The 144,179-nt window shown below is 48.6% G+C and overlaps 1 protein-coding gene across 1 annotated transcript; it reads right to left on the bottom strand.

The window, feature by feature from the left end:
* Positions 1-43,564: 43,564 nt before the first annotated feature.
* Positions 43,565-109,985, bottom strand: LOC119966822 (axonemal dynein light intermediate polypeptide 1-like). Its single transcript, XM_038798795.1, has 6 exons — positions 109,853-109,985; positions 94,945-95,054; positions 71,657-71,826; positions 59,615-59,793; positions 46,863-47,027; positions 43,565-43,809 (listed from the first exon to the last, which is right to left on the bottom strand). The coding sequence occupies exons 1-6, from the start codon at positions 109,964-109,966 to the stop codon at positions 43,774-43,776; spliced, it is 774 nt and encodes a 257-aa protein (XP_038654723.1). The 5' UTR covers positions 109,967-109,985; the 3' UTR covers positions 43,565-43,773.
* Between the last annotated feature and the right edge of the window lie 34,194 nt (positions 109,986-144,179).

The raw sequence follows: 144,179 nt of genomic DNA, 5'->3' as shown, positions 1-144,179 counted from the left end.
GTCTTAACTGCCTCAGCATTTCACCTCGCCCACCCCACCTCTCCACCGCCCCAAATTACATGGATGGGACTTTTCGGGGTCAAAGGATATCCCTCCAAGATATAGAGAAACAGAGGTAATACAACTACACCCATCTGCTCACAGATGGACCCAGATGCTCACAGATAGACCCAGATGGTAAAATTGAATTCAATTATAATCTGGAATTAAAACTCCAGATCCAATGTGGTTGACTCTTAAATGGCAATCAGCGACTGGACCAGCCAGCGACACCCACATCCCTTGATATTTTTTTAAAATTCCGGTGCCTGGACATTTCATTCATTGTTTCATTAGGACCTGACAAATGAAAACTGAATAAATATCAGCAATTATTTTCAACTGTAGGTACAATTGAAACTGCATCTTCCATAAATGTCCATAATACGCAACTAAATACATATTAATGAGTATAATTCATGATTTAAGTTTCACTTTGGGGATATTAAAACAGATTTGTTGCATTTAACTTCTTTCTACATTGTTTGCAGACGGTCTGTCAGTTGCTGTCATTGCATGATAAGGATCTGAGCCAGCTATTCTTTCAAAAACATTTTGATTTATTTGAGCGAATCACACAGTTATAATTCCTTTTCTTTATGCGACCAGTTCTCAGTGGCTGGATGAGAACTTCCATTTGGGAGAAAATTAAATTTTGTTAATGCAATGTTTTCAAATATTTTGTAGCTTCTTTGGTAATCTTTAAGTGGTGGTCTTAGTTAATGATATTCCTGTTCTCAATTTTTAGGCTGCGGCCAAAAAACAAAAGGGTGAGATGCAGCTGTCTTGGAGTCACACCTATGGACAACAAATTTACAGTGATTCATGTGATCCTGTGGGGTGGGTGGGGTGTGCATAGCGTTGCTTAGGGTGCCTAAATCAGACATCAACAGTGGACTGGAAGATAGAATTTCAACACAAAACTGAGAAATGTAGCAGATTTTGCACTGGATGCAATTATGTTGCACCTGGTGAAGTACAATCAGCTTGTGAATGTGATCTCTCTTGTGTCAGTACTGGCCTGCACTCTCCATTTCATATTATTCTGAGGGCATTGGCTCACCCAGAATGTTGATGTGACACAATTTCCAAAGGTGTTTTACAAAGACAGAATTAAAGTTCAAGAAATCTATAGTTACTAGACACCAAGCAAAGAGAAGTTATGATTTCCAATTAGTATTCAGCATCTAGCTTCATTCCATGCTGTGCTATATGCATCCAAGGCATTGAGGCATGACAAAACAAATATACTGTATTAAATAACATTGCCTGTCTAATAAAAAAAAATCATATATCATGCTGTCAACTCAAACAGCTGTTTGAAAGCTAATCTTCTGTCAGTCAAATACTTGTATGTCAACTATCTTTGAAAGCAGAAGCATCTGTTGACTGACATAGCTGGTAAATGAGGGTTCTACATGTTTGAAAATTTAACGTGGAGGAGCAAAGTTCAACAAGGTATTTGATATAAAGCAAACTTTTTCCTGCATAAAGCCACAAGGCTATTTGATGTTTTTTAATATCTGCAAATCATGTTGTCTGGATTCATGGCTTATGCAGTTCTTGAACTTACAATATTTTGGGAAGTGGTGGCGAAAGTATATTGTTACTGAACTAGTAATCTGAAGACCCAGGGCAATGCTCTGGGGACTTAGGTTCGAATCCTGCCACTGCAGATGGTGAAATTTGAATCTGGAATTAAAAGTCTAATGAGGACCATTAAACCATTGTCGATTGTCATTAAAGAACCATTTGGTTCACTAATGCTCTTCAGGGAATGAAGTCTGACATCCTTATCTGGTCTGGCCTATACGTGACTCCAGATCCACAGCAATGTGGTTGAATCATAGGGCAATCAGACATGGGCAATAAATGCTGGCCCAGCCAACAACGCCCCCGCCCCATGAACAAATACAAAAAAAAGCTGAGCAGGAGCTAGACAGTAATCTTAAGTCTCTTTCAAAACTATGATGTGGACATTCACCTGAGGAAGGAGCAGTGCTACGAAAGCTCGTGTTTGAAACAAACCTGTTGGACTTTAACCTGGTGTTGTAAGACTTCTTACTGCTTTCAAAACTAGACATAGATCATACAGTGCAGAAGGAGGCCATTCGACCCATTGCGTCTGCACCGACCCACTTAAGCCCTCACTTCCACCCTATCCCCATAACCCAATAACCCCTCCTAACCTTTTTGGACACCAACTGCATGGCCAATCCACCTAACCTGCACATCTTTGGACTGTGGGAGGAAACCGGAGCACCCGGAGGAAACCCACATAGACACGGGGTGAACATGCAGACTTCGCACAGACAGTGACCCAACGGGGAATCAAACCTGGGACCCTGGCCCTGTGAAGCCACAGTGTTAGCCACTTGTGCTACCGTGCTGCCCAAGTATAGACACAAGTATAGATTTAGGTAAAGACCCAACGATGGGGACGTCTTACCAATAGCTATTAAGGGATACTTACGAATCTGAGGCCTTCAACTGATGCAGTATATATAAAAAAATATTAGAAATAGGAAGAGGATTAAACCATCCTGCCCTTAGTGCCACTACACCATTGGTAAGAACATTGTCTGATCTTCAACCTCAAAACTACTTTCACTTTAAGATTAAGATTTCTTTAAGAGTCCAAAAATCAGTTGATATCAGTCTTGAATATATGAAGCGACTGAACATCAACAGTTCTCTGGGGCGGGATTCTCCGACCCCCCGCCGGGTCGGAGAATCGCTGGGGGCTGGCGTGAATCCCGCCCCCGCCATTCCTGAAGTCTCCGGCACCAGAGATTTGGCGGTGGCGGGAATCGTGCCGCGCCTGTCGGCGGGGGCCCCCCACCGGCGATTCTCCAGCCCGCGATGGGCCCAAGGTCCGCTGCTGTCATGCCGGTCCCGCCGGCGGTAATCAAACCACCTACCTTACCGGCGGGACCAGGCGGCGCGAGCGGGGTCCGGGGGGGACGGGGACGCGGAGCGATCTGGCCCCGGGGGGTGCCCCCACGGTGGACTGGCCGGCGATCGGGGCCCACCGATCGGCGGGCGGGCCTGTGCCATGGGGGCACTCTTTTCCTTCCGCGTTCGCCGTAGCCTTCACGATGGTGGACGCGGAAGTGACCCCTTCCCTGCGCATGCGCGGGGATGATGTCAGCAGCCGCTGATGCTCCGGTGCATGCGCGGGCTTCCGCCGGCCGGCGAAGTCCCTTCGGCCCCGGGTGGCGTGGCGCCAAAGGCCTTTCCCGCCGGTCGGCGGGGTGCCAACCACTCCGGCGTGGGCCTAGCCCCTCAAGGTTAGGGCTTGGCCCCTAAAGGTGCGGAGAAATCCGCACCTTTGGGGCGGCCCAACGCCGGAGTGGTTCACGCCACTCCATCCCGCTAGGACCCCCTGCCCCACCGGGTAGGGGAGAATCCCGGCCCTGCAGTAGAGAATTCCAAAGATTTACAACTCTCTGACTGAAGAAATTTCTCCTAATCTCAATTCTAAATGAAAATGAAAAATGAAATGAAAATCGCTTATGGGTCACTGTCTGTGCGGAGTCTGCATGTCCTCCCTGTGTGTGCATGGGTTTCCTCCGGGTGCTCCGGTTTCCTCCCACAGTCCAAAGATGTGCAGGTTAGGTGGATTGGCCATGATAAATTGTCCTTAGTGTCCAAAATAGCCCTTAGTGTTGGGTGGGGTTACTGGGTTATGGGGATAGGGTGGAGGTGTTAACCTTGGGTAGGGTGCTCTTTCCAAGAGCCGGTGCAGACTCGATGGGCTGAATGGCCTCCTGCACTGTAAATTCTATGAAGTTACTGTGAAAAGCCCCTAGTCACCACATTCCGGCACCTGTTTGGGCCAAACACTGTGACTATGACCCCTAGATCTAAACTCTCCTGCCAGCACCTACCCTGTCACATCCGCAAGAGTTTTATATATGTTTAAATGCAATCACCTCCCATTCTCAACTGCAGAGAGACTCATTCCACTTCATAGGACCACAACCTCAGCCCAGGAGTCAAACTAGTGCGCCTCCTCTGAGGAAAGTATATGTTTCCTTAGATACAGAGACCAAAACTGCAAACGATATTACAGGAATTGTCTCATCAAAGCCCTGTACAATTGCAACAAGACTTCCTTATTTTGTGTGCTAACCACTTGCAATAAAGGCCAACATAGCATTTACCTGCCTCATTACTTGTTGTACCTACATGTTACCTTCTCATGTTTCATGTACAAGGAACACTTCTATCCCTCTGAACAGCAAGATTTAATAGTTTCACATCATTTTAAAAATATTGTTTTTCTTCTCTTCTAATCAAAGTGAATAACCTCACTTTTTTCCAATTATACTCAATTTACCATCTTCTTGTGCACTTCCTTAACTTCCTATATACTTTAGCAGACTCTTTGGGCTAAAAAAATTGGATTATGTTTGATCCTTTGTGATTGATGTGCACATTTGCAGAAGAGTGCCAAACCAGCCGGTGGGGCTATGTGACATCATGTTAGCACATATTCAGTTGCTTTCACTGTTCACAGGAACACCCATGTGAGCAATCTGCAATGCCATGCATGCTACACCTAAACAGGTGGTCGCACCGCTCGCAGCCCCAGAAGTGCAATATGTTCCAGAGGTGGAACTATTCAAACTTTGCACCATTTCTTTCTATCGTCCTCACAGTTTACTTTCGAATCTCACTTTGTATCACAAGTAAACTTAGAAACATTACACTCGGTCCCTTCGTGTGAGTCACTAATATAGATTGAAATTAGCTGAGGTCCCAGCATTGATCCTTGCAGACTGCATTATTAACAAACTATGCATCTGAAAATGGCCTGCTGGTTCCTACTTTCTGTTTTCTGTCCTTTAATCATTTCCCTATTCATGCGAATATATTTACACCCCCAACCCCATGAACTCTATACAACAACCTTTTGTGTGCTGTGGTCAGACTGCATTTGGAATTGCGTCAGTCCTGATCACTGAAGCACAACAAAGGAAACTTGATTGCAGAAAAAGGGCATGTGTTTGATCCCTCTAATGAGGAAATGCTTCAATCTCGAGATAAATGAAAGTGATCTTATTGACGTATGTAAAATAATGGGGTAGATTATCTTGGCTCTGTGCTCAGGCACACTGGATCAACTGGGTGCAGAGAATATCAGAAAGATGTGTTGAGCAGAGTACACAACTGTAAATGTACCTACATGATTTATCGCCACAGGCCCATCTAAGTCAAATGGAAAAGAGTAACCTGGACTAAGGCATCATTTCAAGTTAAACAATGACTTTAGGAAAAGTAAGTCCAAGTATTAACAAGATTCATACAAAGAGTTACTGACATCTTCCGGTCCTGCCAATAGTCATCGACGGGACCTGAAAATCACACCACCAGCCATTAGTGAGCCACTTCAGCTGGTGGAAAAGACGCCACAGGGGTGGCAGGGTGGCGGGAGGGGGGGACGGGGGGGACGGTTGGGGGCGGGCAGAAAATCCAGCCCCATATGTTTCTATACTTTTGGTGAATCAATTGACCACACTCTTCTTCATGGTCTTCTGGATAATTAAAATCTTGTGCAGGACTTTCCTCCACAACGGCTGCAACTTCAGTGGGACAGAATTCCTGATATCCCACAGTCAGCTACTTTTCAGTAATTCCAGTCAGGTGGGAACCTGACCTCCAAAACAGCCAGAGAAAAGGAAGTATTACTTTCTTTGAAGAATCAGAAATCTTCGATGGAAGGAGTCAATCACCTTGCCAGTGATTAAATCCTGGGGAATAGCATTTGTACAGTACCATGTTGCTTAATTAGCTGAGTGATATTTAAATGTCCTTCTGCCTGCTGTAGCAACACTGTACACCAGGAAAGCATCAGTGCAACCAGTGTTCAATGTGGCTGTGGCAGTGAAGTCAGAAAACTGGAGGAACAACACCTAATTTTCCAAATAGGCCTTTTGGACTCAACATTGAGTTCACCAATTTTCCCTTTTATCTTGGTCACTTTTATGGGGTGGGATTCTCAGACCCCCCCCCCCCCCCCCCCCCCCGCCGCCAGTAAGGGAGGTGGTTTAATTCACGCCGGCGGGACCTGCATTACAGCAGCGGGACTTTGGCCCATCGCGAGTCGGAAGACCGGTGGGGGGGTGTGGCGTGAATCTCACCCCGCAGCACCGACGTCGGCTGCTGAATTCTCTGGCACCAGTTTTCAGGCGGGGATCACGCCACGCCGGTCGGGGCTGTTGGCAGTGGCCCCCCGGCAATTCTCCGGGCCCCGATGGGCCGAGCGGCTGCCTGTTTTCGGCCTGTTCCGCCGGCATGAAATGGACATGGTCCATCCCGGCGGGACCTCGCTTAGAGGACGGTTCGTGGAGTCCTTGGGCGGGCGTGGGGGGGATCCGGCCCCGGGTGGGGGGGGGGGGGCCACAGTGGCCTGGCCCACGATCGGGGTCCACCGATCTGTGGCTGGGCCTGTGCCGTGGGGGCACTCTTTCCCTCCGCGCCGGCCTCTGTAAGGCTCCGACATGGCAGGCGCGGCAAAGAAACCCACTGCGCAAGCGCAGGAATCACGCCTTCCGCAACTTCCGGGTGGCCCGACGCCGGAGTGGTTCGCGCTGCTCTGGGAGCTGGCATCGGGCCATCGCTCTAAGTGCGGGAGAATCCCGCCCAATGGGCACGATACTCCGCTGCCCAGGCCGGGTGGGAGAATCGCGGGAGGGCCGCTCTGGCACCCCCCCACGATTCTCCCACCCACCCCCCCCCCAAAATGGTGTGTCGCGTTTTGTGACACAACGCTCGGAGAATCGTGGGTCGCGATTCTCCGGCCCGGATGGGGCGAGCGGCCTGCTGCTCCCGACCTGTTCATGCCGGTGGCAACCACACCTGGTCGCTGCCGGCGTGAACATGGCGCAAAAGGTGAGTATGGGGCCTGTGGGGGGCGGAGAGAGGATCGAGCACCACGTCCGTGCTTGGGAGGGGACTGGCCCGCGAACGCCGCCACGTCTTGCGGGGCAGCGGAGGGGAAGACGGCAACCGCGCATGCGCGGGTTGGAGCCGGCCAACCTGCGCATGCGCGGCTGACGTCATTAGGCGCCGCCGGCCACGTCATTCTCGGCATGCCGCCTTGACGCCAGCGTCAAGGCCCGGCGGCCGAGATTGACGAAAGGCCGCTCCTAGCCCCCCGGGGAGGGGGAGAATAGGGGGCGAGGAGTGGCCTCCGACGCCGTAGTGAAACACTCCGGGTTTCACGACGGCGTCGGGCGTTGCAGAGAATTCCGCCCAATATCTTTCAAAAGCATCATATTTTAAACTGGTCATAAGCATTGCACACTTAAGTATCACATGCAGGACATCACAATTGAAGATGTGACATGTTTGTAGAGCCCATAGCTATTAAGTTTTCAAATAAATATCAAATTGACTAAATGTGAATTACTGCAGATTTCAGTGCATAACCACGAAAGTCAGAGGACACAATCTCAGACCAAAGGGATGATCCTTTAAAACAGAGATGAGGAGGAATTTCTTCAGCCAGAGGGTGGTGAATCTGAGGAACTCTTTACCGCAGAAGTCAAAGACACTGAGTGTCTTTAAGACAGGGATAGACAGGTTCTTGATTAATAAGGGGATCGGGGGTTAATGGGAGCAGGCAGGAGAATGGGGATGAGAAGAATATCAGCCATGATTGAATGGCGGAGCAGACTCGGTGGGCCGAGTGACCAAATTCTGCTCCTATGTCTTATGGTGTTAGAAATTAATCCGAAGTATAAGAAGACCAGATGTTTTTGACGCCAAAAGTCATGGGCAGGATTGTCGGTTGGCTGGCATCGAATCAGGAAATACCGATAGGCGGAGAATCGGTTTTGATAGTGAAAACACGGCAGGTGCAGGTTCCACGCCAAATCGCAATTCTCCGGTGCCTCAACAGCAGCGTCAATATGTTCCACTCTACACATACATTAAACACCCTTGGCATATCATCAACAGGTCTGACCCGGAATTCTCCAGTTTCTCCACTATCCCTCGCCTCCACCAGGGTGAATTCTCAAAGGCGAGGTTCACTTGTGCTTCTAAAAGTTGTGTAACTGGCACTGTGTACAGGCTGGACACTGGCCGGGCTGGCTAGGGTAATGGGGGGGGGGGGGGGGGGGGGGGGGGCTGGATTTGGCCGGGGTGGGGGGTGAACGAGGGAAGGGCCATCGAGCCTGGGTGACCCCTCACATGACTAGGCGGTGTCCAGATACGGATCGCCATTGCCGTGGCCTGTAAGGCAGCCATCTTGCTACATACCCCACTGACCACCCACCTTGGCTCCTTGTTCTCCAGAGTTCCACTGGCTGTATGGGTGCTCACAACCCACTCCCCCACCCTCCATCCCATCATCCTGTTATCCCAGCCCCCATCCCGACCAACCCCGCACCCCACACTCTACCATACCACGTGCCCAACCGGCCGCCACCCGCCAGCGGGGTATCACACAGCCAGCCCAAAGTGCAACACCACAGTGGCCCCCAGATGCAGATTGTACCATTGTGCTGCAAGGGCAGCACCAGCTGACGGTATCCCTTGCAGTAGGGATGGGCGCCAGGGCCAGATGCCTCCATGGTGCTGGGCACCGACTAGGCCCCAGGTGGGGAGAGGACAGGGGGAGGGGGACATGCGGGTGCAGAGTCTGAAGTGTCAACTGTGGCCACCATGTAGCCCGTTGGACATGTTCGCGCACAAGGGTACACATCATACTAACCTGTTGACCTTTCACCCCCTGCAGACAATCGATATTGGAATCCAACCAGCAATTGTGGCCTTCCTCCTGGTTGCCGCAGTCCTGGGGAATGCCCAGTGGCTGTACGAGCTGGAGCTGCTCGAGGAGGAGGAAGCTGCAGCAGCCGAGCGTGCAGCAGCCGAGCGTGCAGCAGCCGAGCGTACAGCAGTGGAGCGTACAGCAGCGGAGCGTACAGCAGCGGAGCGTACAGCAGCGGAGTGGGCAGCAGCGGAGTGTGCAGCAGCGGAGTGTGCAGCAGCGGAGCGTACAGCAGCGGAGCGTGTAGCAGCGGAGTGTGCAGCAGCGGAGCGTGCAGCAGCGGAGCGTGCAGCAGTGGAGTGTGCAGCAGCGGAGTGTACAGCAGCGGAGCGTACAGCAGTGGAGCGTGCAGCAGCGGAGCGTGCAGCAGCGGAGCGTACAGCAGCTGAGCGTGCAGCAGCGGAGTGTGCAGCAGCGGAGTGTGCAGCAGCGGAGCGTGCAGCAGCGGAGCGTGCAGCAGCGGAGCGTACAGCAGCGGAGAGTGCAGCAGCGGAGCGTACAGCAGTGGAGTGTGCAGCAGCGGAGCGTACAGCAGCGGAGCGTGCAGCAGCGGAGCGTGCAGCAGTGGAGTGTGCAGCAGCGGAGTGTACAGCAGCGGAGCGTACAGCAGTGGAGCGTGCAGCAGCGGAGCGTGCAGCAGCTGAGCGTGCAGCAGCCGAGCGTGCAGCAGCGGAGTGTGCAGCAGTGGAGCGTGCAGCAGTGGAGTGTGCAGCAGCAGAGTGTGCAGCAGTGGAGCGTGCAGCAGTGGAGTGTGCAGCACCGGAGTGTGCAGCAGCCGAGCGTGCAGCAGCCGAGCGTGCAGCAGCGGAGTGTACAGCAGCGGAGCGTACAGCAGCCGAGCGTGCAGCAGTGGAGTGTACAGCAGCGGAGCGTACAGCAGCGGAGTGTGCAGCAGCTGAGCGTGCAGCAGCGGAGTGTACAGCAGCGGAGTGTGAAGCAGTGGAGCGTACAGCAGTGGAGTGTGCAGCAGTGGAGTGTGCAGCAGCGGAGTGTACAGCAGCGGAGCGTACAGCAGTGGAGTGTACAGCAGTGGAGCGTACAGCAGCGGAGTGTACAGCAGCGGAGTGTACAGCAGTGGAGCGTGCAGCAGCGGAGTGTGCAGCAGCAGAGTGTGCAGCAGCGGAGCGTACAGCAGTGGAGTGTACAGCAGCGGAGCGTACAGCAGCGGAGCGTGCAGCAGCGGAGCGTACAGCAGCGGAGTGTACAGCAGCGGAGCGTACAGCAGCGGAGCGTACAGCAGTGGAGCGTGCAGCAGTGGAGCGTGCAGCAGCGGAGTGTGCAGCAGCGGAGCGTGCAGCAGTGGAATGTGCAGCAGCGGAGTGTGCAGCAGCGGAGTGTACAGCAGCGGAGCGTACAGCAGCCGAGCGTGCAGCAGTGGAGTGTACAGCAGCGGAGCGTACAGCAGCGGAGTGTGCAGCAGCTGAGCGTGCAGCAGCGGAGTGTACAGCAGCGGAGTGTGCAGCAGTGGAGCGTACAGCAGTGGAGTGTGCAGCAATGGAGTGTGCAGCAGTGGAGTGTACAGCAGCGGAGCGTACAGCAGTGGAGTGTACAGCAGTGGAGCGTACAGCAGCGGAGTGTACAGCAGCGGAGTGTACAGCAGTGGAGTGTGCAGCAGCGGAGCGTACAGCAGTGGAGCGTGCAGCAGCGGAGCGTGCAGCAGTGGAGCGTACAGCAGTGGAGCGTACAGCAGCGGAGCGTACAGCAGAGGAGCGTACAGCAGCGGAGCGTACAGCAGCGGTGCGTACAGCAGCGGAGTGTACAGCAGCGGAGTGTACAGCAGCGGAGTGTGCAGCAGCGGAGTGTACAGCAGCGGAGTGTACAGCAGTGGAGCGTGCAGCAGCGGAGTGTGCAGCAGCGGAGTGTACAGCAGCGGAGCGTACAGCAGCGGAGTGTACAGCAGCGGAGCGTACAGCAGCGGAGCGTACAGCAGCGGAGTGTACAGCAGCGGAGCGTACAGCAGCGGAGCGTACAGCAGCGGAGTGTGCAGCTGCGGAGCGTACAGCAGCGGAGCGTACAGCAGCGGAGTGTACAGCAGCGGAGCGTACAGCAGCGGAGTGTACAGCAGCGGAGCGTACAGCAGCGGAGCGTACAGCAGCGGTGCGTACAGCAGCGGAGCGTACAGCAGCGGAGCGTACAGCAGCGGAGCGTGCAGCAGCGGAGCGTACAGCAGCGGAGCGTACAGCAGCGGAGCGTGCAGCAGCGGAGCGTACAGCAGCGGAGCGTGCAGCAGCGGAGCGTACAGCAGCGGAGCGTGCAGCAGCGGAGCGTGCAGCAGCGGAGTGTGCAGCAGCAGAACAGGAGGCAGCTGGTGATGATGCAGAGTCGACTGCCCAACAGGCCAAGGAGGAAGAGGAGACACACTCAACGGTTCCTGGCCTCTTCCCCCTCCTGAGCAAGAGGGGTTATCCACTGTGGTGATTGCTATTGGCATCTATCCAAAAGCCACAGATTGACACGGTGACCTGCTACAATGACACCCATGCAGTGACCAGGGGGCACGAACAAGAGGTGCTTTAGCCTCCTGAAAATGCAGTTCAGATGGCTGGACCACTCTGGAGGGGACCTCCATTATGTCACCGGGATGGTCGCCCATATCATGGCAGGTGGCTGCGTCCTTCACAACATCGTGCAACAGAGGGTGACGTGTTGGAGGAGGAGGATGACCACAAGTCCTCGTTCAATGAGCAGGATGTGCAGGAGGGGGATGATGGACAGGACATGGGTCCTGGGCTGGCACGGGAGACCGCATTACATGTGCGCCAGGGCCAATGCGCAAGGAGCACTCTGACTGCCTCCAGGTTCACCGACCGGGGGGGGGGGGGGGGGGGGGGGGGGGGGTGGGGGGGGGACTGGCTGCCATGTGCCAGAGCCACCTGGACATTGCAACGGTACTGTTCAGTATGGCCCAGTCACAACAGCCTTGGCTAGAGCATCAGCGGCATTGCCCAGGCACAAGCCGATGTGGTACAGATGCAGAGGGAGGTGGCCCAGTCCCAGAGGGAGATGGCGCAATCACTGGCTGATGTGGCACAGACCCAGAAGGTGGTGGCAGAGTCACAGATGGATGCGGCGCAGTCCCAGATGTCTCCCTGCTCAGCCGGAGTGTTCGATAGTCCTGGATGTGCTCACTGGCTGTGGGTATGCAGACCCTGGCCAAGATGACAGCGGGCCTCAAGGACTGGCAGTGCCAGGTGGTTGGACTCCTCCACCTGCGCCAGCGCATGCTGGATGCTCACCGACAACCCCTCTTGTAGTCCCGAGCTCTGCAACTGCATCTGCACAATCGATGGGACCGTCCATTCCAGAAACCTGAAATCCGTCTGGATGGCAGCTGGGGTCGGCCTGCCTTCCGACTGTCCGCCACCTCCGGAGTTCCTTTCTCAACCTGATGTACCAGAGCATCGGTGCAATGAGCACCAGAGGACGTCCCAGGAGGCTCTTCATTCAAGTGCATAATCAAGGTGAGTATCTCTGGGATGGTGGAGGGTGTTGGAGACAGCTGTGACGGGAAATCACTGTCAACATCGGACCTGAATTCCGAGGTCTCCTTGGTTTTGGACATAATGTGTCACCGGTGTCATCATCGCCGCTTGGTTCCTGTGGTTCGGGCTGTACCTGGGAGCGGGGACACCAGAGGGGCCTGAAAGATGCACAATTAGACTGATAAGATTAGACTGCTGGTCAGGGGTAGTGGAGGTGGTGGGGGTGGTGTGAGGGTGGTTTTGGGGGTGAGGGTGATGGGGTGAGGGTGGTTTGGGGCTGAGGGTGGTGTGGGACTGCAGGTGGTGGGGGTGAGGGTGGTGTGGGGGTGATGGAACCATCAATTCACTAGACACGTGCTTTAAGATATGAACAGTGGTTTTAATCTACTTAGAACAGAGCCAGCCTGTTCCGCGTTGAACTCTCGATGAACTGAACGACTGGCTCTGAGCATTGGTATTTATACAGCAGTCCAGGGGGAGGAGTTGTGGGTGGAGCCAAGGGTGGAGCCCTGTACAAACTCCTAAACATTCCCAGCGCTACTCTCCCTAGTGGTCGGGCAACGCAACTGCGCTTACAAATGCATGGTCTCATGTATATACAATACAGTGTGAATTACGGAGTTACATTCACCACAGGGGGTGAAGGTGGTGGGGGTGAGGATGGTGTTAGGGTGGTGTGGGGGTAAAGGTGGTGTGAGGGTGGTTTGGGGGTGAGGGTGGTTTGGGCTGAGAGTGGTTTGGGGGCGATCAATTGCACAAAGACTAAGGCTGGGTACAACTGTGGCTTTATTGCAGTCAGATGCGTGGCCTCCTGCTGCAGCTGGCAAAATGGCTGATCAATGGAGGACACGCATATTTATTCTCCTCCTATTGGGCGGAGCCAGTTGGCAGGGGCTACCGGCAAACCTGTAATACAGGTCCTACCTTACATCCCCTAATACAGGTGTACAGTGGTTCACAACTGGGGTGAGGTGGTGTGGGCTGAAGGTGGTGGGGGTGAGGATGGTGTGAGGGTGGTGTGGGGGTGAGGGTGGTTTGGGGGTGAGGATGGTTTGGGGGTGAGGATGGTGTGAGGGTGGTGTAGGGGTGAGGATGGACTGAGGGTGGTTTGGGGGTGAGGATGGTTTGGGGCTAAGGGTGGTGTGAGGGTGGTGGGGGTGAGGATGGTGTGGGGGTGAGGATGGTTTGGGGGTGAGGGTGGTGTGGGGGTGGGGGTGAGGGTGGTGTGGGGGTGGGGGTGAGGGTGGTGTGGGGGTGAAGGTGGTGTGAGGGTGGTGTGGGGGTGAGGGTGGTGAGGGTGAGGGTGGTGTGAGGGTGGTGGGGTGAGGGTGGTGTGAGGGTGATGGGGTGAGGGTGGTGTGAAGGTGGTTTGGGGGTGAGGGTGGTGTGAGGGTGGTTTGGGGGTGAAGGTGGTGTGGAGGTGGGGGTGAGGGTGGTGTGGGGGTGAAGGTGGTGGGGGTGAGGGTGGTGTGAGGATGGTTTGGGGCTGAGGGTGGTGTGAGGGTGGTGTGGGTGTGGGGGTGAAGGTGGTATGGGGTTGGTCTGGGGGTGAGTGTGGTGTGAGTGTGAGGATGGTGTTGAGGGGGGGTTGATGCATGGCCAACCACAATTCAGTGGGTTCTCACTTTCTCACCAGAGGCCAATCTCCACCCAGGCGACTGCCCGTCCCTCGGGTCTGCCGATGACGTTCCGAGCTCACAACTCCGGTGAGCGGCTGCAGGTCCGGCGGGATCCCTCCTGTCTCCTCCCATTTCCTGCGGTTATGAGCGCCCTTCTCCTGAAGAAAACACAGTGTTCGACAGTTCAACGCATGCAGCCCAGGGTGTTGGTAGCTGGTGGCTTCAGTAGCCAGGGCACTCGCCCATGACAGCCAGTTTGGTTGCCAGCATGTGGTGCAGGATTGGGGTTCTACCGCCCTCATGGTGGGGGGAGGCGGGTTATGGATGTGTGGGACGGAGGTTGGTGCCAGGCTCGCAGTGCTGCCTATTCACCCCGGCCACCCTGAGGACGTTTTGCAGTTATTTTTACATCACTGCAGGCGGGTCTGGGTGATGTTGCTGGTGGCACTGACCGCCTCTTCCCCATGCGCCCAGGCACAGCAAACGGCGGTGGCTGGCAGCCTCCTTGCTGGGCCGGGGTACAGGGTGATCTGCCTCTCCATCACGGCGTCCAGGAGGGTCTCAAGCTCTGCATCGGTGAATCGTGTGGCCATGCGTCTCGCTGCCATCTTGTTGGTTGGGATAGTGTGTGTGGGGAGTGAAGTGTGTCTATGTGGCTGCAGCTTGTCAGCCTTCTGAGTGTCAAGCATGAATCCAGCGAATCCGGCACCATTTCTCATTGAAATTATTTCGTGTTCGACATGGTGCTGGTGCTTGTCCCTTAACTGTCGCTGAATCATCCACTGCTGTCATGGAAGTTCACGAATCCTGCCGCAGCGCCAACATTTAGTCTCAGGAATGGAGAATCCAGCCGCATGTTTTGACCTATACTCAGCTTATACGTCGACACCACCTTTACTGCTAAAAGTGCTCTTCTCACAGGAGAAGTCAGCTTCAATTTTTCACCTCAGAAATGCATTTTTACTCACCTTATAGGTCAGCTCATGGGATCAAGCAGGCGATACGGGTTGTGTTGCCAAGATTATGTGCAGACGTTCAAGACGCCCACACAGAGAAGACCATGCAGAAATGGGTCCTCTGACTAACGGAATGAAGTATAAAGGTGGCTTCAAGCTAACAGTCATAACATTTGCTAAATCATCAAAGAACTGTGTTATAGAAAGGGAGTTTGATGAGAGTGAAAAACTGGTGCAAGAATGGAAGAAGAAGGAATCTGCCCTGAAAAGCTGCCCAAAACCAAATGCGGCGTAAGAACAGGGACAAACTACTGACCTGATCTTGAAGCATGTATTGGAGAGGGTCCATGAAGATCATTAAATGGTTACATTGTCACCAGAAATGAATATTTAAGTGGGCCAAATCAAATCAAGAGTCCAAAGATTTCAGAGCAACAGTTAGTTGGTGTGTAAGGGTCCTCCATGTTGTCTCCCTTTTTCCCCCTTTCTTTCTTTTTTCCTGTTATCATTTTGATCCATGGATGCTTAATGGGCATATATCTTCAAGTTGAGCAGGGGAAATGAGGAATTCAAAAGTTACAAAAGGGAACACTCTGCTAGTTTTGGAGAGCAAAAATCAGACTTTGTGGCACCCAAGAGATGGGATGGGGCTCAGATCGATTGGTTGGCTGGTGGTCAATCAATTGGTTGAAAGGCAACAGTGGTGATTGAATTCTGTCTGAATGGGATGGTTTCCAGAGACCTAAGGAAAGCAGAATTTGAATTCTGGATGCTAAAAGGAAAGGACCTGCTCTCTCTCCCCCGTGTTCTCTCCAGAGTCTGAACACTGTCTGAAACTGCAGAGACCTGAATGAATCTACAGTGAGAGCCTCGAACTGAAAGCAAAGTTTGAAGAGAAGAAAGGTGCTAGAAACAGGGACTCTTATCTTTTTACTTTCATACTTATTATTTTCACCCCAATCTTCTCTTGTTTGTTCTAAGTGTGTATGTGTGTGTGTGTAGAGAGTGGGGGCAAGTTAAAGTGGGGGGATTAGGAATTAGATAATAGTTACCTGGTAGTATTTGCTGCATATTTTATTATATTTCTTGTTATAAATAAAGTAATTGTGTTAAAATTTACAAACATTATGATTGTAATTATTGGGCAGCCAACGGCCAAACACTTTGGGTATTTTTCTAAGAATTGAAATGAAAAATAAATTATTGGTTAATTCAATTGTGTTATGACTCCGGGTCGAGGAGTGCTGGAGTTGACCGCGCCCTAGCTCAGGGTGCTGTAACAGGTGTAGCCTCTTTATGGAATGAAAATGTCTTGTCTTGTGTCAGAAGATCAAATCGCTCAGGGACTACAAGAAGACCTTGTTTCCAAAATCACCAGTTCCTAGTGATTCATCAACAGATAGTAGCAAAAACATGAGTACCCATGATGTTACGTTGGTAACATGGATGAAACACCCATGAATTTTGATCTGCCCAGTAGCTGCACTGTGGAGTGGAAAGGTTTGAAAACAGTCCTCGTAAAAAAACAAAGCACATGAGAGGACAAGATTCATGGTGTTCCTGATCTGAAGGTCTGATGGAATGAAATTAAAGCCTAGATAATTTTCAAGCATTAAATCATGCTGAAAATCAACTTCCCTGCAGGTGTTTTTGTGCACGCTGTTCATGATGGATGAGGATGGAGTGAAGTTGTGGATCTATAATGTGCAGGTTATGTGTCCCGGTGGCCTATGCAAAGAATGCAGCTAATTAGTGTGGGACATGTTCAGATCCATATAATTGATGAGATCCAGAGGCGCCTTTGAGCAAATAACACCCACATTGTAGTAACACCAGAGGGCCTAACGTCTGTAGTTCAACCTTGCCTCAGCAAGCCATTCAAGGTTAAAGCTCATGCCAAGTGTAATAGGCGGATGGTTGATGGAGAAAACATTCACCAAGTCGGACACATATGTGCTGCCCCACTTTATGTATTGTGTGATTAAACTGGGATGCTATTAATGCACAAATTGTCATCAGCATGTTGAAAAAGTGCAGAATATCTAATTCAATGAATGGAGAGAAAGATGATTTGTTGAGGAGCGATGATTTGGAAACCAAAAATGCTGAATCTGATCTACAGTGGGATCCTTACGATGATACCAAATCCAAAATGAATCAGAATTAATTTGATCAACTCTTTGTGTCGGATGCCAAAGACAGTAAGGTTGTCCTGCTCAAAGAGGTGAGGATCCACTGCCCTTCACCCAGATGACCTGCCTCAAGTGAGTAGTCCACGTCAGACATAATGATCCTTTCCTCTCACTGACCAATGTCCATTGTCTCGCACTATCACCGTGAATGGGGCCGGGCCATCCAGAGTTGATTCCCCCACCGCCACCCAAAAGACCCCCTCTGAGGGGCTCCAAGGAGACCAGAACCATTGGGACATCACAGCTGTCACACGGACCTTCCATCAGTTAAAGACTCAACCTTTGGTAGGTGACACTAGTGGACAGGGTTCTGGGGCACAATCTGGTGAGCACCACACAGTTGCTGATGCACACCAGGTGGTACATCCAATGGAGACAGCATTTGGATATCCGCTGGCTCCCAGGGCTCAGCTGGGTCCCAGTCAGATGTCGAGCCTCTGGACAAGGTTTCCCCAGAGCTGATGCAGATGATAGGGCACAGCCGTGACATTCAGGAGGAGTGTCAGCGACACTCCAGCAACTGCAAGGCTGTCGCCACCAAAGGCTGCAGACACAGATGATGGTGCCGACAATGCCCGGCACTGAGGCCAATTCTGCTAGGGTGGCGACTGCAGTGGCAAACCTTGAGCACGACATCCGCGTCTTGAGTGGTTCTGTCTAAGGCATGGCTCAGTCTGTGAAGACCATGGCTGAAGGCCCCAACATCATATCCCAGTTACTAAGGGATGTGTCCCAGATGGCCTGGCCCCATACACGGTGATAGTGCGAGACAATGAACATGTGGTCAGTGAGAGGAAAGGATCATTGTGTCTGACGTGGACTACTCACTTGAGGCAGGTCATCTGGGTGAAGGGCAGTGGATCCTCACCTCTTTGAGCAGGCCAACCTTACTGTCTTTGGTATCCGACACAAAGAGTTGATCAAATTAATTCTGATTAATTTCGGATTTGGTATCATCGTAAGGATCCCACTGTGGATCAGATTCAGCATTTTTGGTTTCCAAATCATCGCTCCTCAGGCTGGTCCCGCCTCAGATGCCACAAGCAACATGAGGGCAGCTGCCGCAGGATCGATTCCGACAAACATCATCATATCTGTAAGAAATTGGAGAAGGCAGAGAGACTGACAATCAGTTAGGGCTTCCACACAGGGACCGTCAAATCCTCCAAGCCTTCTCCACCCTTATGTATCCCCCCTTCTCTCAAGAGTACCATCCAGTGAGACGGTTTTGCTGGCAAACCTTGCTCTGCACACTCACTCTCGGCCACATCAGGAGTCCCTGGACCCCAGACTTTGACCTCTTCTGGGAACATTAAGGAGACTGTGCTCATCTGCCCTCCACTCACCCACAGACTACCCTTTGGTCACGAGAAGATCCATAGTGCTAATGCCCTGCTCTTGAGTGTTTGATTGTTGCCAGCTGCCTCTATGGTGCTGACGCTCCTAGAGTACAGGCACACTGTTCAGGCATCAAAGGTTGCTGGTGCCCTTGAGCTGCTTGCCTAAAAAAGGAAATGGTCACTTACCTCCTCACTTCCCCTCAGTAGCCATTGCGCCAGCTTCACATTTTTGAAAAGAAGTACAAAACGGCGACCATGTGACTTCCTGCTGGTGAGTCGGGTAATTCCCGGGAGGCCGCTGCATTCGACTTCAATCTCGTTAATGAGATTGAGATTAATGCGAATGAGGCTGAATGATATTCTTGCCATTTTTGGGCGTGATCCAGGACTCGCTATTTTGAGCACGCCGGGTAAATTGCAAAATGGACCAGGTGAATCGCAATATGGGGTGGGATTCTCTGACCCCCCGCTGGGTCGGAGAATCGCCGGGGGCCGGCGTCAATCCCGCCCCCTCCGTCTCCTGAAGTCTCCGGCACCAGAGATTCGGCGGGGGCGGGAAACGCGTCGTGCCGGTTGGCGCCCCCCTCCCCCCCCCCCCCCCCCCCCCCCTCCGTCGATTCTCCGGCCCGCAATGGCCCGAAGTCCTGCCACTGTCATGCTGGTCCCGCCGGCGTGGATTAAACCACCTACCTTACCAGGGGGACCAGGCGGCGCGAGCGGGCTCCGGGATCCTGGGGGGGTCGCAGGGCGATCTGGCCCCGTGGGGTGCCCCCACGGTGGCCTGGCCCGCGATCGGGGCCCACCGATCAGCAGGCGAGCCTGTGCCGTGAGGACACTCTTTTCCTTCCGCCTTCGCCATGGTCTTCACGATGGCGGAGGCGGAAGTGACCCCCTCCCCTGCGCATGCTCGGGGATGACGTCAGCAGCCGCTGACGCGCCGGCGGATGTACGGACTTCTGCTGGCCGGCGAAGTCCCTTCGGCCCCAGCTGGCGTGTTCCCGTCAGCTGGCGGAGCGCCAACCACTCCGGCCCGGGCCTAGCCCCTCAATGTTAGGGCTTGGCCCCTAAAGGTGCGGAGACTTCTACACCTTTGGGGCGGCCCGACGTCGGAGTGGTTCACGCCACGACCCCCCACTCCGCCGAGTAGGGGAGAATCCTGGCCATGGTTTGTGCCTGGTGCAAATCCTGATTTTAGCCTTTCCCACTATTCACCTAATGCACACGGATCAGCGCCAGGCGCAATGCAGTGGTTAAATCACACCTGAAATTCAAATATGCTTCAATATTAATATTGAAATGCATAATTTTTACATATTAAAAATTTTCACTTGTGGCTTCAAATGCAGCATGAACATTTGGGGAATTGTGGCGCAAAGAACATCTGCAAGGTATACTACACCTGTGTGCCTCAATTTCCAATGTACAATCCCAGAATGAAAAGCTGTGAGTCAGAGGTATAAATTAATTCTTCTGTGGTCTTTTAATTTGGGTTGTGGAAGCATTGTGGGACATAAATGTATACCACAACATTCCTGTCAGGTAAACATTAATTATGCAGAAATCAATGTAGGAATTTTGAATTCCCTATGTTTCCCTGAAAACAAAATCATCCTGTGGGGTTCTATAATTTCTGAAACCCTGCACATATAAATCTACCAATTTATTTTTTTGTCTGAACATTTTTGGTATAAATTTAATGCTTGTCCCTGGTTGTGTCAGATACATTCATGGAAATACATTTATTTTCTAGCCTTCAGGAACACAGTGTGCTGCAACTCCAGATATCTTCTAGAGCTGTCATTTTTACATTTCTGCTGATTTCTCAAATGAATTTATGAGGTTGGAAAGCCCATAGATTTCTGCTCCTGCTGCTGCTTTCTATCAGTGTTGAAGTCCTAGGGAAGACATTAACCTGTCAGCATCTTTGATGTACCGTTTGTGCTGTCCAAAAACAGCGATTACATCAAGGTCTTGCTGACAGGCACGTCATGCTCTTTTTGAAAATAAAGGTATGGTGACATTCATCTTAAACCAATATTCGCTTGAACCATGGTAAAAACATTTGCCTCACCGTCTTGATTGTGACATATTATGTGTGAGAAATGGGTGTTTTCAGGTAAGAACACATTTAGAAAATATAATTGAACTGTTGTAAAATGTTGGACTTTTTCCTGGTTGTTTTAATTATCCACAGAAGTAGAAATTGTTCTGTGTTTCAGTCAATAATCATAAGATCAGAAAGGTCACAGCTTACAGGACCAAAAACTTTGCCAACATTTTAACATCAGTCAAAGGTGCTTTGAAGTTTTAAGTTACTAATCTGCAGATACTTTGATATAAAAACCATTGTCAACATTATTGGAGGCCCCTAAGGGTGCATTCATCCATCTACATTAATGAATAATTTATTTTAATAGAACTCTCGTTTTTAAATTAAGATTGTGCCAGATTTTTCTAAATTTTTGGGTGCAATCCTAGGAATAAAAATATAACAATTGCAGTTATAATAAAATGTGAAATCCAACCGCTATACAAAAGGCAAATTATACATATAATAGACAGAATTAAATGAAGATGAGAGCCAAATAAGTTAGATTTAACATTTAATATTTTGTCATTTCTTTTCTCCTGCCTTCCACCCTATCACAGATGTTCTCTGAGGAGAGCAGGCGGACAGCAGTTAGCCTTACTAAGATTGTGTGTCTTTTATCTCCAACAGCTGCGTTGATGGTTCCATTGGAGAAGTCTGGTCGAGCCTGAGGAATCCTGAGGATATCTGTGCACACTCCTCCAGCTCTGATACTCATATGCCAGGGCTCCAGCATAATTCTCAGATAGGTAACACAAGATGAGGAGCACATCGCACGTAAGATGGAGATACACAGCAATGGAGAGTCCCTGTCAATTGGTAAGGCACCTTAAGCTCTGATGGACACAGATGCTGAGGTTCAGGGTCCTCCATGAAAAGGAAACTTGTAGAGGAGCAACAGGAAAAGAGTGTGCTTCTGTCAGCATTTCCAGAGACAGTGTGCACCCGTTTCTGTAAAATGGAGAATTTCATCTCCAGCGTGAATGCCACGATGCCTCAGGCATTTGTGCTGATGACCACCTCCATTCAAAGAGTGACCACTCACAGAAGCAGCAGGCCAGTGAGTACATCCTGGTCTACAGCAATGGCCTACATCATCCTTTTGTGTCATTACATATCAGCAGCACCTTAATAAATTGGAAGCCCTTTCAATTTCCAAATACATTTGGCTGGTCTAATGATGTCTTCATGGACACATGAATGCATTTTGTGACTTCCTGGACATGTGGAAGCCATGCAAGGGGACTGAAAAATTGTCCCAAATGCCCAAGAATCTGCTAAGACCGTCCATCACCTCAAGTGAGGGGATTTGTGATTTATTAAATGAGATGAGGAGAAATGATTTCATTGCCAATTTACAGTTCATCGGTGAAAACCTCACCTTGGGAGCTGAATGGCACAGTGATGTGTGGGGGGCTCTTCACAAGGTGCCTCACTTCCCAGCCCTTCACCTTCCCAACTCAGACAGGGCCCCACAAGTTGCCATCTGCCCTGATGATTAAGTCTGCCCCAGCACATGTAAGCAGTCTTTGGTATGGAGCACGCAGGGTCCAAACTCAAAAGGCAGCTCCCACTGCTTTGTCATAGCAAGGACTCAAAATGACACTTTGGGCACGATTGACCCAATTTAGGGCGAGTTTGGTGGGGACAATTGCGCTGGCTTTTTTTGTGAGATCCAGACCGGTATTCACCCACAAAGTAATATTATTGGAGTTTGGGGAGTTTCTCACTGGTAAGTCGCATTCTGTAGTGGGGAATTAAGCTCATTAGCCAAATTGGATCCTCAGAGATTGGGGCACCATTTTGAAAGGGAGCCACAATCTCAAAGTAAGCCCCCCCCCCCCCCCCATCACAGACAAAACAACCCCCCCACAGATATGGGGACCATTCCCAACCCTCAACATCCTATCCCCAATCAGGTTGGCACTGCCAGCATGCCCAGGTGTATGCCCTGTTCTCGACCACCTGGAGCTCCAATGGCCTCCAATCCCCCCTCCCCCCCTGCCCCCCGGGTATGGCCATCACATCTGGTTTCCATTTGTAGAGACCAGTACTAACCTGTGCCCGAGTGAGGCCTTGCCGGTGCAGCCGGTGACTCTCGGGAGCCTGGAAAATTCGGCCTCAAATGGGCCTCGCATATTTAGATGAAGCTATTATGATCGCACAGGGTGGGCAGCACGGCGGCGCAGTGGTTAGCATTGCTGCCTACGGCGCTGAGGACCCGGGTTCGAATCCCGGCCCTGGGTCACTGTCCGTGTGGAATTTGCGCATTATCCCCGTGTCTGCGTGGGTTTCACCCCCACAACCCAAAGATGTGCAGGATAGGTAGATTGGCCACGCTAAATTGCCCCTTAATTGGAAAAAATAATTGAGTACTCTAAATTTTTTTTAAAAAATGATCGCACAGGGTGTAGCGAGTCGGATGGCTCGCGACCGGCTTGGTCCCTGGCCAGGTGCCCGATTTGGCCTCTCCCATAATGCACTCAGCACAATGAGATTGGCGCTAGGCGCAACACAGTGGGAAAATTGTTCCCATTGTGTCCTATTCTGGACACCATACTTTAGTATTAGGAAGGGTGTGAAGTCATTATAGAGGGTGCAGAAAAGAATTACAAGAATGGTTCCAGAGGTGAGGAGCTTCAGTTACATGAATAAATTGGAGAATCTGAAGCTGTACTCCTCAGAGAAGATTTGATCAAGGGGCTAAAAACCATGAGGGTTCTGCACAGAGTAAATAGAGAGAAACTGTTCCCATTGACAGGCGCAAATTTAAGTTGAATAGCAAAAGAACCAAACGCAACATGAGGGAAATCTTTTTTTGACAGTGTTAAAATTGAGAGTGCACTGCCTGAGAGTGTGGTGGAGGTAGATTCAATTGGTGGCTTTATTAGGGAAGTAGATAAGCAATTTGCAGGGCTCAGTTTGTGTTGCACCAGGACCACTTGGCTCCAGACCTCAGTCAGTCAGGCTCTGCACTCTTCCATCAACTCTCCACACACTCTATTTCATATTTCCATATTGGGTTCCCTTTAACTTCACTTTTAGCAGACAATAAAGCACTTGGTAGGAAATGATCAATGATGTTTGGAAAAATTTAAACCATAATGTACAGGTTAGCTGGATTGGCCATGGTCACTGCGCGGGGTTACGGGGATAGGGCGGGGGAGTGGGCCTAGGTAGGATGCTCTTTCGGAGGGTCAGTGCAGACTTGATGGGCGGAATGGTCTCCTTTGAGTCTGTAGGGATTCTATGGAATTCTATGGGATAGATATATAGAGGGTCAAACATGCAACCTTAAGGTCACATTTAACTTTCAATCCTTAGTAATCGAATGCCTCATTGGTGGATGATGAGCCATCAATTGCACATGAGACGAGTTGCTGTACAAAAGTTAGGCTTTAATAAGCTAGAACTTAGCCCTGCGGTTGTCTACAATAAAATAGACGACCGCCTGGCGTTCCAACTATTTATACCTCGGTATGGAGGCGTGGTTAACTCAGCCTCTCGACCAATTGGAGAGCTGTCACATGACTGGTCTCAACCAATCGGTCGAGAGGCACATGACCGACCAGGGCCAATGGTAAGCCAGTGTTCTGCACCAATGGCAGACAGCTATGCAAATCATATCACCACAGTGGATATATCCTAAACCAGAAGACCAAAATCTGTTGGTCTCTGCGCCTTGATAGTTGGAAATTAGCAAGTACATGAATTAAGCATTTTATGTGCATCTTATCCTATGAGCTTACTTGTCGAACAAAGGCAAAGGTTTGGGCACCTGACCATAAGTAATGCACAGTACTGTAACGTCAGCTTTGGAAAACAGATGTTATCTGAACTAAGATCTCCCCTTAAACGTCTCTGCTCCAGTGACCATGTATTCACACAGGACTGGATTTTCTGGCAGGTTTTATTAAGCACAACGGACAGATCTCAATGCTGCCAGCTCTCAGCAATATCAGGCTGATAGGAGAGGTGGGTGCTGCCAAGGCAGATGAACAAGCATCAGCACGGAGCTCAATGTTTCAGATCAATTGATAATGAACACCAGCTGAAACACCAGACTGATGGGTAAGACATCATTTTCTGACTTCACCATCCCAGTGGGGAGCTCTGGCCCTTGGATATGTATATTAAAAAATCAGGTATAAACTGTGCACAATCTTCTGCATGCACATCATGCACCCAAGTTTCCAGTGTGTGAAGTCAGGAAATTATTCTTTCTACATGAAAATTTCAATTAACCTGATACTTGCCCAAAATGTTTACTATTCCAACTCAATTACAATTTCCTTCAATGATCTTTGAACAAGTCACCTGATTTTGTTTTCTGTTTTCCTTGACCAGCAAGCTTCAGTTAGAAGGTGCCCCAACATTGTGGATATGGAAAATATCGCCCATAACTCCTGTTAGTTTCTTTTTCTGTTTGAGTGAACAAATTCTTTAGAAAATTAACAGCTATTACTGAAAATATTAATACGTTTACTATCCTAACCTGGGGCTAAGCAGGTTATAGGACACTATTGAAACCTCAAGCAGGTCTTGGAACACTTATGAGACTGGGGAATTGATATTCCCAAAGGGATGGGGAATACACACTCCCCCACTGAGGGGCAGCACGCCCCTTCTACATCCTCTGTATAACCGGAGGGCCATGAACTATGAGCTGGCTTCTTGTAGGAGAGTAACTGTTCTGTACTCTTGTTCTGTTGCATTAAACATTTTTCCTTTGACTCAACCTGTTTGGTTCGGTTCGGTTCCGGAACTGATGATATTTACCATTTCATATTTATTCCTTCAGAGAGCTGTTTCAGGCACGATTCCCCAATAAGCCTGCACTAACTTACCTTGTGTAACTCCCAATTCACAACTGAAGACACTTGTGCGATCATGAAGAACGTTGCCCAGATCGCACAAAGAGACCAACAAGATCATCTCTGTCATAGCATTTCCAGCATAACCGAGAATCTTTCAATGTGGTAAATCTACAAGCACCCTGTTGTGTAATGAGGGTTATGTATATGACAATTCAAACTAAATTGACTTCAAATTCAGATAGATTCTATTTTAACACCGCATACTGCTTTCTTAGTTGTGGTTTTCTGTCACCAAATATGAGCTTAAGCAGGGTGCCTATAAATTTGTCAGAGGCCATATTGATCAGCAACAATCCGTTACACCAGTCTCACGCTTCCATTTAATGGTTTAGGTTCACGCATTGATAACTCTCCTTTCATTTAAAGATTCCAAATACTCATTCTGGAGGACAAGGGAATTCTCCAATAAGCATCCCATTTGAGTTTCTGCTTTATGGTACAATGTCCGCATGGAGTTCTATCAAAATTACTTTGCTGGATTCTTTTCCATATTCCGTCAATGAAACAGAACGTCACTTTCTCATACACGTATCCCTCAGTTTGTTGAATAGACTGCAGAAAATCCAACACAGAAGTAATGATTTTCTTCTACGTCCCCTCCAATTGAAGATTCATTCAACTTTGTTAACTGGTAACGGAGGTAAGGTGAGAGGAGGGCTATGGACATTGGAGCCTGGCCTGGTTAGCAGGATTCGATGGGCCTGCGAGACGAACAGGCGGGGGGGGGGGGGGGGGGGGGGGATCAATACGAGGAGATGTATTTTTGAAAGGAAATGTAGGGGGTGATTCTGGGAGGGGGAGGGGAAGGGGTTTGATGTTAATAATGGATATGGGGCGGGTCAGGCTCATGGGGCAGGGCAGGGTAGGAAATGATCAATGATGTTTGGAAATGTGTGGTATGATGATGGTGGATAAGAGGGTTGGGGGGGTTAGGGACCCCCAGTTAGGATAGTTACGTGGAACATGAGGGGGTTAGGAGGTCAGGTCAAGGGTGCTTGCGCATCTTAAAAGTTTGAAAGCCGATGTAGCAATGCTGCAGGAGACTTACTTGAGGGTGAAGGACCAGGTGAGACTTAAAAAGTGTTGGGTTAGTCAGATGTTTCACTCTGGATTTGACAAAGGGCTCGAGGGATAGCGGTAATGGTCAGCAAAAGAGTACGCTTCCAGATGGAGAAGGTGGAGGCTGATAAGGGGGGTAGATATGTGATTGTGACAGGGGTACTGGAGGGTGGTTAGTGGCTCTGGTAAGTGTATACCGTCCCAATTGGGATGATGTGGGATTCGGAAAGAAGGTGTTTGGGGCCATGCCCAACTTGGACACACACAAACTGATAGTGGGGGAGGGGAGACTGGAACTTGGTGCAGGAGCTAAGGTTGGACAGGTCACGGCCACGCTCGCTGGTCCCATCAGGGGGAGCGAAGACGTTGGCTGGGCTGATGGTGGAAATGGGAGGGGTGGACGCTTGGAGGTTTCTGCACCCGAGGGAGCGGGAGTACTTATTTTTCTCAGCAGTCCATAAGATATACTCGCGGATCGACATTTTCGTGTTGGGAAGGCTTTGCTGGCTGGGGTTAAGGGGTCGGAATACTCGGCAATTGCAGGATCAGATCATGCTCTGCATTGGGTGGATATGGTGCTGGAGAAGGAGGTAGCACGGAATCCAGGGTAGAAATTAGATGTGGAACTGTTGGGGGACCAAAGGTTCTGTGACAAAATTGAAAAGGTAATTGAGGAATATGTAGGTTTCAACTGTACGGGTGAGGTGTCAAAGGCAGTTGTCTGGGAGGCTCTAAAGGCGGTGGTGAGGGGTGAGGTGTTCTCGTTTAAGGCCAGGGTGGACAAAGAGGAGAGGTTGGAGCGGCAGAGGGTAATAGATGAGATGTTGGAGATAGATAGGAGTTATGCAGAAGATGGGGACCCAGAGAAGTTGGAAAAGAGGAACGAACTACAGGCGAGCTTTGACTGACTATCTACCAGGAAGGCGGTGAACCAACTGAGGCGAGCAAGGGGGGCAGTTTACGAGCATGGAGATAAGGCATGTTAGCAGGTCAGTTTTGGAGGGAGGCAGCGGTAAGGGAAATTCTTCAGGTGAAGGACAGGGCAGGGAAGTTGGTGGTGGCTCCGGATCTGATTAACAAGGTCTTTGAGAAATTCTATGAGAGGTTGTACAGGTTACAGTCAACTGGGGGAGACCTGGAGATTCAGGAATTTCGAGATGGGCTGGAGTACCCGGGGTTAAGGGAGGGGGGGACAGGGCTACATGGGAAGGAGCGATAGTGGAGCAGGAGATAAAAGATGCGATTGGGAGGATGCAGTCGGGGAAGGTGGCAGGACCGGATGGGTTTCCGGTGGAATATTATAAAAAATTCAAGGTTACGCTGGCACCCCTGATGGTAGGGATGTTTTAAGAAGCGATAGGAAAGGGGGTGTTGCCACAAAAATTGGGGGAGGCATTGATTTCCCTGTTGCTTAAAAAAGATAAGGACCCGACAGAGTGTGTGTCTTATAGGCCCATATCACTTTTAGACATGGACGCAAAAGTATTGGCGAAGGTACTGGTAGGTAGGTTGGAGGAGTGCCTACCGAAGGTGATATGTGAAGATCGGACAGGATTTGTGAGAGGGAGGCAGCTCTCTTCAAATGTTAGAAGGGTATTGAACGTGGTTATGGCACCGACGGAGGGGAAGGAAACAGGTGGTTGTGGCATTGGACGCTGAGGAGGCATTTGACGGGGTAGAATGGGGGTAGTTGATGGCAGTTCTGGAGTGGTTTGGGATTGGACCAAGATTTGTGGACTGGGTAAAGCTATTATATAAGGAGCCAGGGGCGAGTATCCACGCAAATCCATCAGCTCGAGATACTTTTTTCTCCACCGTCAGACTACACAGGGATGTCCTATGTCCCACCTGCTGTTTGCACTCGCGATTGAGCCTTTGGCCATCGCATTAAGAAGTTCGGGGGTATGGAAAGGAATAGTGCAAGGTGGGACAGAGCATAGGGTGTCCTTATATGCCGATGACTTGCTGTTATACGTGTCGGAACCGAATGTGTCAATAGGGGGAATATTGGAGCTGCTTCGGGTATTTGGGTCTTTTTCGGGGTACAAACTAAATCTAGACAAGGGCTGCCATTCCGTAGGGCAGGGACTCACTTTAGATACCTGGGTGTTCAGGTTGCCTGGGAGTGGGGGGGGGGGGGGGGGGCTCCGCAGGTACAACATTTCTATTTTGGTGGGGAGAGTGAAAGCTGATCTGGCAAGGTGGGATGGTCTCCCTCTGTCACTGGCGGGTCGGGTACAGCCGGTTAAAATGAACGTGTTGTTGCGATTTCTGTTTATTTTTCAATGCCTGCCGATTTTCCTGCCAAAGGCTTTTTTCAGAGAGGTTGAGGGAAGGATTACCTCGTTCATATGGGGAGGGAAGGTGGCCAGAGTGAGAAAGGTGCTGCTACAGAGGGGAAGGCAGACAGAGGGTCTGGGTCTTCCGAACCTGATGTATTATCACTGGGCAGCAAACGTGGAGAAGGTGCGGAGCTGGGTCAGAGGGGTTGATTCACAGTGGGTCAGAATGGAGGACAATTTGTGCAGAGGGTCGGGTTTAAGGCGCTAGCAACAGCGCCGCTCCCGATGGCCCCGGGGAAATACTCAGGGAGTCCGGTAATAATAGCTTCATTGAGAATTTGGAGGCAGTTTCGTAAACACTTCGGGTTGGGGGCAGGTTCAAGGGAAATGCCGATTCGAGGGAACCACAGATTTGAGCCAGAGAAGTGGGATGGAAATTTTCGGAAATAGGAGGAGACGGGGATTAAGACACTAAAAGATTTGTTTCTTGGGGGTCAGTTTGCAGGGTTGAAGGAGCTGGAATCAAAGTATTGGCTGGAGCAGGGGAAATGTTTGGATACATGCAGGTTTGAGATTTTGCCAGAAAGGAGATACAGAGGTTCCCAGTGGAGCCGGCCTCCACATTGCTGGAGGAGGTGCTGACGACAGGGGGACTGGAGAAGGGGGTAGTATCGGCGGTTTATGGAGCTATTTTGGAAGCGGAGAAGCAACCACTGGAAGGGATCAAAGCGAAGTGGGAGGAAGAGTTGGGAGAGGCTCTGGAGGAGGGGTTTTGGTGTGAGGTGCTCCAGAGAGTGAACGCCTCCACATCGTGCACGAGGTTGGGGCTGATGCAGCTGAAGGTGGTATTTAGAGCACACCTCAAGAGCGAGGATGAGCCGATCCTTTGAAGGGGTAGAAGATGTGTGTGAACGTTGCGGGGGAGGGGCCCGCAAATCATGTTCATATGTTTTGGTCCTGTCCAAAGCTGGAGGATTACTGGAAGGAGATTTTTAGGGTAATCTCTAAAGTGGTGCACGTGAAACTGGACCCGGGCCCTTGGGAGGCCATATTCGGGGTGTCGTACCTGCCGGGGTTGGAAGCGGGTGCAAAGGCAGATATCGTAGCCTTCGCCTCGTTGATCGCCTGAAGGCGGATCCTGATGGGTTGGAGAGCAACCTCTCCACCCTGTTCCCTGGCGTGGTGGGGGACCTGTTAGAATTCTTGACTCTTGAGAAGGTTAAGTTTGAACTGAGGGGAAAGATGGAGGGGTTCTACAATTCATGGGCATTATTCATTATGCACTTTCAAGAACTGGATAACATCAAACATTAGTTTGGGGGAGTGGTTGGCAGGATTGGGGGAGGGAGACTGTGTGTGTTAATGGCGACTATGGGTGATTCCTGCTTCCTTTTTGTCATTTCTATATGTGAACATGCGGGCTAATGTTTGGGGTTTGGTGGGAGGATGGGCTCGTTGTTATTGATATGGGGATTGACATATTCATTACTGATTATTGTTTATTGCTGGTGGGTATAAATTTTGGAGAAAATCTGAAAAGGGAGGAGAATCAAAATATTTTTAAAAAACTTTGTTAATTGGTACCAATTATTTTGAACAACTTCCTTCAATAATTATAGTCACGGCTTCAGCCACTTCTCATCAGTGAGCTGCTGAAAAAATAGGGTTCTGCTGGCTCGTCTCCTTAGATTGTAATTGTGATGCATACTTGATACATGACCAAGTGAAGCAACTTGGTAAGTGCTTTATAATTATGGTCTGTGACTAAGCATCATCAGGAATTGGACTCCTATATGAGAAATTGCTTTATTTACTTATTCTTTATCAGGCTGTGAGCAACATTGACTAGGCCAGCATCTGTTCCCTTCCCTAATTGCCCTTGAAAAGGTGGTGCTGAGCCGCCTTCTTGAATCGTGGTGTAGTGCGATTCATAGTTTTGTTAGGAAGGGAGTTCGAGGATTTTGACCCAGCAAAATACTGAAGGAACAGCGATACAGTTCCAAGTCAGAGGTATATGGCTTGGAGGGGAACTTGCAGGTAATGATGCTCCTTTGCATCTGCAGCCCTTGTCCTTCCAGGTGGTCCTGGTCATGGATTTGGGAGGTGCTGTAGAGGGAGCTTCGATGAGTTGCTGCAGTGCACCTGGTCAATGGCACACACAGTTGCCACTGTGCTTCAGTGGGGAGTGAATGTTTCGCAGTTGTGGATTTGCATGCCAATCAAGCGGGCTGCATTGCCCTGGGCGATGTGCAGCTTCCGAGGTGTTGTTGAGTTGCACTCCTCCAGGCAAGTGGAGAGTATTCCATCACACACCTGACTCATACCTTGTAGATTGGGAGGTCGGGAGGTGAGTTACTTGCCACATAATTCCCAAACTCTGAACTGGTCTTGCAGCCATATATGACTAGTTCAGTTCAGTTTCTGGGAAATAAGACCATAAGACTTTGAAGCAGAATTAGGCCACTCGGCCCAGTGAGTCTGCTCCGCCATTCAATCATGGCTGATACTTTTCTTATCCCATTCTCCTGCCTTCTCCCCTTAACCCCTTATTAATGAAACTCCTATCTATCTCTGTCTTAAAGACACTCAGTGATTTGGCCTCCACAGCCTTCTGCGACAAAGAGTTCCGCAGATTCACCACCCTCTGGCTGAAGAAATTCCTCCTCATCTCTGTTTTAAATGAATGTCCTATCAGCCTGAGATTGTGCCCTCTAGTTCTAGTTTTTCCTACTAGTGGAAACATCCTCTCCACATCCACTCTATCGAGGCCATGCAGTATCCTGTAAGTTTCAATAAGGTTCCCTCTCATCCTTCGAGTACAGACCCAGATTCCTCAACTGTTCCTCATACGACAAGCTCTTAATTCCAGGGACCATTCTTGTGAACCTCCTCTGGACCCTTTCCAAGGCCAGCACATCCTTCCTCAGATACGGAACCTAAAACTGCTCACAATACTCCAAATGGGGTCTGACCAGAGCCTTATACAGTCTCAAAGGTACATCCCTGCTCTTGTATTCTAGCCCTCGCGACATGAATGCTAACATTGAATTTGCCTTCCTAACTGCCGACTGCACCTTCACATTAACCTTAAGAGAATCTTGAAGGATTCCCATCCGTTTGTGAATCTGATTTCCTATATGTTTCCCCATTTAGAAAATAGTCTGTGCTTCCATTCTTCCTTCCAAAGTGCACAACCTCACACATTTCCACAGTGTATTCCACCTGCGACTTCTTTGCACACTTTCCTAGCCTGTCCAAGTCCTTCTGCAGCTGCACCCCCCCCCCCCCCCCCCCCCCCCCCACTGCTTCCCTACCTGTCCCTTTACATTTCTTTGTAACATCTGCAAACTTAGCAGCAGTGCCTTCAGGACCTTCTTCCAGATCGTTAATGTATATTGTGAAATGTTGTGGTCCCAGCACAGACCCCTGAGGCACACCACTAGTTATCGGCTTCACAATCGCTTCACAGCTCCAGGGTCCCAGGTTCGATTCTGGCTTGGGTCACTGTCTGTGCGGAGTCTGCACATCCTCCCCGTGTGTGCGTGGGTTTCCTCCGGGTGCTCCGGTTTCCTCCCACGGTCCAAAGATGTGCAGGTTAGGTGGATTGGCCATGATAAATTGCCCTTAGTGTCCAAAATTGCCCTTAGTGTTGCCCTCTATGCATGCCAGGATCTTACCCTTAACACCATGGGTTCTTAACTTATTTAACATCCTCATTTGCGGCACCTTGTCAAAGGCCTTCTGGAAATCTAAATAGATCACGTCCACTGGCTTTCCTTTTTCTAACTTCTTTGTTACCTTCTCAAAGAATTCTAACAGATTTGTCAGACATGATCTCCCTTGATGAAGCCATGCTAACTCAAGTCTTATTTTGTCATGCACTTCCAAGTACTCCGCAATCTCTTTTTTTATAATGGACTCTAAAATCTTACCAATAACCAAAGTCAGGCTAACCGGTCTATAATTTGCCTGGTAACCCCCAGGATATTGATCGTGGAGGATTCAACAATGATAATGCCATGGAATGGCAAGGAGAAATTATTAGTTTCGCTCTTGCTGGGGATGGTCATTTCCTTGCATTTATCACCCTGAGCCTTAATGTCATTCAGGTCTTGCTCTGTATGGACAGGCACTGCTTTAGTATCTGAGGGGTCACGTTCAGTGCTAGACATTGTGCAATCATCAGTTAACATCCCAGTCTCACCCTCTGATGGAGGGAAGATCATTGATGATTGATGCAACTGAACAAGGCCTAGGGCACTACCCTGAAGAACTCCTGCAACAATGTCTTCGGACCGATATGAGTGACCTCCAACAACCACATCTTCCTTTTATCCTAGGTATGAATCCAACCAATGAAGAGTTTGTCCCTTGATTCACATTGACTGCTGTTTGCAAGGGTCCATGTTGCTACACTTGGTTAAATGTTGCCTTGATGTCAAGTGCAGTCACCTTCACCTCACCTCTTGAGTTCAACTCTTCTGTTCATGTTCGGACTAAAATTTGTAATGAGGTCAGGAGTTACATGGCCCTGAACCCAAATGGAATGTCAGTGAGCAAGTTTTTGCTAAATAAGTGCCACTTGACAGTACGACAACATCATACATAATTTTTCTGATGTTCAAGAGTAGACTATTGTGGTGGTAATTGGTCGGTGTGGTAGCATGGCCCCTTTGTGGAGCGATCTTTCAAGGTCTATGTGACCCATCCAGGGCCTATTAGCTGTGAGAGTGAAAACCCCGACCAACGAGGAAAAAGTGCGGGGCCCGAAAGTCGTAGAGTGAAGATCTGTATGATATGCCTCTGAGCCTGTATATAGTTTAATCTCTTTGTTATATGAGAAGCCTCCTCCGTGACACCACGTGCTATTACTGTCAGATTGGATTTGATCTGCTTTTTGGACAGGGCATACCCGGACAGTGTTCCACATTGCTGCGTAGGTGCCTTTGTTGTCGCTGAATTGGAATAACTTGGCTAGGGGCCTGGCTAATTCTGGAGCAAAGTCTTCAGTACTACTGCTGTATCTATTGGCTTCAGCCTTTTCTTGATGTAACGTGGAGTGAATTGAATTGGCTGAAGACTCGTATCTACCATACTGTGAACCTCAGGAGGAGGCTGAGATGGATCATCCACTCAGCACAATCGGCTGACGATGGTTGCAAATGCTTCAGCCTTGTCTTTTCACTGATGTGGTGGGTTACCCATCAATCAGCAGGAGAATATTGGTGGAGCCTCCTCTTCCTGATAGTTATTGTATTGTCCATTATCCTTGACAACTGGATGTGACAGGATTGCAGAGCTTAGATCTAATCTGTTGGTTGTGGATCACTTAGCTCTGTCTACCATATGCTGCTTCACCTTTTGGCATGCAAGTTGTATTGTAGCTACACAAGGTTGTCACCTCATTTTCAGGAATGCCTGGTGCTGCTCCTGCCCACCCCCCCCCCCCCCCCCCCCCCCCCCCCCCCCCCCCCCGCTGAACTTTGCTTTCATTCCTTGGCATGGTATTTTATTGCAGAATCACAGAAAAATACAGAGCAGAAAAGGCCCTTCGGCCCATCGAGTCTGCACCGCTGCATTAAAGGCCCCTGCTCTGCTAATCCTAATCCCATTTGCCAGCACTTGGCCCATAGCCTCGAATGTTATGACGTACCAAGTGCTCATCCAGGTACTTCTTAAAGGATGTGAGGCAACCCGGCTCGACCACCCTCCCAGGCAGTTCCAGACTGTCACCACCCTCTGGGTAAAATACTTTTCCTCAACACCCCTCTGATCCTACAGACCCTCACCTTGAACTTGTGTCCCCTCGCAACCAACCTTTCAACTAAGGGAAATAGCTGCTCCATATCCACCCTGTCCATGCCCCTCATAATCTTATACACCCCGATCAGGTTGGCCCTCAGTCTCCTCTACTCAAGTGAAAACAACCCAAGCCTATCCAACCTCTCTTCATAACTTAAATGTTCCATTCCAGCCAACATCCTGGTGAAATGCCTCTGCACCCGCTCCAGTACAATCACATCCTTCCTATAATGTGGTGACCAGAATTGCACACAGCATTCCAGCTGTGGCCTCCCCAATGTTCTATATGACTACAACATGACTTCCTTGTTTGGTAATCTATGCCACGATTGATAAAGGCAAGTGTACCATTTGCCTTTTTCACCACCCTATTACCCTGCCCTTCTGCCTTCAGAGATCTATTTACAAACACGGCAAGGTCCATTTGTTCCTCAGGACTTCCCAGTGTAGTGCCATTCATTGAATATTTCCTTGTCAAATTACTCCTTCCAAAGTGTAACACCTCACACTTTTCTGCTATTTGCCTGTAACCCAAGACTCTCAGCCTCACTGTTAACCGCCCGGCCAATCTTTGTGTCATTCGCAAACTTACTGATCCTACCCTCTACATAGTCATCTATGTCATTTATATAAATGACAAATAATAGGGGACCCAGCACAGATCCCTGTGGTATACAACTGGATGACTTCCAGTCATTAAAGCAGCTGCCTACCATCACCCTGTTTCTTACAGCTCAACCAGCTTTGAATCCACCTTATCAAGTTCCCCTGTATTCCATGTGCATTAGTCTTCTTTATAAGTCTCCCATGTGAGACCTTGTCAAATGCTTTGCTGAAATCCATGTAAACTGCATCAACTGCACTACCCTCATCTACACACTTAGTCACGTGCTCAAAAAATTTCAATCAAATTTGTTAGGCAACGGCCTCCCTCTGACAAAGCCATGCTGACTATTCCTGATGAAACCTTGCCTCTCCAAGTGGAGATACATTCTTTCCTTCAGAATTTTCTCCATTAGTTTCCTCACTACTGATGTGAAACTCACTGGCCTGTAGTTCCCTGGCTTATCCCTACAGCCTTTCTTAAATAGTGGGACCACATTTGTGGTTCTCCAGTCCTCTGGCACCTCTCCCATGGCCAAAGAAGAATTAGAAATTTGGATCAGGGCCCCTGCAAATCTCATACCTCGCCTCCCACAGCAACCTGGGATACAATTCATCCGGATCTGAAGATTTCTCCACTTTTAAGCCTGTCAACCCCTCCAATACCTTGTCCCTCCCAATGACAACCTGATCAATAACCTCACAGTCTCTCTCCCAGAGTTCCATATCTGCTTCCTCATTCTCTTGGGTGAAGACAGATGTGAAATATACATTTAACACCCACCAATGTCCTCTGGCTCCAACCACTGATTCCCCCCTTGATCCCTAATGGGCCCTACTTTTTCCCTAGTTATCCTCTTCCCATTGATATATGCATAGAACATCTTGGGATTTTCCCTACTTTCACTAGCCAGAGCTATCTCATATGAAAAAATGAAATGAAAATCGCTTATTGTCACGAGTAGGCTTCAATGAAGTTACTGTGAAAATTCCCTAGTCGCCACATTCTGTTCGGGGAGGCTGGTACGGGAATTGAACCGTGCTGCTGGCCTGCCTTAGTCTGCTTTAAAAGCCAGCGATTTAGCCCAGTGTGCTAAACCAGCCCCTCTCTTTGATCCTGGAACAGACCCAAACATTTGCCACGATTCTGGACAGGAACCCCCAAACTTTTTTTTAAAGCTGTAAAACTGAGGAAAGAATACCTTGCTCCAGGAGTGATTCAAATGGGGAAATGATATATTAAATCAAACTTTATTAACACAGTATTAAACTAGCTTAACATCACAGAAATGTAGCTTACAATTACCAGTTAAACAATGCTAAACAATAAAATGAATCACTTTAACTCCTGACTGATACCTTCTCTTTCTTATGCAAAACTCAACACAGGTCAAAAATGTTAAATAAAATTATCATACACATGATTACTTGCCAATCTCTGTATAGAGAGGTCTCTGAATGAGTGTTTGGAGTAAGATAGATCCTTTCAGTAAGCAACCTGCAGACACCTTTCTGTCACATCAATGCTGAGTCTGACACCCTTCCGCAAAAGTTGTTCAGGTCACAGCTTCCAGAAAACTAACCTAAAACTCTACCTGCCACAGGCCTGGCTTCTCCCATTGCTAACATCATCTTTATTCCAATGCAGGTGGTGAGAGCGGGAGAGACTCCTGCTCAGCCATGCTTGATGCGGAGTGGGGCACCTTAAGCTATAAGCCTCTGGCAAAGGCGACTGACATGTTCCAGTAAGAATGTTGCTTTGGGAACAGGAAAAAGTCTGCCTTGTGCATCATTAGGTTTGAGCAAAGAAGCAACAACAATTACATGGCTGCTAGGGGGCAGTGGGTGTATAGTTATGATGTCTAGCACATGACTGTATGGGTTTCAATGGGCTAGGTAATTGTGTTTCTGAAAATTACTTGTGTATGTTTATATGGAATTGTCATATTGTATTGTTATGGAAAGGGACAAGGATGGGCCTGAGATCAAATTACAAAACTGGGAGAAGGACAATTTTAATGAGATCAGATATGATTTGGCCAGAGTGGACTGGGAGCAGAGCTTTTTAGGTAAATCTGTGATAGAACAGTGGGACACATGCAAGAAGGAAATTGCGAGAGTGCAGGGCCAACCTATTCCAGTCAAGAAATATGGCATTCCCAATAAACCCAGTGAACCCTGGATATCGAGGGAAATACAACATAGGACCAGGAGAAACATGGAGGCTTATGGCAGATATTGAGGGCTCAAAACAGCAGAAGTCCTGGAGGTGTATAGAATGTGCAAGAGGTAACTTAAAAGGAAATTAGGAGAGCAAAAAGGGGACATAAAAGGATACTGGCAGGTAAACTAAAGGAAAAGCCTAAGTTGTTTTATAAGTACATTCAGGGTAAAGGATAACTAGGGAAAGAGTAGGGCCCATTAAGGACCACAGTGGTAATTTGTGTGTGGAGCCAGAGGATTTAGGTAGGATTCTAAATGAATACGTTGTGTTGGTGCTCACTCTTGAGAGAGGTGGTGTGGGTATAGAAATCAGGGAGAAGGACTGTAATAATATTAAAGTGATTAACATGGCAGAGGAGGTTCTGAGTGGTCTGGCAGACTTAAAAGTAGATAGATATCCAGGGCCAGATGAAATGTATCCCAACCTGTTGAGTAAGGCATGGGAGGAATTAGCAGGGGCCCCGGCAATAATTTTCAATTCCTGTTTGGCCACAGGAGAGGTGTGGGAGGACTGAAAGATAGCCAATGTGATACCATTATTCAAGAAGGGAGGAAGGGATAAACCAGGAAACTGCAGGCCAGTCAGTCTAACCTCCATGGTGGGGAAACTATTGGAAGCAATTCTATATTAATAATAATAATTTTTATTGTCACAAGTAGGTTTACATTAACATTGCAATTCTGAGACACAGAATTAATTTGCATTTGGAGAGGCAGGGATTAATCAAGAACAGTCAGCATGGTTTTGTCAAGGGGAGGTCATGTCAATTTGATTGCATTTTTCAAAGAGGTAACCAGGTGTGGAGATGAGGGAAATGCATTTGATGTAATCTACTTGGACTTCAGCAAGGTTTTTGATAAGTTTCCACAGGTTTCATATGGGAGACTGATAGTGAAGGCAAGAGTCCATTGGGATCCAAGGAAAATTGGCAAAGTGGATCAAAAATTGGCTGAGTGGCAGAAAGCAGAGGGTGATGGTTGAGGGTGTTTTTCTGACTGGAAGCCTGTGTCCATTGGGGCCCTGCAGGGATCAATTGCTATTTGTGGTTTCTATAAATGATTTAAATATGAATGTAGGAGGGTTGATTCATAAGTTTGCGGATGATACGATAATTGGTGGGGTGTTAAATAGTGAAGATAGCCTTAGAGAGCAATGTGATGGAAGAGGATTTCCTGTAATATATAGGGGATGATTTTCTCGACCAATGTGTTGAGGAAACAGCTAGAGAGCAGACTATCCTAGATTGGCTATTGTGGAATGAGAGAGGATTAATTAGCAATGTCGTGATGCAAGATTCTTTAGGGATGAGTGACCATTACATGGTAGAATCCTTCATTAAGATGGAGTGTGACACAGTTAAGTCTGAAATTAGGGTCCTGAACATGAAGAAAGCTAACTTTGATGGTATGAGACATGCATTGGCTCAGATAAGTTGGCAAAGGATACTTAAGGGATGGATAGGCAATGGTAGGCATGTAAAGAACACATGAATAAACTTCAACAATTGTACATCCCTATCTGGCGCAAGAGTAAGACGGGAAAGGCGGCTCAACCATGGCTAACAAGGGAAATCAGATATAATGTTAAAGCCAAAGAGCCAGAAAAAGCAGCAAGCCTAAGGACTGGGAAAAATTAAAAATTTAGCCTAGGACAACAAAGGGTTTAATTCAGAAGGGTAAAATAGAATACAACAGGAAGCTTGCAGAAAATATAAAAATTGACAGTAAAATCTTCTATAGATATATGAAGAGAAATAGACTGGTGAAGACAAATGTAGGTCCCTTAAAGTGAGAATCAGGTGAATTTGTAACGGGTAACAAAGAGATGGCCTGATGCTCTGCATCCCAGAGTTCTTAAGGAAGTGGCCCTAGAAATATTGGCTGCATTGGTGATCATTTTCCAGCATTCTATAGACTCTGGAAGAGTTCCAATGGATTGGAGGGTAGCTAATGTAACCCCACTTTTTAAAAAAGGAGGGAGAAAGAAAACCGGGAATTATAGACCAGTTAACCTGACATCGGTGGTGGGGAAAATACTGGAGTCAGTTATTAAGGATGACATAACTGAGCATTTGGAAAGCGGGGGCAGGATTGGTCCAAGTCAGCATGGATTCACTAAAGGGAAATCATGCTTGACAAATCTTCGGGAATATTTTGAGGCTGTGACCAGTAGAGTGGTCAAGGATGAACCAGTGGATGTTGTGTATCTGGACTTTCAAAAGGCTTTTGACAAGGTCCCACACAAGAGATTAGTGATCAAAATTAAAGCTCATGGTATTGGGGAGAATGTATTGATGTGGATAGAGAACTGGTTGGCTGACAATTGGCAGAGAGTGGGAATAAACAAGTCCTTTCCAGAGTGGCAGGCAGTGACTAATTGGGTACTGCAGGGTTCAGTGTGGGACCCCAGCTGTTCACAATATACATGAATGATTTGGACAAAGGAATTGCATACGGTATCTCAAAACTTGCAGACAACTCTAAGCTGGGTGGCAGTGTGTGCTGTGAGGAAGATGCAGAACAAGTGGCTGAGTGGGCAAATACTTGGAAAATGCAACATAATGGGGGTAAATGTGAGGTTATCCACTTTGGTGGCAAAAACAAGAAGGCAGATTACGATCTGGTGGCAGTTTTGGAAAAGAGGAAGTGCAATGAGACCCGGGTGTCATGGTGAAACGGTCGCTGAAGATTGGCATGAAGGTACAGCAGGTGGTGAGGAAGGCTAATGGCATGCTGGCCTTCATAGCAAGAGGATTTGAATATAGGAGTAGGAATGTCTTGCTGCAATTATAGAGGGCCTTGGTGAGGCCACACCTTGAGTAGAGTCCCAAGTTCGATTCCCGGCATGAGTCACTGTCTGTGTGGAGTCTGCACATTCTCCCCGTGTCTGCGTGGGTTTCCTCCAGGTGCTTCAGTTTCCTCCCACAAGTCCCCAAAGATGTGCTGTAAGGTTAATTTGACATTCTGAATTCTCCCTCACTGTACCCGAACAGGCGCCGACGTGTGGCAACTAGGGATTGGATTGGATTGGATTTGTTTATTGTCACGTGTACCGAGGTACAGTGAAAAGTATTTTTCTGCAAGCAGCTCAACAGATCATCCAGTACATGGAAGAAAAGGGAATTAAACAAAATTCAAGAAAATACATAGTAGGGCAACACAAGATATACAATGTAATCATAAGCATTGGCATCGGTTGAAGCATACAGGGTGTAGTGTTAATGAGGTCAGTCAATAAGAGGGTCATTTAGGAGTCTGGTGACAATGGGGAAGAAGCTGTTTTTGAGTCTGGTCGTGCGTGTTCTCAGACTTCTGTATCTCCTGCCCGATGGAAGAGGTTGGAAAAGTGAGTAAGCCAGGTGGGAGGGATCCTTGATTATGCTGCCCGCTTTCCCCCGGCAGCGGGAGTTGTAGATGGAGTCCATGGATGGGAGGCAGGTTCGTGTGATGGACTGGGCGGTATTCATGACTCTCTAAAGTTCCTTGCGGTCCTGGGCCAAGCAGTTGTCACACCAGGCTGTGATGCAGCCCGATAGAATGCATTCTATCGTGCATCTGTAAAAGTTGGTAAGGGTTAATGTGGACATGCCGAATTTCCTTAGTTTCCTGAGGAAGTATACGCGCTGTTGTGCTTTCTTGGTGATAGCGTCGACGTGAGTGGACCAGGACAGATTTTTGGTGATGTGCACCCCGAGGAATTTGAAACTGCTAACCAACTCCACCTCGGCCCCGTTGATGCTGACATGGGTGTGTACAATACTTTGCTTCCTGAAGTCGATGACCAGCTCTTTAGTTTTGCTGGCATTGAGGGAGAGATTGTTGTCGTTACACCACTCCACTAGGATCTCTACCTCCCTCCTGTATCTGATTCGTCGTTATTCGAGATCTGGCCCACTATGGTTGTATCGTCAGAAAACTTGTAGATGGAGTTGGAACCAAGTTTTGCCACGCAGTCGTGTGTGTACAGGGAGTAGAGTAAGGGGCTAAGTACGCAGCCTTGTGGGGCACCGGTATTGAGGACTATTGTGGAGGAGGTGTTGGCGTTCATTCTTACTGATTGTGGTCTGTTGGTCAGAAAATCAAGGATCCAGTTTCAGAGTGGAGAGCCAAGTCCTAGGTTTTGGAGCTTTGATATGAGCTTGGCTGGGATTATGGTGTTGAAAGCGGAGCTGTAGTCAATAAATAGGAGTCTGATGTAGGAGTCCTTGTTTTCGAGATGCTCTAGGGATGAGTGTAGGGTCAGGGACATGGCATCTGATGTGGACCGTTGCAACGGTATGCAAATTGAAGTGGATCAAGGCGTTCCGGGAGTATGGAGGTGATGCGCTTCATGATCAGCCTCTCGAAGCACTTCATTACAACTGACTTCAGGGCCACCGGGCGGTAGTCATTGAGGCATGGTGCCTGGTTCTTCTTTGGTACCGGTATGGTGGTGTTCTTCTTGAAGCAGGTGGGGACCTCGGAGTGGAGTAGGGATAGGTTAAAGATGTCTGTGAATACCTCTGCCAGCTGGTCTGTGCAGGCTCTGAGTGCACGACCAGGGATCCCGTCCGGGCCCGTCGCTTTCCGTGGGTTCACTTTCAGGAAGGCCGATCTGACTTCGGAAGCTGTGATGGTGGGTATGGGTGAATTATGGGCTGCTGGGGCACTCGACAGCGGATTTTTGGTTACCTGCGCGAACCGAGCATAGAATGCATTAAGTTCATCGGGGAGGGGTGCGCTGCTGCCGGAGATACTGCTCGGCTTTGCTTTGTAGCCCGTTATGTTGTTTAGTCCTTGCCACAACTGTCTGTCTGTGACTCTAGCTTGGTTTGATATTCTCTCTTGGCATCTCGGATGGCTTTGCGGAGGTTGTACCTGGATTTCTTGTATAGGACAGGGTCGTCTGCCTTGAATGCCTCAGATCTGTCCTTCAGTAGGGAGTCAATCTCGTGGTTGAGCCTTGGTTTCCGGTTGGGGAACGTACGTACTGCTTTCTTTGGCACGCAGTCGTCCACACATTTGCTGATGAAGTCTGTGACGGTGGTGGCATACTCATTTAAGTTAGTCGCTGAGTTCTTAAATATGGACCAGTCCACTGTCTCTAAGCAGTCACACAAGAGCTCTTCTGTCTCCTCGGACCAGCACTGCACAACCTTCTTTGCTGGATTCTCTCGCTTGAGTTTCTGCTTGTAAGCTGGGAGAAGGAGCATAGTCTTCTGGTCTGATTTCCCAAAATGCGGTCGGGGGCTGGAACGGTAGGCTCCCTTGATTTTTGAGTAGCAGTGGTCAAGAGTGTTGTCGCCCCTGGTGGGACAGATGTGCTGGTGGAATTTTGGCAGGTCACTCTTGAGGTTGGCCTTGTTGAAGTCTCCGGCCACAATGAACAAGGCCTCCGGGTGTTCTATTTCGTAGTTGTTTATGACTGTGTACAGTTCATCCAGCGCCTTCCTCACTTCTGCCTGGGGTGGGATGTAGACCGCTGTGATAATGGCTGAAGTGAACTCACGTGGAAGATAGTATGGGCGGCACTTTACGGTCAAGTATTCCAGGTCTGGGGAGCAGTAGGACGCCAGGGTCACCACATCCAAGCACTAGGAGGAGTTGATGAGTAGGCAAACCCCTCCACCCTTCGCTTTGCCTGAAGATGCCGTGCGGTCCGCCCGGTGAATAGAGAAGCCTTTAGGTTGTATGGCACAGTCCGGTGAGGTGGGGGTGAGCCATGTCTCTGTGAAACAGAGCACACAGCAGTCTCTTACTTCCCTCTAAGAGGTAAGTCTGGCGTTAAGTTCCTCCAGCTTGTTTTCAATTGCTTGGACGTTTGCCAGGAGTATGCTGGAGAGAGGGGTCTTGAAACCGCGTTGCTTCAGTCTAACCTGCAGACCGCCGCATTTCCCTCGCTTCCTCGGTCGGCGGCTGCTGCTGGATGACCCTGGGTTCCGATGGGAGACGTCAGCCCTTGTGGAAGGTAGGTGGTTGCGCTGCGTCTAGGGTATTTTCACAGTAACTTCATTGCAGTGTTAATGTAAGCCTACTTGTGACAAATATAAATATTATTATTTGCGTTCAGTTTTGGTCTCCTAGTTTGAGGAAGGACATCCTTGCTATTGAGGGTGTCCAGTGAAGTTTCACCAGATGGCGTGGGCACTTGGTCCGCAGAGCGGAGAATCGCCCCCACAATCTTTTTTAAAGCAGTTGATCGTCACCATTTTATTATAAGATAATGAACCAATATTTGTAATGTTTATATTTTATTGTGAAAGATTTCTGGTAAACATTAATTTATAAAAATTGACTTCAAGACTCTTGATTAGTAGATTTAAACTGCATTGGTGCATATGGGATTTTCCTTTTCCTTGCAATGTAAGGCATTACCACAGAACAGCTGATGAAAGGTGCATTAAATGTAATGCTACCCTCACATGTAAGGATTGAAAGCAGGATGTAATTCATTTTCTGAAAGTAATAACACCTTCGAGTTGTAGCTATGTAAAAGAAAAAAAAGGATTGTTATTGTGCAACTTCAAAAATTTAAATATACATCACGTTACACCTTACTGTTTTGAATTTCACTTGGTATGTGCCCTCCCATCTCACCAGCTGTCCATGCCCTCTTGAAGTTTATTACTATCTTACTCACTCATTACTACATCCCCAAGTCATCTGCAAATTTCAAGATTGTGCCTTGTATCCCCAAATGCAAGTCATTTATGTATGTCAAATACAGCAGTTCTCCAGCACTAAACCCTGGGGAGCAATACTGTGGCCGGGATTCTCCAACGGCGTAATTCTCCATTATGTCGGCGCCCGGGGATTTCCTGACGGCGTGGGGTCTGCCCCACAATGGGAAACCCCATTGACCGGCCGGCGTAACAGAGAATTCCGCTGGCCAGTCGGGGCAGAAATGTGGTGCAGCGGGGCAGAGAATCCCGGCCACAATTCCGACCCGTCGTGAGTGCGGAGAATCGCGCCCCTGGTTCTTCTGCTGTTGGTTTTGTTAATAAAAGGAACTCTGGTGAAGGGACTGCTGCCTTCTTGGACTTATTACAGAGGGTTGACCAATATTTCATATTCATGTTAAACCTTTGCATGTGCTGAAACAATGAGTTGGAGTTCATGGTATGCCATGGTCCCCATTTCCAGCCTCTCCACCCCCCCCCCCCCCCCCCCTCTGCCCCCCCTCCCCCCCAGCTAAAAAAATGAAGCCCATCGATGATTGCGACAGTTGGGGCAGCACAATGGCGCAGTGGGTTAGCGCTGCGGCCTCACGGCACCAAGGTCCCAGTTTCGATCCCGGCTCTGGGTCACTGTCTGTGTGGAGTTTGCACATTCTCCCCGCAGTTGCATGGTTTTCACCCCCACAACCCAACGATGTGCAGGGTTGGTGGATTGGCCATGCTAAATAGCCCCTTAAATGGAAAAAATTAATTGGGTACTCTAAATTTATTTTTTAAAAAGATGATTGTGACAGCTGCCCCAGTGCACCTAAACACTTGGAGCAGCATTGATTGCTTTAAGAAAAGACTCCTTATGGGGAGAGTTCGCCCCTAATAGCCTCATTAGGCCCACTGCCTCTCCAGCCCCTGTAAAATTTCAGACAGCCTGAGGACAAGCAGGTAGTTGGCGGGAAGGCCACCCGTTGGACCTTATGTGCCCCTGACTTTAAACCTGCTGGTAGGAGTGTGTCAAATCCAGCTTAATATTTAATGACTGTTCAACAATTTGCTTTTAAGTGGGCCTATTTCTTTTAGTAACAGCTGTTAGTCAGAAGTTGTTCATCTTTGAAGCCATATTAAACCTAGCTGCTGGCACAAGGGAAATATCATGAATATGTTGCTGTCTTGCACAAATATGGGGCTGGATTCTCCCCTATCCGGCGTGACGGAGGGTCCCGGCGTAGGAGAGTGGCGCCAACCACTCAGGAGTCGGGCCTCCCCAAAGGTGGGGAATTCTCCCCACTTTTGGGGGCCAGCCCCGCGCCGGAACGGTTGGCACCAGAGGTCTGGCGCAAAAAACCGGCGCCCCCGGCAGCGGGGCTGGCCGAAAGGCTTTCGGCAGTCGGCGCATGCGCCGGTGGTGACGTCAGCGGAAGAGAAATAGTGCACCCAGGGCACTGGCCCGGAGTCTGTGCGGGGGGCCCCGATCGCTGGCCTGGCCACCGTGGGGGCACCCCCCAGGGTCCGATCGCCCCCCCAGGACCCTGGGGGCCCGCTCGCACCGCTGATCCCGCCGTTACAGAGGTGGTTCAAACCTCAGCGGCGGGAGAGGCCTCCCAGCGGCGGGACTTCGGCCCATCCAGGCCGGAGAATCACCGCAGGGGCCTCGCCGATTGGAGTGGCGAGATTCCCGCCACCGCCACTTCCCGGGTGGCGGAGAATCTCTACGGCGGGGGCCGGATTTGCGGCGGCCCCAGGCGATTCTCCGGCCCTGCTGGGGGTCGGAGAATTTCGCCCATGATATCACTTATTTTTTAATATATTATAAACCTTGCTTTAGAGATTAGCAATTACAATTACTGAGGATGTGTTTTCAAATGTGTTTGAGTCATTCTATTTGCTCACCTCATTTTTGCTATTCTCTCCTGTCTACTATATTATTTTCCTTGATGTATTCTCATTAATATTTTGTCTAAATTCTCAATTTATAAAATAAAATAAATTCTCTAGATTTTACATTGCCCATTTCTAGTTGCCCTTGAGAAGGGGCCTTCTTAAACCACTTGCTTTATAAGTAGGGGTAAGGAAACTGAATGCCAAGCCAGGAAGTTAGTGACTTGGCAGTGGTCAAAAGCTAACTCAAAAGGGGGTTTGGAGAGGAATTTTAAAGGAGGAAAGAGAGGAAGAACTATTTCAGATGCTATTCTAATGGGTAGGACCAATGCGGCTGAATACGTTTCCCTACGGTTGGAGCAAAAGGTCAGGGAAATGCATAGAAAGCTTCAATCAGAAGAAGGTGTTGGTCAGGAAGGGATATTGAGCTAGGAAAAAATGCAGAAATAAAAATGTATTAACATGGATGAGGATGATTCAATAAAATATATGGCATTTTTCCCAAGTACGTAGATTATATACATACTCTGCTCGTGAGAGGAAATTTGAGCCTTGGACACATATCTGAAAAGTGGAATCGCAATTCCTCTTCAATAATGTACAGAGACAGTCAGGGTCAACGCCAAAAGAATATGAATGCTATAATTGGCGGAGTCTGATATAGGGCAGACATTAATTCTAAATAACTACTTGTTAGGAATTTATCATGCGATATAAAACTATTAATGGGCATTTTAATATTGCACAATTCAAGTGGATCTCACAACATTAAAGAGTTTATTGGCTTCCCGCAATTAGTGGAAATGCTATGAAGAAAGCTGCAAATTTAACCCAATTGACACAGCAGACCTTATTGGAAAGAAGGGAAAACAGTGAACATGAAGTGTTCATGGTCGTAAAATGTTATAAATGCTTTCATGTCAATGTAAAAGTACAGAATAGTTCAGGGACTCTTAAAGCAATATTGCATTTTGGATTTGTGACTTTACCTTCAGTTGTTGATTTGTCTTTTTAAAGACGAGCGATTCCTCTGAATGTCTCTTGTCATCCAACATTTTCCTCTCAGCAGCTCGTTTCTCAGCAGCTTCGTATTTAGCTTTAATTTCACTGAGTTCACTTTGAAGTTCGCTTATTTCATGTTCAAGTGCACTAATCTATTGGAAAAGATAATTAAAAGATTTTCCAGTTCTTTTGTAGGTGATTTGTAAAGTAAGATCACATTTATACTGCTTCAACAACAAGTCCTAGTTAGCTTTCAGCTATCACAATGATACTACGTAGCATCAAGACTCCCAATATCTGGTTCAGCACACTGGGCTAAATAGCTGGCTTTTAAAGCAGACCAAGGCAGGCCAGCAACACGGTTCAATTCCCGTACCAGCCTCCCCAAACAGGCGCCGGAATGTGGCGACTAGGGGCTTTTCACAGTAACTTCATTGAAGCCTACTTGTGACAATAAGCGATTTTCATTTTCATTTCATTTCATCTTTCTCTGCTACCCTGCACACTCAACTCCAAATTGACCTAGATCGTCCGTTCAGAAGATGGCTGCACAGAAGTTGCCTGGGAAGTTTCAACTTCCATTGGGCAAGCACCCAGTAGGGAACTCTCCAAACCTCCAATTTAAAGACAGAAACATTGTTTGATTCTGACCCTCTTAGCAGGATAGCTACCCAGGAAATAACCAGTTATGACGCCTGTGTAACTACACTTCTGACCCCCGACCCCAACTGGACGCTCCTCCCCTAACGACACCCCAAACATGCCCTCAACCGTAGACTACATACTCTCCGGCCACCCAGTTACCCACTTCCCTATGCTGCTGACAAGACCACCAAATACCCAAAACCCCACAGCCCACCCTAATCCCTCATTTTACACACATACCATCTCTCTGTCAAAGTGACTAGCGCATTTAAATTTACTGGATTACGGCAGCTAGTGCCATTAAAAGGATACATACTTTTGCTTCCAGACACTGATACGCTATACTGAAGGGACTCCAGGAACAACTGCGCTGCACACTTCTTAGTAGGTCCGCGTCAGAGATCCAGTTGAAAAATGTGCAAGGTGTGTAAAAAAGGAGCAGAGTGGCAATCCGACAATTACCAGTTAAACAATGCTGAACTACAGAGTGAAACAAAACTCCTAACTGCCATCTTTATCTCCACTCAAACAACATACATCTCAGGTCAAAACCCACTTTTAAATACATTTAGCCCACTCAAGAATACTTGGTTAATAGAAATGTCTTGCAAACCCTGCTTTAAGAAAGAGATAACCAGCTTGCAGATTCTTGCCTGTCTCAAACTACTTTTTAACCTGTCAGCCCTTGAGAGACTGCTCCTGTCCGGTTCACAGACTAATCTTTAACTCACTGTTTTGAGAGAAACTGCTTCTGTTCACAGACAGATCAAAACTCATGGTTTTCAAAGAAGCTGCTGGTCTGTCCACATCCCAATCTAAAACTGAAAACTCAATACTGCTCATGACTGCTTCAGCCCCTGGCTCCTCCCATTAACTATATTATCTTACTCAGCTAAACATCACGGATGGGATTCTCCATCCCGCCGCACCAGCGCGGCCTCAGAATTCTCGGTCTCGCGAGCCAGCCAATGGGGTTTCCCATTGTGGGCAGACCCACGCCGTCGGGAAATCCCCGAGCTGTTAATGCAATGGAGAATCCAGACAGCGGAGAATCCAGCCCAATGTGTCTAATTATCTACTCCTCTGGCAACCTTCCTTATCTTAAAAAAAAAATTCCTTTAGCCCAACTTCAGGTAAAGAATATCCATGGCTGGAAAGAATTATGATCTTACTTTTACAATGTATTTCATTTCCCCTTTGTAACCAGTGTCTGTCTTTTAAACGAAGACTTCAAAAAAAATTATACAGTCATCAGAACCCACACGTTTAACCCTTACGGCACCAACAACTTATATACAGTGTATCTGAAATTCTTACATTCATCACACACATGACCAAATCTATTATTTTCAAAATTACAACACATCTGACAATCCAAGCTGTACATGCAGATTAGCTTGATGGGGGGGGGGGGGGGGGGGGGGGGGGAATGTGGCAGATTGAGACACTGTCTCACTACAGGCAGATCAGCTTTTGACACAAGGCCACCAATAGAGAGTAGAGAAGAGGGTGGGAGGGGTCTGTGTTTTTGGGAGCAGATCAAAAGGGTCGGTGATGCAGGAGATTTGAAGGGCTACACACGGGGGGAAGATCAGGGGCCTCGGTGAGGAGATTGGAAATATCAGTCGGCGGGGGGGGTGGGGAGAGATCAGAAGAGTCGGTGGTATAGAAAATTGGTGTATTTGGAGGTAGGTGTAGGTAGGTGATGGGTAGAACGGGTAAACTGGATCTTGTAGGTATTTGGAAAGACCGTTCCCTCCAGGATTCAGCAGTCCTCAAGTCTCTTTAGCTACTTGGTTTCCCAATTGGCTAGGAAACCAGGCTGACAAGGGTTAAATTTAAAACATTTAATTCTGAGGCATGTATCTCTTGACAATTTTCAAAGCAGTGTTCGATAGATCCCCTACTGTGCAGAAGAAGGCCATTTGGCCCATCAAGTTTGCACCGATATTTAGCTTGCACTGAACGTTTTAGTGGCATCTCCCCAAACCTGGAAATGCTTCAGTAAGAATTTCTATTGGGCATTCAGCAGCAAATTCAAAAATAACTGAGGAGTGTTCCATAGTGAAAATGGTGGGGCACAGTGGTCAGCACTGCTGCCTACAGCGCTGAGGACCCTGGTTCGATCCAGGCCCTGGGTCACTGTCTGTCTGGAGTTTGCACTTTCTCCCCATGTCTACATGAGTTTCACTCCCACAACCCAAAGATGCGCAGGGTAGGTTAAATGGCCACGCTAAATTGCCCCTTAATTGGAAAACAAATAATTGGATACTCAAAAAAAAATTTTTTTTAATTTTACAAAGGGTGGGGCTGGGTTCAAGGGTGGGATTTCCGGAATCAGGTTTTTGTAAGGCGTGGAGCCCTTCTGACTTTGCGAAAGTTGGGGTCCAGACCTCTGGTGGGTGAATTTGCCACAGCTACTGCTGTTCCCAGCCTGCAATGGTCAGCTGCTGGCTTTTGATGGCCAGCAGCCCTAGGGAGGTGGAATATCTTCCCCCAGAGATGGCCTAAGTGCCTCAGAGGCCTTCCCTAAATGTGACATGATGGCTCTCACCAGCTGTCCAGCCTGTGGGCAAGAACCCCATCGCCCAGATTAAAAACCGCCCATAGTTTTTGCAGTGTCACAACACGCTGGGGCTACTGCACAGTCAATTCCAGCCCCACTTGACCCGGAGTCACAACACAAGTGAAATTAGATGTTATTTTAAAATATCTGAGGACTTTGGCTGAGCCCAATAAACTGCAGTCACCAGGTTTGTAAATTGAACACACAAATAACCTTTCATAATTTAACAGTAATATAATTAAATTGACAAAAATTTTACTGACTACAAAATACTCTTTCCAACTCTCCTCACTCTAGATACACACACATACATAGACATAGACAGGTAAAGTAGAGGGAAAGGGTGGTAGAAAGGGGAAAAAATTATAAAGTAAAAGGAATTAAAGCACCTGCACCAATTCCACTACCATTGAGGGGCTAGCACCAGTGCAACGCGAAACACCATCGAATCCCATGGAAAATGGGGTGAGATTCGCTGGGTCCATGATGGACACTTGCAAGGCTGACAAGCTGCAGCCGCGCATAAACATATACTCCCCATACACACACACACTTACAGAAATCGAAAAGATGGGGCAGGTTGTGCTGGAGTGCCCATGCAGCTGATGGGTTGGCTGGGGCCAGAGGGAACCCAGGGGGGTGCCCGGGGGGGGGGGGGGGGGGGGGGGTGTCACCTATACGACCCAGGAAATCAGGTTTAAAGCGGGATGTCTGCGTCATGCACACCGCTTGGCTGCCTTGCCTGCTGCAGTAATGGCTTTGCATACCCGTCCATACCAACCCCACAGCCCACCTCTCCTGGCCACCGTCCCCACTACTTCCCCCCCCCCCCCCCGGCCCTGGCAGAAGGCCCCGGCCAGCTGCATGACTGTCGGCAAAGTATGGCGGTGTTGGACACTGTCCGGGCGCCCTCTCTCTCTCTCTCTCAGCATCCACCACGCCAGGTTCACGATTTCTGACAGCACATGAGGACCGCGCAGTCGGGAACTCGGCCCATCAGAGGCGGAGAATTGTGGGTGGGCCCACTAATGATATGCAAACATTGTTTAAAGTATGCGCAGCATGCATCGCAATGACCCCGTTTGAGGTGACAGAGCATCGCAATTTTGTGTCAAACCGGCGCCTGCCGTGACTTTGGTGTCGAAAGCTATTCTCCGCCTGATCGCATGCCACGATTTCAGCGTCGGCTAACGGAGAATCCCGCCCAAAGTCTTTACAGAATACAAGCTTTCACTTCGATGCTTCCTCCTTCCAAGCTTGAGAGGCTTTCTCTGGCAAAGTAGCCTGCATTCTTTGTAAATTCAAGATTATCTCAACTATATGAATGAAATGAAAAATGAAAATCGCTTATTGTCATGAGTAGGCTTCAATGAAGTTACTGTGAAAAGCCCCTAGTCGCCACATTCCGGCGCCTGTCCGGGGAGGCTGGTACTATATAGTAAAGATGCAACAGATACTCTCTGGTTTTAGAAAAATAAAGCAGTCCTTTACTTCAGCAGAGAAAGAGGGAGAGAGAGATCCTTTTCTTTCAAGATCTGATCACTTCTGCCCTGTTATTGAAGAAGCATCATGCAAGAACCAATCATCAACTGTTCTCAGCCAGAGTACTGTCCCTGGGTAACCCACAGATTGATAGCCAGTCAATTGAACCAACTTGCTCCAAAGCTGGTTCCTAAGATTCCCTTGGCTCTGATGAGTCTGTATTCTCCTCTCCAAAAACAAATCCTGAAACACAATATCCTGATTAGCAGACTATCTCAGCTTAAGGCGCATTCCAATTATAAGTCCACGGACCAAAAATAATTAAATAAAACAAAAGAAATGAGAACAAGTGAAATCAAAAGGAAGGACTAGCATACTTCCCCCTTTAGAGGGACGAAACATCATGGCAGGAACGTTTCATACCAAGGTATGTGACACAGAACACAAAAAATACATCCGTTCATCCTTTTTTCCTACTATCCAAGTCCTCCAATTCTTATATCTGCCACTTATCACCATTTAAACCCATGACAACACATTCACAATAATACTGTCCTTTCCAGAAATATATACAATTTTAACATGAAAGGGTTGCAACAATAAACTCCAACGGAAGAATCTTGCCTTCCAAGTTTAAAATGATTCTAGAAACGCAAGCTGATTATGGTCCGTATAGACTAAGCTTTGTTTAATGTCATGTCGGACATATACTTCAAAATGTTGAAGGGCTAGCATAATGCTAAGGCTTCCTTCTCAATGGTGGAGTACTTTCTTTGGCATGGACTTCGTTTTTTTTTTCAAGCATCCCATCGGACTCTCTATTCCAGTATTAGCATTGCCCCACCATCAGGTCATGGCATCTGTGGCCATTTTAAAGGGTTTGGAAAAATCTGGGGCCCCCAACATTGGTTTTTTTACCAGTATGACCTTCAGTTTCTCAAATGTGTTTGGCATTCTGCGTACCACACCATGTTTGCTCGTTCCCGCAATAGGCCCAATACGGATTGGATTTCTGCCCTCTCTGAGCTAGTTTCTGTGGGTTCAGTCGAGATGGATGTTGTTTTATTGGGTTGGGGCCACTTCCGTCTACATCATGATCAGTTAATATAGTGCACCCTGGTGTGTCCCTACAAATCTGCTTATACTTTTTCACCATCCTTATAAGGTCTTTTTGTTGCTCTTTTAATTAGGCAAACTCAGTATACTGTTCTAGTATTACCGTATTTTTTAGTCACACCACAGGAGGGTCACTTTGTGAACTGTCGATCTCTTCTCCTATCTCACTCGTCCCATCTCTGTCCTCTTCCATGACTTCTACCATCTGACATACTTGTTCCTTCCTATTTTCCTCTCCACGATGATATTTGTTCAATATATTTATGTGGTGCAATCGGTCATTTTTCCTCTGGTCTGGAGAATCGAATAGATAAGTCACCCAACTCACTCTCATAACTAACTTAAAGGGACCGCTGAATTTTGCTTTCAGAGGTTCACCCTGCATAGGCAACGATACCAATCCTTCATCTCCAGCTTGCAATGTTCTGGACCTGCCATGTTTGTCTGTCCACATTTTCATTCTTGCTCCCGAAACCTTTAAATGCTCTTGGGCTAATTGAGAAGCTCCTAGGAGTCTTTCCAGGAACGTGGACACATAATCTATCATGGAGAATTTGTCCTTTTGTTTTAGAAACTTATTTTTCATCAACTTTAATGGACCCATGCCATGAAGCAATTCAAATGGGCTAAACCAAGTAGATTAATTCATGGATCCCTGATGACAAAAAGTCAAAAATCCAATCCCTTGTCACAATCGCTTAGATATTCACAGCAACAGGCCTGAATCATGGTTTTGAGAGTCTGATGCTATCTCTCCAAAGCTCCTTGAGGTTATGGGTGATAGGCGGTCGCATTAGTTGCTTGATACCTAAACTACAAATTATGCCCGGGAAAATTTTAGACATAAAGTTAGAACCCCAGTCAGATACTATGGTCTACCCTTAGAAATACTATGTAAAGAACTGCATCATCGTTTCCATTCCTATCTTAGTTGTAAGTTTTCTTAAAGGTATAACTTCGGGAAAATGGGTGGTCATATCCATGACCCTAAGAATGCACTGATTCCCTGCCCTCATTTTACGAAATAAGCCTACACAATCAACAAATACCCAACTAAATGATTTATCAAACACTGGTGTGGCATCAAAGGTGCTGGTCTGATCACATGTTATGGTCTACCTATTGTCTGACAGGTATGACAGATTCTACAGAATTGCACTACGTCCTTATACAGTGCTGGCCAGGAGAAATGACTGTTGACTGATGCCTGAATTGGATTGGATTGGATTTGTTTATTGTCACATGTACCGAGATACAGTGAAAAGTATTTTTCTGCAACCAGCTCAACAGATCATTAAGTACATGGGAAGTAAAGTAAATAAAAGAAAATACATAATAGGGCAACACAAGGTATACAATGTATACGATGCCAGTACATAAGTACTGGCATCGGATGAAGCATGCAGGGTGTAGTGTTAATGCGGTCAGTCCATAAGAGGGTCAATTAGGAATCTGGTAACAGCGGGGAAGAAGCTGTTTTTGAGCCTGTTCATGCGTGTACTCAGATTTCTGTATCTCCTGCCCGATGGAAGAAGTTGGAAGAGTGAGTAAGCCGGTTGGGAAGGGTCTTTGATTATGCTGTCCGCTTTCCCCAGGCAGCGGGAGGTGTATATGGAGTCAATGGATGGGAGGCAGGTTCGTGTGATGGACTGGGCAGTGTTCACGACTCTCTGAAGTTTCTTGCGGTCCTGGGCCGAGCAGTTGCCATACCAGGCTGTGATGCAGCCAGATAGGATGCTTTCTATGAGTGCATGTGTAAAAGTTGGTAAGGGTTAATGTGGACATGCCGAAATCCCTTAGTTTCCTGAGGAAGTATAGGCGCTGTTGTGCTTTCTTGGTGGTAGCACGACGTGGGTAGACCAGGACAGACTTTTGGAGATGTGCACCCCTAGGAATTTGAAATTGCTAACCATCTCCACCTCGGCCCCGTTGATGCTGACAGGGATGTGTACAGTACTTTGCTTCCTGAAGTCAATGACGAGCTCTTTAGTTTTGCTGGCATTGAGGGAGAGATTTTGTCGCTGCACCACTCCACCAGGTTCTCTATCTCCCTCCTGTTTTCTGACTCGTCATTACTCGAGATCCGGCCCACAATGGTCGTATCGTCAACAACCTTGTAGATGGAGTTGGAACTAAGTTTTGCCACGCAGTCGTGTGTGTACAGGGAGTAGAGTAGGGGGCTAAGTATACAGACTTGCGGAGCCCCAGTATTGAGGACTATTGTGGAGGAGGTGTTGGTGTTCATTCTTACTGATTGTGGTCTGTTAGTCAGAAAATCGAGGATCCAGTTGCAGAGTGGGGAGCCAAGTCCTCAGTTTTGGATATTTGACATGTGCATGGCTGGGGTTATGGTGTTGAAGGCGGAGCTGTAGTCAATAAATAGGAGTCTGATGTAGGTGTCCTTGTTGCCGTGATGCTCTAGGGATGAGTGTAGGGCCAGGGAAATGGTGCCTGCTGTGGACCGGTTGCCACGGTTTTCCAATTTCCCACTATTGTTATCTCATGTGCTTCTCACAATGTACAATATTTGGGCAGTACCACTATCTGATGAACAACTGTCCATTCCTCGTCCGCAGGTCTAAGAGGATGTCTACATTTCCTCATCAGAACCCCGTTCTTAACATAATAGCAGTCTGAACCCCTTCAGCCTCAACTTCTGTGACAGCTGATTGCGAATCTATGTAACTCTGGGTTCACCTCCTGAGCCTCAATGAATGAAGTCCTATCAAACACTTAACATAGAACAGTACAGCACAGAACAGGCCCTTCGGCCCTCGATGTTGTGCCGAGCAATGATCACCCTACTCAAACCCACGTATCCACCCTATACCCGTAACCCAACAACACCCCCCAACCTTACTTTTTAGGACACTACGGGCAATTTAGCATGGCCAATCCACCTAACCCGCACATCTTTGGACTGTGGGAGGAAACCGGAGCACCCGGAGGAAACCCACGCACACACGGGGAGGACGTGCAGACTCCGCACAGACAGTGACCCAGCCGGGAACCGAACCTGGGACCCTGGAGCTGTGAAGCATTTATGCTAACCACTATGCTACCGTGCTGCCCTAAATCTTCCTCATCGTGAATGACAGTTTTAACTATTCTACCCATTTCTGGTGGTGGACTTTAGTTTAGACATGCCCTGGTTAACACACATGACAGAAAAATATCTGGAAACTGTTCCTGTAACTGTTATGTCACTTTATCTTCCCTCGGACTTTCTGTAATCATGGGAGAAGCTACAACCTTCCATCCTGCCAGATGATTTCCCCATAACTAAGTCTTCTTTATCTACTCGTAACTTCTTAACCGCACTGACAACTACTGTGCCCGATAGTAAATCACGCTCCAACTGTACTTTTTAAAATGGAACTGGGATATAATCTCTACTTATCCCATTCACTAACGCCTTGGGAGGAATTGAGAGGAATTTGGTCGGTTTTCGGGTATAAATTGAATATGGGGAAAAGTGAGATGTTCGCGATCCAGTTGAGGGGGCAGCAGAGACGACTGGGAGAGCTGCCGTTTAGAATGGTAGGAAGGAGCTTTTGCTATCTGGGAATCCAGGTGGCACAGGAATGGGAGACATTGCACAAGCTAAATTAGTCCCAGCTTGTAGAGCAAATGAAGGAAGACTTTAGGAGATGGGACATGCTCCCACTGTCACTGGCAGGGAGGGTACAGACCGTGAAAATTACGGTCCACCCAGATTTCTATTCATTTTTCAGTGCCTCCCTATCTTTATCCCGAGGTCCTTTTTTAAACGGGTAATTAGGGTGATTTCGGGCTTTGTATGGGCGAGTAAAACCTGCAAGTGAAGAAAGTATTGTTGGAGTGTAGCCAGTGGGAGGGTGGGCTGGCAGCGCCGAACGTTTGTAACTACTACTGGCCGGCAAATAAAACCATGATTAGAAGTGGGTAGTGGGAGGGGGGGTCGGTCGGTGTGGTAATGTGTAGAGGTGGCATCGTGTAAGAACACAAGTTTGGGGGCATTGATAACGGCACCTCTGCTGTTCTCGCCAGCCCGGTACTCCACAAGCCCGATGGAGGTGGCGGCCCTGAGAGTCTGAGGGCAATGGAGGAAATATAGGAGAATGGAGGGCGCATCGGTCTGGGTCCTGATTTACAATAATCATCGGTTCGCACCGGGAAGGCTGGATGGAGGGTTCAGAGATGACAGAGAGCAGGGATCAAGAGGATGGGAGATTTATTTATAGATGGGAGCTTCCCCTGTTTGAAGGATTTGGAGGAGAAATTTGAACTGCCAGCAGGGAATGGGTTTAGGTATCTGCAGGTACGGGATTGTTTGAGAAGGCAGGTTCCTACCTTTTCACTCCTGCTGCCACTCGGGATACAGGCAGGATAGTTTCCAGTACAGGGGTGGGAAAGGAGAAGGTATCGGATATCTACAAAGAGCTTAAGGAGTTGGAGGAAACTCAGATAGAGGGGCTAAAGGGCAAGTGGGAAGATGAGCTAGGGGGAGAGATAGAGGCGGGTCTGTGGGCAGATGCCTTCGGCAGGGTTAACACATCCTCATCATGTGGCAGGCTCAGCCTGATACAATTTAAGGTAGTTCACTGGGCACACATGATGGTGGCCCGGATGAGCAAGTTCTTTGGGATAGAGGACAGGTGTGCGAGGCGCGCGGGAGGACCAGCAAATGTTTTGGGCATGCCCGAAACTTAGAGGATTTTGGCAAGGTTTCGCTGATGTCATGTCCACGGTACTTAAAACAAGGGTGGTGCCAAGTCCAGAGGTGGCGATCTTTGAAGTGTCGGAAGAGCCGGGAGTCCATGGGGCGGGAGAGGCTGACGTTTTGGAACATGTCAGGGATGGAAATATCTTATATACTATGTTCATATTGTGGTTATTTTTATTATTATAAAAACTATAAATTCCCTAATAAAATGTCTTTAAAAAATAAAAAATAAATAAATAAAAAGGGAGGTAGAGAGGAAATGGAATTATAGACTAGTAAGCCTGACACTGGTTGAGGGGAAAATGCTAGAATCCATTATCAAAGATTCTATAGCAGAGCATTTGGGAAAACAGTGGCAGGATCGGAAAGAGTCAGTATGTATTTATGAATGGGAAATCATGCTTGACAAATCTACTGGAATACTTTGAGGATGTAACCTGACGCTGGGGAGCCGGTGGATGTGGTTTACTGGGACTTTCAGAAAGCTTTCAACAAAGTCACACATAAGAGATGTGTGTAATTTTAAAGTGCATGGGATTTGGGGTAGTGTATTGAGATGAATAGAAAACTGATTGGCAGACAGGCAGGAAATAAAGAGTGGGACTAAACAGGTCTTTTTTTCCAAATAGCAAGCAGTGACTAATGGGGTACTGCAGATATCGATGTTGGGATCCCAGCTATTCACTATATATATATTAATGATTTAGATAAGGGTACTGAATGTAATGTCTGCAAATTTGCAGATGACACAAAGCTGAATGAGAGAGTGAGCTGTGAGGAGGAACCAGAGATCCTTCAGTGTGATTTGAACAAGTTGGGTGAGTGGGCAAATGAATAGTTTAATGTGAGGGTTTCCATTTTGGTAGTAGAAAGGGGAAAGCATATTATTATCTGAATGGATATAAATTAGGAGAGGGGAAATTGCAACGAGACCTGGGTGTCCTCGTACACCGGTCACTGAAGGTAAGCATGCAGGTGCAGCTGGTAGTAAAGTTGGCAAATGGTATGTTGGCTGTCATAGCGAAAGGTTTTGAGTACAGGAGCAGGGATGCCCACACCTGGAATATTGTGTGCAATTTTGGTCTCCTTATCGGAGGAAGCATATTCTTACTCTAGAGTGAGTGCAGCGAAGGTTTACCAGATCGATTCCTGGGATGGCAGGACTGACGTATGAGGAGATATTGGGTTGGTTAGGATTGTATTCACTGGAGTTCAGAAGAATCAGGGGGGTTTCATAGAAACCAAAAACTTCGAATAGGAGGCGACCAGACAGGAAAGATGCAAGAAGGATGTTCCCGGTGGTGGGTTCATCCAGAACCAGAGGTCACAGTCTGAGAATATGGGATAGACTGTTTAGGACAGAGATGAGGAGAAATTTCTTCACCCAGAGAGTGGTCAGCCTGTGGAATTCACTACCACAGAAAGTAGTTGAGGCCAAAACATTGTATGTTTTTAAGAAACAGTTAGATATAGCACTTGGGCAAAGGGGATCAAAGGATATGGGGGAAAACGGGATCAGGCTACTGAGTTGGTAGATCAGCCATGATCATAATGAATGGCGGAGCAGGCTCATAGGGCTGAATGGCCTCCTGCTCCTCTTTTCTATATTCCGATGTTAAGATTCCCTCGGTGCTGACGAATCTGTATTCTCTTCTTCAAAAAAAAACAAATCCTGGAATACACTGTCCTGACTAGCAAACTGCCTCAGCTTCAGCCCACTGCTTCAAAAGCACATTCTGATTATGGGTCACTGGGCCAAAAATAATAAAATTGATCAAAAAGAAATGGGAAAATGGGAACTATTTTTAAAATTTTTCTTTATAAATTAGAGTACCCAATTCATTTTTTTCAATTAAGGGGCAATTTAGTATGGCCAATCCACTTACCCTGCACATCTGCAGCCTCAACTTTGGCAAAGAGTCATCGGACTTGAAACATTAGCTCTTTTCTCTCCCTGCAGATGCTGTCAGGTCTGCTGAGATTTTCCAGCATTTCCTCTTTCGTTTCAGATTCCAGCATCCACAGTAATTTGCTTTTACCCTACACATCTTTTGGGTTGTGGGTGCAAAACCCACACAGACACCTGAAAATGTGCAAACTCCACACGGACAGTGACCCAGAGGCGGGATCGAACCTGTGACCTTGGCGCCGTGAGGCAGTAGTGCTAACCACTGCGCCACCGTGCTGCCTCAAAAGGAAGAACTCTAACACTAGTAATAACTCACTTGATTTCGCAGGTGAATCTTTTCTAGATCTCCTTGCAGAGCTTTCCTCAAGCCAAATGCAACACTGCTTTCATACAAGTTCTCATGAGTCTCGAGAGTCATGACAATTTCATTACGAATTCTAAGAAGCAACAATCCACGTTCTGGGCAGTTGATGGTGACCTGTCTAATGAGCTCATCTGTAAAATAATTCAAATCAAACACTGTACTAAAATAATCACAGTTTCCAGAATTAACCACTACCATATTAACATATGTGAAAAAGCCTTACAAAAACTCTTTTGTAATCTTTACAATCTTTACAAAACTTGAAAGTTTGATTTATTTAACCTTTCCTACACAGTAGCAAATTAACTCAATCCATAGACGCCCTTCTTTATGTATCATGTAAAAACAAGTTAAATATCATCCTTATTAAAACTACACTCTGATTGGGTCAATCTTTGGAACTCTGACATCTGTTTGATTGAAAAACAAACCTTCCAGGTAGTCAGAAGTCATTATTTGCATTGTTAGTCTGATTTGGAAATAATAGAATGGAATCCAGTGCAAAACAACGCAAGTATTAAATTCCAATACATTAGGGCAGCATGGTGGCACAGTGGTTAGCACTGCTCCTCACGGCGCTGAGGACTTGGGTTCGATCAGGTGAGCCATGCAATTTGCCAGTCTTTAGCACGACCAGAAGATCAAGACGACAGCCATTGGCAAGCCGCCTCCAACACCGGAAATCATGCTGTGGGGAAAGACAGAAAATTCCGGCCACCACCTTACCAGCATTGAGCAAGGTGGCAGATGGCCCTCTTGCACAGAGGTCAATTGAGTCACTTATCTGGTCAATTAAGGGACTCTTTCCACCACAGCTGATTATCAGCAGCTTGTGTTACGTTTCCTTTTCTCATTCATTCATTTTAATTGTTTGGATTGTACCTGCTAGAGACAGAAGGCGATTGTTCCATCTTTGTAGATCCACTCTAACACACTAAATCAGACTTGAGTAGCTTAATTTCTGAAGTGAGACCCAATAATGGGCCACCCGGATCCCCAAATAACGGAAACTAGTCTTAGAAACGCGGAAAGGTAATGAGCTCAACTGAGCTCTACCCCTCCATTGACTAGAGGCACTCAACGCTATACTGCCAAGGCTGTCTTGGTCTATCGCCAAGGCAAACAAAAGTGGGAAAGAGATCAGCCCTGTCTAGTGCCCTATTTAAGAGGATGCAATCTAAGTGTAGAGTGTTTGTGCGAATGTTGGTAGGAGGGATATTATACAACAAATGAATCCGAGAGGCAAATTTATAGCCAATCCAAATCTCCCGAGAATCTCAAATAGATATTGCGCATCCGAGGGATCCTCGATGGAGGTAGAAAGACACACATAAACATTATTGCCTACCAGCAGAGTAGTGTCTAGTCTTCAGAGTGGGCATTGGACAGGGCCGGACTCTTAACAGTAGATCGACAAAATATGGAGCGTGGTCAGAGAGAGGAGAGCCCTATCAAAAACTTTAAAAATCAATGTAGGAATATGGATGATGGACATGTGAGAAAAAAGTAAAAATCCTGTTTGGGTGCAAAAAACAGCAGGGACCCACCTCCCTCCCATCTGTGCCATAAAAGAGGGCAAAGCCCTGGCCATCCCAGATGGACAAGGGATTTAGGTTTGGAACAATTGAAATTAGGGTCCAAAACGCAGTTCAGGTTGCCTCCTAAGACCAGCTTGCTCGTGTCAACGTTGAAGACACAGTTTAAGAGAGATTTGAAAACATTCACGTCAAGAACAATACAGCACAGGAACAGGCCCTTTGGCCCTCCAAATTTGAACTGGTCATGATACCACCCTTAGCCAAAGTCTCAGCACATCTTAGTGCCATTTCCCTCTATACCCATCCTAACCATGTATTTGTTGAGATACCTTTTGAACTCCGTTAATGTATCTGCTTCCACAACCTCCCCTGGCAATGCGAACCAGGCACTCACCCTTTGTGTAAAAAACCTGCCTCGCGCTTTGTCCCACGGACCTTAACCCTAAGCCCCCTAGAGACTGACTCCTCCACCCTGGGAAAGAATGCCTGCCCATCAACTCTATCCATACCCCTCATAATCCTCTATCAGGTCGCCCTTCAACCTCCGTGGTTCTCATGAAAACAGTCCAAGTCTACTTATCCTCTCCGCATAGCTAACACCCTCCAGACCAGGCAACATCCTGGTAAACCTCCTCTGCACCCTCTTCAAAGCCCCCACATCCTTCTGGTAATGTGGTGAACAGAATTGTGCACAATATTCCAAGTGCAGCCTTAGCAAGGTTCTATGCAACTGTAGCATGACTTGCCAGTTTTTAGACTCAATGCCCCATCAAATGAAGGCAAGCATTCCGTATACTTTCTTGACTACCTTGTCCACCCATGTTGCCGCTGTCAAAGATCTGTGGACCTGTATGTCCAGATCTCTCTGACTTTCTAACTTCCTAAGAGTTTTGCCATTTACTGTATATTTCCCCTCTATGTTAGACCTACCAAAATGCATTATCTCACATTTGTCTAGATTAAACTGTTTGCCATTTCTCTGCCCAGGTCTCCAACCTATCTATGTCCAAAACTGTATTCTCTGACAATCCTCAACACTGTCTGCCACTCTATGAACCATGGTGTCATCTGCGAACTTACTAATTAGACCAGCTACATTTTCTCCCAATTGTTTATGTATATTACAAACAACAAGAGGCCCCAGCACAATTCCCTGTGGAAAACCTTCCATTCAGAAAAACACCCTTCTACTGCTACCCTCTGCCTTCTGTGACTGAACCGGTTCTGTATCCATCTTGCCACCTCAATTCTGATCCCGTGTGATTTCACCTTTTGTACCAGTCTGCCATGAGGCACCTTGTCAAAGGCTTAACTGAGTCCATATAAACAACATCCACCAACCTCCCCTGATCAATCATCTTTGTCACCTCCACAAAAAACACAATCACATTAGTGAGGCACGTCCTTTCCTTCACAAAACCATGCTTGTCAATCGCTAATGTGCCCATTTGTTTCCAAATGGGTATAAACCCTGAGAATGCTCTCCAATAATTTACTTACTACCAACAAGAGGCTCATTGGCCCACAGTTTCCTGGATTATCCCTGCTACCATTCTTAAACAGTGGTACCACATTAGCTATTCCCCAGTCCTCTGGGATCTCACCTGTAGCCAATGAGGATACAAAGATGTCAGTCAAGGCCTCAGCAATTTCTCCCTGGCTTCCCTCTGTATTCTGGGGTAAATCCCATCTGGCCCAGGAGACTTATCTAGCTTAATGTATTTTAAAACACCCAATACCTCCTCCTTTTTCACGTCAACATGACCCAGACTATCCACACACCCTGCTCAAGAATCATCTTCCACAAAATCCTTTTCCTTGGTGACATCCCAGTTAGGGCATAAACGTTAACCATGACTATCGGCGTGTTCAACCAAGAGCCACACACAATAATACACCAACCACTGGGGTTGCCCATAATCTGAAAGGAGGAGAACTGAACTCAATTATTAATTAAAATTGCCATCCCCCTGGCTCTGCTATCAAAACTGGAGTAAAAAAGCCTGCCCAACCCAAACCCTCCGTATGCTGGTCCAGACCTTGACACGCAAGCGGATGTCCTGCAAGGAAACAACATTGGAGTTTAGGCTCTTAAGATGGGAAAGTGCCCTCAACCATTTTACTGGACCATTCAGACCCCCAAACATTCCAGGTAACCAAATGAATTGGAGGTCTCCCATCACTCCTTATTTCAGAGTCGGTCTTTCCCAGAGAGATACCAAACAAGGTTCACTGAAAAGGTGAAGTAAAGAAATTCAGCCATGATGACAACCAAGACAAGTCAGATGATTCGACAAAGGAGAACCCACAGATACCATCCACAAACAAACACTGCCTGTCCAAAATACCTTATCCCAAAACCTACAGTTAACAAAATACAGGGCCGTATGGACAAGCTGGACCGAAGGGCCTGTTTCCATGCTGTAAACATCTGTGACTCTGTACCAACTAACTACACGCTCTAAGCTCGTTCTCACAGACTATCGTGAAAAGCTGCAGAAATGCCTCGGTGAGGGGTTGATGCCGGGTTTACTGTTGTAAAGTCCACACCTACTACGCTGGAGTCAGCACTTAGTCTCCAGAACGGAGAATCCAGCCCACATTTTTAAACAATTCACAAGACGGTTAACAACGGTTCTGTGGTGAATGTACTTCACCGAATGCATGAGCTGTCTGTATTGTCTGTATATGATGTGACCCATGACCTGGAAGTGATGATACGGGCTACTTCCAGGTACTGTACTGGAACCTCGGAGGGCTCCGCCTCTGGTTCTGCCCTCACCGGGGCTGTATATATTCCAGCCACCTGTGGGTGGCACTCGTTTGTACAGCCGACTCTGGCAGGCGAGTTCATGGATATTAAAGCCTAATGTTCACTCGTTCTCACGGACTCAAGGTGAATTGACGGTATAACAATTTAATATCCATAGACACCATCATGGAAGCCACTCGAAAGCCAGATAAGCTCGAACTCGACGCGCGTGCATCAGAAGCCAAGGAGATCTTCGAACATTGGCTTCGCTGCTTCGAGGCCTACCTCGACTCTTTCACAACGCCTCCCACTGAAACCATCAAGCTGCGACTCCTCCATGCTCGAGTGAGCCATCAAATTTCTGTGATGATCGAGAAAGCGGCCACGTACAAGGTGGCGGTTGCAACCCTCAAGGCGCATTACGTGAAGTCTTTAAACGAGGTGTACACCTGACATCGCCTCACGACTCACCGTCAACGCGCTGGGGAATCGCTAGATGAGTACCTGGAAAAACTGACCCTACTCACGATGAACTGCAGCTACCGGGATGTGACGGCGGAGGAACACATGAACCTACAGATTTGGGACACCTACGTGGCTGGGGTCCGATCGAACTACATCAGGCACTGCTTGCTGGAAAACGGGACCACTGACCTGCAGGACACGGGAAAGCTAGCTACCTTGTTAGAGGAGGCCTACCAGAACCCAGCGGACCCGGCAAACCCCTCGTGGCCGCCATCGTCGCGACCCCAGTTGGACCTGACTTCGTCGCGGGCCTGTGCCCCACGGCTGCCAGTCCACCCGGGAAACCGCAGTGCTACTTCTGCGGTCAGGATCAACACACCCGGCAGCGCTGCCCAGCCCCCACTACGACGTGCAGTGACTGTGGGGAAAAAGGAACACCTTGCCAGAGTCTGTCTGGGCTTACCTAAAGCCCAGAAATTGAATACTCACAAGGCCCGACCCGTGGACTCACAGGCCCGCAGACCCGCAAGGTGACTGCGTGCCGGCCGGACCGCCCCCTTCAGACGCATCATCAGCATCGTCCGACTCATGAGAGCGGCCATCTTGTCCGCCGGCTCCAACACTGCCCGACACGTGTGACTCGTGAGGCGGCTATCTTGGTCGCCATCTTCGACCCAGCCTGACATGTGCAACTCATGGGGGCCACCATTTTGTGACCCCAACAACGCCGTCCACACTGGCTATCCGCAGCTGGGCGCAGTTACCCTCGACCAGTCACAGCCGAAGCATTTGAAAAACTCAATGATGGTCGTCCAGGTCAATAGGCATGAGACCCCCTGCCTCTTCGACTCCGGGAGCACGGAGAGTGTTGTTCACCTGGACACGGTAAGATGCTGTTCCCGCATCCCAAACCATCTCACTTGCCTCCGGATCCCATTCGGTCCAGATCCGGGGGTACAGCATCGCTAGCCTCGCGATGCAGGGCGCCGATTACGGCCGTTTTAAGTTGCACGTCCTCCCTCACCTCTGCACCCCCCCTACTGCTTGGATTAGACTTCCAATGCAGTCACCGAAGCCTGACCCTACAGTTTGGTGGACCCTTACCCCCCCTCACGGTATGCAGCCTCGCGATCCTCAAGTTCTCCCCCCTTTGCTCTTTGCCAACCTCACTCCCGACTGTAAGCCCATCGCCACCAGGAGCAGGCGGTACAGTTCCCAAGATATGGCTTTCATCAAGTCGGAGGTCCAGCGACAGTTGAGTGAAGGGATCATCAAGGCCAGCAACAGCCCCTGGAGAGCGCAAGTGGTGGTCGTCTGGTTCGGGGAAAAGAACCGGATGGTTGTAGATTACAGCCAGACTATTAACCCGTTTACGCAACTGGATACGTACCCCCTCCCCTGCATCGCGGAGATGGTCAACCAGGTCGCACAGGGGCAGCAAGGTGGCGCAGTGGGTTAGCCCTGCAGTCTCACGGCGCCAAGGTCCCAGGTTCAATCCTGGCTCTGGATCACTGTCTGTGTGGAGTTTGCACATTCTTCCCATGGTCACCCCCACAACCCAAAAGATGTGCAGGCTAGGTGGATTGGCCACGCTAAATTGCCCCTTAATTGGAAAAAATGAATTGGGTACTCTAAATTTATATTTAAAAAACCGATCGCACAGTACCATGTGTTCTCAACAGTCTATCTGAAGTCGGCCTCCCACCAGCTCCCAATCCACCCGGAAGAACGCCACTACACTGCTTTTGAGGCAGCCGGCTGACTCTTCCACTTCCTCAGGGTCCCCTTCGGCATCACTAACGGGGTCTCGGTCTTTCAGAGAACGATGGACCGAATGGTAGACCAGTACGGTTTGCGGGCTACATACCCGTACTTGGACAATGTTACCATCTGCGGCCATGATCAGCAGGACCACGACGCCAACCTTCAGAGGTTCCCCCAGGCCGCCCAATCCCTCAACCTCACATACAACAAAGAGAAGTGCCTTTTCCACAATACACGACTGGCCATTCTCGGCTACGTCGTGGAGAATGGAGTCCTAGGGCCCAACCCCGATGGTATGCGCCCTCTCACGGAATTCCTCCCTCCCCACAGCCTCAAGGCCCTCAAACGATGCCTGGGGCTGTTCTCCTTCTACGCCCAGGAGGTCCCCAGCTATGTGGACAAAGCCCACCCACTTAATAAAACCATTACATTTCCCCTGACGGCTGAGGCCGGCTCGGCCTTCAGCCGCATCAAGGCCGATATCATTAACACCACAATGCACGCGGTGGACGAGTCCGTACCCTTCCAGGTAGAGAGCGATGCATCAGACGTCGCATTGGCCACCACACTCAACCAGGCGGGCAGGCCAGTAGCATTCTTCTCGAGAGCCCTCCACGCTTCCAAGATCCGAAACTCCTTGGTCGCGAAGGAAGCACAAGCCACAGTGGAAGCTGTGCAGCACTGGAGGCACTACCTAGCCGGTAATCAGCTAGTTGTTAGCCCGGTGGTCGACTACAGAGAAAGGCCAACCGCCGGGAAACCTGGGTACTTATACCCCGCCTCGGAGGCGGGGTCTACCTGCCTCTCGACCAATTGGTGAGCAGTCACATGACTAGTCCCAGCCAATCAGACGAGAGGCACATGACCAGCCAGAGCCAATGGGAAACCAATGCTCTGCACCAATGGCAGTGCTCCCACTCATATCACCACATTCACCCCCTGTGGAGAAAGAAGGCGAGGGGGGGTGTGTGAGGGGAAGAGAGAGGGGGGGTCCGAGGACTGGTGATATGAGTAGAGATAATCGAAGATATGGGCTGCCCACTGGCTCGTGGCAAAAATAAACAATACTACATACTACAAAAAAATTACAATAGAGTCCAATAAAGTCCCATGGTTGCATCAGATGGTCACGATCAGACTGTCGGGTGGCCGTGGTGTTCTGGAGGACCGTCGCAGTGGAGCCGGTGACGTCGGGCCGATGGTCGTCCTTGCCTCCGGGAGCGTCGGTCGTAGATGTGTCTCCGTACCCCGGGCCGGTGGTGGAGACGCTGTAATCGGGGAAGAGGGGGTATATGCGCTGGGTCGTGGGGGCGCTGGGGGGCGCTGGGGGGAATTGGGGTTGGGGGAGGGCTGTTGATGGAAGAGGAGAGGGCCGCACGCCGGCGGGTGCCAGGTCCCGGAGCGAGACCGTATCCTGCCGACCGTCGGGATACTCCACGTACGCATACTGTGGGTTGGCGTGGAGTAACTGGACTCGCTCAACCAACGGGTCGGACTTGTGCACCCGCACATGCTTCAGGAGCAAGATGGGCCCGGGAGTGGCCAGCCAGGTCGGGAGAGGGGATCCTGAGGATGACTTCCTAGGGAAAACAAATAGACGTTCATGAGGTGTTTGATTAGTGGTAGTACAGAGGAGAGACCGGATTGAGTGAAGGGCGTAGTGGATGACCTCTTGCCAACGGGGATAGGGAGATCTCTGGACCGTAGGGCCAGCAGGATGGTCTTTCAAATGGTGCCATTCTCCCGCTCGACCTGACCGTTGCCCCGGGGGTTATAACTGGTCGTCCTGCTAGAGGCTATGCCCCTGCTGAGCAGGAATTGACGCAGTTCGTCGCTCATAAAGGAGGACCCCCGGTCGCTGTGGATGTACGCGGGGTAACCAAACAGGGAGAAGATGGATAGGAGGGCCTTTATGACGGTTGTTATGGTCATGTCGGGACAGGGAATGGCGAAAGGGAAGCGGGAGGACTCGTCGATAACACTCAGGAAATATGTGTTACGGTTGTTGGAGGGGAGGGGACCCTTGAAGTCTATACTGAGACGTTCAAAGGTGCGGGATGCCTTGATCAGATGCGCTCGTTTGGGGTGGTAGAAGTGCGGTTTGCACTCGGCGCAGACGTGGCAGTCCCTGGTGACGGTCCTGACTTCCTCAACGGAGTAGGGCAGGTTGCGGGTCTTAATAAAATGGTAAAAACGGGTGACCCCTGGATGGCAGAGGTCCGTTTGGATGGAGCGGAGGCGGTCAATCTGCGTGCTGGTGCAGGTACCGCGGGATAGGGCATCGGAAGGCTCGTTGAGCTTCCCAGGATGACACAAGATATCGTAGTTGTACGTGGACAACTCGATCCGCCACCACAAGATCTTGTCGTTCTTGATCTTGCTCCTCTGTGCATTATCGAACATGAAAGCTACTGACCGTTGGTCTGTGAGGAGGGTAAACCTCCTGCCGGCCAGATAGTGCCTCCAATATCGCACAGCTTTGACTATGGCCTGTGCCTCCTTTTCCACCGAGGAGTGGCGGATTTCGGAAGCGTGGAGGGTTTGTGAGAAGAAGGCCACAGGTCTGCCCGCTTAGTTTAGGATGGCCGCCAGAGCTACGTCAGACGCGTCGCTCTCGACCTGGAATGGGAGGGACGCGTCGATAGCACGCATCGTGGTCTTTGCGATATCCGCTTTGATGCGGCTAAAGGCCTGGCGGGCCTCCATCGACAGGGGAAAAGAGGTGGACTGGATGAGGGGGCGGGCTTTGTCGGCGTAACTGGGGACCCACTGGGCGTAATAGGAGAAGAAGCCCAGGCAGCGTTTGAGGGATTTGAGGGAGTTGGGGAGAGGGAGTTCCATCAGGGGGCGCATGCGTTCGGGATCGGGGCCTATCACTCCGTTACGCACTACGTAGCCGAGGATGGCTAGACGGTCGGTGCTAAACACGCACTTATCCTTATTGTAGGTTAAATTAAGGAGTTTCGCGGTTCGGAGGAATTTTTGAAGGTTGATGTCATGGTCCTGCTGGTCGTGGCCGCAGCTGGTGACGTTATCGAGGTACGGGAAGGTAGCCCGTAACCCATGCTTGTCGACCATTCGGTCCATCTCCCGTTGGAAGACCGAGACCCCATTTGTGACACCGAATGGAACCCTGAGGAAGTGGTAGAGGCGCCCATCTGCCTCAAACGCGGTGTACTTGTGGTCACTCGCGCAGATGGGGAGCTGGTGGTAGGCGGACTTAAGGTCCACCATGGAAAAGACTTTGTATTTCGCGATCCTATTAACCAGGTCGGAAATACGGGGGAGAGGGTACCCGTCCAGCTGCGTAAACCTGTTGATGGTCTGACTGTAATCAATGACCATCCGGTTTATCTCCCTAGTCCGAACTACCAACACTTGGGCTCGCCATGGACTGTTGCTGGCCTCGATTGCTCCTTCCTTAAGGAGCCTCTGGACCTCAGACCCAATGAAGGTCCGGTCCTGGGCACTGTATCGTCTGCTCCGAGTGACGACAGGTTTACAATCTGGGGTGAGATTAGCAAACAAAGGGGGGTCCAATTTGAGGGACGCAAAGCTGCAGACAGTAAGGGGGGGAATAGGGCCGCCGAATTGGAAGGTCAAGCTCTGCAGGTTGCACTGGAAATCCAGGCCCAAGAGTGTTGGAGTGCATAGACGGGGGAGAATGAAGAGTTTGAAGTTTTTGAAAACCCTCCCCTGGACCGTGAGGTCCGCTATGCAGCACCCGGTGATTTGGACGGAGTGCGAACCCGAGGCCAATTCGATTTTATGCTTAACTGGGTGGATGGGGAGCACGCAGCATCTTACCGTGACGGGGTGGACGAAACTTTCCGTGCTCCCAGAGTCCAGTAGGCATGTCGTCCTGTGTCCGTTGAGCTGGATCGTTGTCGTAGTCTTGGCGAGCGAGCATGGTCGCGACTGGTCGAGAGTGATGGAAGCAAGTCGTGGCGAGAGTTCCAGGTCATCCTCGGTGGCAGAGTAATCGCTGGCAGGGCCTTCCGTGTTGGCCCAAGATGGCACCGCCCAGGGCCCGCACGTGGAATCGGGGTCCCAAGATGGCGGCGCCCAGGACCCGCACGTGGAGCCGGGGCCCCAAGATGGCGGCGCTCATGACCCGCACGTGGCGTCCAGGGCCCAAGATGGCGGCGCCCGTGGAGACCTCGTGGCAGCTGGGGGCAGTGTCAGTGGCGTCTGCGGGCCGATTTGGTGTTTGATATGGCTGGGGTTCAAGGAAGACAAGGAGATGATAGTGGCAATGATGATGATATAAAGATCACAGAACTCTGGGTGGATTGGGGAATGGGAGGGTTGGTTCAGGTGAAGCGTTCTTCATTGAATTATTCACTAAGAACCGTGGAAGCTATAGGTTCCAGTGGTCAGTGCTGCTCTTTCTCCTCTTCATTCTGTCTTCCAATCTCCCACCAACTTTCCCTCCTCCTGCTACACTTTGCCATGTCAAGTGGTGGGAAGGGCTGGACCTCAAAGTCATACAGCAGGCTACTGCAAATCTAGACACTTTCTGCATTGGAAAGCCCCTCCCAAATGTCCAAATGGTTGCTCAAGCACAACAGTTGGCTGAATGAAGTTTCTGGTGGCCACATGGCATCTTAAGTTGAATACCACTTTATGATCTTTTGTTAAAACAAACTTATAAGCTGTCCTATTTAAACATGTCCTTGGATAAATATACAAGCTTCATGGATTTAAAGTCTTCAACAGTCCATGGGAAAGACTCTGCCCTCGACAGGTATCAGCAGGCCAAAGAATAGGCCTCCTCCAGTAGCTCTCTGGTCCAGATATCTAACTTTGGCAACTTTCTTGACAGTACGAAAGTATTTTAAAACAAGAGTTGCATACCTTGCTTTTCCAAAGGTCCTGCCATCCATGGAAATTTATCATAATCAAAATATAATGATCTACCTCTTTAGAAAGTCTTCCTTGATTAAACTGGCGTTACATTCAGCAAAATGTTGGCTTTCTCGGATTTTCTGTAACTACCATTTTCTCCAACATTGAGCCATCTCCCAATCATCATAATTAATAGGTCAACTTGGTTATTAAGAGGCACACTTTGATCGTTAACTTATTTTTTTCAACATATTCATAAATATGTGATATCATAAATCAATATGTCAGATATCAGTGACATGGCTGTTGCATGTGAGCATGATTCACGCAGCATTATCACCAAAAGAGCCTTTAGGCTTACTCATGTATGATTTCGCCGTCATTGATACTTAGTGTTTTCGTATTCGTGTATGTATACTGAAAAATACAAAAAAATACAAAGGTGTACATATAGGAGAGATTAAATATTATATTAAATATTAAATGTTTTAATGCTAAATAGGAAAGTTTGATCGTGATCTTTGAATATTGCCTGGACCAAAGATTAAGCAAGTAAATCATAAATCTGTAGATCATGAAAGAACTTAAGAGTTCATTTCTGTATTGTTGAATAGAGGCATCTCTTACCAAGGCATTGTGCATATAATTCCCGCCGTACAGGACAAACGCCAGTCATCCGGGCTTGCCTTTGTTGCAGTTTCCGATCTAATTGGTCCTGCAAATTTATCACATCTGTTCGTGTGGCTGGAAAGGTAGATATATATTGAACCCACAGATTCTCATCTTCTGTCCATTGTCTGGAAAGAGGAAGAAATATTAAATATAACGTTTCCATCTCACAGTCATTATAATGTTTTCCCAGCAGGTATATTGGCTGGCTGAAGTTATCCCAATCCACCTCATCATGGGGAGATTCTCCGAGTCCCGCGCGTGCCCGGAGAATCGCCGCAACCGTGCCACGACGCTGGCGCGCAATTCTCTGAGGTGCGGAGAACTGGCGCCATTTGCACCGGCGCGTTTGACGCGGGCCGCTGGAATCGGCGGGGCCCGGATGGGCCGAGCGGCCGCACGGGTATGACAGAGTCCCGCCGGTGCCATTCACCCCTGGTCGCTGCCGACAGGAACTCTGCACGAAAGGTTGGGGAACGGCCTGTGGAGGGAGGCCTCCATTCCCGGGGGGGCCTCTGATAGGGTCTGGCCCGCGATCGGGGCACACCGATCGGCGGGCCGGCCTCTTCGCCCCCCCGGGCCTACATTCCTGCGCGGCCGCCCCCTGAACACTGACGCCATATTGAGTCGGGGCCGGCGCGCGTAAAAAGTCCCCCATGCATGTGCAGGTTGGCGTGGCACCCATTTGGCACTGGGAAGGGAGGCTGGAGCGGCGTGAACCGCTCCAGCGCTGTGCTGGCCCGAATTGGTCGTCCCCATGCCCGTTTCGCGCCTTGGAGATTATGTTCAAATAGACGATTGAAAGATTCAGCACACTATTGCTTTTGAAACAGTTTTGTATTAATTTAAGTGTTATATTGTTAATTTCTTTATATGTATTGGAACGTGAGCCAGAGCTTGCTGAGTACAGCATCCAAAATCCTATGCCATTTCTGTAAAGCCCTATTAAATTCGGCATGGCGCTTGACCAGATTGGCTTCAATATCGTGATGAATCCGAATCCGGTGGCCTTCCCAGTACCAGTTTTCTGTTTGTCTGGCCCAGCTCAGAATTCATTCCCGGTCCGGCTACCGATGCCTCTTGCTATCTACCGCTCGTGGCTTTTCCCCGGTTTTGGGCTTTGGGTGAAGTGACTGGTGAGCTCTGTCAATTTCTCGTGAGTTGGGGATGCTACCCCTTCCCACCAGATTGCCCAGTACTTGGGCCATATAGTCTGTGGGGTTCCTACCTTCAATCCCATCCTGTACGCCCACAATTCATAGGTATTGCTGCCTCAACCAGTTCTCCTGGTCCTTGACTTTTCCCTTCAGGCTCCCTTGCATGATGACCTGCCTGGCCACCTCCTTTTCCAGGGCGATGATCCAGTCGCACTGGTCTGTTGCAGCCCTTTCCAGCTCCTTGATTGTTTCTTCCTGAGCTTCCAGTCTCTTTTCCGCTTTGTCCAGAGCCACATGCTTGGTCACCATAGCTACGGCAACTGTACCCTTCACCGCAGCTTGTATGTCTGATTTTGTTTTCTTCTCGTTTCAGACTAGTTAGGCACAACATCGTGGGTCGAAGGGCCTGCACTGTGTGTACAGTTCTATGTTCAATGTTCTCTCAATTCTCTTGAAAGAAACATCCTCCCCACCACCCCCTGGTGTGGGGGGCTTCTCGTGTGGCAGGTCAGTCCCTCTCGCTCTGGCGAAGCCCGGGTTTCGCCATCTCGTGAGTCGGCCAGTTCAGTCATTTACTTGTCCTGGTTTTTCCACTCCTGGTCTCCGCTGGGGACGAGAGTGGAAGGAGAGGGTGGTATGAACGAACACAGCAAAGCAAAGGCGGTGAGGGGAATGGCGGACAGGGAGCCCAGGTATCAGGCGATGGGAGGACGAACAACTAGCCCTGGGAGGGGGGGTCACCACACTAGCGAGGTAGCTAGCACTGGGGAGTGTGCAGGGGAGAGAGACTGTGGCGCATTGCCCGCAAGGGAGCAAGGCCTGGAAAGGGGTGGGGCCAGACATTGGGCATAGGGGGACAACTACGGGAAGAAACAGGAAAGAGGATGCGTAGCTAGAGGGTAGGGGGGCAAAGATGATGGGGGGGATAGGAAACCACAAGGGAGAGATAGGTTAAAAAAAAGGAGGCATCAGGCTGGCTACAACAGGCCACACGTGGTGACTTGGAATAAAATGGCGCTGTAGGCAACCACTTGGGATGGTCCCTGAACAAAGGGAAACCGTGGACTGCAGGGGCTCACCCATCATGGAAAACACAGCTGGTGGCCATGTTGGATGCCCCTGGACAAAGGGAAACCTTGGAGCCTGATGTGACCATCAATTCACAAGACACGTGGTTGGAAGTGAACAGTGGTTTTAATAGTCTTACAACAGAGCCTGCCTGCGACGAGATGAACTGGCAGGCAGGCTCACGACTGCAAAGCTTTATACTTCCGGTTAGTGGGAGGAGCCATGGGCGGAACCATGGGCGGAGCCACGGGTGGAGCCCAGTGCAACCTCCTCATCTCCCCCTATGGGCAGAGCTGCGCACCTGCTCGTATACCGAGCTTACAAGAACACAACACATACAATATGTGTATTGTAGGGCAGCACGGTGGTTAGCATGGTGGTTAGCATAAATGCTTCACAGCTCCAGGGTCCCAGGTTCGGTTCCCGGCTGGGTCACTGTCTGCGCGGAGTCTGCACGTCCTCCCCGTGTGTGCGTGGGTTTCCTCCGGGTGCTCCAGTTTCCTCCCACAATCAAAAGATGTGCGGCTTAGGTGGATTGGCTATGCTAAATTGCCCGTAGTGTCCTAATAAGTAAGGTTAAGGGGGGGTGTTGTTGGGTTACGGGTATAGGGTTTGAGTAGGGTGATCATTGCTCGGCACAACATCGAGGGCCGAAGGGCCTGTTCTGTGCTGTACTGTTCTATGTAATATAACACAGTGTGAATGACTAGATTGTGATTCACCACAGAGCCCATGGACTCAACCTCATAGGGAGAACAGCGACTGCGGCCATTTCGGACGGCCCCCTAACAAAGGGAATCCCTGGAGTGCAAGGGCGCAACCACCAGGCAAGTAGGGTTGATCCCACAGAAGCAGGGGGAATAAAGTCTCCCATCAGGATAGTCACCTGGAACATCAGGGGGCTAATCAGCCCAGTGAAGAGATCCAGCATCGTCGCCCACCTGAAAGGTATGAAAACTGACACAGTCTTCCTCCAAGAGACACACCTGAGAGAGAAGGACCGAGTGAGGAAGGGCTGGGTGGGACATACCTACCTTTCCTGCTACGGGACGAGGGCCAGTGGGGTAGCCATACTGTTAAATAAGAGGACGATGTTCATAGCGACAAGGACTGTTACAGACCCGGAGGACAGTACATCATGGTCAGCGGTGTCCTAGATGGGGCACCGGCAGTCCTGGTGAACATGTACACTCCCAATTGGGACGGCATGGCATTTGTAAAGAAGACTATGCTGGAAATCCCCAACATAGAGAAACACCAACTGCTCATGGGGGGACTTAACTGTGTACAGGACCCACGGATGGACAAGTCAAATCCCAAAATGGGAAAGACCTCCAAATATGGCAAAGGAACTCAACACATTCTTGGGACAGATGGAGGCGGTGTACCCGTGGCGATTCACCTCCTGTAAAAAAAATCAAGTCCAGCGGGGGTGATGGGCCTACAAATTGAGTCGATCCGGCGGTCGAGTCATCCTCAGAGATCTGCGAAGCACCGAGGTTGCAGCCTCTTCTGGTGGCTGGGTGGTGGCGGTCGGTGAGGGGACCATGGCGGACTCCGGGGGTGATTCGGTCCAAGCTTCGTATCCGACTGGTTCGACTGGTGACGGGGAGCGCCGGAAAACCATAGGTGCGGGGGCGCGGAGCACGGGCCGTGAACCTGCAGGCGTGGGGGTACCAGGGGTTGGGTGGGGTGTAGTGTGAGGGGTACCTCGGCAGTAGTAGTGTCGGAGCTGGAACCTGCAGGCGCCAGGTCCTGGAGGGAAACAGTGTCCTGACGGCCGTCAGGGTATTCGATGAACGCATATTGAGGGTTCGAGTGGAGTAGAAGCACTCTCTCTACGAGTGGGTCAGTTTTGTGGGTCCGGACGTGCTTCCGGAGGAGAACCGGGCCCGGTTTCTTCAACCAAGCTGGGAGCGACACCCCCGTAGTAGTGCCCCTGGAAAAAACAAATAGCCGCTCGTGAGGGGTCTGGTTGGTGGCTGTGCATAGGAGGGACCTAATAGCATGGAGCGCGTCGGGGAGGACCTCCTACCAATGGGAGGTCGGGAGATTCCTGGACCGGAGGGTCAGTAGGACGGTCTTCTAGACCGTCGCGTTCTCCGTCTCCACCTGCCCGTTCCCCCTGGGGCTGTAGCTGGTAGTCCTGCTCGAGGCGATGCCCTTGTCGAGCAGGTACTGACGCAGCTCGTCGCTCATAAAGGACGAACACCTGTCGCTGTGTACATAGCTGGGGAAACCAAACAGGGTGAAGATGCTATGCAGGGCCCTAATGACTGTGTGGGAGGTCATATCGGGGCACGGGATAGCAAAGGGGAAGCGGGAGAATTCGTCTATTATGTTTAGAAAGTACACATTCCGATTGGTCGAGGTGAGTGGCCCTTTGAAATTGATGCTCAGGCGTTCAAAGGGCCGGGAGGCCTTTACCAGGTGGGCCCTGTCTGGTCTATAGAAGTGCGGTTTGCACTCTGCACAGATCGGGCAATCCCTGGTGATTGCTTTTACCTCCTCGGTGGAGAAAGGCAGATTTCAGGCCTTGACGTAGTGGGCGAGCCGGGTGACCCCCGGGTGGCAGAGGTCATTGTGGATAGCTTTCAGGCAGTCGTCTTGCGCGCTGGCGCACGTGCCATCTGGGGGCTCGTTGAGCTTCCCCGGTCGGTACATGATATCATACTTGTAGGTGGAGAGTTCGATCCTCCACCGTAGGATCTTATCGTTTTTAATTTTGCCCCTTTGTGAGTTGTCAAACATAAAGGCAACGAATCTTTGGTCGGTGATGAGGGTGAACCTCCTACCTGCGAGGTAGTGCCTCCAGTGACGTATAGCTTCCACGATAGCTTGTGCTTCCTTTTCGACCGAGGAGTGTCGAAGTTCCGAAGCGGAGAGGGTTCGGGAGAAAAAGGCGACTGGTCTCCCTGCCTGATTTAGTGTGGCTGCGAGAGCGACCTCTGAGGCATCGCTCTCTACCTGAAAAGGGACGGATTCATCCACCGCCCGCATGTCCACCTTGATGCAGGTGAAGGCCTGGCGAGCGTCATCTGATAGAGGAAAGAGTGTGGCCTTAAATAGTGGGCGGGCTTTGTCCGCATACTGAGGGACCCACTAGGCATAATATGAGAAAAACCCCAGGCACGTTTTGAAGGCCCTGGGATAATGAGGGAGAGGGAGTTGCAAGAGCATGCGGTCCGGGTCGGGACCCAGGACTTTGTTTTCCACGACATAGCCGAGGATGGCTAGCCTGGTCGTGCAGAAAACGCATTTCTCCATGTAATACGTGAGGTTGAGTTTCTGGGCCGTCTGGAGAAATTGATGGAGGTTAGCGTCGTGTTCCTGCTGATCATGGCCGCAGATGGTGACGTTATCCAAGTACGGAAACGTGGCCCACAGCCCGTACTGGTCCACCATTCGGTCCATTGCTCGTTGGAACACCAAGACCCCATTCGTGACGCCAAAGGGAACCCGGAGGAAGTGGAAGAGGCGGCTGTCGGCCTCGAACGCCGTGTAGTGGCGGTCTTCCAGGCAGATTGGGAGTTTGTGGTATGCAGACTTCAGATCCACCGTGGAGAAGACTTTATAATGGCCGATCTGATTCACCATGTCTGCATTCCTGGGGAGGGGGTACGCATCAAGGAGCGTGAACCGATTAATGGTTTGGCTATAGTCCACTACCATTCGGAATTTTTCCCCGGTCTTGACGACCACCACCTGAGCTCTCCAGGGGCTATTACTGGCCTCTATGATCCCCTCATGTAGAAGCCTGTGGACCTCGGTTCTGAAAAACACCCTGTCCTGCAGGCTGTACCGCCTGCTGCGAGTGGCTACGGGTCTGCAGTCCGGCGTGAGATTGGCAAAGAGTGGAGGTGGGTCGATTTTTAGTGTCGCTAGACTGCAGATAGTGAGTGGGGGCAAGGCCCCGCCGAAGCCGAGTGTGAGGCTTTTGAGGTTGCACTGGAAGTCGAGTCCCAGTAAGAGTAGGGCGCTGAGTTCGGGGAGCACGTATAGCTGGAAGTTAGCGTAGCTAGTCCCCTGGATCATTAGGGTCGCGGCGGTGCGCCCTTGGAGGTGAATGGAGTGTGAGCCCGAAGCGAGGGAGATAGTTTGCCGTGCAGGGAAAATAGGGAGCGAACAGCGTCTTACCAGATCTGGGTGTACGAAGCTCTCGGTGCTCCCGGAGTCAAAGCGGCACGGTGTCCTGTACCCGTTGATTTTAACGGTCATCATTGAGTTGCGGAGGTGTTTCGGACGCGACTGGTCCAATGTGACCCCGCTGAGTTGCGGATAGTCGGCAGCTCGATCAGCTGTGCTGGAGTGGCCCCGTGATGACTGCCCTCTGAGTTCGTAGTCTTCGAGGTGAGTTTCATAGTTTGAAGAGGATGGATCCCAAGATGGCCACGCCCGTGGATCGCACGTGGCGGGCGGCGAGGAAGATGGCGCTCAAGATGGTGGCCCCCATGAGTCACACGTGGCTGGCCGCGTGGAGGGGGGTTGCCAAGATTGCGGCCCCCATGAGTCGCACGTGTCGGTGGGGGCGGAGTCGGGGTACAGGCATTTCAGGGCCTGCGGGCCTGTGAGTTTTGAAAACAAGTGGTCTGGGCTGCGGGAGAGTTTGGAGAGGGAGATTTCTTCGCCAGGCTGACCCGGGAATAGTGTCCTTTGCGACCGCAGCTGCTGCAGGTCGCATTGCGGGCCGGGCAGTGCTGGCGTGGGTGCTGGGGCTGCCCACAGAAATGGCACACTGGGGCTGCGTAGTGGGTGGGTGGCCGTGCGGCGCAGGCCTGGGGCAGTCGCTGGTCGGGGGCCCAGGATGGGGTCGCTTGGTCCGCGGGGAACGAGGTGAGGCTGCGGAACGAGACCTCCATGGTAGTCGCCAATTCTACAGTGTCCCCCACATTCTGGGCCCCTTTTTCAAGCAACCGCTGGCGCACATAGAACATAGAACATAGAACGATACAGCGCAGTACAGGCCCTTCGGCCCTCGATGTTGCACCGACATGGAAAAAATCTAAAGGCCATCTAACCTACACTATGCCCTTATCATCCATATGCTTATCCAATAAATTTTTAAATGCCCTCAATGTTAGCATGTTCACTACTGTTGCAGGTAGGGCATTCCACGGCCTCACCACTCTTTGCGTAAAAAACCCACCTCTGACCTCTGTCCTATATCTATTACCCCTCAATTTAAGGCTATGTCCCCTCGTGCTAGCCACCTCCATCCGCGGGAGAAGGCTCTCGCTGTCCACCCTATCTAACCCTCTGATCATTTTGTATGCCTCTATTAAGTCACCTCTTAACCTTCTTCTCTCTAACGAAAACAACCTCAAGTCCATCAGCCTTTCCTCATAAGATTTTCCCTCCATACCAGGCAACATCCTGGTAAATCTCCTCTGCACCCGTTCCAAAGCTTCCACGTCCTTCCTATAATGAGGCGACCAGAACTGTACGCAATACTCCAAATGCGGCCGTACTAGAGTTTTGTACAACTGCAACATGACCTCATGGCTCCGGAACTCAATCCCTCTACCAATAAAGGCCAACACACCATAGGCCTTCTTCACAACCCTATCAACCTGGGTGGCAACTTTCAGGGATCTATGTACATGGACACCGAGATCCCTCTGCTCATCCACACTACCAAGAATTTTACCATTAGCCAAATATTCCGCATTTCTGTTATTCTTTCCAAAGTGAATCACCTCACACTTCTCCACATTAAACTCCATTTGCCACCTCTCAGCCCAGCTCTGCAGCTTATCTATGTCCCTCTGTAACCTGCAACATCCTTCCGCACTGTCTACAACTCCACCGACTTTAGTGTCGTCTGCAAATTTACTCACCCATCCTTCTGCGCCCTCCTCTAGGTCATTTATAAAAATGACAAACAGCAACGGCCCCAGAACAGATCCTTGTGGTACGCCACTCGTAACTGAACTCCATTCTGAACATTTCCCATCAACTACCACTCTCTGTCTTCTTTCAACTAGCCAATTTCTGATCCACATCTCTAAATCACCCTCAATCCCCAGCCTCCGTATTTTCTGCAATAGACGACCGTGGGGAACCTTATCAAACGCTTTACTGAAATCCATATACACCACATCAACTGCTCTACCCTCGTCTACCTGTTCAGTCACCTTCTCAAAGAACTCGATAAGGTTTGTGAAGCATGACCTACCCTTCACAAAACCATGCTGACTGTCCCTAATCATATTATTCCTATCTAGATGATTATAAATCGTATCTTTTATAATCCTCTCCAAGACTTTACCCACCACAGACGTTAGGCTCACCGGCCTATAGTTACCGGGGTTATCTCTACTCCCCTTCTTGAACAAAGGGACCACATTTGCTATCCTCCAGTCCTCTGGCACTATTCCTGTAGCCAATGATGACCTAAAAATCAAAGCCAAAGGCTCAGCAATCTCTTCCCTGGCTTCCCAGAGAATCCTAGGATAAATCCCATCCGGCCCCGGGGACTTATCTATTTTCACCTTGTCCAGAATTGCCAACACTTCTTCCCTACGCACCTCAATGCCATCTATTCTAATAGCCTGGGTCTCAGCATTCTCCTCCACAATATTATCTTTTTCTTGAGTGAATACTGACGAAAAGTATTCGTTTAGTATCTCGCTTATCTCCTCAGCCTCCACACACAACTTCCCACCACTGTCCTTGACTGGCCCTACTCTTACCCTAGTTATTCTTTTATTCCTGACATACCTATAGAAAGCTTTTGGGTTTTCCTTGATCCTACCTGCCAAAGACTTCTCATGTCCCCTCCTTGCTCGTCTCAGCTCTCTCTTTAGATCCTTCCTCGCTTCCTTGTAAATATCAAGCGCCCCAACTGAAACTTCACGCCTCATCTTCACATAGGCCTCCTTCTTCCTCTTAACAAGAGATTCCACTTCTTTGGTAAACCACGGTTCCCTCGCTCGACCCCTTCCTCCCTGCCTGACTGGTACGTACTTATCAAGAACATGCAATAGCTGTTCCTTGAACAAGCTCCACATATCCAGTGTGCCCAACCCTTGCAGCCTACTTCTCCAACCAACACATCCTAAGTCATGTCTAATGGCATCATAATTGCCCTTCCCCCAGCTATAACTCTTGCCCTGCGGGGTATACTTATCCCTTTCCATCACTAACGTAAAGGTCACCGAATTGTGGTCACTGTTTCCAAAGTGCTCACCTACCTCCAGATCTAACACCTGGCCTGGTTCATTACCCAAAACCAAATCCAATGTGGCCTCGCCTCTTGTTGGCCTGTCAACATATTGTGTCAGGAAACCCTCCTGCACACATTGTACAAAGAATGACCCATCTAATGTACTCGAACTATATCTTTTCCAGTCAATATTTGGAAAGTTAAAGTCTCCCATAACAACTACCCTGTTACTTTCGCTCTTTTCCAGAATCATCTTCGCCATCCTTTCCTCTACATCCCTAGAACTATTAGGTGGCCTATAGAAAACTCCCAACAGGGTGACCTCTCCTTTCCTGTTTCTAACCTCAGCCCATACTACCTCAGAAGAAGAGTCCCCATCTAGCATCCTTTCCGCCACCGTAATACTGTCCTTGACTAGCAGCGCCACACCTCCCCCTCTTTTGCCCCCTTCTCTGAACTTACTAAAACACCTAAACCCCGGAACCTGCAACAACCATTCCTGTCTCTGCTCTATCCATGTCTCTGAAATGGCCACAACATCGAAGTCCCAGGTACCAACCCATGCTGCCAGTTCCCCTACCTTATTTCGTATACTCCTGGCATTGAAGTAGACACACTTCAAACCACCTACCTGAACACTGGCACCCTCCTGCGAAGTCAAATCTGTGCTCCTGACCTCTATACTCTCAATCTCCCGTACGCTAAAACTACAATCCAGGTTCCCATGCCCCTGCTGAATTAGTTTAAACCCCCCCAAAGAGCACTAACAAATCTCCCCCCCAGGATATTGGTGCCCCTCAGGTTCAGATGTAGACCATCCTGTCTATAGAGGTCCCACCTTCCCCAGAAAGAGCCCCAGTTATCCAGAAATCTGAATCCCTCCCGCCTGCACCATCCCTGTAGCCACGTGTTTAATTGCTCTCTCTCCCTATTCCTCATCTCACTATCACGTGGCACGGGCAACAACCCAGAGATAACAACTCTGTTTGTTCTCGCTCTGAGCTTCCATCCTAGCTCCCTAAAGGCCTGCCTGACATCCTTGTCCCTTTCCTACCTATGTCGTTAGTGCCAATGTGGACTACGACTTGGGGCTGCTCCCCCTCCCCCTTAAGGACCCGGAAAACACGATCCGAGACATAGTTTGACCTGAGCCCTGCCACATACACATCTCTGACGGCGAGCTCCATATGCTGTTCGGCTGATACAGCTTGGTAATTACAGTCCCGAGCTAAAGTCTTTAATTCCTGCAGGAATTCACCCAACGAGTCCGCGGGGCGCTGGCGGCTGTTCGTAAAAATGTGGCGCGCGTAGACCTCGTTGATGGGCCTCACGTACATTCGATCTAGCATGGCTAGGGCCCCCGTATACGAGGTAGTACTGTTAAGTTGAGTAGATATACGGTGGCTCACCCTTGCGTGCAGTAGACTGAGTTTCTGCTCCTCTATAGTTTCTGATGTGCTTGATTCAGCCAGGTAGGCCTTGAAACATTGGAGCCAGTGTTGAAAAATTTATTTCGCTTCTGCAGCCTGCGGGTCGAGTTCAGGTCAGGTTTGAGGGCTGATTCTATAGTCGTTTTCTTCAAGTTTACTAAGACTATTAAATTGATGTGACCATCAATTTACAAGACACGTGGTTGGAAGTGAACAGTGGTTTTAATAGTCTTACAACAGAGCCTGCCTGCGACGAGATGAACTGGCAGGCAGGCTTACGACTGCAAAGCTTTATACTTCCGGTTAGTGGGAGGAGCCATGGGCGGAACCATGGGCGGAGCCAAGGGTGGAGCCCAGTACAAACTCCTCATCTCCCCCTATGGGCAGAGCCGCGCACCTGCTCGTATACCGAGCTTACAAGAACACAACACATACAATATAACACAGTGTGAATGACTAGATTGTGATTCACGACAGAGCCCATGGACTCAACCTCATAGGGAGAACAGCGACTGCGGCCATTTCGGACGGCCCCCTAACAAAGGGAATCCCTGGAGTGCAAGGGCGCAACCACCAGGCAAGTAGGGTTGATCCCACAGAAGCAGGGGGAATAAAGTCTCCCATCAAGATAGTCACCTGGAACATCAGGGGGCTAATCAGCCCAGTGAAGAGATCCAGAATCGTCGCCCACCTGAAAGGTATGAAAACTGACACAGTCTTCCTCCAAGAGACACACCTGAGAGAGAAGGACCGAGTGAGGAAGGGCTGGGTGGGACATACCTACCTTTCCTGCTACGGGACGAGGGCCAGTGGGGTAGCCATACTGTTAAATAAGAGGACGATGTTCATAGCGACAAGGACTGTTACAGACCCGGAGGACAGTACATCATGGTCAGCGGTGTCCTAGATGGGGCACCGGCAGTCCTGGTGAACATGTACACTCCCAATTGGGACGGCATGGCATTTGTAAAGAAGACTATGCTGGAAATCCCCAACATAGAGAAACACCAACTGCTCATGGGGCGACTTAACTGTGTACAGGACCCACGGATGGACAAGTCAAATCCCAAAATGGGAAAGACCTCCAAATATGGCAAAGGAACTCAACACATTCTTGGGACAGATGGAGGCGGTGTACCCATGGCGATTCACCCGCCCTGCCTGTCGCAAGAATGCCACGGGTATGCCACGTACAAACAAGAACTACATTGACCTTGTGCGGGATTCTCTATTCGCCAGGTGGACGCAGTGGGAGAATCCCGCCCATAGTGTCTATTCACAGATTTACTTCTTTGTAGTGGGGAAATCGGTACTTCCAGGGCCAGTAAGAGCAGAATACTACACCATTGTAATATTCGTGAGGAAAACAGGGCACCAACTCCGCCAGGTACAGGGGACCATGTATGAGCATGGAGACAAGGCCAGCCGCCTGCTGGCTCACCAGCTGAGAAAGCAGACAGCCATGAGGGAAATAGTGCAGATTCGGGACAGCAAAGGCAAATTAGTAGTGGAGCCGGAAAAGATCAACAAGGCATTTGAGACCTTTTACCGGGAGCTGTACACCTCCAAGCCCCCAGCAGGGGTCTTGAGAATGAAGTAGTTCCTCGATAGACTGGACATGCCAGTCATGGGGGAAGTTAGGAGAAATGGGGATTGGAAGCATTGGCAGAACTGGGAGAAGTCATGGAGAATATTAGCTCCATGATGTGGGAAAGGCTCCGGGACCGGCCGGTTTCCCAACGATCTTCTACAAATGATTTGTGACAACTCTGGCCCCGCACCTACGGGAGATGTTCACAGACTCACTGGGGAGGGGCACTCTGCTGCCTACGCTAGCACACGCCTCAATCACGCTGATACATAAGAAAGACAAAGACCCAACAGAATGGGGTTCGTACAGACCCATCTTGCTGCTAAACGCAGACACGTAAATGCTGGCCAAGATCCTAGTCAAAATGCTAGAGAACTGCGTACGAGTGGTGGCAGCAGAACACCAGACAGGCTTTGTCAAGGGTAGACAGCTAACCTCGAACATGGCAGACTGGTACAAACGGTGAAATCCCACTGGATCAGAGGTGAGCTGGCAAGATGGATACAGAACTGACTAGGTCATAGAAGGCAGAGAGTAGCAATGGAAGGGTGCTTTTCTGATCAAAAGGCTATGACTAGTGGTATTCCACAGAGATCAGTGCTGGGACCTTTGCTGTTCATAGTATATATAAATGATTTGGAGGAAAATGTATCTGGTCTGATTATTAATTTTGCGGACGACACAAAGGTTCGTGGACTTGCAGATAGCGATGAGGACTGTCAGAGGATACAGCAGGATTTAGATCGTTTGGAGACTTGGCCGGAGAGTTGGCAGATGGGAGTTTAATCTGGACAAATGTGAGGTAATGCAGTTTGGAAGGTCTAATACAGGTAGGGAATATACAGTGAATGGTTGAACCCTCGAGTATTGACAGTCAGAGAGATCTAGGTGTACAGGTCCACAGGTCACTGAAAGGCACAATACAGGTAGAGAATACCCAACTGGACGAGATGAGGGAGAAGTGGGAGGAGGACGTGGGGTTTGAAATAGGGTGGGAACTCTGGAGTGAAGCACTGCACAGGCCCAACTCCACCTCCACAAGGCTAAGCCTAATGCCACTAAATGTGGTACACAGAGCCCACTTAACCAGATCCCGAATGAGCAGGTTCTTCCTGGAGATGGAGGACAAACGCGAACGGTGCTAAGGAGACCCGGCCAACCACACCCACATGTTCTGGTCTTGCCCCAGACTCACTGGGTTCTGGACAGCCTTCTTTGAGGCAATGTCTAAGGTGGTGGGGATAAGGGTGGAGCCATGCCCGAAAGTGGTGGTCTTCGGGGTATCAGAACAGCCAGATCTCTTCATGGGGAAGAGGGCCGATGCCCTTGTTTTGCCTCCCTAATCGCTCGCCAGAGAATCCTGCTCAGCTGGCGGTCAGCAGCACCACCCATAGCTGCAGACTGGCTCTCCGACCTTACGGAATTTCTCTAAATGGAGAAAACAACGAAGAAGCCATAGAACAGGAGGGGGTAGCATGGGAAACATGGAACCAACCACACCCAACAAAAGAAGCATGAGAAGCAAGAGGGGGGGGGGGGGGGGGGGGAGAAGCAGGGAAAGAGAAGGAGCAAGGGAGGCAGGGGCAACAACCAGAACCAAAAAACGTGGGAACGAAAAACAGGAAACCACAACCACCACTGTAAATAATTCAAGACAAAGAGCAATGTTGTATATGTAGTTAGTTGAAATAGTTGAAACCGGCCGATGTATAAATATTTTACTTTTTCCTCTGTTTCCTAGTGTTTGCCAAACCTATCCTTGTTTTGTATACCACAAAAAATTCAAAACACAATAAAAACATTTTTTTTAAATCTGAATGCGGGCATGAAACTTAGCATTATCATGTGTCACTTTGTTAACAAATTTGAGAGGCACGGGTTTCATGTTGAATTGCTTGCTGGGCAGCTGATGATTTATTTACCCTGCCCTGACCTCGGGCCTTCTGTAATCTGGGTGCCATATTTAAAGGGTCCCCTGCATACATCAAGTAGTCTCTCAGGGATCGAAAGCTGCTGGAAAGTCATGACCTCCAAAAGGAATAAACGTTCTGCCCCCAAATTCAGTGACAATTCTCAAGTGCCTGCTGGACACAGTGGAGGCCTGCCACAAAGTCCTCTAACCCCATTCTGGGTGAAGAACCTCATCCAAGTAACTATTCCAGCTTGGGTATCAGTGACAGGGAGGGTGCATGCCTACATAAGAGGACAGTCACCCAGTGCAGGAGAAGGATGAATGATCTCCTCCATCCTGCCAGGGTAAGTCACTCTTCTCATCACTCTCTATTCACACACTCACAAACCCATCAAACATCCACAAGGGTCTCACTTATTGACAATTCAAAGGACGCCACCACTAACTTTCCTGCATATATTGTCACCTGCGGGCTATGTCTTCATCCTGTCCACAACACCGCTCACCACCCACATAAGGCCAGGCATCCTTCTCATCTGGCGTGGCAGACATCCTGCTCACATTCTCTCCACCTGTCATCATGCAGGACAAACTCGCTCATAACCAGAGGGAGAGCTTCCAGATCGACAGTGGAATGTCCAAACTGAAGGTCTTGACTTCTGATTTCTGGTGTGCTTTAATTCCCCTGGTCAGAGACTGTGACTGTCAGGCCGTCACGGCCACGGAATATTCGAACCTCCTCATGCGGGATGCTTTTGTTACGGGGATAGGGTCAGACCTCATACGCCAGCGACTTTTAGAGGAGGCCACGCTCGACCTCGCAGAAACCAAAAAGCTGCCGCTATCAATGACGGTTGTCTCGCGCAATATCCAGGCCTACACCCTCAGCCCCGCGGCCCACCCCACCTACGCATCATGGACTCCACAGTCGGCCACCCCACCGGGGACCCCACTCAGCCAACCCTACGCCTGTGCCACGCGCCAGCCAGCCAACCCCGGGGCCCCCGATGTTACTTCTGCAGGTAACAGAAACATCCCCGCCAATGCTGCCCGGCCTGCAGCGCTCTTTGCAAGGCCTGCGGCAAAAATGGGCACTTCGCTGTGGTGTACCAGGCCCGCGCAGTCGCCCCTATCACCCCGACCCCCCTCATGTACGGACAGTGGGCGCCATCATCTTCCCCTTCTTGGACCACATGCGGCCCATGGGCACCGCCATCTTTGTCACCTCCCAACACGAACGGCCCGTGGGCGCCGCCATCTTGTCCACCCCAAGATCAGCAGGCGTCGCCATTTTGTCTCCCCCACGGCACATGGGCGCCACCATCATTCCAGGACCCGTGCCTCCCGGGCACCCCATCGTTCGACACCAGCGACGCCCAGCCGCGTCGTATTCACGATTGACCAGGCTCGCCCGCACAATCTAGCCACCGCCTCGACAAGTGTGAAGATCGATGGGTACGAGACCTCTTGTCTGCTGGACTCGGGGAGCACCAAAAGCTTCATCCATCCAGATATGGTAAGGCGCTACTCCCTCACGGTACATCCCGCCAATCAGAGAATCTCCTGGCCTCCAGGTCCCACTCCGTGGCAATCAGGGGTACTGTATAGTCACACTCACGGTCCAGGGCGTAGAATTCAGTGGCTTCCGCCTCTACGTCCTCCCCAATCTGCGCTGCCCTGCTGCTCGGCCTGGACTTCCAGTGTAACCTCCAGAGCCTAACACTGAAATTCGGCCGGCCCCTACCACCCCTTACTGTGTGCAGCCTCATGACCCTAAAGGTCGACCCATCTTCCCTATTCGCAAACTTAACTCCGGATTGCAAACCTGTCGCCACCAGGAGCAAATGGTACAACGCCCAGGACTGGACCTTCATCAGGTCCGAGGACCAGCGACTGCTTCGGGAAGGCATTATCGAGGCCAGCAACAGCCCCTGGAGAGCCCAAATGGTAGTGGTGAAAACTGGGGCGAAACACAGGATGGTCATGGACTACAGCCAGACCATCAACAGGTACACACAACTCGACCCGTACCCCCTCCCATGCATATCGGGTATGGTCAATCAGATTGCACAGTACTGGGTCTTCTCAACTGTGGACCTAAAATCAGCCTACCACCAGCTCCCCATCCGTAAGGCAGACCGCCCATACACTGCCTTCGAAGCAGATGGCTGCCTCTACCACTTTCTCAGGGTTCCCTTCGGCGTCACCAACGGGGTCTCGGTCTTTCAAAGGGAGATGGACCGAATGGTCGACCGATACGGGCTGCGGGCCACTTTCCCGTACCTAGATAATGTCACCATCTGCGGCCACGATCAGCAGGACCACGATGCCAACCTTGCCAAATTTCTCCACCCCGCCTCTCTCCTAAACCTCACCTATAACAAGGAGAAGTGTGTATTTAGCACAAACTACTCAGCCATCCTTGGCTATGTGACCAGAACGGTGTTCTGGGGCCCGATCCCGATCACATGCGCCCCCTCATGTAGCTCCCCCTTCCCCACTGCCCCAAGGCCCTCAAGCGCTGCCTGGGGTTCTTTTCCTTCTACGCCCAGTGGGTCCCACACTATGCGGACAAGGCCCTCCCACTCATCCACTCCAGCCTTTTTCCCCTGACGACGAGGCTCAACAGGCCTTCAACTGTATTAGAGCCGACATTGCCAAGGCTGCAATGCATGTAGTCGACGAGATGTTGCCCTTTCAAGTGGAGAGCGACGCATCAGACGTCGCTCTAGCCGCCCCACTCAACCAGGCAGGCAGCCCGTGGTATTCTTTTCCCGCATCCTTCATACCTCCGAAATTCGGCATTCCTCCATCGAAAAAGAGGCCCAGGCCATCGTTGAAGCTGTGCGGCATTGGAGGCATTACCTGGCCAGCACGAGATTCACTCTTCTCACTGACCAACAGTTGGTAGTTTAACAACACACAATGGGGAAAGATTAAAAACGATAAAATCTTGAGGTGGCGGATCGAGCTCTCCAAACTACGAGATTTTGTATCACCCTGGTAAGCTCAACGAGCCCCCAGATGCCCTATCCCAAGGTACAAGTAGACCTAATCTGGACCCTGCACGACAACCTTTGTCACCCGGGAGTCACATGGTTGTACCACTTCATAAAGGCCCAAAATCTGCCCTACTCCGTCGAGGAAGTACGGGCAATCACCAGAGACTGCCAGGTCTGTGTAGAGTGTAAACCACACTCCTACCAGCCAGACTGTGCACGCCTGGTGAAGGCCTCCCGCCCCTTTGAATGCCTCAGCGTGGATTTCAAAGGGCCCCTCCCCTCCACCGACCATAACACGTACTTCCTCAGTGTGGTCGATGAGTACACCAGATTCCCCTTCGCCATCCCATGCCCTGACATGACATCTGCCACCGTATTCAAAGGCCTCAACATAATCTTCGCTCTGTTTGGCTTCCCCGCCTAAATCCACAGTGACAGGGGATCCTCATTCATGAGCGATGAGCTGCTTCAGTTCCTGCTCAGCAGGGGTATTGCCTCCAGCAGGACGACCAGCTATAACCCCCGGGGAAACGGGCAGGAGAAAAGGGAGAACGGGACGGTCTGGAGGGCAGTGTTAAGTTGTGTGCACTCACCTCCGACTTCCCCTGAAAGTTCAAGTCGCCAGATGCACGGCTTTTAAAGGCCGTTGTAAATCACGCTGTAGTGAAGTCATACTAATGTGGGATTTTAATTTGACGTGGGAAGACAATTTTGGCATGTGTTCGCAATAATGAGATGTAAATTTATTGAAATTAATTTCCCGCCCGATGTTCGACAGTAGGAAATAGCACTGGGAAATGTGACTCGTGCCTCCTTGCAAGATGGTTCAATCACGCCACCGAACACACCCGCCTCAATCAGGTGCAGAAATTCCCGGCCATCGAAGGAATTCCCGGCCATCGAATCCTTTCTTCAGCCAAATATCCTCCAGTTTGATCCTGGTGGCTTCATCGGCCTCATTATAATGCCTATTAACTCTTGCTTGTGGCTGCCTCAAGGAGCCATTAACCAAAACTAAAATGCTGTTGAACAAATATTCACCTGGTCTTTCCAGTCAATAAAATAGTGGCAGGTTTGATAATTGTTAAGTAATGAAATCCTGTTTTTTTTCATGGGTAGAAAGCATTCATGTCTGTCAGTCGGTACCTATAGAAACAGCCCTGCTACCCATTAATGGAATAATAGCCTTGATACCGTGGAAGGGGCGGGACTGAAACTCAAAATCATATTGCCAGAGGTATAAATCTGCACCCCACCCCAACTTCATCTCAATAAAGATTACTATAGAAGAAGGTCATTAATGGAGACATTTAACTTGGTGACAACAATTGAAAATATTTGGGCACAGAAAGAGACACATTGGGTGGAATTTACTAACTCACCCACCCCCAGAGGTGGGTTCCAAGGCAGTTTAATCAAGGGGGGGGCTGGTGGTGGAGAGGGAGCCCATCCACCGCATGACCTCCCCCTGCCAGAACAAGTCTGAGACAGGAAGACTTGTAATGGGGCGGGGTGTGCTCCTCGTTCAAAGGCACATTGGGAATTGGGGTGTTCAACGACAGCCAAACCCCTGCCCTTTCCACCAACACCCTGCCTGTGAACCATCCTGCCGCCACTCCACAGTGAACCCTAGTGAAGACCCAAATGCATTACCAGCAGCAGCCACCGTTCCCGGGCAGCTGCCATCTGAATGCAATTAAAAGTCCCCGTGGAGCTGAGGACCCCGTCTTCAGGGTTCCCGCTGTCAAATAGGGGTTTAGTTTCCTCAGGACTCCCAGAGATCATCCATGGGGGTGTCGCCAGTTTTGGTGGCGAATGTCAGGCCGCACCCCTCCTCATTAAATTAGTCCCATTCAGTATAAGGCAATCGCAGAAAATGTGCATGGAAAACAAATAGAAAAAAAATGAAAAAGAGGAAAATAGAAAGAATAACAAAAACAGAAGAGACATTGGCCCAAAAACTCATGACTGTTCCAGTCGACTCTCACTGAGATTTCTGCAGGCGTTTGCCCAAACCGTCAGTAACTCTACAGGGTCTGAGATATAAAAGCAAAGTGCTGCAGATGCTGGAAATCTAAAATAAAAACAGAAAATGCTGAATAAACTCAACAGGTCTGGCAATGTCTGTGGAGAGAGAAAGATAGTTAACGCTTGTGGTCTAAATGACCCTTGTCCTCTGATGGAAATCTCTGCTGTCAAAGACCTGGTTACACAATTTGGAGATGGCTGCACTGGCACAGTTGATTCTATGCTGAATCTTCAGGTTTTTTAAAAATATAACTTTAGAGTACCCAATTATTTTTCTTTTCCCCAATTAAGGGGAAATTTAGTGTGGCCAATCCACCTGACCTGCACACCTTTGTGTTGTGGGGGTGAAACCCACGCAGACATGGGGAGAATGTGCAAACTCCACACGGACAGTGACCCAGGCCAGGGATTCGAACCCGGGCCCTCAGCGCCGCAGTCCCAGTGCTAACCACTGCACCATATGCCGCCCCTGGATCTTCACTTTGATGGTGACCTTTACAGAAAGGTTGCTGTTGTGATATTAGAAATGTTCGATGATTTCTAAAGTCTCCCCGTCAATAATACATACACACAAACAAGAAGCAGGGTAGACCAGTCAGCTCCTCAGACCTGCTCTTCCATTTAATACAATGCTGGCTGATCTAATGGCAACCTCAAAACTGCATCTATCAACTACCTCTTCTTCCAAGTAATTTATATAAATTGTGTACAGTGGCTGGAAATAGGTGCTTGTCTGGATTAGGGCTGGTGGTGGGTTTTGGTTTTACTGATGTTAAGCAAGAGACTAACCCCTTTTATTGGGAGTCAAAGAGGTTTCAAGCAGGGCATGTGTAAAAGACAATGTAAGATAGTTGGCAATTGAATGACAGAAGAACATAAGTCCAATAGGAGAAGGAATATGTCACATCGCCTCTCGAGCCTGCTTTTATAATCAGTAAGATCATGACTGGGCTTGTACTCTGCTTCCCTGCCCTATCTCCACATGCCTCGATACCTTCATATCAACTGCCCCTACCGGTTAGAGCCTCACCTGCACCTCAGCAGACAAGGTAGTGGCCATGTTGATGTTGAATTTTATGAATTCCCTACCAGTCACCGCATCTCCTATCTGCGACTGGACCCAGACGGATTCCATTCTTGCCCAAGTGTGGTACGTCTTCAGCATGGGTGGTCGACATCAACAGTTGCCCAGGGAGCTGTGGGCTTTTTATACCAGGATGTCCTTTCTTTTTTAAATTTAGAGTACCCAATTATTTTCTACCAATTAAGGAGCAATTTAGTGTGGCCAATCCACCTACCCTGCACATCTTTGGGTTGTGGGGGTGAAACCCATGCAGACACGGGGAGAATGTGCAAACTCCACACGGACAGTGGCCTGGGGCCAGGATCGAAGCTGGGTCCTTGGTGCCGTAGGCAGCAGTGCTAACCACTGTGCCACCATGCTGCCCTTCTACCAGGATGTCCAAGCTTAATATTGAAGACGGGGTTGTGATTCCGGCTAAAGGCCAGGTACTCGTTCTTTGGAACCTGAACAAGGGGCACCCAGGGGTGACCAAGGTGACAATACTGGGGAGGAGCTATATATACTATATATATGGAAGCCGGGAGTCAATGCTGACATCAAACATTTACTGCAGCAATGCCCCATCTGTCAGGAACATAAGTGACACCCTAACACCACACCTCTCCATCCCAGGGAGTGGCTGGGCCACCAATAGGACCAGACGTTGCTGACCCATTCATGGGTTTGATGTTTCCTTTGGTGGACGCCCATTCCAAATGGTGAGAGGTCCATCAGATGACGACCATAACCTCTAATCAGACAGTGGAGAGGATACGTCTTTCTTTCTCCATACATGGCAACCCTAAGGTCCTAATATCGCACAACGGGCCGTCACTCACGAGGGTAGACATTTTGATATTTTTCAGGACCATCCAGCACGTGAGGACAGCCCCATGTCACCCAGCATCTAACGGGTTGGCTGAAAGGACCGTTCAAACCTTCAAGCAGGGCCTCCACAAGCAGACGTCAGGATCCTTGGACATCCACTTGGCCAGATTCTTGTTTACGTGCAGGACCATGCCACATCCAGTGACAAGAGTGGTATCAGTGGGGTTACTCATAGACGCACGGCTCCTCACTGACTTAGAGTTGTTACTCCCGGATATCGGGGAGAAGGTGTGCTGTGCCCAGGATTAGCACAGGTCGTCATCTGATGGACCTCTCACCATTTGGAATGGGCGTCCACCAAAGGAAACATCAAACCCATGAATGGGTCAGCAACGTCTGGTCCTATTGGTGGCCCACCCACTCCCTGGGATGGAGAGGTGCGGTGTTGGGGAGTCACTTATGTTCCTGACAGATGGGGCATTGCTGCAGTAAATGTTTGATGTTAGCATTGACTCCCGGCTTCCATAGATATAGTATATATAGCTCCTCCCCAGTATTGTGCTAATATTAGACACCCAGCCCTGCTCCTTATTCTCAGACACATTGTTTTATTCCATTGTTCGAGGTCTTTGTTTGGAATTTTGCCTTCAGTGCCATTGGCTCTCCAGGGCTGTGCTTCGACAGACTGGTCTGCCAGGGACCAGTAGGCCTGTAGGACCGCCATGCACCCACCCCCTGGACTGCCTGTCGGTGATGGCCTCTCCAGATTCCAAGATGGAGTCCGAGCCTCCTGGGGTGTCCAGTGGGGGGCCAGTCACACAGGGACCACCTGACCTACCATAATGTTCCAGTTGCACCCCGCTGGGGCCCCATCCTGGACTTCTGATGTTCCGCCTGCGCCGAAGAGGGTTCGTCGGTCCTCTTCTCCCTCAGTCTCTCCTCCTCCCTCTTTTCAATGGCTGATGGGCAGTCCTTTACACTTGGGGGAGGGGGGGGGGGCGCAGGAGAGGGATGTCATACCCTGGGTCCTGCTGAAGCCTATGGCATCTGGGATCTGGTTTTACCAGAAGGCCTAGGAGAATACACACTCTCCCGCTGAAGGGGGCAGAGTGACCAAGGACTTTGGTATAAAGCCAGCCGGTTCTCACTCGGATGAGCCCTGGTTAGGGCTCTGCTGTACATCGCAATGAACCTACTGTTTAACCCTGCAACTCAGTGTGGACTCTTTCCTTGTGGTGGTCACAATAACATCCTCTCAGCCTTTACCCTGTCAAGCCTTTTGAGGGTTTAAAATGTTTCAAAGAGATCACCTCTCATTCTTCTATTGTCAAGACAAATAAGCAGAATCTACTTGGGGAGATGTGAGTTTGTTTTACTGAAATGTGATACTGGAACCTATTTTTTTAAAGGATGCTGGCCAGGCAATTGGACAGCAGGAGCTAGGTTTAATAAAAGACAGAAACTCGGGAGAAGGAATGCATCATTGGAATGTAGGACAGAATACATAAACGTTATGATGATCAAAAAGTACAGCATATTCATAATTTGTAAATTATTATGCAGAGATAAGGGGCTGAAATCGCGTTCGGCAATCGGCCGGACAATCACAGTTCCTGACTAAATCGGCGCCGCTTTCGCGATGCTCCATCCCCTCCAAAGGAGTACGGCCCACCCCGATGCTCTGCCTCGACCGGCCGTGTTCCCGACCGCGTCGGTTGCATGTGGTCTCAACCATCGCAAACTCGGCGTGCGGCCTCAGTCCAGCGCCGCCACAGTTGGGGGAGGGCCAATCCGCAAGCTAGGAGGGGACTTTATTAAGAACTGGGGACACTGTGGGGGGTGGGGTGGGGGGAGGGAGGGGGTGGGGGGGGGGGGGGGGGGGGGGTCCAGGGCACGCGAGCCAGCCTAAGGGTGGGCACTATTTCACGGGCCGGGTCCGCGAGCGGCCTCCGCAATGTAGTAAGGCGCGGCTACCGTTTGAAGTACCCTCAAATCTTCTTACCTTGGAGGTAATATTGCATTTAAAATACATTCTATTGACTGTTTTTTGTGTTCATCCGATCCCTTAGTTGCTGCAACACCACATTTTGTTGGGCTTACTTTTATGTGGGCCTGTGGAAACCAAACAGGGTGAATAAATTAGCAAACAGAAAAGACAATTTTAAAATTCCTTTTTTTAATTTTGATATATATTTGATCTCATCCATATGATTCCACGAGTATAATTTCTCACTTTTAGCACTAAGGTCACGCATAGCACAGCCAGAGCCAGATAATCACGCTCTGCTCTCAAACATACCCAATTCTAAACTGGGCACTCAGGAAAAACTACTGAAGAATAAACGCCTGGAGGATAAATTGGAAAGCCCCTGAAAATGGGTGTGGAAATCAAGAGCCTAATTACCCCACGTCTATCGATTGCAACTTGAATGATCTTTGTTGTAAGGGTTTGTTCAGGTTTCACACAGAGGTTCAGAGGCTTGTCAGGTTGAACAGCAGTATTTGTTGGTAAACCATAACTATATACACACGCACAAAGTATAGCACAGACTAGGAGCTAACTACATGTTGACTCCTACTCGAATCTCTCTATTCAACCTGGGTGGTGGCCTCTATTCTTGCATTGTGTAGGAGTAGTCCGAATCGAAGGCTTTAATCTACAAGAAGTGTGCCCAGCAGCTTGAGTACAGAAAGAACGATGGCTGCTGTGAAACACGGGTTCTTATACTCTGCCTCGTGGGCGGAGCTACCTTCATCTTGCCCAATGGGAAAGCAACACTTGGGCCAATGGGCAGCGAGCCTTCTCCACCAATAGCAGCTCACACTCCCAGGTACCGTAGTACCTCTAGTCACACTACCACAAACAGCAGTATTTGTTGGTAAACCATAACTATATATACACGCACAAAGTATAGCACAGACTAGGAGCTAACTACATGTTGACTCCTACTCAAATCTCTCTATTCAAGCTGGCTGGTGGCCTCTATTCTTGCATTGTGTCCAAACTGGCGCTGTTATGATCTTTGACAGCTCAAAAGTAATATGTTGGGAACTGGGATTATGGCAACTGTTTTACAGTTGAATAAATTCATGAATAGTCCAGCCATAAAAACATAAGAAATAGTAGAACATTTGGACTCTCAGAACAGCTTTGCCATCCAATAAGATCATGGCTGATTGGATTGTGGCTTGAACTCCACTTTCCTGTCTGCTCCAACCCCACCAAAAACACATAACTCCCTTGCAGACTAAAAATCTGTCTCGCTCAGCTGTAAAAATATTCAATGATTCTGCCTTCACTGCTCTCTAGGATAAAAAGTTCCAAAAATTAACAAACTTCTGAGAGAAGAAATCCCTTCTAATCTCTCCGCCTTAATTGGAAAATCTCTTGTTTTGAAACTGAGCGCCTTATTTCTAGATTCTCCCACGGGGGCGAACATTCTCTAGCATCTACTCTGTCAAGCCCGCTCAGGATCTTTTAAGATTCAAACAATCACTTCTCATTAACTCCGATGGGTATGGGTGCAATCTACTCAGCCTTTCCTCATAAGTCAAGACAATCCTTTCATCCGAGGAATCAGCCCAGTGAACCTTCTCTGCACTGCCTGAAACACAAATATATCCCTCCTTAAATAAGGAAGTGTAGTCTCACCAATACCCTGTACAGTTGTAGCAAGACGTCCCCATCTTTATACTCCAGGGGCAGCACGGTGGCCTAGTGGTTAGCACAACCGCCTCACGGCGCTGAGGTCCCAGGTTCGATCCCGGCTCTGGGTCACTGTCCGTGTGGAGTTTGCACATTCTCCCCGTGTCTGCGTGGGTTTCACCCCCACAACCCAAAAATGTGCAGAGTAGGTGGATTGGCCACGCTAAATTGCCCCTTAATTGGAAAAAATAATTGGGTAATCTAAATTTATAAAAAAAAAAAAAAAAAAAAAAATCTTTATACTCCAGCCCCCTTGCATGAAAGGGACTGTCTAGGTTGCCTCCTCCCTTCCTCTTTCTCCTCCTACTATCCACAGCTGTTTGATATACAGTTGAGGGAAAGACTCGCCTCTCATGACATTGAGGCTGTGCAGTATACAGCAGACCATGAAGAGTCCTGACACTCTGTTGAGTAACAAAAGGCTGTCTGGAGAGGTCTAAGCAGCAGAGATGTTGTTTAAGCACCCAAGTAGCACCCAAGTATGTGCCATTGCTCGGCACAACATCGAGGGCCAAAGGGCCTGTTCTGTGCTGTACTGTTCTATGTTCTATGTTCTATGTAGTCTGCTCAATCGCATTTTGTGTAGTAGCCCGAGTTGCCTTGTATGCATGTTTTCCACACGTATATGGGTTGCGCATTGGTCATTAACCATGTTGTCAGTGGACGGTCCTTGGCTTCCTATATCCACCCTTTGCTTCACCATGTGCTTCAAATGTAGCTACAGTAGATTAATGAAGTTATCACGACTGCTTCCAGGATACTGAGCATTAAACTGAATGATTCATTGCCTATGATCACAAACCAGCAGAATGTTAAGAGAGTGGATTCATGTTCATATCTGGCGTAAGGCAGAGTTGAGCCTGTGGCATCTGCAAAGCAATGTGTGTGTAGACAAGGGAATGTTGATATATAAGGGAATCAAATGTTATGAGGGAGCAGACAGGAAAGTGGAACTGAAACTACAACCAGATCAGTTAGCCATGATCTTATTGAATGGTGGAGCAGATTCAAAGGGGCAAATAGCCTACTCCTGCACCCAAGTCCAAGTTCTTATGTCCTATGTTCCAGTCAATGGTACCCTACACCATGGGAAAGGCTGTAATACCTGTATTCACAAAGCCAGGCACTTGCTTATCTCTGGCAAGTGAGATGTAAATGAAGTTAATTCTCTTGAAAGTCTCAATGACTCCCTGATGCAACAATAAATGACAAATTGTGAAATCTTGCAAATGTATCCAGTTCCAGCTGGAAAGAATCAGACACAAATAAATTCACCATAGTCATCGTCATGGCCATTAGCAATGTTTTCCTTGCCCAGATCCGAGGTTGTAATTGTGGCTGCAGAAGGCAGCAAGTTTCAGTAAGAGTGTCCTTACTGAAGTGCAGAGCTTGACATATTGGGCAGGATTCTCCATGCCCAACGACGATATTGTAATCGGCGATCGGGCGGAGAATGCACTCCAACGCCCAAATCGGGGCTGGTTTGACGCCGATCTGCGAAATGGCGACATTGTGATAGGGGCCGTTGCAAAGGCATTGGAGTATCATCGGCAGGCCCTTCCACAATGCTCTGCCCCCGATGGGCCGAGTTCTCAACTGCGCGGGACATGTGTGGTCTCAGGGGTCGGGAACCCAGCGAGGCGGTTGTGGACTGGCTCCAGCGCCGCCACACTGGGCGAGAACCCGTGCCATTGACTGGGTGAGCTTCCGCGAGTGCTGGGGGCACTGGTGGGGGGTGGGCTGTGGGGTCGTGGATGGCAGGTCAAGTCCATGCACAGTCGTCGCCATGTTGTACGGCGTTACTGCTGCAGGTCGTCGCCATAGGCATGTGCGGCCAGGGACCTTGCTATTCTCCAGCCGTCTTTGTCACAGGAGCCGGGAAATGGTGAGGGGTTGGCGCTGATTTTGGCGTCGTAAGATGTTTGCAAATTCTCCGTTGCTGCCGGCACTAAACCATTGAAACGGAAAATTCAGCCCATTGTTCCTCACTGAGGTTCAGGTCGGAGAATTACTCACTTAACACTACGGGCGGTTAAGGCATTCTACTGACAGTTCTTTTCCCTCCTCCTTCCCTCTCTTTCAGCTGCTCAATCTGTTCTGCACGCCCTCTGATCATTCTCCAAGTCATGCTGTACTCCAGAATCCCTACAACTGCACTCATGTCTGGGTGTAACAGATTTGTTCAGAAGCCTTGGGGCGGCCTGGTAGAACAGTGGTTAGCACTGTTGCTTCACAGCTCCAGACTCCCAGGTTCAATTCCCAGCTTGGTTACTGTGTGCGGAATCTGCACGTTTTCCCCGTGACTGCGTGGGTTTCCTCCGGGTGCTCCGGTTTCCTCCCACAGTCTAAAAATGTGCAGGTTGGGTGGATTGGCCATTCTAAATCATCCTTAATGTCCAAAATAGTTGATTGGGGTTGCTGGATTACAGGGATGGGGTGGAGGTGTGGGCTTGAGTGGAGTGCTCTTTCCAGGGGCTGGTGTGGACTCGATGGCCAAATGGCCTCCTTCCACACTGTAAATTCTATATGGAATAAAAAAGACCACACCACTGACTGCAACTTGAAGCGACTATAGAACATAACAAATACTTGCAGAATCATTACAGTTGCCAGAAGAAATCAACAACTAACCTGTAAGTAGTTGATGATCTCTTTAAGCAACACTTGTGGGGTTTATTCCTTCTACTGACACATTTTAGGCTGTGCAAAGTTGAAGTCCAAAATGCCACCGCTTTTTGTCAACTCAGCTTTGTACACTGACTAAGTTCATGATTTGACTGCTCTGAATACATTCAACAGACATTCGTACCACACGCTTGCTAATTCCTGTACCAACATGATGTCCACACAGGTATGCGTGGTATTCTGGAGCTCTTAAGGCATTCACATCACCCAAAGAACAGGTGCTAAAAAACACCTTTCTCACTCACTAACCAAGCTCATAGTTCCCGAAAATTGAATGCAAAAGGAATTTGTAGAATGTCTAAGACATGGTTTTTTTTGGAGCAGTTTGTGACAGAGCCAACTAGGGAACAGGCAATTCTGGATTTGATGATGTGTAATGAGGCAGACTTGATTCGGGAACTTAAGGTGAAGGAACCCTTAGGGAGCAGTAACCACATTATGATAGAATTCACTTTGCAGTTTGAGGGGGAGAAGCTGGAATCAGATGTAACAGTATTATAATTAAATAAGGGTAACTACAAAGACATGAGGGAGGAGCTGGCCAGAGTTGATTGGAAAAGGAGCCTATCCGGGAAGACAGTGGAACAGCAATGGCAGGAATTTTTGAGGGTTATTCGGGAGGCACAATAGAAATTCATCCCAAGGAGGACGAAACATGCTAAGGGGAGGCCGAGGCATCCATGGCTGACGAGAGAAGTCAAGAACAGCATAAATGGCAAGGATTAGTGGGAAGCCAAAGGATTTGGAAACCTTTAAAAGTGAGCAGAGGGCAACTAAAAAAGCAATAAGGGGTGAGAAGATGAAATATGAGTGCAAGCTAGCTAGTAATATAAAAGAAGATAGGAAGAGTTTTTTTCAAAATAGAAAAGGTAAGAGAAAGGCGAAAATAGACATTGGACCACTGTAAAATGAGGCTGGAGAAATAACACTAGGAAACAAAGAAATGGCAGAGGAACTAAATAGTTACTTTGCATCAGTCTTCACGGTGGAATACACCAGAGCCCCAGGAGAATCAGAGCGCAGAGGTGAGTGTAGTGGCATCACTAAGGAAAAGGTTCTGGGGAGACTGAAAGGTCTGAAGGTGGATAAATCACCTGAGCCGGATGGACTACATCCCAGGGTTCTAAAAGAGATAGTTGAGGAAATTATGGAGGCATTGGTGGTGATCTTTCAAGAATCACTGGAGGCAGGGAGGGTCCCAGAGGACTGGAAAGTGACTAATGTAACACTGCTGTTTAAGAAGAGAGGGAGGCAGAAGTTAGGAAATTATAGGCTGGCTAGCCTGACTTCGCTCATTTGTAAGATTTTAGAGTCCACTATTAAAGATGGGATTGCGGAGTACTTGGAAGTGCATGACAAAATAGGACTGAGTCAGCACGGCTTTGTCAAGGGGAGGTCATATCTGACATCTCTGTTAGCGTTCTTTGAGGAAGTAACAAGGAAGTTAGACAAAGGAGAACCAGTGGACGTGATTTATTTAGATTTCCAGAAGGCCTTTGACAAGGTGCCGCATAGGAGACTGATAAAAAAGTTAAGAGCCGTGGTAAGATAAGATTAAGGGTAAGATCCTGGCATGGATAGAGGATTGGCTGACTGGCAGAGAGTGGGGATAAAGGGGTCTTTCTCAGGATGGCAGCCGGTGACTAGTGGTGTGCCTCAGGGATCGATGCTGGGACCACAACCTTTTACAATATACATTAATGATCTGGAAGAAGAAACTGAAGGCACTGTTGCTAAGTTTGCAGATGATACAAAGATATGTAGAGGGACATGTAGTATTGAGGAAGCTAGGAGACTGCAGAAGGACTTGGACAGGCTAGGAGAGTGTGCAATGAAGTGGCAGATGGAATACAATGTGGAAAAGTGTGAGGTTATGCACTTTGGAAGGAGGAATGGATGAATAAACTATTTTCCAAATGGGGAAAAGCTGAGGAAATAAGAAGTACAAAGTGACTTGGGAGTCCTGGTTCATGCTTCTCCTAAAGTTTTCGTGAAGGTTCAGTCGGCAGTTAGGAAGTCAAATGCAATGTTAGCATTCATGTCAAGAGGGCTAGAATACAAGAGCAGGGATGTACTTTGTTATTGAAATTATGGAAAGATCTGTCATTTGAAACATGGAAGTCTGGCAATATCTGGTCTGAGAGAAACATGAGAGGATACAGGGAAAGATCCCACGAAGGGTTAACAGCAGCTGCAAAGAGCAGGATTATACAATGAAGATTCCTTCTCCCAAACAGGATTTTTGTATGAAGCGAAAAACAATGGTTCACACCTTCATTGAAATTAACTATCTTAGTAAGCATCTGGAAAAGCATGGATGAGAGTTTCAGTTGAGCTAAGTGATAAATGTAAACCTTTCAAGTTATAACCAAGTGGAATTTTAGCATTACGCTAAAAGCAATGTTTCACAACTTCATTGAAATTAACTCTCTTTGTAAGCAGCTGGAAAGGAAAGGATGAGGTTCAGTTGAATTTGGTGACAATTCTAGGTATGAATTTCTGCTAACACCAAGCAAATGAAAGAAAACTGGAGACTATCAGTCTTCGAGAAACATAATTTAAAGTCAAAATCAAAGTCAAAGTTATGAGCTGGGGACACAATTGGAAAATAAAACTACAGAAATGACAGAAACCAAACCAAAGCTAACACCTCTTGAAACCAAAGCATTTTTGAATATCACAAAGGAACTTTGAACATCACAAAGGAAACAATGTAATCAGAGACCTTAGAGGTGAGGTCATGTCAAAATGAATACTTAGTAGTATTAGAATGTTTAGATCAAAGATACCTTTTACAATCCAAGGAAAAACTTTACAATAAAGTCATAAAAACTTAATAACTGTTAGAAAGAGAATATAAACCCAGAGACCAAAGCAGGAACTACCAGAACTCAGGGAGAAGCAGAGAAGGAACAAGAGAAGCAAGCAGAGGCAGCTTACAGCCAGCTCGGTCATGGGAAAGATAAGACATAGCAGCCGAGCTAAAACAGCTAATACATCTAAGGAAGACTAGAATTTAAAGAGGAGGCAGAGTCAGCTCAGAGTCAGCTCAGAGATAGCCAGCAGAGCCAGCTCTCATAGCTCAGTACATGGGATCGACAAGACACAGCAACCGAGCTCACCAGCGAATACATCTAAAGAAGACCAGACTTTAAAGAAGATTGATTGTCAAGTTGGGCCTGAAGGTCCCTTCAACCAACCAAAAGGATCCAGAAGCAAGATCTTTTTACCTTTCTGTAAAGAAAGTGATTGCAGCTTTTAAAAGAAAAAAATATAATAATAAAATAACTTAATTTAACCAGTGGTTATTCCCAAGTCTACTTTACTTACTTAGCAATGTGGAACCCAGTATCGATGCTACTAAGTGGTAAGTAGATGAAACCTTCGGTGAAGGTATAGGTTGTACCGGGGGAATAACTTGAAAATATAGTTTGACCTGAATAGCACCCACCGAAGCCTGCATCGGAGTTAGGGAGTGAGAATCCCTGTTCAACATTTAGAATGTCGGCTCTTTTTGGTATGGGGGAGTTCTAAAAATAGTGGTGAGTTTTCAACAGCAACTTTTGAAGCTGTATAAGGCTCTGGTCAGGCCCCATTTGGAGCATTGTGAGCAGTTTTAGGCTCCGTATCTAAGGAATGACGTGCTGGCCTTGGAAAGTGTCCAGAGGAGGTTCACAAGAATGATCCCTGGAATGAAGAGCTTGTCGTATGAGGAACGGTTGAGGACTCTGGGTCTGTACTCGTTGGAGTTTAGAAGAATGAGGGGGATCTTATTGAAACTTACAGGAGGCCTGGATAGAGTGGACGTGGAGAGGATGTTAGCACTTGTAGAAAAATCTAGAACCAGAGGACACAATCTCAGACTAAAGGGATGACCCTTTAAAACAGGGATGAGGAGGAATTTCTTCAGCCAAATGGTAATGAATCGGTGGAACTGTTTGCTGCAGAAGGCTGGGGAGGCCAAATCACTGAGTGTCTTTAAGGCAGAGATAGATAAGTTCTTGATTAATAAGGGGGTCAGGGGTTATGGGGCGAAGGCAGGAGAATGGGGATGAGAAAATTATCAGCCATGATTGAATAGTGGAGCAGACTTGATGGGCCGAGTGGCCTAATTCTGCTCCTCTGTCTTATGGTCTCATGGTCTCACGAATAAGATTATCCATTCAGTGCCAAATTATGCGCAGTTTGAACTAACCCAATGTTGACTGGGAATAATGTTGAGAATTCTAAACTCATTTAATATCGCCAAAGGAGAGACCATATGCCTTCATTCCCAAAGTGATTGAAACTCAGTAACAACTCAATGTTTTAACCATCTACTCCCTCAAGTGGATTTTTTAATAGGTTCATTGTGCCACTTGTCACAGTGATCGGTGGTGTTTTATAGTTCACTCAGGGAGTCTAAGTTGTTGTGGTAACTTTTACATGCATGTTGCAATCTGGAGCTACAAATAGTTATACAAGAGGCTCCAACGTTTAAACCTCATGGCTGATGAAGAATCTCTTAACCCCTGCCATTGATGTGCATTGGAAGGATTTACAGATTGATGAAATGAAATGAAATGAAAAAAAATGAAAATCGCTTATTGTCACGAGTAGGCTTCAATGAAGTTGCTGTGAAAAGCCCCTAGTCGCCACATTCCGGCGCCTGTCCGGGGAGGCTGGTACGGGAATCGAACCGTGCTGCTGGCCTGCTTGGTCTGCTTTAAAAGCCAGCGATTTAGCCTTGTGAGCTAAACCAGCCCCATAATCAATATAATAGATTATCATCTCCTTGACTATCAGTCCAGGAATGGGACTCAAACCCAAAGCTTCTGGATCAGAGATGGGGATGCAACCCATTCTGTCATAATACCTTTGTGAAGCCAGTTGATAATAGTCATTCATCCCGATAGTCCACAGGTACAAGTACTTGTCATGCTGTCTACATTATTGAACTTCTAGGTATGTAAAGGCACTGGGCTAAAATCGGTGAGCCCCTGAAAATGGACACAGGGCACATGACTAACCTGCACAAGTTGAGTGGAATGCATGCTGTAAGTAAACACTTGTACTGCCTGCTAATGATCTGTGTGTGCAGCTAGACCTCCCTGCCATTCACTGGTGGTATGCAGTGTTTGATATTGTTACTAATTTGCACAACCTAAATCTAGCCTGCATCACTTAAAGAGGATAAAAGCAAAATAGCCTGTAGCTCTGAAGAAGTCATACAGACTCAATTTCTCTCCATAGATGCTGCCAGAGCGACTTAGTTTTTACTCCTTAAGCAGGAGATGGATTACGTCTCGAGCAGGCTGAGAGTCATTACACAAGTGAACCTGATTTTGGAAAATGTGACGAATGGCTGACCACAGGAGAATACAGTCAGCAGCTTCTCAGACACTGCACTCAAGGTGGAAGTGAAAAGGAGAAGAGATATTGTTGGTGGGTGGGACGGGGTGGGCAGTAGATGCTCCAGATGCACAATGAGAACAGTGAGGACAGATACCCATAACTCAATTGTGCTGCAACTAGGGAAGGTGGGGGACAAGAGCACAAGTGCTAGCATGCTGCATGGAGAGGTCACATAAGTAGTTCTGCAATGGATTCAGATGAGTCACGGTGAAATGTCTGATCTACTGGAAACCCTGCCAGAAAGCCTGCATGCAATATGAAGGAACATAGAGGAGTCCAGCACCAATTTGGACAAGGCACAGTATTGAACTTGGATTTCAACTTATCTAATGTGGAATGGATGGTCAGCTCCATCAAAAGAACTGCGAAACCAACCACGATGCCGTATTTGTGGAGTCCTCCATGGCTCTCCATCTCTAACCTGCAACTCACCAAGGCTCCAGACAGTACCTTCCGAATCTGTGAACTCTTGTCATCGAGAAGGAAAAGGGGATCACTTGCATGGGACCAGCACTACCTTCAAGTTCCCCCAAGCCACACATCATACTGACATGGAACTATATTACCATTTCTTCACTGTTGCTGGGTAAAAATCCCAGAACTCCCTTCTTAATAGCATTGTGGGTGTTCTTACATCACATGGACTGCAATGGCTCAAGTTTGTCACCACCTACTTCAAGGCAATTAGGGATGAACACTAAATGCTGGCCTAGACAGCAATGCCAGAATCACACCAATGAGTAAATAAAAGTGAAACAAAGGGCGAGATTCTCTGACCTTCCCAGTTGTGTGTTTCTCAGTGGTGGAATCTTCTGGTCCCGCAGTGGGATTTCCAATTAAATCCACCCCAAGTTGCTGCAAAACCCGTGGTGGGGATGCACCATCAATGGGACATACGAACATAAGAACTAGGACCAGGAGTAGGCCATCTGGCCCCCAAGCCTGCTCCGCCATTCAATAAAATCATGGCTGAGCATTTTGTGGACTTAGCTCCACTTACCTGTCCACTCACCATAACCCGTAATTCCTTTACTGTTCAAAAATCTATCTATCTTTGCCTTAAAAACATTGAATGAGATAGCACCATTGCTTCACTGGGCAGGGAATTCCACATATTTATAACCCTTTGGGTGAAGAGGTTCCTCCTCAAGCTCTTTTCTCTCCCTATAGATGCTGCCAGACTTGCTGAGATTTTCCAGCATTTTCCCTTTCGTTTCAGATTCCAGCATCTGCAGTAATTTGCTTTCCTCAATTCAGTCCTAAATCAGCTCCCCCTTATTTTGAGGCTATGCCCCCCCCCCCCCCCCCCAACCCCCACCATTCTTGTTTCACCCTCCTGTGGAAACAACCTCCCTGCTTCTATCCTATCTATTCCCTTCATAATTTTATATGTTTCTGTCAGATCCCCCTCATTCTTCTAAATCCCAATGAGTATAGTCCCACAGTCTACTCAGTCTCTCCTGATAAACCAATATTCTTAACTCTGGAATCAACCTAGTGAATTTCCTCTGCAGCCCCTCCAGTGCTAGTGCACCCTTCCTCCTGTAAGGAGATCAAAACTGTACACAATACTCCAGGTGTGGCCTCACCAGTACTCAATAAAGCTGCAACATAACCTCCATGTTTTTAAACTCCAGTCCTCAAGCAATGAAGGACAAAATTCCATTTGCCTTCTTAATTACCTGCTGCATCTGCAAACCAACGTTTTGCAATTTAAGTACAAGGTCATGCAGGTCCCTCTGTACAGCAGCATGCTGTATTTTTTAACATTTCAATAATAATCCATTTTGCTGTTATTTCTACCAAAATGGATGACCTCACATTTACCAACATTGTACTCCATCTGCCAGACCCTTGCCCACTCACTTAAACTATCTATGAGCAATGTCAGGACTTCCCACAGACCCTTTTGCCCCTCCCCCACCCATCCTCCAATTCAGGACGACCAACCTTCAACCTTTCGGAGGATTCTTTATACCGACCCTTCACCCTCTCAGCCATCACACCTCCATCATCCCTTCTTCCATGGGCCCTCCTCAGGCCCTGGCCCTTGGCAGTGCCATCCTTTCAGTGCAGACTTTCCTCTGCACACTTGGCTCTGCCACTCGCCTTAATGTCATCTGCAAACTTTGACACGTTACACTTGGTCCCCAACTCCAAATCATCAATGTAAATTGTAAACTCCCTGAGACACACCACTACCCACTGAGCACAAACCAAAAAAAAAATCCATTTGTCCCCAATCTTTGCTTTCGATCAGTTAACCAATCCTCTATTCATCCCAGTACATAACGCAGACCCTTAAACTATCTATATCCATCTGCAGTGGGGGGTTGGGAGGTGGTCTCCAAGGTCTTTGGGTGGTTAGGGACAGGGCAGGGTGGCACCCTGCTCTCCCTCTGGCACCCAGGCACCTTGGAATTGCCAGGCTAGCAGAGGCACTCCCAATATGGCAGTGTCATGGTGTCCAAGTGCCAAGGTGGCACTGCCAAGTGCCAGGGCCTGAGGAAGGCCCATGAAAGAAGGGATGACAGAGGTGTGATGGCTAAGGGGGTGAAGGGTCGGTATAAAGGGTCCTCCGAAAGGCTGAAGATTGGTGGTCCTAAATTGGAGGGGGGGGGGGGCGGAGGGGCAAAAGGGTCTGTGGGAAGGCCTGACATTGCCCATGGCTAGGGGGTGTGGGGACCCTCAAGATCAATTCGAGAGTGGGGCACTCTTTCACAATAGTGGCCCAATTTCAGAGGAGCCGGTCTGGCCACCAAGTTCAGCTCCCCAGTGATGAAAATAATTCCGTGATGAAAAGTGTGGGCTAGCCCAGAGAGGAACTGCTCAGGGCCCATAAAACTGACTAAGTTTGATTAGATAGCACTGGGGAACTTGCTGAGAAAGCCAGGGAGAAACTCGCAGCCAAACCTGCAGAAATGACACTAGAAACTTTTTTGTTAGATCATGCCCATAACATTGCAGTTTCTGCCAGAAGAAATAATCCCCAACTAACCTGCAATCATTTGTTAATCTCTTTAAATAATGTTGGTGAATGGCCCTTCATGTTGTTGAACACATGTCAGCTGTGGGAGGTTAAGAGTAAACTGGAGCATGGAACTCCAAAATAGCAGCTCTGGTATCAATTAAGTATTTTACACTGATTCACATCATGAGCACTGCGTATGAATCACTGCGCTGCGTATAGCTGGTGGATGTTAAATGGACACCCACTAATCCCGTTATCAATCCGATATCCAGCACACTTTCTATCAGAGGTTTGATCAGGTTTCACAGATGGCACTTTGGAATCTAAGTGGCTTCAGAATACTCAAGCCCAATTTTGCCTCAATAATTCAGAGCTAATGGATGAATTATAATTATTCAAGAGTGAAATCCAAAATGTTTCTTGAAAGATATGTGTATTATTTGATTTTTCTGAGCAATGGTAATTTATTATTTTGATTCTAACATGAAAATAGTCACATTAATCAGCTTTCATATTTCTTATTAAGAAAATGTTAAATTTAACCAGATACTATTGGGTTTCAAAGGATTGAACTGTTTAAGCATATCTATTGTAAATTAAACACATTGCTATCACTGCAATGTCATGAACTATATGTGTAGAATTAGAGATATAAATGAATCTTGAAGTTCGGATATTGCAACAGTCAACAGTAAAGCTTAATCAGCCAGGTTACTCAACATATTACATGATCCCTCTATGCCTCAACTAAATCTAAACAATAAGGTCAAGGAGTCAAGTGGCTGATGTTTACAGCTGTAAATCAGGATGACCGAACCCCCTCCCCCCATTATTTAATAACTTTTCTGAAACATAAGAAATAAAGAGAATTTGAGAGAGTAGGTTTGTAGCTGTAACCGCCTATCTGTTCACGGCATACCCCCTCTGTCGCATGGCACCCGGCCGTGACTACCGATTGGGCATGGAACCTGTTGCACTGCTAATTGGCCTCCTTCCTGCTGAATGGTTGCTAATTGGCCATCTGAAGTTTGAGTCGTTGAGTTGAGATGGCACAGACGGGGCAAGAAGAGCACTCACTTTCTATTCCACATCCCTTAAGTTAATTATTAAAGATTATTATTACCCTGCCAAGAAACATAAAATCCAGCTCATAATGGAGTACTTTATGGCACAGGAGACCATTCAACCCATCAGGTCTGTGCAGGTTCTCAGTGGAGCAATCCAATCAGTCCTATTCCCCCATTCTATTCCGCATAACCCTGCAGTTTATTTACTTTTGATCACCTCTGCTTCCATCACCCTCTTGGGAAGTGTGTTTTGGCCATTACTAGTTGCTGTATAAAAAGGTTCATCCTCACAATCTTCCTGTATCTCTTCCCCAGAATCTTAAATATGTGTCCCCCCCAATACCATCAGCTAATGGGATGTCTTACAACACCAGGTTAAAGTCCAACAGGTGTGTTTGGAGTCACTAGCTTTTGGAGCATAGCTCCTTCATCAGGTGACTCACTTTATGTGGTAGTGAATTCCACAGGCTCACCACTCTCTGGGTGAAGAAAGTTCTTCTCATCTTTGTCATAAACAGTCAACTCGGTATCCTCAAACTGTGACCCCTTTGCTCCAAGGAGAACAGCCCCAGGTCCTCCAACCGAACCTAGCCAAGTGGAATGCAATATTTGATTTTTTTGTAGTAAAGTACTTTTATTAATTTTTTTTGGTTCTTGAACTTCACCGCACTGTTGCTAAAATAGATGTAAATCTATAGAATGGCTGTCCCGTAATTTTGTAAGTTATGTACAGAACATAATTTGAATGTTGCAAGGTTGCTTCAAGTATTGAAGAATTCATAAGAAACGGCTAAATATTCATTTAAATTCCAGCAATAAATGAAACATGCACTATTTGTAGAACAATCGCCGATTGCTAGCCTAGTCAGCGGCAGATACACTTTAACAGTCATGTGCATACATTTGCGTGCTTATATTAATAAATAAAAATGAATATGGCATGCTGGCCCTCGTAAGGACGATGCAGCGTGGGAACAGCAAGAGCTGCCCAGCTCTGTAACTTTGCCAATTAGAGTCGCTGTTCTCATCTAAACCGATGGTGCTGACGTGAAACCTGTTAAAAGGCCTGATTCAGCACTGTACTTGCCTTGGATGACGATGTTCCAGTGTGCGCAGTAATTAGACGTGGGTTATGAAACTTCAAAAGGGTTTCGGAGGCTGGGATCATTATTTGTGGTTTGATTGATAATAACACAACCATACAGCAACAATAGCTCCAAGTTGAACAGAGGAGCAAGGTCATGTGCGCACCTGTGATTTGGTGTTGAACGGTGTAACAATCAGTCTCCAAGGGAACCGCCAGCACAACACCCGATCCCAGATGAAGCCTTGTGTGTGGAGCTGCTCCCGCTCAACCCCACTCAGATCGACATCTGGCTCGAGGGAGGGAACCGACTCCAGCAGGTGCTTGTGACAACTCTCCAATTGCCATTGTCCCATTGTAAATGTCCCAAAACAGGATATAGTGCTGCCCGGAAATATGAGGTTAAAAGTGGGAATGCTCAGCAAAATCTGTTTTTATTTCATTCGTAGATCATAGAATTTACAGTGCAGAAGGAGGCTATTCAGCCCATCGAGTCTGCACCGGCTCTTGGAAAGAGCACCCTACTTAACCCCATACCTTCACCCTCTCCCCGTAACCCTGCAACCCTAAGGGTAATTTAACATGGCCAATCCACCTAACCTGCACATCTTTGGACTGTGGGAGGAAACCGGAGTAAACCCGCGCACACACGAGTAGAACTTGCAGACTCCGCACAGACAGTTACCCAAGCGGGAATCGAACCTGGCAACCTGGCGCTGAGAAGCCATAGTGCTAACCACGATGCTACTGTGCTGCCCGTCGAAACCTGGGATTACATTCAAGAGTGCAAGCATACTTAGGAGGAAAACAGAAAGAAACATGCAGCAGTAGGGCAATTTTAAACTCTTTCCATGACCATTTTCAGCTTCATCACTTGCATCTCTTTTTCCTGAATTCCTCCTCTTGGTTCAGCATTTATCTTTCTGACCTTCATCCATCCATCTGACCCACACTATCCTCCTGAACTAGTTCAGTTCAGGTGCTGAGGACACAGGATTTATGAACCATCAGCTTGGCCCTAGGGGTTAGCTTGTGTTATCCCACGCATGTTTTGAACAGCCAAACATGCCTAGATTTCATTGATGGCCACAACTGTCTCCTCTAAAACTGTCAGTTGAGAGATGGCTCAAGGGCCATGTCTGGGCCTCTCCCTGATGTTCTGCGCTGTTTTCCCCTTCAAGGAAAGAAGGGTTCCATGACTCAGAATAAAAACGTGTTGAATGGATGGATGGGGATAATTTGTGGAGGATGACGATAAGTAGGAGGAATATATTTGCATATTGATGAAGATGATTATTAGTGGTGGATGGACAGATAGGAATGTGAAGAAGTGCGGAGTAGAAGGCTGCATTTAGCTGCAAGCTAAGTTGGTGCGAGAAATAATGTATTGGAGAAGATTTGAGAGGGCGGAGTGTGGAATTTGGATGATGTACAGACAGAATGGAGGTTATTGTGCCACTACCCATCTTTCCTGCATTACGTAGGTCAGTAAACCACTTTTGGCATTGAACCCATGAGCATAATACAATGTTCCTGCTGCTAGCACGTGGCAAACTCTAGGCACGTCTCTCTGTTTCACCAACAAGATTTTCTTCCCACCCTTGCAGGGCCTTTACAGCTTCCAGGTTGGTGTGACTAAAACGAGGTGTACCCTTTGAAGATCAGGAACCCATTTTTTGTATTCCTTCTGTTCTGCTTCCAAAATCCTTAAAAATACATATTTGGAGTATCCCTTTAAATACTGGAATTGAAATACACTCGTGAGTTTCCATCGCACTCACTCAATTGGTCAAGAAACCCATAAATGACATGGTCATGCAAGGGTTGGGCTTGGCTGACATGTTGCACTTATGTTTTCCACTCTATCCTCTGTACCTCACTCCTAATGCATCAGGAATTTAAAATTCAAACTCTGTTTTTCAAAGAAAACACTAAATATAAATTCTACCTGATTCAGGAACTCTCTTTGAGAATCAATGGTTGAGACTAATATGTGCAATGCCTGCTAAAACTGTCACTTTATTCCAGCCTCTTAATGGTTGCCTGGTTCCTCAGCATGTGGTCAAATAGTGGGCATCTTGCAAACAATTTACTGTCCTTGCAAAACACTTAACTACCATGTAAACAGTGTAAACTTGGACAAATTAACCCCAAAGGGATATCAAAGATATAATCATCACTGAATTCTGGCCCATATCATGTTAATGCTTGTAGATTTGAAAATCAGGCAGAGTAGCCAGGGTAGAAAATGGGACAAACTTTGCAAGACCCTGTGTCATCTTATGGGGCCGTGCATATAGGCAGCCTGGACTGAAAAATCTAAGGAGTATACCTCACCTGACTTTCTGTCCATTCATTTTAATTGACTGGAAATGAGGGGCATCTTATCACAATGTTTTAATTTGTGTTGCTGCATGATGCAGCTGAAGCTGCACAGAGCATCAGACACTTACACTAAGAAAGAAAAGCTTGTAATGAAGTCAACAAGCAAAGTTGTCATTATTACAATGAGGCATGTCGTACCTTATTTTAAACTAAGGTATGGCTTCACTTTAACTGTGATAAGCAACACATTACTTCCTAACCCATTGATTTTTGTTAAGTAAACAGCATATTTATTTTCTCTCTATGCTAAAAGGATTTCTGCCATTTTGGACAAAGCTGATTTTTCACACCCAGTATTACTGATGAATGATGCTTAACAGTGGGCACAAAGTAATTTTAATTTCAAACAGATACTCCAAAGAACCCAAGGATTGATCATTTTAAGATGCCAGAAAGACTAAAGAAAAAAAATGTTTTTCTACGATCTTTTTTGTCAGGAGATGGGTTTATGTGGTTTGATAAGGATGTGCATTTTATGGGCAGTTTAAGTAGGTCTAAGTGCATTTTTATTTTTACTCCAGCAGGTCCCACTAACAGCCGTTCAATGAACTTCACTTTATTGCTTTCCCCATTACGAACAAACACAGATGTATAAAAATGAAATACAAGCCTTTATTTAGAAATTACTACCCCATAGTAGGAATGTTTTTGAAGATCTGGCATTTGATACTTTTTCATTAATGTAATTTATTTTCATTTTAAATAGCAGGGCAAGTTGTTAACTCATTTTCCCAGCTAATTGCTGAATTGCATTCTCAATCTGGAACTACTACTTTCTGAAAAGTGCCAAGCTCTTTGTCGTAGGGTGCTATATATTTTAAGAAAAATAGATGGCAATGATGAAAATATTTTCCTCCGCACTACTTTTCTGGACAATGTGGGTAGAAAGTGGAAGCTTTTTGCTCCATTCTACAGAACTATTTTGACTAGTGACACCAAAAGACAGAAAATCTTTGACTTTATTGAACTTTAATCATATGATGCTTGCTACATTACTTGGGCTGGGAAGAGAGGACGAGTGATTATTGAGCTGCAGGTTCTCTGTTAAACCATGGACAAGAAGCAGGTATTACTTCGTGCCCCAGGAACGGGAAAGCAAAGCATAGGATAAAGGAACAAATAAATAGCTTTAGCAACCTATGCATGGAGGAGCAAGATGAGCATCAGGCTCAGAAAGGATGGAATAAATGAGGTGTGGTCCACAAACACCCGCAGGAACAGTCAATTACCCTTCTTACATTATCAATAACAAGGAAAATTGTCAGTTTGCTCAACCTTTATGGTACAGAGTCCTTCCAAGCAACTGTAAAGAATATCACAGCAATCTATAGACCTATATGTGATATTGTCAACAGCTAGTTGATTGATATGCCCACTAATTATCTGAGCTTCGATCACTGAGCAGCTGTGAGTCCTTTAAATGTATCCATTGGCACTCTGCTACGTTTTAGCAGTTATTTTTATTTGCTTGTTCTCTTGCTGTGTTTTGATTTTTTTTGACAGCAAATGCGGGTCAAAATGTAGTATAGTGTTATCCTGTTGCCTTTCAAAGTCAAGGGAGATCACGTAAGGATGCATAGCAAAATCTGAAATAAATTGAACAGGGTTTTTTCCTGTTAGGTTGACAATCTATGAATTTTACATAGATGTTGGGGAAAATTAAAGACATAAGAGTTCACCTACAAGCATAATATGAACTACAAAAAATATGAGAGTAATAAAGAGGAAAAAATTCCAGAAATGGTATACCTCCATTGTACAAAATATAGGGCGGGATTCTCCAATAATGGGGTTATGTCCCCACTCCAGCGTTAAAACGTGGACATTTCATTCTGGACTTTCTTGAAGAAAGTCCTAACTGAAGGGGGCTAGCAGGGCCCCGGAGTACTCCTCGCAGCTCTGGCTGCCGATATGGGGCCCTGCACTTCGGCGGCCGCCCCACTCGACATGGCGGACTGACACCGCAGACCGGCCCCGGAAATATAGGCCCCCCGAGATCGCCCTCAGATCGGTGGTCCCAGGTTGCTAGCCTGGCCGTCCCTGAGGCCCCCCCCCCCCCCCGTGAAGGATCCCCCCGCCTGCCACCAAGGTGGCCGTGGACTGACTCCGCAGCCGCCACTAGCCGTTCCTGACAGGCAAAACATGGTTAGAACCACGTCGTCGGGAACCCGACCAGTTTTCGGGGGGGGGACTCTGTCAATGGCTCTTTAGCCACGCCGTGTAAACCACGCATGTACGATTTTGCGGCGATTCTCCAGCGGGAGCGGCATCACGCCGGTTTTCGGTGTCAACGCCCATTCTCTGCCCCTGCGCCGATCGCGATTCGGCAAGGAGGCTCGGAGAATCCCGCCCATAATCTTTGGACATCAAAGCACTGTGGATTAAGACAGAATGGTTGGGCACACATGTATTCTCTTTGCCATCATGATAGTTAACAATTTACAACAGCCTGCTACTTTTACTTACACAACCTTCCTTGCCAGATGCTCAGCAACTCCCTTTGTATCAGTATATAAGTTTTGCATTACCTATAAAAGCCACAATATTCTGTCTTCTCCATATCTCTCCATTTATTTTGTGGAGATGTTGCCACAATTGATGAAAGGACTGCTGCAAAATTACATATATGTAATTAATTACAAACGTTCATGAGAAATAAGGAAAATGGTTCCTTAATTTATTTGGAAGGTACTGCATTTACATTGCCCATCTCTGTGTGTCCACAGAAAGTGGGATTACCAGCTGGAGCACAGAGAAAGCATAGAAATATAAGTCAGAGGTCTTGTAATAACAATTATCTATATTAGTGTCACAAGTAGGCTTACCTTAAAACTGCAATGAAGTTACTGTGAAAATCCCCTAGTCGCCACACTCTGGCATCTGTTCGGTTACAGAGGGAGAATTCAGAATGTCCAATACACCTAACAGCATGTCTTTCAGGACTTGTGAGAGGAAACCGGAGCGCTCGGAGGAAACCCCGCAGACACGGGGAGAATGTGCAGACTCCGCACAGAAAGTGACCCAAGCCAGGAATCAAACCTGGGACCCTGGCACTGTGAAGCAACAGTGTTAACCACTGTGCTGCCATGCTGCCCATGTCATGCAATGGGTATCATTCCTGCTTCTGAGCCAGAAGCTCTTGGTTCGAGTCCTACTCCAGAACTTGATGGCAAAGGAAAGAATATTCACAAAGAGGCCAAACCTTTCAAATAAATTAAGGAAATATTATCCTTCTTTTTCATGGACGTTGACCACCATCAAACAAAAACAAGTGTATGTAATTTTCTAGCAGTCTCTTTCATGATTTGTGGCAACATCTCCACTAAATAACTGGAGAGATATGGAGGTTGAGTATCAACATGTAAATCCCTTCACCTACAAGGACCAACATCATTATTTCGAGTCCCCAGAGGAGGCCTGGACCTTTGTACAAGAGGAAAAGTTGGACACGAACTAAAACCTGGGAGCACCGGCGGTCGTAGCCGCCTGGGGACTCTTGATTGAGCAAGGGGCCCTTTTTTTTTCAGGCCAGGTCGGAACTGGGTAACAGTTTCGTGGATTGTTTGGGGTGTTTTTTCTCGAACGTTTGACTTTTCTGAATATCTTGAAGGTTTCGAGTTGTTAGGTGTTTCTGTATATTTGAACTGTTGAAATCTCTATTGTGGGTCGTTGGCTTCTTATGGGGTGTTTCTTCCCGTTTCCAATTTCCCTTAGTTATTTACCCCTTTTACCCTTTTCCTTCGGGTGCTTGTTTTTTGTTCTTTCTTTCTTCTCTGGTTATGGTTATCTGTGGTTATTTATACTGTTTGATGGAGGGTGATGGTTGAGCACACTGTTAGTTGATAGCTAGTTAATTATTTAGTTAATTATTTTGTTATTTAAGTATGTAGTTAAGTATTTATGTATTTATTTGCCATTGGGTATTTATATCGTTAAGTTGGGGAGACGGGACGGGGGGGAGTGGGCTGATCATGCGGGTCTTTCTCTGGGGTTTTAAGGGGATCTTTCACGGGCGTAGATGGGGATGGGGGGGAGTGGAAGATGGCGGGGCGGGGTGTGGCCGGGAGAAAGCGCGGGCTTTTCTCTGTTTTTCCCGCGCGCGGGACGGAGGAGAGGGGAGGGGAGAAGAGTGGGGCGGGGCCAGTAATGGCGGCCTTTCCCGCGCTGGAGCGGGGTCAGAGTGGAATGGCGGGGGGGGGGAGGCCCCTCCCCCCCATTTGAACCGGGAGGAGTCGGAATGTGGCAGGAGCAGCCGGGTCAGCGGAGACCAGCTGACTCTCGGGAGTACGATGTTGGGTACATCGCGGCTAGGAGGGGTCCTAGCCAGGGGCGGGGGGGGGGGGGGGGGGGGGGGGGGGGGAAGGGGGGGGGGGGGGAAGGGGGGGGGGGGTTAGGGGGGGACACCGGGTTGCTGCTGGAAGACCAGGGACGAGAAGGGGAGAGCTGGGGGGGGGGGTGGGGGGGGGGGGGGGGGGCATCGCTATGGGAAGCGGGTTCGAAAAGGAGGGAATGACCCAGGGGCGAGCAAGGGACAAGACATGGCTAATCGTACAGGGAGTAGGGACGGGTCGCTCAGCGATCCGATTGATCACGTGGAACGTAAGGGGGCTGAATGGGCCGGTTAAAAGATCAAGGGTCTTTCTCACACCTGAAGGGACTGAAGGCTGATGTAGCAATGCTGCAGGAGACTCATTTGAGGGTAGCAGATCAGGTCCGCCTGAGAAGGGGGTGGGTGGGACAGGTGTTCCACTCAGGCTTGGATATCAAGAACCAGGGAGTGGCGATTTTGGTGGGAAAGAGGGTGTCGTTTGTGGCGGCAGAGGTGGTGGCAGATAAGGAGGGCAGGTATGTGATGGTGAGGGGTAGGTTGCAGGGAGAGAATGTGGTACTGGTAAATGTGTATGCCCCGAACTGGGACGACGCGGGTTTTATGAGGCGCCTGCTGGGCCTCATCCCGGGACTGGAGGCAGGGGGCCTGATCATGGGAGGGGACTTTAATACGGTGTTAGACCCTGGGCTGGATAGATCGAGTTCCAGGACGAATAGGAGGCCGGCAGCGGCAGAGGTGTTAAGGGGGTTCATGGAGCAGATGGGAGGGGTAGACCATGGAGATTTGGTAGGCCTAGGGCGAGGGAGTATTCTTTTTTCTCCCACGTCCACAGAGTGTACTCTAGGATAGATTTTTTCGTATTGAACAGGGGGCTGATACCGAGAGTGCAGGACACAGAGTACTCGGCCATTGCGATATCGGACCATGCACCACATTGGGTGGACGTGGAAATGGGGGAGGCGCGGGATCAACGCCCGTTGTGGCGCCTGGATGTAGGGCTGTTGGCGGACGAAGAGGTGTGCAGAAGGGTGAGAACGGGCATTGAGAACTATCTGGGTACGAATGACACAGGTGAGGTGCAGGTGGGGACGGTCTGGGAGGCCTTGAAAGCAGTGATTAGAGGGGAGCTGATCTCCATAAGGGCACATAGAGAGAGGAAGGAGAGGCAGGAAAGGGAGAGGCTGGTGGGGGAGCTCCTAGAAGTAGATAGGAAGTATGCGGCGGCACCAGAGGAGGGGCTATTAAGGGAGCGGCGTAGCTTGCAGGCCAGGTTCGACCTACTGACCACTAGGAAGGCGGAAACGCAGTGGAGAAGGGCGCAGGGTGCGGCGTATGAGTACGGGGAAAAGGCGAGCAGGATGCTGGCGCACCAGCTTCATAAGCGAGATGCAGCCAGAGAGATTGGGGGAGTGAGAGAGAGGGGTGGGGACGTAGTGCAGAAGGGGCAAGAGGTGAATAGGGTCTTTAGGGACTTCTATAGGGAATTGTATAGGTCTGAACCGCCGAAGAGGAGAGGGGGAATGAAGAACTTTCTCGACAAATTGAGGTTCCCAAAGGTACAGGAGGAGCTGGTAGAAGGGTTGGGGGCGCCGATAGAGCTGCAGGAGCTAATTAAAGGGATAGGCCAGATGCAGGCGGGGAAGGCGCCGGGGCCGGATGGGTTCCCGGTGGAGTTTTACAGGAAATTTGTGGACTTGGTGGGCCCAGTGCTGGTGAGAGCCTTTAATGAGGCGCGCGAGGGGGGGGTTCTGCCCCCAACAATGTCGCAGGCCCTGATCTCCTTGATTTTGAAGCGGGACAAGGACCCGGTCCAGTGCGGGTCCTACAGGCCCATCTCCCTCCTAAATGTTGACGCCAAGCTGTTAGCAAAGGTCCTGGCAACCAGGATAGAGGACTGTGTGCCAGGGGTAATCCATGAAGACCAGACGGGGTTCGTGAAGGGACGCCAACTTAACACAAATGTCCGGAGATTGTTAAACGTGATCATGATGCCAGCAGTGGAGGGGGAGGCGGAGATAGTGGTAGCGCTGGACGCGGAGAAGGCATTTGACAGGGTGGAGTGGGAATACTTGTGGGAGACGTTGGAAAGGTTTGGGTTTGGGGAGGGATTTATCAAGTGGGTAAAACTGCTCTATTCAGCTCCGATGGCGAGTGTGGTAACAAACGGGAGGAGGTCAGAATATTTTGGGCTCCATCGAGGTACTAGGCAGGGATGTCCCCTATCCCCCTTACTCTTTGCATTAGCGATTGAGCCGTTGGCGATGGCACTGAGGGGTTCAGGGGGGTGGAGAGGACTGACAAGGGGAGGGGAGGAACATCGGGTCTCGCTCTATGCGGATGATTTGTTGTTGTATGTGGCAGACCCGGAGGGGGGAATGCCGGAGGTAATGGGGATACTAGCGGAGTTCGGGGACTTTTCGGGGTATAAATTAAATCTGGGGAAAAGTGAGGTCTTTGTAATACACCCGGGAGACCAGGGGGAGGGAATTGGGAGGCTCCCCTTCAAAAGAGCAGTTAAAAGTTTTAGGTACTTGGGGGTGCAGGTGGCAAAGAACTGGGGGACCCTCCACAAGTTTAACTTTTCTAGACTGGTGGAACAGATGGAGGAGGAGTTTAAGAGGTGGGACATGGTGCCGCTGTCGCTGGCAGGGAGGGTGCAGTCAGTTAAAATGACGGTCCTCCCGAGGTTCTTGTTTTTGTTCCAGTGTCTGCCCATCTTCCTCCCCAGGGCCTTTTTCAAGAAGGTAACGAGTAGTATCATGGGGTACGTGTGGGCACATGGCACCCCTAGAGTTAGAAGGGTCTTTTTGGAGCGGAGTAGGGATAGTGGAGGGCTGGCATTGCCCAACCTCTCAGGATATTACTGGGCGGCAAATACATCAATGGTACGAAAGTGGATGATGGAAGGGGAGGGGGCAGCCTGGAAGCGCATGGAGAGGGCGTCCTGTGGCAACATAAGCTTAGGGGCACTGGTAACGGCACCATGGCCGCTCCCTCCCACGAGGTATACCACGAGCCCGGTGGTGGCGGCCACCCTCAAGATCTGGGGGCAGTGGAGGCGACACAGGGGGGAAGTGGGAGGTCTGATAGGGGCACCATTAAGAGGGAACCACAGATTTGCACCGGGAAATACAGGAGGGGGATTCCAGAGCTGGCAGAGGGTGGGTATTAGACAACTGAGGGACTTGTTTATAGAGGGGAGGTTTGCGAGCTTGGGAGAGCTGGAGGAGAAATTTGGGCTCCCCCCGGGGAACACGTACCTCCAAGTGAAGGCATTTGCCAGACGACAGGTAGAGGGGTTCCCCGCGCTTCCCGACAGGGGGGCGAGTGATAGGGTGCTATCAGGGGTCTGGGTCGGGGAGGGGAAGATCTCGGACATCTATAAGATTATGCAGGAGGTGGAGGAGGTACCAGTAGTGGAGCTGAAAGATAAGTGGGAGTTAGAGCTGGGGGAACAGATAGAGGACGGGACATGGGCAGACGCCCTGGAGAGGGTCAACTCGTCGTCGTCATGTGCGAGACTAAGTCTCATTCAATTTAAGGTACTGCATAGAGCCCACATGACGGGGACAAGGATGAGTCGGTTTTTCGGGGGTGAAGACAGGTGTATTAGATGTTCGGGAAGCCCTGCGAATCATGCACATATGTTTTGGGCATGTCCGGCACTGGAGGAGTTCTGGAAGGGGGTGGCAGGGATGGTGTCGAGAGTGGTGGGGTCCAGGGTCAAGCCAGGATGGGGACTTGCGATCTTCGGGGTTGGGGTGGAGCCGGGGGTACAGGAGGCGAGGGAGGCTGGAATATTAGCCTTTGCGTCCTTGGTGGCTCGGAGGAGGATCTTGATTCAGTGGAGGGACGAAAGGCCTCCAAGTGTTAACACCTGGTTAAATGACATGGCAAACTTCATCCAATTGGAAAGGATCAAATTCGCCCTGAGAGGGTCGGTGCAGGGGTTTCTCAGGCGATGGCAACCCTTCCTGGACCTCTTAGATCAGAGATAGAAACTGAGGTCGTGACAGCAGCAACCCGGGAGGGGAGGGGAGGGTGGGAGGGAGGGGGGGGGAGGGCGGGGGGGGAAGGGAGGGGGGGGGAGGGGGGACAACAACGAAGGAAGTACGGTAGCGGTGGTGGCACGGGCAAGGCCTGCCCGAGGACACTGCCAGAAATGATAAGTTGGTCTGACTGTCGGTTCGCCGGCGGGGGGGGGGGGGGGGGGGGGGGGGGGGGGTAGGGGGGACGCGCGAGTAGGGGGTGGGGGGGGACTTTTTGTTAAGTAGGGGGGTTTGACTTTGTTTTGAGATAATTTAAATTTAAATGTAGGGGGGGTTAAAATGTTTGTATTTTGAAAAATTTCTTCAATAAAAATTATTTAAAAAAAAAAACATGTAAATCCTTCCAACATACATAAATAGCAGCGGATAAGAGTGGAAGAAATTCCTGCTCAGCGATGTGAAGGAAAGAAATTGGACTTTCAACCATCACCATCCATAGCTGCAACATGTATGCAAAAGTGCATATTGTCACAGCAACTCAGAACCTTTTAAGGGGCTGCTTGGCTCCGTTGGCTGGAAGGTCAGCATGAATCAGATTGATGCAAACAGCATGTGGTTTGACTTCCCCATTCTGGCTGGAGTACATTTGCGACCTGCCTCCTTGTGCTACCTATGTTGGAGGTTGTGGTGCTGTATGTTGGACCTGCCTTCAGGCAGCGAGAACACAAGAAGGAAAAGAACAGAAGTGGACCATCTGATCCCTCAAAGCTGTCCTATCCTTCAATGACAGCATGTCTGACCTGCAACTTAACTCCATATGACTGTCCGTGTCTGAAACCCCTACATACAGTCATTTTCAAAGTCAGGATCCACAAGTGGGTCGCAGGCGGATGTCGGGAGGGTCATGGGACCATGCACCGCAGCATTTCTGATCACGATAAGTTGTGCCAAATGGCTGCAGCAGCCCGGAGCCAAGCGGGAAAGACTGCCTCCTTCTGGACCCAGGTGAAGATATTTTTAAAAAATTCAATGCAGTCTTCTTGCCTGAACCAACGCAAAGAGCAGGTCAGCCGCCCCGTATGCTGACATCACGTATTTTCGGTTGCAAGAGAGTCTCCTCCATCTTGCAGCTGACAGCAGTGCTGTTGTGAATTCTAGGGCCTCTGGTGAGAAGAAGAAGTTGGAAACAGGAACAAAGCAGCATATAAAGTTGCTAATTTGAGGTATGCGTTTATTAATTGTGCCACTGCAAATCAGGATTCAAAGTTCATTGGCGGGATTCTCCCATACCTGGCGGGGCAGGGCATCCCGGTGGGATGGAATAGCATGAACCACTCCGCCGTCGGGCCGCTCCAAAGGTGCGGAATCCTCCGCACCTTCAGGGGATCGGCCCATCCCGAGTGGTTGGCGCTCCGGCGGCCGGCGGGATAGGGGCTTGGTGCCACGCCAACCAGTGCCGAATGGCCTCCGCAGGCCAGCGTGCGGCGGCGCATGCGCGGGAGCGCCAGCACGTGCTGGCATCATCCCTGCACATGCGCAAAGGGAGTCACTGCCGCATCAGCCATCGCGGAGGACCACAACGGCCGATGCAGAAGGAATAGTGTGCCCCCATGGCACAGGCCTGCCCATGGATCAGTGGGCCCCGACCGCGGGCCAGGCCACTGTGGGGGCACCTCCCGGGGCAAGATCACCCGCGAACCCCCAGAAAACCCGGAGCCCGCCTGCGCCGCCAGGTCCCACCAGTAAGGGTCCTACTCTGATTTACGCCGGCGAAACCGGCTACAGGCGGGCGAGACGTTGGCCCATCGCGGGCCAGAGAATTCGGGCAGCCCCGGCACCCATTGAGTTGTGCCGGACCCTGCCATTCTCTGAGGCGGGCGGTGTGACTCACGCCGGGCTGGTTTTTGGGGGGAGGGAGAATTGGGAGGACGGCGGGGGCAGGATTCACACCGACCCCCGCCAATTCTCCCACCTGGCGGGGGGGTCAGAGAATCCCGCCCCATGTGTGTTATATACAGGGCAGCACTGGCAAATGAAAGTTTAAAACCCTCAAGACTTCAATGATATTTGAAGACTAAGCTTGGCGACTTCAGGACAAACTTCTTTTTTTCAATGGATGCAGTAAGATCTTAAATCATCAGCTGAAGTCATTATCAGAAATGTAATATTGAATAACAAAGCAAGTGAGATTGTGAGGACCAAGCAAGCTCACCTGTCACATTAAAGGTAAGTGAAAATAGTGGGTCGCGAAGTTCGGGCGTCATGGGTCGTGAAACTTGGCCAGCGTGAGTCACGAACATCTGCTGGTGTGGGTCTCAATGGACAGCTGATTGGTAAAAATGGGTTCCGGGCAGAAAAGTTTGAAAAATACTATCGTAATATCTTTTGCCAACAAAATCTATCAATCTTAGATTTAATATTAATAATTAACCTAGCACCAATTTCTGTTTATGGAAGAGAGTTCCAAACTGTTACCACACTTCGCATATAGACGTATTGCGTGATTTCACTGTTAATAGATCTGATTCTAATTTTGAAACGGCCCCTAGTCTCACAAGAATTATAATTATATAGTTATTATTGTGCTCTGCACAGAGAGGAGAAGAATTAGCTCTTCAGCACCTGAGCAAGATCTGGACTTGCCTGAAGCACTTATCTATTTGGGCATAAGCTGCCCACATGTGCTGAAATGGAAATTCTACACTGGGATCTCAGAACAGAATTGTAAGATAATACAGCACAAGAGGCCCTTTGGCACACTAAGTGTTTTCTGGTAGTTATACAACGTACATGGTAAAAACCATATCAGAATTTCTAGTTTTGACTATCAGCGAGGCACCTCCAGGACAATAAGCTATCTTTTTTTTAAGTTTACGTGTAAAATGTTTTAAATCTTCTTGTTAGCACTATTCACAAACAAATAACAATTATCTATGACAATTTTAACTGAGACAATCAGTTCACTTCTGGGCCTGACTTCTCCATGTAGAATAAGGTTTTACAGTGGCTGGCTTTCTGGTCCACCGTGGCTCCACGAACTGTTCTAGATTTGAATGCACACAGCTGCATTAAATATCCTGTGGGTACATCTGAATCGTTCAACGCTCAATGAAGATGGGATAAATAATCTTATTGGGTTCCAGAGAGTCAGGACAGGGACATAATTCACAACACTTAATTAGATCTGTCAGGAACGCTTCAGTTATCGGTACATCATGTCTACACCATGCTTAAATAATAAAAGACGTGTTATAAATGAAGAATGTAAATAGTGTTTCTGTGGGCCTCTGCCAGAAAGACAACACAGACATCTGTATAGTAATAGCGGCAAATGCAAAATAAATTCAGGGTCAAGAATAAATGCATTTCATAGATTAAGAGCGTAAGGAAGATGGAACATAGTTTCCTAATATACGTTCCAAAAGAGCAATACCTTGTCCAGCACCTGGTCATCCATTTCTCAAGAACCATTGCAAGGACTTGTTTGCCTCGCATATGGATAAGTTGCAGCAAAAACAAAATCAAAAATTAAAAGCTGCTGTCAAGAGCTGAATGTATTATTGGCGAGGCTGTGAGCTATTGGCAATGTCAAAACACTAAAAACAGCTTGATTTGGTGGCATGAAAGGGAATTTTTCGCTGCTGTACTAATATTTAGATTAAGATCTATATGACATATGTTTTTATACCAGCACCATCAGATTTGATCTCTCAAGCTTTAGCCAACCATTTCTTCTTCTCCTTTTCCCTTGCCAATCTTGCAGTTGACACTTGTGATCTGCCAGTGCTGATAATAAGATAGGAGACGAAAGTCTAATGCCGACTCAATGAAGCCAGATTGCTGCCTGTACTCAGCTGATAGTATGAATCTGGTCTCTTCTGTCTTTACAATAATTCCAGCTCTCCAGCTTTGCAACTGAGCACAAATTCCCTATCCGTTTATCACTCCTCTGGTGAAAAGTGGTGGAAATGTTTCATGTTAAAAGCAAGATATGACAAGGGTTTAACAAGCAGTCAGCATGGTTTAGGGGGCAGCACGGTAGCATTGTGGATAGCACAATCGCTTCACAGCTCCAGGGTCCCAGGTTTGATTCCGGCTTGGGTCACTGTCTGTGCGGAGTCTGCACATCCTCCCTGTGTGTGCGTGGGTTTCCTCCGGGTGCTCCGGTTTCCTCCTACAGTCCAAAGATGTGCAGGTTAGGTGGATTGGCCATGATAAATTGCCCTTAGTGTCCAAAATTGCCCTTAGTGTTGGGTGGGTTACTGGGCTATGGAATAGGGTGGAGTTGTTGACCTTGGGTAGGGTGCTCTTTCCAAGAGCCGGTGCAGACTCGATGGGCTGAATGGCCTCCTTCTGCACTGTAAATTCTATGATTCTATGAAATAAATGTTTACTTTCTCTTATTAGCATTTAGAATGCGTTAAATTAATGATAACCGCTTTTTGCTCAGTTTCTTGCTGTTTTAAAAACAGTTATCACATTTGACTTGTTGAAAAATATACCCATGGCCATTTATTTTACCCAATACCAAGTGCATTCATGTGGACAAATATCAGTGAAAATTATTCAATCTTACCTAACCATCCGGTAATATTGAGATAAGAGTTATCTGTGTCCACCTACTTGCTTGTTAATTTAACCTGCTTCGGCAGGAGCCCTGAGCCCTTCTTTAAAATATTTTTATTCAGGCATTTGTATAAACATTAACCACAAACCAGCACAAGAGTAACAACAAACAGATACCTCATAACAAATAAATAACTACCCAAATGCCCCAATCTCCCTGCCGTTCCCAACATGCCCTCCCCATTTTGACCCTTTATTTCCCCCCTCTCCCCCTGCTGACACCTCAATTTTACTTGAAGAAGTCGATGAACGGCTTCCATCTCTGGCCTTCTTAAGGCAAACTTAATTTTCTCCAACCTCAGGAACTTCGCCAGATCGCTCACCCACAGCCCGACTTCGGCGACTCCGAGTCCGTCCACTCCAGCAAAATCCGTCTCCGGGCTACCAGGGAGGAAAAGACCAAAACGTCACAACCACCCCTCCCCCATCCCCTGCCCCCCTTCCCCCCTTCCCCCCACCCCTGTGGTGAATGTATTACTGCTACCATTCACCATTGTATTACATAACATTACATTGTATTATGTTGAGGCCCCTGTGGGCTCCGCCTATGGCTCTGCCCCCTCGGGGGAGGTATATAGATCTGCAGCCTGTAGGCAGCACTCAGTACAGAGCAGTCGCAGGCAGGCACAGTTCTAGCTGATTAAAACCACTGTTCACTTCAATTCTCCGTCTCATGTGAATTGATGATCGCATCAATTTAATCAGCTACAATATCGCTATGGAAGCAGCCCTCAAACCTGATCTACTGGAACACGACCCACAGGCAGCTGAAGCCAAAGGAATTTTTTCGCACTGGCTCCACTGATTTGAGGCCTACCTCGCCGCCTCTTTTCGTATTATGCACAGTAGGTCCCCAACAATGCGGACAAAGCCCGCCCACTTATCAAAGCCACCAGCTTCCCCCTGATGATTGAGGCCCACCAGGCCTTCAGCCGCATCAAGGCAGATATTACTACAGCCGCGATGTGTGCGGTGGACGAGTCCATCCCCTTCCAGGTGGAGAGAGACGCATCAGATGTCACCCTCGCCGCTACTGTTAACCAGGCAGGCAGGCCCGTAGCCTTTTTTTCTCCAACCCTCAACGCCTCCGAGATTCGACCCTCCTCCGTCGAAAAAGAAGCTCAAGCCATTGTGGAAGCTGTGTGGCATTGGCGGCACCACCTGGCTGGTTGGAGATTCACTCTCGTCACCGACCAACGGTCGGTAGCCTTCATGTTCAACAAAACACAGCGGGGCAAGATCAAGATTGATAAAATCATGAGGTGGAGGATTGAACTCTCCACCTATAACTACAATATTGTATATCCTCCAGGGAAGCTCAACGAGCCCCCAGATGCCCTGTCCTGCAGCAAATGCGCCAGCGCGCAAGATGACCGACTCCGGTTACATCCACAATGACCTCTGTCACCCGGGGGTCACCCGGCTTCTCCACTTCATCAAGGCCCGCAACCTGCCCTACTCCACCGAGAAGGTCAGGGCCATGACCAGGGACTGCCAAATCTGCGCGGAGTGTAAGCTGCACTTCTATCGACCAGATAGGGCCCACCTGGTGAAGGCATCCCTGCCCTTTGAGCGCCTCAGCATCGATTTCAAAGGCCCCATCCCCTCCACTGACCACAATGTGTATTTTCTTAACATCGTGACGAGTACTCCCGTTTCCCCTTTGCCACTGTCATTAAGGCCCTGCACAGCATCTTCACCCTGTTCGGTTTCCCCACTTATGTCCACAGTGACCGGGGCTCCTCGTTTATGAGTGACAAACTGCATCAGTACCTGCTCGGTAAGTGCATCGCCTTGAGCAGGACTACCAGTTACAACCCCCGGGGAAATGGACAGGTGGAGACGGAGAACAAGACGGTATGGAAGGCCGTTCTTCTGGCCCTACGGTCTAGGAGACTCCTAGTTTCCCGCTGGCTTGAGGTCCTCCCCGACGCACTCCACTCCATTAGATCACTCCTTTGCACGGCCACGAACGAGACCCCTCATGACCGCCTATTTTTTTCCCCCAGGAAATCCACCTCCGGGGTCTCTTTACCATCCTGGCTGACGACACCGGGGCCTGTCCTCCTCCGAAAACACGTGAAGAGCCATAAGTCTGACCCCCTGGTCGAGAGGGTCCAGCTCCTTCATGCCAACCCCCAGTATGCCTACGTGGCGCACCATGACGGCTGACAAGATACAGTCTCCCTCCGGGACCTGGCACCTGCCGGTTCCCCTGCGACGATCACCTACACCCCCCCACCCTACACCGAACAACGTCCCCGCCCCTACATGGCCTAGCCCCCACCCCCCCACACTCTCCCCCAACATCCCCTCCCCCATCGCCATCCTACAGGGATGAAGCTCCAGAAGATGCATTCCCGGAGTCAACGCCTGTGCCCGCAGCGACAATTTCAACACCCGCGCCCACAGCGAAACCAGAGCTCAGGCGATCACAGCGAACAATCAAGGCGCCAGACAGACTCGATTTGTGAGCCCACTTCACCCCCACTGGACTTCAATTTTTAACAGGTGGTGAATGTGGTGAATGTATTATTGCTACCATTCACGATTGTATTACATTACATTGTAATATGTTGGTGCCCTTGTGGGCTCCGCCTATGGCTTCACCCCCTCATGGGGGAGGTATATAGATCTTCAGCCTGTAGCGGCACTCAGTACAGAGCAGTCGCAGGCAGGTACAGTTGTAGTTGATTAAAACCACTGTTCATTTCAACTCACCGTCTCGTGTGAACTGATGGTCGCGTCAACCCTCACTCACCCCGGACTCCCGGACCTTCCGACACTCTGAATATCGCCATTCTGGACTGGGGGGCCACCATCACATTCAGCACCTCAGTATTATGTCCGTGAACCGCTGCCAGAACCCCTTCAGCTTCAGACATGCCTAAAACATGTGAACATGATTCACAGCCCTCCCTGCGCTCCACCCACACCTGTCCTCCAACCCCTCAAAGGACTTAGTCATTCTGGTCACTGCCCTATGAACTACCTTAAACTACCTGGCACATGATGAAGATGCATTCACCTTCCTCAGAGCCTCCTCCCACAAACCAGCCTCTATTTCCCCTCCCCCGGGTTCCTCCACCCAGTCCCATTTTACTTCCCCTATTGGAGCTCCCTCCCAGTCCATAACTCCTTTTAATGGGAAAGGACGGTACCTTCGTCCTCACATAGTCCCGTACCTGTAAATACCGGAACACATTCCCATATTCCTCTTCCAGTTCCTCAAAACTCGGATAGCTATCCCCCCCCCCCCCCCGACAAGCAGGTCACCAAACCGCTCAATCCCTGCCTGTTGTCACTCCCGAAACCCAGCATACAACCCCCCTCCCAGTGCAAATCTATGATTACCACAAATCGGTGCCCACTCTGAGGCACCTTCCAAAATCAGATGCTGCCGCCACTGTCCCCACACCCATAGGGCCGGCACCACCTCCGGGCTACTGGAGAACTTGTCTGGCGAGTACAGCAGAGAAATTGTCAACAATGCCTCTAAACTTGTGCCTCTGCCAGAGACCACCTCCATCCGTTCCCACCCAACCCCTGTGATATGGTACGAATTAAGTAATGGCATGATGGGAAAACTGGTCAATGGGAAGACCGGTAAAAATGTTTGATACAATGTAAGAAAAGCTGCCCTAACCATTTCAGACTGATAAGGCCAACTCTGCATAACTTGAAGTCTGAATAAGATCAGAGAAGGTCAAGCCATTCCAAAATACTGGACCTCGGCAACTCCTGATAAAACGAAGTTGTCATAACCCAGGGCCGTAGGAATAAAACAAGATAAGTTCAGGAAGAAATAAGTCTCCTCCTACCTTTCAATGTTCCCTCCAAGGACCAGATAATGGTATGAGTGATGCGACAAAATGTCTGTCTTATGACATTGCTTCCGTTTCTATTTCCGATCGAATTTCTGACTAAACTGTTGTCACGCAATCTTGATAATGATAATGTATAAATATTGAGCTGATTCTCGGTGAAAGCGCGAACTTGAGAAGGAATCAGCAGTTTTGCTGACTGTTCTCTGACTTCAAGATTCAGCCATTACTGCATGCAGTCTCTTCGTAAATAAAGCCTTGTTATTTTGTCTTAACGAGCGTGTTGAATCTTTCTACTACAGAAGCGGGAAAATCTTGACTTTAACACCCCTCCCTCATTACCCAATTCCTAACCATGGCCATATTCGCTGCCCAGTAACAGTTCATTATATTTGGCAAGGCCAGCTCCCTCAGCCCCCCACATCCCCCCTCCCCCCACTCTTCCATTTCAACAGCACCTTCTTAACCCATGGGGATTTCCCCGCCCACACAAAACCCCAGCTCAAAGCATTAACCTTCCTAAAAAATGATTTTGGGTTGAAGATCGGGAAGTTCTGAAAAATAAATAAGAGCTTTGGGGGCACCGTTATTTTCACTGTCTGCACCCAGCCCGCCAGCGACAGTGGCAGCATATCCCACCTCTTGAAACACCCCCTCTCTGTTCCACCAATCACGCCAGATTCAATTTATGTAGTTGTTCCCATCCCTACGCCACCTGGATTCCCAAATATCTGAAGCTCACCCACACCACCCTGAACTGCAGCTCACACAACCTCCTCTCCTGGACCCTGGCCTCGATCGGAAGACTTCACTCTTCCCCATGTTTAACTTATATCCAGAAAACCGACCAAACTCCTTTAAAATATTCGTAATTCCCCCGATGCCTCCCAGCAGGTCCGAGATATAAAGGAACAAGTCATCCTCATATAGTGAGACCCTGTGCTCCACCCCGCACCCCTCCCCCCCCATCCCCCATACCATCCCTCTCCAACTCCTTGATGCTCTGAGGACCATTGGCAAGGCAAAGAGCAACAGGGAAAGTGGGAACCCCTGCCTTGTCCCACGGTACAAGTGGGACAAGTTCACCAGATTTGTCTGTAAACTCGCTACTGGCACCCTATACATCAATCCAGTCCACAAACCCCTGCCCAAACCTGAATAGTCCCAACACTTCCCACAAATACTCCCACTCTATCCAATCGAACGCCTTCTCCACATCCAATGCTACTGCCACCTCCACAGCATGTCCCTCTGGGGAATCATTATCACATTCAGTCATCTCCTGACATTCGCTGACACGTGCCTTCCCTGTACATACCCCGTCTGGTCTCTCCCTATAATGCCCAGCACACAGTCCTCAATCCGCGAGGCCAAGATTTTTGCCAGTAGTTTAGCATCCACATTTAACAATAGTCTAGGGCGATGGGACCCACACTGATCTGACTCTTTATCCTTCTTTAATATTAAGGATGTGGACGCCTGTGATAATGTAGGGGAGAGCTCCCCCTTATTCATTGCCTCATTATATGCTCTTACCAGCAGAGATTCCAGATACCCAGAAAATCTTTTATAAAATTCTACACTGAACCCATCCGAGCCTGAGGCCTTTCCTGCCTGCCTCGCCCCCATACCCTCCATCACCTCTGTCAGTCCAGTGGGGGCCCCAGCCCCGCCACCCGGTCCTGCTCCACCATTGGAAACTCCAACCCGTCTAGGAACCACCGCATTCCCTCCCCCCCTGGGGGCTCTGATTCATAAGCCTCCTATAAAACTCCTCAAAACCCCATTCACCCCCATCGGGTCTAGTACCACACTTACCCTCTCATACGTCACCCTTCTGATCTCCCTCGCCACCTCCTGTTTCCCAAGTTGATGAACCAGCATCCTACTAGTCTTCTCCCCATACTCATACACTGCTCCTCTGGCCCTCTGCAACTGCCCTACTGCCTTCCACGTGGACACCAACCCACACTTCATCTGGAGCTTCTGCCTCTCCTTCAATAATTCCGCCTCCAGGGGCTCCGAATACCTCATATCCACCTGCAGGATCTCGTCCACCAGCCTTGCCATCTCTGCTCGTTCCAGGTTGTCCCTATATGCCTGGGTCAATATAAACTCCCCCCAGCCACTGCCTTAAGCATCTCCCATAGAGTGGCAGAGTTCAGTTCTACATATCCCCGGATGACAGCCCTCACCCACTCGCACACCTCCTCATCCGCTCCAACAACCCCACATCCAACATCCACTGCGGGCACTGCCCGCCCCCCACACCCTCATTGGTCCACCCATTGTGGCGCATGGTCAGAGACCACAATCGCCGAATACACCGACTTGACCACCCCTGCCAGCAACGTCATGTGAAATGAAATGAAAAATGAAAATCGCTTATTGTCACAAGTAGGCTTCGAATGAAGTTACTGTGAAAAGTGCTAGTCGCCACATTCGGGCGCCTGTTCGGGGAGGCTGGCCCACCACAAAATACGCGATCTGCAAGTAAACCCTGTGCACACGGGAGAAGTATGAAAATTCCTTCACCCTCGACCTCCAAAACCTCCACGTGTCCACCCCCCCCCCCCCCCCCCCCCATGCCATCCATGAACCCCTCCAGCTCATTCGCCACTGCCGACACCCTCCCTGACCGCTGGCTTGACTGGTCTAATCCTGGTTCAATGACTGTGTTAAAGGCGCCCCCCCCCCCATAATCAACCAGTGCGAGTCCAGATCCGCGATCTACCCTACACCCGCCACATGAACTCAACATCGTCCCAGTTTGGGACATAGACATTCATCAAGTCCACTGGCATCCCCTCTAGCTCCCCACTCACCATCACAAATCTACCTCCTGAATCTCCCAACCTCAAATGTTTGTTTATCAGCACCGCCAACCCCACATCTTCATATCTAATCCTGGAAGAAGGATTTGCCCTACTCAACCTTTCCTTAGCCTAGTCTGGTTCCCAACATTCAAGTGCGTTTCTTGCAAAAAAGGCCACATCTGCCTTCAAGCTCCTCAGATGCACGAACAGGCGTGACCGTTTGACCATTCAGCTCTCACATTCCATGTGACTAACCTGACTGGGAGGCACCCCGCCAAATGACTTGGAAGAGAACTTGCAGGTGATGGTATTCTCATGTGTCTGCTGCCCTTGTCCTTCTAGATGGTCACGTTCATGCATTTGGAAGGTGCTGCCTAAAGAACCTTAGTGAGTTGCTGCAGTTGCTGCAGTGCATCTTGTAGATGAGACATACTGCTGTCACTGTGTGTCCGTGGTGGAGGAAGTGAATATTTAAAGTGGTGTACTGGGTGCCAATCAAGCTTTGTCCTGGATAGTGTCACGTTTTGAATATTATTGGAGCTGTATTCATCCAGAAAAATGGAGAGTATTCCATCACACTCCTGACTTGTACATTATAGATGGTGAACAGGCTTTTGGAAGTCAGGAGGTGAGTTACTCTCTGCAGAATCCCCAGCCTCTGACCTGCTCTTGTAGCAGTTCAGCTTCTGGTCAATGGTAGCTCATTGGATTTTATTAATGACGGTTCAACGATGGTGATACCATTAAATGTCACGGAGAGATGGTTATATTCTTTCTTGTTGGAGATAGTTATTGTCTCATCAGTTTGGTCAGTAGTGGTGAGACCAAGCCACTCCTGGACATTGTATTTCCCCGCCCAAAATACATTCTGTCTCTGTACCACTGTGCTGCTACCTCTGGTGGGTCTCACCTGGCAGTAATAATAATCTACTAATAACCTTTATTTGTGTTATAAATAGGCTTACATTAACACTGCAATGGAGTTACTGTGAAAAGCCCCCAGTCACCACACTCCGGCGCCTGTTCGGGTACACTGGGGAGAATTCAGAATGTCCAATTCACCTAACAAGCATGTCTTTCAGGACTTGTGGGAGGAAAATGGAGCACCCGGAGGAAACCCACGCAGACACGGGGAGAACGTGCAGACTCCGCACAGACAGTGGATCAGGACATGCACAGGGATGATATTGGTCCTGTCTGGGACATTGGCAGTTAATTATGATTCAATAAGTACAACTATATGAAGCTGCTTCTTAACTAATCTGTGACACAGCTCTCCTAATTTTGGCAAAGGCCCTTGATGTTAGTAAGGATGGCTTTGCAGGATTTACTGAGCTGGGTGTGCTGCTGTCATTTCCAGTGCCTATGCCATTGTAGGATAGTTGGTTTATTCCTTTTAATTTTTCTACAGTGGTTTGCAGTACAACTGAGTGGCTTGCTCAGCTATTTCAGAGGGCCTGGTATCACATGCAGGCCAGACCCAGTAAGGATGGCAGAGTAGCTTATTTCAGAGGGCCTGGTTTCACATGCAGACCAGACCCAGTAAGGATAGCAGATTTCTGTTCCGAGAAGACATTGGTGAATTGGGCTTTTATGAAACTTGATGAGGATTTCATGGTCACCATTACTGAAACTCGCGACTGGTTTACAGATAGCGGGCATGTAAAACATGTCAGGTGCCCAGCCCACCACCTGCCCTCCCACCCCTGATCTGCTTCTCACTAGGCTGCTCACCCTTAGGCCTATTTCAAACCTTCAACGGCCCAATTAATTGTCGACTATGAATCTCAACTCCATCATCAGAATGAGGGCAGTGGCAGGCATGCTGAAGTGCAAAGGCCACTTTTGAGAGGATTTCTTTGAAAAGGCAGGAAGGAAAGGGGGGGCACATCAATTCAAGAGTGCCCTCTGCGCATCATAGGAACACCCTGACTGATTCACTCCCCTCATTCCTCCCTGCCTGCCCTCCAAAACCCACCCAAACCTCTTCTCTCTCCTCCCTAGGTTCTGCAATCCCACCCTGTCCTAAAGCACTGGGACCTGCCTCCATTATTAGCCCAGTGCCTCCTTGAAATCCCAGTAGCGTCCATTGCTGAGTCCTGATGCTGCTGGGACTTTTAGACCTGCCTGCCAATCTGATTGGCCAGGATCTCTCGAGGGCGTAACTTCCTGTCCACTGAGGGATGGAAATCTGACCCTGTGCCTTTTCAGCCTGTCCCTAGCGTGTTAAGCCTACGGACAGGCTTTTAAGTGTTGGTCCATTCGGGACTGACCTTTCTTCCAGTGGTGCGAACTGTCCGTCCAGCAAACCCCCCCCCCCCCCCCCACCATCACCAATTTGCAGTAAAATGCAACCCAACTTTCAAGTTTAGATATGTTAATTATTTTAATTTAAATTTTGCCAACTACCATGGTGAGCTTTGAACCCATTTCACAAGATCATGGACCTGGAGCTGTGGATTACGGGTGCAGTCATATTTGTTTTTGGAGAAAAGAATGTTGGGAGGATATTTGATCGAAGGTTTTAAAATAAATAGGGTCTAAACAGTGTAGATAGAGAGAAACGTGTTCCCATTAATGTAACAGTCCAGAACCAGAGTATATTGATGTAAGCTTATTGGCAAAAATACCAATCGTATGCTCTGGGACCATCGTATCCAACATTCCTGTTGGTATAAAAGTGCTGAGCTTAGTTTAAATCGATCACACTTCACCCATTATGCTTCAAAGTGTGAAAAACACAGGGCAAGATTCTCCAAAACAAGGAACAACGTTGCCTAGCAAGCGCGTTTAGCCGTGTGTTTCCCAGTGCCCAGAAACATATGCCTATTCAACGTGACTCATGTTATATCAGGGGCCTGGACGGGAATGCGCGGTGGGGCGCTCCGCTCATCAGAACTCCCCAGTGTAGTGAGAGATCGGGACGCCATTTAAAAATGGTGAGGCCCCAGAAAAAATTCCGACCTCCCATCCCAGCCCGAACGCACTGTGGGAGGATCCCCAGCTCCCCGCCCCCCGCAACACCCACATAAGGCAAAAACCAGCTCGAAAAATGCCAGCATGGCACCTTGGCATTGCCAGCTGGCATGGGCTCTGCCAGGTTGGCACTGTTCTATTACAGCTGCAAATGTTGAAGCAAACTATAGACTCTCCCAAAGAAAGGGGGGAAAATCACATAAAGTCACAGAGTTGGCAAACCAAGCAAATTCCAAGAACAAAAATGCTCCTTTATGTCTATCCATATTAGAAAGCTTGAAAACGATCAAGGTGTTACAATTGATTTTTGTGGATGATGCTTACAACTGTATAGGGCATGGTAGATTTGTCATGATCACTCCAGTTGAAAGTCATTGCAAATTTTATGATTATTTATTATCAGCTGGCATGGGCTCTGCCAGGTTGGTACTGCCACCTGGGCACCTTGGCAGTGCCACCTTGCCTAAAACCCAGGTGACACTGCCAGGGTGCCTAGGTGGCACCAGCAGGCCAAGGCACCACCCTGCCCAATGGGCAAGTAGCTGGTGGCCTCCGATCCCCTGGGAGACCCCCACAAGAACCATTCCATCTGGTTCCCGTTTGTGGGGACCAGCCAGTGCTGAATGGCACTGACCCGAGATCTCTGATGCAAAGGGGTTGAATCCCAAAGCCTCACGTACATCGGGAATCTGCACATTAGAGTGAGGATAACTGCCTTGCTGTAATATGCAGATTTGCAAAAAGTGATCCTGCCCACAGTGGGCGGGATTTACATCACAATATCTCACAAGATCGCATTTGATTTTGTGAGGCGTGGAGAGCCAGATAGCTCCCAGGAGCAGGGTCTCCTTGCTTTCATCGGCCACGTTGCATCGTGGGACCTACGTTTCCGGCACAGCATGGCAATTGGAACACACCCATAAAACAGAAAAATGCAATTTTTCCTGACCTCAATAATCTGCCCTCTTCCAGGGTAGGGCCCATGGTTTTACAAACAAGTATTAACTTATTGAAACTTCCCTCAGAATTGAATTAACTGATATCAGGGAATGTTAATTTATGCTTGACGAAAAGTGAGTATCTGGGAATTAGCTAATTAGGCCTAGCGAAACCCAACTACATATTAAGAACTGAATTAGGACAGTCAACAAGACTTCTCGGAGTCTGGAAAGATATTGCTGTCTCCAAAATCTATTATCCTTAAATTGCCTGCTCAGAGAATTATCTAACAGGCTCATATGAAAAGTAAAGAATCAAAATATGTAACAAAAATAATTTAAAAACTGTGCAGTATTTAGCTTGTTTGGTGGTTTAATATATCACGCAGTGGCAGACTAGAGAATGGGAATGAAATGAAAAATTGAAGGCATTGTTGTTGTATTACAGCTGCAAATGTTGAAGCAAACTAGAGACTCTCCCAAAGAAAGGCAGGAAAATCACACAAAGTCACAGATTTGGCAAACCAAGCAAGTTTCAAGAACAAAAATGCTCCTTTATGTCTATCCATATTAGAAAGCTTGAAAACGATCAAGGTGTTACAATTGATTTTTGTGGATGATGCTTACAACTGTATAGGGCATGGTAGATTTGGCATGATCACTCCAGTTGAAAGGTGTTGCAAATTTAATGGTTATTTATTGCAAAATCATGTTTGTTTTACTGAAGTTAGTGGTTGGAGTTAAGAATGAGTTGGAGCACTGCTTGAAAATTTGGCATCTTTAAAGTATTAAAAAGTGAATCAAAAACTCAGAACCACAAATAACGATATGTTGTCTCCCCGACCACATGTTGATATCTTTTTTGTTTTTGACAAGAATGCCAAATGTAAAATTGTTTCCAGGATTAAGGCCATGAAATTCCATGATATGTGTGAAAGATTGATGGCAATCTAATCAATGGTTGCAGAGATACACCCTTGGAAGATGGATGGACTGACATTAACCTGTAAAATCCTATTCTTTACAGGCTATAGCTACCAAAAGGAAGTATCTGAAACTTTAAATTCCCATTGCTACTTTATTGGTATATTGGCTGGACAATTTGGGCAAGTATTGTTCTATCAGCAGATGGGTCATGATTTAACCACAGCATTGTGCCTGGCGTGGGTCTGGTTAAAGAGTGGGAAAAGCCAAATGCGAGAGAGCAAATCAGTTTTCCATCCAACTGGCCCACTCCTGATGGTGAGTACTTTATATTGTCCAAATATGGCGAGCACAATCATTAACCCCAATTTGCATTAATTTCCATCTCATTAGTGAAATTGAAATCTAATGTAATGGCCTGCCGGGAAATAATCGCCTCCCGAGCGAGAAATCACACGGGCATCGTTTAGTACTCATTTTTAAAAATGTGAAGCTGGTGCAATAGCTGCTGAGGGGAACTAATAAAGTGAGTGGCCATTTCCATTTTCTGGCATGCCTCTCAAGGGAGTTGCTGACCCAGTGCTCAGTGGGGGTGGGTGGGGTGGGGGGGGGGGGGGGGGGGGGGGAGATTGCTGGGGGTGGGTGGACCCTTCGATGGGGGCTTTGTCAGGGGGCTGAAGTGTTCCAGGTCAGGACTCGCCCTGGCCAAGGAGGGAAGGCATTGCTGTTTGATGGGCTTTTCATCTGTGAGGCCTTCAAGCCATCTTTAAATATTGTGGTTACCCACACAGCTGCTGCCTGTCTGTCCTGCCAAACACTTCCAGGACAGAGCCCTCTTCTTAGTTATGTGCTGAAGGTCACTTTAACCACCACCTTCTGAAGAGAAACTAGTGATGGACAATAAATTCTGGCCTAACCAGCGATGCCCACATCCTGTAAATTAATTTTTAAAAACTCCCTTTGACATTGAGCAGCCTCTGGCTTCACAGCTGAAGGATATTGCTAATAAGGAATTGGTCTTGTTAGTTGTGAGAGCACGTCACAGCTGCAGGTTGTGTTTGCTATTTGCTCCTGCTGGTGGATGCTGTTTCCTTCCTTTTCTGTAGCCGAAAAGAAGGATAATTTTTTCTAAGGTACCTGTGTTCTGGAACACCGGGCTCAGGTGGACATATAAATCCAGAAGGCAATCCGGGTTTGAAGCAAGAAGGTGCTGTGGAACCTGATACGCGACATTGATCCAAATGGATTGTTGGAGACAAGCTTTCACAGATTGCTGATGCTTTGTTGCTGGTGTGGTGAGTGCTGTGTGTAACTGGCACATCACCGCAGGTTGAAAACACTGGAAGTCAAGAATGTTCAACTGCACCTTGAGCGCCAGTGGAATATGTGGATGCTAGGATTTGGTTCAGTGAGATTGGGTCGTGTGGGAGGGCCTGCACAGCTAAGGCTTCTGGACGGAGAATGACACTGATAGATGGAATAAGTAATACACGGATAGACAGATCATTTCTACGACAAAGTTCTGGACATGATAACACACTCTCAGGCGTATTCTCTGTTTCTGTTGAGGAACCTGCGAGGGGCGATACCGTGTGTTTTTTTGTGAAAATGAGCTGATATAGCTTTCGATTGGTACAAATATGGAACGGTGATGTTTCCTTGTTGTTTAATAGTTAGTGTGATATGTGGAATGTTACATTGTTGATTTTCAAATATTTGTTACCGTTGACCCATTCAATAAACAAAATATTCTCAAGTGGCTTCTCGTGGTTACACGTGCCATGTCTCAGACAATGATTATTGCATCGCATTTCAATCAAACTTTGAAGCCTGAACAGTTTGCCTGAATTGTAGAAGCCTCAGTACCATAGAGGCAGCAGCCAACAATCAAACAGTCCAGAGCTGGGCTTCAGCACTGGGGATATCCTCGCAACCAAAGGGTGAGTGTGTGGATCAGGGGAAAGCACCTGAGTGCGGTCTCCTTAATGTTCCATTAGGGGGTCTAAGGGCTCCTGATGTGGGTGAGGGTGACTGTGAAAAGAATGGTTCTCCAGCACAATAGGCTCACTGGATGTCACTGTGAAAGAAAGCAGGACACATGAGGGTGAGGGAGGCTTGGGTGATTTGAAGATCCCGGGGTGGAAGCCCTAAGTGATTGTCGTTCTCTCTCTCCTTTTCCAATTCCTTACAGATACCAAAATGGATGGTGGCGTTGGTCCCTAAAGGATGCCCACGTGGTGCTGCTGGCAGCCCAGCTGGTCAGACGCCAGACAAGCCAACAGCGTTGATTCAGGCTGGAGGTGGGACCACTTGTGAAGGGGGCTGCCACACACCCTGAAGACCAGGCCACCCATCAGGCTGAGGAGGAACCCAGAGGGTGACGCCAGCGCTGGCTCAAGCTGTACAGATGTCATTCGTCTTTCGAGGAGGAGATGGACAGCATGTGCCACAGGAGACAAAGAGACAGTGAGGCACCTGTGCCATGCCTTTGCGGACCTGGCACCCAGTGGAGGAGAAGAACATCCACTCCAATGATCATGAAGGTCACCGCAGCCCTGAACATCTATGGCACTGGTTCATTCCAGGGCTCGAGTGGGAACTTGTGTGACATTTCACAAGCTACAGCCCACAAGTGCATCCGTGAGGTCAAGTACCTGCCCAAGCAGCTGACTATAACAAATTTGAGCTGGACTAGACCCACCAAGATACCCAGGCTGCAGGAGTCTCGGCCATCGCCAGGATGCCCAGCCAGGAAGGAAATGATGGCACACACATTGCCTTGCGTACACCAGGGCATCAGGAATTTACCTTAATTAACAGGAAGTGTTCCACTCCCGAATGTTCAACTCGTGTACGGCAACCACCTCTGGATCATGCACGTGTGGGCATGTTTCCCAGGGAGTGTGCAGGACAGCTGGAGACCAAGGTGGAGACCCGAGATAACAAGACCCATGTTGCCACCCATGCTGTCATTGAGCGGTGCATCGGACTGCTCAAAATGAGTTCCTTTGCCTGGACCTCCCTGGTGGTGCATTGCAGTACAACCCCCTGAGAGTCTCCCATTTTGTGGTGGTCTGCTGTGCCCTCCACAGCCTGGCACAGCAGTGGGGTGGCATGCAGGAGGAGATGGAGGAGGGACATGCAGCTTGTCTGAGGAGTAGACACTGAGAGGAGGGGATGGAGGACAAGCCCCAAGGAGCAGCTGAAGGATGGAGGACATGCAGCATTGACGGTCTGGCATGCCCAGAGGACCAGGGAAGCCCTCATCAGATTCTCATAGGACAAGGCTTTGTCCATCAGCTCACCCCCTCTCCCCCCATTTCCTTCCTTCCCTCATTCCCTTCCATGTTCCTCACCTATTCCCCTCATTCCCACAGCCCCCTCTTTCCCCCATTCCCCTCCTCCCCCGTTGCTCTCTTTCTTCACCACCCATTCCCAAATGCTCCCACCCTCCACCATGACTACCGTGTTCCACACTCCCAGTGTTTGTGTGAGATCACCCGAAGGTGTTGGCACTGTAGGTGGGTCAATATACAAGGCAGGAGAGTGATGATAACTTGATGTGAGGTTAGCTCTGGTGCTCTTCAGCCAAAGTCTGACTCCTGTCTTTCTGCTGAAAGCGTGCCCATACCCATCCTCTGAACAGGGTCTGCATCAGGGGCATTTGCTCTTGGACCACTGTGCTGGGGGTGGGCGGGGAGGGGGGGAATCAGAGGTCAACATGGGGTGAAAATGCAGGCAGCTCGTTATGAAGATTAACGTGACAGAGGCTTCACATGTATCAGGGGTAACATGTTTTAACTGTGAACAGGCGCTGCCTCTGCCTCCCAGGCAGTATTAGTGGCCTTGCAGCTGGCCCTCCAACTCCCTCGGGGGAACTGGATGCCCCATCCCTCATTTACAGTGTCGAGAAACCTGCCCAAGTTGGCATCCCCAAAGTGTAGAGCATATCTGCGCACTGCTATGTTCCTGTGTTGACTGGGAGTGGGGGGTGAGGGAAATTTTAAAAGCAGCTCCCTCTTGTTAGTATCGAGTCGCTGAGGCGCGCCCAGGCAAATCAGAAGGTGAGAGAGCCAGTAATGGCAAGAAGCTCGTGAGGACTCGTATTGGCACTAAGTGCTGTTAAATCCGGGCCGCCATCTCACCAAAAGCGGTCGTCAAGAAACACCCTGCCAATCGTGCTCAAAATGGCACTTTTCCATTAAATTGTGCCCAATATCTTGCATTATCCAAGAAAAAGTCTATAGGTGGAATTAGCTATGTCTAAAATCAAGTTGTAACCACTGTTGCATATTCATAGCTGTTTAATACTTGTTCCTGAATAAGATTTCCTTGGCTGTGCATTGCCTGTAAGGAGTGATGTACCGCGACAATACTCTGTTTACTGATGGTGATAAAGCTTGTCACATTCTTCAACCTGCATGGAAAAAGACACTCAGCAGGTGTTTTAGGGCGAAGAATTGAGATTCCTTACATCGGCTGTGGAGATTTTTGTTTTCATTATAGAATTAAAGCAATGGATCAAATGCAGTCAGCAAGGTGGAATATGATCTAATCATCTTTGGCACAAATGTGTTTCTGATAAGCAATGATGTACTAAATTGATTGGATTTAAATTCACCTTCATACCTCACCGTTCCAGTACTGGAGAACCTAGTTGACAAATATAGAATAGAACAGTGCAGTGTGTAGATTAAACATTTGACCATTGTGGCTGTATTATTTTACACGGTAAATTAATTGAAGAAAAAAATGTGCAGCCCCTCCCAAACCCAGAATCTCCAACACTCACAAGACCATCCTGGATTCTCCTTTCCCACACCTGCCACATTTTGGATGTTACCTCTCACCCAAAATGGTGTGGATATGGAGGGACAGAATAGTAATTAAACCTGGCGGTTAAAATCACTGTGACCTCATACTTCTACCAGGTGGGTGGAAAATTAACTTGCTATTAACTGAATGTAAGAATTATTTTGACAGCATGTGCCAGCCTCATGACTTCTAACACTAAGAAGGATGAGGGCTTCAATGGAATGGGACCTCAATCACCTGACTTGGATATATATTGCCATTTATTCTTCATGCCTGGGTCATATTCATATTCAGGTTTTTGATTTCTTATGTCAAACGTGTTTTGAAGTTGTGTTGAAAGAAGTTCAATGGTAGCAAAGTAAGCATTACTTCTGTTGCCACATGATAATTGATATAGGAAAAGCAAGATAAGGAAGGTATGTGCGCAGCCAGTGGAATAAGCCTTCAGGGAGTTCAAAAAACCCTTCCAGAGACAGAAGTAGCCTGTACGGGATGTCTAGGCTTGATCTGAACTAGGACTTGTTGGGATAGTCACTCAAGTTATGTGGAGGATTTAAAATAATGTGAAAAGGGGAAGAGAAAGAAAACAAGATGAGGAAACATAAATAAATCAAAAAGGGTGAAATGTAGGAAATTTAACAACAGGAAAATATTAAGGGCAGATCAAAGAGGAAGAATTAAAAGTCGTAAGATTGCCAAAAGTTGCAGCAATAGTTGTCTAAATCACTCAAAATAAAATTGGAGAGTTTGATAATTTCATGGCATGGTATGATATAATTGTAATATGCTTAGATTTAACTAGACTGGGCATTTGTTGCTCCCAATTTTTAAAAATCGTTCATGGATATGGTTTTCGCTGCCCTGGGCCAGCATTTATTGCCCATCCATTAGTGTCCTTGAGAGGACATTTTAAAAGTCAACTATATTGCTGTGGGTCTGGAATCACATGTAGGACCAGGTAAGGATACCAAATTTCCTTCCCTAAAGGGCATTTGTGAATAGGTAAAGATGTTTTTTTGCGACAATTGACAATGGTTTCATGTCATCATTAGACTTTTCATTCCAGATTTATTTTGTTAACCAAATTCAAATTCTGCCACCTGCCATGGTGGGATTCAAACCCAGTCCCAGAGCATTACCCTGGGTCTCTGGATTACTAGTCCAGTGACAATACCACCACACCATTGCCTCCCCTAAGTTACATTTTCAGAAGAGACAGAGAGGAAGGAGGGTAGCATTAATACATTAATTTAAAAAAAAGGATTATATTATTATGCCACATTGTGAGGTTGTTCTGGGGGTTGCATTAGTATAAAATAATTCAGATGGTGGCATTGTGGTAATGTCACTGGACCAGCAATCTGAGGATATTGCTCTAGGGATCTGGGTTTGAATCCCACCATGACAGATGGTGAATTTGAGGGTGGCACAAAGGCACAGTGGTTAGCACTGCTGCTTCATAGCACCAGGGACCTGGGTTCAGTTCCAGCCTCGGGTGACTGTCTGTGTGGAGTTTGTACGTTCTCTCCGAGTCTGTGTGGGTTTCCTCAGGGTGCTCTGGTTTCCTCCCACAGTCCAAAGATGGGCAGGGTAGGTAGATTGTTTATGCTAAATTGCCCGTAGTGTCTAAAAGGTTAGGTGGGGTTATGGGTTACAGGGATAGATATGGTGTGGGCCTTGGTAGGGTCAGTGTAGACTCAATGGGCCAAATGGTCTTCTTCGGCACTGTAAGGATTCTGTCTGTGAAAATCTTTGTAGTTGAGAGTTAAGGACTAGGAAGGGAACTGGTGCAATTCACAGTGTGTATTACTGTATTTTGTTTGAAAAGAATGTGCAGTTATGGCGAGGAGGTGGAAGCATGGAACTAGGCAAGTTGCTCATTCAAAGAGCCAGAGCGGGCACGATGGGCCAAAGGCCTCTTTTTCGGTGATATTGTGAAGATAACAAAAAAGGTGGAAATTTGTAGACAGAGGGATTTGAAAGAACAAGAGGAAAGTAGTAGTGGCTGTTTTTTATTATCCGTAAATGGACCGGCGAATTATCTTTTTGAATGCTCCCAGGCCTGCTTCCCAGATCAGCATGATCTATTTCAACAAATAAAAAAGCATTGCTTGACTTAGATTAGAAAAATATGCAAGATAACTCTCTGAGAGGAGAGTAGGAGATCACTTGTGAAAATGTAATCACAGAATAGTTACATTCAATGTGGTAATGGAAAATGATAATAAAGAGTCAAAGATAAGGCAGCTGGACTGGGAAAAGGCAAAGTTCATGAGATAAGATGAGGTCTGGTCCAAATTAACTGGGCAGAAAAGTTGGCAAACAGGATAATGGATCAATTGTAGCTTGGATTGGATAGAGTTCAAAATAAATATATTCCCTTCAAGGCAAAAGGACCTGCTTCGAAGGATAGAGTTTTGTGGATAAATAGCTTAAAGTTATGCCCCTTAAGGGAGGCAACATCCTACCTCTACCTGGTCTGGCCTTCACATGACTTCAATTCAAAACCAAGTTGTTGCTGCTTAGGGGGAAGAAATTTATTTATGAAGCACTGCTCAGACTTGTACCGATTTACTAGGGCAGGCAACGCCATGGCGGCCTACACAACAATGATATCAATGAGGAATTGATAAAAGTCTGGGAACATTGACACAATGGTTTAGCAAGTTCCCATGACTCAACTGGAAGGCAGTAGATATTCTTTCTT

Source organism: Scyliorhinus canicula, chromosome 6 (assembly GCF_902713615.1).
Source record: "Scyliorhinus canicula chromosome 6, sScyCan1.1, whole genome shotgun sequence".
Classification (NCBI taxonomy): Eukaryota; Metazoa; Chordata; class Chondrichthyes; order Carcharhiniformes; family Scyliorhinidae; genus Scyliorhinus; species Scyliorhinus canicula.
This window is presented reverse-complemented; position numbering and strand designations above follow the sequence as displayed.

Coding starts and splice junctions, on each gene's coding strand:
- LOC119966822 (XM_038798795.1), bottom strand. CDS start 109,966: ATGGTTGTGTTATTATCAATCAAACCACAAATAATGATCCCAGCCTCC. Junction 71,827..94,944: donor AATGCAATATTACCTCCAAG/GTAAGAAGATTT, acceptor TCCTCTTTCCAG/ACAATGGACAGAAGATGAGA. Junction 59,794..71,656: donor ATTATATGCACAATGCCTTG/GTAAGAGATGCC, acceptor ATTATTTTACAG/ATGAGCTCATTAGACAGGTC.